The sequence below is a fragment of the Lytechinus variegatus genome, chromosome 19 (genome assembly GCF_018143015.1).
Source record: "Lytechinus variegatus isolate NC3 chromosome 19, Lvar_3.0, whole genome shotgun sequence".
Classification (NCBI taxonomy): Eukaryota; Metazoa; Echinodermata; class Echinoidea; order Temnopleuroida; family Toxopneustidae; genus Lytechinus; species Lytechinus variegatus.
In genome coordinates this window covers 1,997,293-2,141,471 of record NC_054758.1, presented here as the reverse complement: position 1 = coordinate 2,141,471, position 144,179 = coordinate 1,997,293, and the positions used below count along the sequence as shown (strand labels likewise).

The 144,179-nt window shown below is 37.2% G+C and overlaps 4 protein-coding genes across 7 annotated transcripts; 3 read left to right on the top strand and 1 right to left on the bottom strand.

The window, feature by feature from the left end:
• Nucleotides 1–44,519: 44,519 nt before the first annotated feature.
• Nucleotides 44,520–60,177, top strand: LOC121406212 (synaptotagmin-12-like). Its single transcript, XM_041597235.1, has 6 exons — nucleotides 44,520–44,848; nucleotides 50,631–50,837; nucleotides 55,110–55,287; nucleotides 56,492–56,612; nucleotides 57,285–57,418; nucleotides 59,385–60,177. The coding sequence occupies exons 1-6, from the start codon at nucleotides 44,520–44,522 to the stop codon at nucleotides 59,553–59,555; spliced, it is 1,140 nt and encodes a 379-aa protein (XP_041453169.1). The 3' UTR covers nucleotides 59,556–60,177.
• A 3,993-nt stretch (nucleotides 60,178–64,170) lies between these two features.
• Nucleotides 64,171–99,075, bottom strand: LOC121405913 (isoleucine--tRNA ligase, mitochondrial-like). The gene is made up of 21 exons (XM_041596908.1): nucleotides 98,828–99,075; nucleotides 95,580–95,702; nucleotides 91,723–91,882; nucleotides 91,276–91,348; nucleotides 89,971–90,046; nucleotides 88,922–88,971; nucleotides 87,695–87,804; nucleotides 86,812–87,018; nucleotides 84,376–84,545; nucleotides 83,808–83,898; nucleotides 81,616–81,767; nucleotides 80,435–80,595; nucleotides 78,559–78,661; nucleotides 77,724–77,814; nucleotides 76,485–76,593; nucleotides 75,204–75,306; nucleotides 72,304–72,659; nucleotides 68,356–68,504; nucleotides 65,499–65,683; nucleotides 64,873–65,014; nucleotides 64,171–64,502 (listed from the first exon to the last, which is right to left on the bottom strand). Exons 1-21 carry the CDS (start codon nucleotides 99,005–99,007, stop codon nucleotides 64,357–64,359), a joined length of 2,937 nt encoding a protein of 978 aa, XP_041452842.1. The 5' UTR covers nucleotides 99,008–99,075; the 3' UTR covers nucleotides 64,171–64,356.
• A 5,176-nt stretch (nucleotides 99,076–104,251) lies between these two features.
• On the top strand, nucleotides 104,252–116,165 carry LOC121405808 (serine-threonine kinase receptor-associated protein-like). Of its 2 annotated transcripts, none has more exons than XM_041596763.1 (8): nucleotides 104,252–104,335; nucleotides 107,254–107,385; nucleotides 107,756–107,891; nucleotides 109,073–109,154; nucleotides 110,618–110,790; nucleotides 112,006–112,143; nucleotides 114,136–114,272; nucleotides 115,260–116,165. In XM_041596763.1, exons 2-8 carry the CDS (start codon nucleotides 107,265–107,267, stop codon nucleotides 115,487–115,489), a joined length of 1,017 nt encoding a protein of 338 aa, XP_041452697.1. In that variant the 5' UTR covers nucleotides 104,252–104,335; nucleotides 107,254–107,264; the 3' UTR covers nucleotides 115,490–116,165. The 2 variants fall into 2 exon arrangements, with proteins under 2 accessions (XP_041452697.1, XP_041452698.1); XM_041596764.1 differs by having other exon boundaries at nucleotides 104,318–104,341.
• A 4,594-nt stretch (nucleotides 116,166–120,759) lies between these two features.
• Nucleotides 120,760–131,707, top strand: LOC121405687. Of its 3 annotated transcripts, none has more exons than XM_041596586.1 (2): nucleotides 120,760–121,016; nucleotides 130,767–131,707. In XM_041596586.1, coding segments are annotated over exons 1-2 (804 nt in total). In that variant the 5' UTR covers nucleotides 120,760–121,014; the 3' UTR covers nucleotides 131,569–131,707. The 3 variants fall into 3 exon arrangements, with proteins under 3 accessions (XP_041452520.1, XP_041452522.1, XP_041452521.1); XM_041596588.1 differs by lacking the exon at nucleotides 120,760–121,016 and adding an exon at nucleotides 121,074–121,467; XM_041596587.1 differs by lacking the exon at nucleotides 120,760–121,016 and adding an exon at nucleotides 121,486–121,718.
• Nucleotides 131,708–144,179: the final 12,472 nt, after the last annotated feature.

The window sequence follows — 144,179 nt, the reverse complement described above, 5'->3', positions numbered from 1 at the left end:
ATAAAAGAGTATTCGAAAGAGGGTGAATCGGAAGTGCAGGTTTGCCCGACGTTTCAGCCCACGGACGAAACTGCTGTCTCGATTCAACCACCCTTGACAAAGATTTGATTGTGGTATTGACTTGCATTTTCAAAGGAATTGGTGCGTTGTAAGATTCATTCCGCGTCGGTGTGCGAAAATTGTCTAATGATTGACTTTAAAAGAAATCTGACCTAGATGGTCAAACTTGTCACCTGTGTCTGTGATTTGTTACAAAAATGTAGCCCAGAAAAAAATCGCATCCGAAAATCATTACTTAGTCCTTCAAAAAGTAAAATATAAAGTGACCAGAAACACCATCTTAATTTCATCCCATACACATATACGTGTTCTTTTTAAGCGTCTTTAAGACGCCTAATTACAAAGAAAAAATGGGGTTTGCGTTGTATTGTTAGCTTTTCATTCCCAATAATAGTTGTTTTCAGGGTTTTTTAATTCTTCTATCTGTACTTGTACACATGTTTCATCTTGGATTGAGAATTTTCTAAATCGGCTGCTCACAAAGTTAAATAATACCTTCAATGTAGGAAGTAGGGCCTGACTTTATCTTTAAATAATGGATGGACGAAATCGAGCATGGGAAGTTTGGCCTGGAATATTCCTTTTTTTTCAAAGGAGGCACTGATAAAACTTATAGCCCCTGGAGCTTAATACTCAATCAGAGAGAATACATGACGCTTATTTTAGCGTGAAAATCTGTCTTGATCGAGGACAGAAACTGAAGTACTCAACCTGTATAATAGATAGCATAATGAAATCATATTCCATTAGGGCTACCCCAGGAGGAATAGCAAAATGGAAACATTAGCTTCCCGGGGCGCGTCGTGTCTTCATTAGGTCGTTCGGGTTAGGAAAATTTTTACGATGTAAAAGCCTAGATGAAGAAAATGAGAACGATTTTCCTAAGTTCCATTTTGCAACAGCCGTTGTTTTGTGTCCTTTCCGCCCATCGCATTAAAGTCTCTAAAGTTTTTAACTTGAATCAGTATGCACCATATTTTAAAGGCATGTCTCGTCTGTTTGTTGTATGTTGTCTGATAATCTTAAAAATATATACATCTTATCTCTATTTGATTCGGTAGACTCTTCCTTTTATTTTGCTCTCTACGATGAAGTGCAAATAACCGTTAAAACGTCATGGTTATTAATGAAAAACACATACACACCCTCTTTTCACCCCCCCCCCCTCTGTCTTTTTCTTTCTCATTCCCTTTCCTGTTTCCATTAACTTTTTGCGATCACACGCTTTTATGTCTTATATCTCTCTCCCCCCCCCCCCGTTTCTCTTAATCTTTTTCCCTATCCCATCTCGCATCTCGTCGTCTCTCAACCTTTCTATCTCTTCTCTCCACTACCCATCCCCACTCGTTACAAACTTACCATTCCACTTAAGAGGGGGCTAGATTATGGCGTATCGCGTAAAATATTCTTTTTTTAGTTGCAAGCGAAGCGACCGAGAAAAAAATTAAGACATTTTTATTACAAATTTCTAATTTTGTGATACATATTCACGTGATACTCTGAAGATGATTATCATGATTCTCCCTTTTCTCTTTCCCCTCTTCTCTTTCTTTTTGCTCCCCCCCCCCCCTTCCCCCATCTGTACGCCAGTGCATGCCCCTTCTCTCTTTAATATATGATTTTTCCGTAACCTAAAGCTCATTTTCTGCTATCCGTGCTTCATTTATGTCATCTCGTTCGAGCGGTGTTCTCGATAAATATCATATTATGTGGAACAAACAGCTCATAGCCTTGGGCTATGTTATATCGAAGAGTTATAGCTTGCGAATACGGGATGGGATAAGACAGTTGACATTTATCCATAAATCATGAAAATAGGGTAAACTCGTATTTCACTTGACTTTTTTATAACGAAAAGTAACAGCGAACAATTATTATTGCAATCGTAATAACAGGGGGATTACAGGTCAACAAGATAAGATATTTGACAGATTAAATGAAAATCACGTATAAGGGTTACTTGACTTGAACCAAATAACTATGATTAGACACAGTACAGGACTCAAAATTACTGTAGGATTTCTTGTTTTCAAGTGTTAGCAGATATAACAAAAAATATGAATATAAAGAGTAAAAAAAACCACCAATATTTTGATACAGGAAATGATTTGAGTGATATGGTGGGGAAAAGAGATATGAGAATGAAAATAATTCAAAATTTCGTATTTACAGTAATGAAATAATTTTTTGGGTGATTTCATTACAACGTTTAAAGGTGGGTGATATGCGCTTAAAGATTATTAGTTTTACTATCATCATCACTGCCATCATCACCATCACCATAGCATTACTACTATTATTACTATTATCATTATTACTATTATTATCATTATTATTATCATTTACATTCTTATTGTTATTAAATATTGTTATTATTCATTTATTATTTGATTATTATTATTTTTGTTATCATTGTTATTATTATTAATATTAATTATTATTATTATTATCATCATTATTAGTAATAACAATAATACGATTATCATTATTTAATAGAATGATTTATCAAAAGAAAATATTCTTCTATTTCTCTCTATCTAGGCTTACCCCTCGATAATTTTTCAAACTCTTATTTCTGTCGGAAATATGAGAAAGATGAGATATGAGATAAACAAAGACAATAATAGAACACCTGTTACGGGCAGCCATTGGAATCAGGTACGTGATAACGAGAAAATGTCACGTAGCCCATCTCTAACAGCCAACAGCTTTGAAAATCTCAGTTCCTTGCACTTTGGAGCATTTCCCTCCAAATTGACTATTTTCATTTAGGAGATGAAAAAATATGGCTGAAAGCTGCTTGTTTTGTACATCTCATGTATCAACCCCTATTTGATCGTGTCTTTACCGTTCGCGAGAGAGAGAGAGAGAGCGAGTAAGACAGAGAAAGAAATGAAAAGATAGACGTGATGTGAGGGAGAGAGGGGAGAGGTGAGAGGGAGAAAGGATAGAGTGTTAAAGAGAAACGGAGTGGGAGATAGAGGGGTAAACATAGTTAACTGGAGAGATATAATATGGATGATATGAAAGAGAGAGAGATATACATATAATAATAAAGAGGGGGTGGGGGGAGGAGAATGATGGGGCGAGTCAGTCAAAGAGTGTGAGACTAAAGAACGAGGTCATGTTAAAAAAGAAAAAAAGATTATAGGTACAGAGATTAAAATAAACATAAAAAAGGGATAGAAAAAAGAACGTACGTGAAAGTTATGAAGGGAGAGATAGAGATCAACGTTGAGGGGATACGTTGTAAAGAACACCGGATAATAATTACATGAAGGGGAATCAAAGGGATTCATAGGAATGAGAGAAAATAAAAAGATAAATACGAAAAAGAGAAATGGAATGAGCCTTCAGAAGGGAGAAAAAAGAATTGATGCGTTACTGGAATAGAGTAAAAGGAAACATTAAACGTTGATGAGGCTGCTAAAACATAAAGGCTAGGTATGGTGCAAGGGGGGTGGGGTCAATTTTTTCCCTGGGGGTCGGGGTGGGAGGGAGAAACCGAGACGGTAGAGGGACACGTTTTGTACTCACAGCTGCTTGAAGCAGACTATAAATTCAATAATGTAATTAGCAATGATATGATCAAGCCAGGCTCTCTTAATTTGCATTCTCCACGATAGTGCACGTAATTGGTTATATAGAGTTCAAAAAGACGGTGTATAGGTCCAGGACACCTTTATGCTTTATAGTGTAATTAATGGATATAAAAAATAGATAATACAATTGGAGAGTCTAGCTCTTTCACAATATAACCCGTAAGCACTCTTATTGTTAAAGAAAAAACACGTGACCCACGTTGGTACCCTGTTTTTGATGTAGGCAACAACACCATTTAAACAACTCGACCACGTCACCTCTGCACAATGCTTATCGTAGTACACATCGACACGCACACCCCATACACACAAACACGCACCCTCACACACACACCCACAGGTTGACCGTACAATCACACACACGTCCAAGCGCCACACACGCAAACACCAAGCTATTCATACCGCCATGCATACCAAAACAATCCACCATGCGATAACACACCACACCCACTCCCTTCACGCACACACTAATGTACGCACCATGTGACTGCTCCCGACTTCATTGGTTGCAGTAATGATATGTGTGGAACATGGACTAGTACATGTAGTATAATTTATCAATTTAGGATTTATGTTTAGGAAGATGCAAGTTCGAAACTTTTAGGGTTAAAACAGCCTCCACCGTGGAGCTTGTTTGAGGATAAAGAAGACATTTCAATGTCTGCATGATGAAATTTTCTTTTATACTGTTACATTATCTTGTAGCTAAATTTTATATCTCATAAGTAAACATGGTGGTATTTGGTATGCGTGGGGCTAGGACGGATTATGAAGATGTGCATATGAATGTATGTAAGAGGATGTGTGAGTGTGTGGGTAATTGAGTTTTAACACACGTGTCTCAATCAGATATGATTATTTACGTCTAGAACGATCTTTAACGTCACCATCCGAAAGACGTGACCAGCGCTCGAATCTCATAGATTTCCATGATGGTGTATTTGAAGATATCAATATTAGGCCTATGTCTTTCCTAGTCTGAAGAGCTCTCCCCATACTAAAGATGTCTAAATTTTATACGTATTATTCGCCTTCATTGGTTGGCTTATTTCATTAGCTGGTAGCTTTCTTAAACCAGAGATTTGCTCACTTGAATTTACGGGTAAATATAGGAACAGACGATTTAACTCAATTTGTGAAATTGTCTTAAGCAGGTCTAGCCGCTGTTTGTCGCCATGTTAAAGGTCATTTCCAGATAGAGAAAATAGAAAGAAGCCTGGGGCACCACGCTTGTTACTCTATTTGAAGAGTATATTCAGATTGATTCGGAGCGCTCTACGCCTCCCCGTGTTTAGAATTCAAATCACATGTTCCGTTCTAAAATTCATTTCATTGCCATTTAGATGCAGACCGTAACTGCTGCACTTTTCATGTATTCTTGATATATCATGTCTTTACAAACTTCCCCTATCTCTCCAATTATTCATAATTAGCTCTAATCAACTTTAAAAATTCAGGACATGGAAAGGGGCGACTCGAGTTTCAAAGCAGCTGAGGTTTGCATCAAATTTTGCTGGATCGACTTGTAACGTGATTTATACATGCCATGTAGGCCTGCCTGTCCTCATGTGCTAATGCTATAGATCTTTACTCCGGTGTCTAAAAGGCCTCGCTACACGGGCGCACCCTAGGGTATTCTTATGATATTTCATTGTAGTGTAAAAAAGGAAAAGGGAGAACGGAAATTAAGGAGAAGGAAATCTATCAAAGAAAAGGCCTATGAAGAACAGGAATCAAGGAGAAAGGAAGCTATCAAAGAATAGGCCTTTGTTCTCTTACTCTTTACCTCTCCTATCTTACGCTTATAAAAATGACGTCACCTAATTCTGGACCCCCCCCCCCGTGATCCCTCACATCGTAATTCCGTGGAGCTGCCCTTGTGTTTTCATGACTCCACCAAAGAGCAGCTTAGAACAATTTTCATTAATTACAGCACAAGTCCAGAAAAAAACACACACGCTTTGTCATTTACATGAACATTTCTACGCACAAAGTTAAAACCCATTACAGAAATATGACGCTTGCACGAGTGATGTTGCAGGTAAATACCTTAATCTTGGCAGAAAGCCTTTTGACTCTGAAAAAGAGAGATCACTTCCGACTGCTTCATAATGGGGTTTTTGCCTCCGCCAGTCACAACAAAATGTGTTCAAAAGACAGCAGTTGTTCCCAGGTCGTGTTAGTGGTCGCAAAACTGTCGCCAGAGTAACAGAGGACATATCCATCTCGTTAACCTATTCAGTCTCGTATAACCGAGGACGCTTGTGTATATATATATATACAGGCATGTGTGTATACATAATATTGAAGCACAATAATTCAAAAGTTTGTATTAAAACAAGTGAAAGACGAAAAGAGAGATTATGTGACGTATTGTACATGTAGAGTGAACGCACTAAGCCGCCCACTCGTTTTTTTTCGAAACGTTGTTGACGATTTTTATTTCGTTCACCGTTGTATGCAGTTTACCTGACAAACACTTGAACTATTTGAACATGGTTTCACTCTTTATTTCATCTCCGCCAAAAAACTCCATTGCAAAAATTGTGTCTTTGCATGTACTCTTGTCTGAGTTCCTACGTTTATTGGTCAGAATGCGCTTCGCCCTCTAGTTCGATTGTCTTAGAGAGTATTGCAAGAAAAATATTTGAAATCAATCGCAAAAATACTGTTGCAATTTTACGATTGATTGATCACTTTTAACTATAGCAATCAGATTACACACCTTGTTTCATGAAGCAGATTAGCAATCAGTCACAAATTTGCAATTGGTTGCACGGCATATGCTTGATTTGGGGAACGGAAATAGAAAATAGACTCGCAATTGATCGCAAGTTTCTTTCAATGCCCCATTAGTTTACGGTTAACAAAATCATTTTATGTTTGTTAACTTAAGGATCAAAATGCATGGTCCTGTTAGAAAACAGTTTTCCTATTTTCCCCATACCTCTTTCCTTGTTAAACACGTTAAAAACTGCACTCATTAAAGTAGACTCTTTACTGCATATTCATGTAGAATTCATTATACTGCAAAAAACGCCGGTATTGAATTAAAAGTAGCCTTGTATCTTCATCAGAAAACACCAGAAAAATGTTGAAACGATACCAGTTTAGAATCAAACCGATATTGGTTTAACACTATGTATGGTTTTGCTCAAATGCCAATTGGTGTTAGCCTAACACCAAACCGGTGTTGTTTCAACACCTCTCTGATATATATATCAGGCTGGTGTTAGATTAACACCAAGTTCTTCCAGTGTATATTTTATCGGATGATGATTGATGATATAACTTATCCAGGGTGGTCCCTTGGCCAATTTTTCAATCTGCTATTATAGGGGTTGGAATCTCTTTCCTTGCTAAAAAAATATTCATCTGTTCACATATTCAAGCCTTTAGGCGAATTATAAACAGTATAGGTCCGCTTCATTTATATAATTTACATGGTGTTCTCCAAGCCATGAAATATCATTATGCCTGTTTTTACCAGAAACAAATATCCTTACAAATTTGCTCAGGGCAAATCTGAGAGAAAGGGATGGTACTAATAAACAAAACAATTATCATTATTTTGTCTATTATAATTCGTTGATGATCCGACAGATGAGGAAATATATCGACCAAAGGGAAATTTCGAAACTTGCTTTGCGGTTTGAACTAAATTTAGGAAAATCTAGCTTTGGAATATATATATATATATATATATATATATATATATATATATATATATATACATACCTTCCCAAATGCGCGTGATAAGATATAGAATGTACTTGATCATTAATAGACATAAGATAGGACGTGCAGGTACGTTAACACAACAGCTCAGAGTTCAGATAAATAGTGTGTAATATGAGATAGTCTAGGGATTTCCGTTGCTATGGTTACTAAGACAATGATTGGATAACACGTCTTGTAGGATTGAATAGTTAAGGAGGTGAGGATATAGCATGTTATGTTATCAGGGTTATATAGACGAAGATGTGGTTTATAAGGTTGGCAACGAAATACAGTCATTAAAGGGCCATTCTGATTGGCAAATGACATGCATTTTGAATGTTACACGCATATGCCAGAGATCCTGATTGGTCATTATTTCTTGGTCACATACTATGTAGCGTTCAATGTATATTGATGAATTATTTCCGTATCATTCAGTGACTATATACAGACAAGAACTGCAAATACCATTTTATTACAATGAAATCAATAGCTCACTTTCTATCTTTATTAAAGGGTGGTGGGTATGTACTTGTACAGGGCAAATCAACGACGACATCATTTGCAAAAATGGAAAAAAAAAACTATTAAAAGTGAATGAATAAATGATCTCTGCCAAAAAGGCTCATACAGGAATGTATTCAGGTCTATAATATTTGAATAAAAACATATTATTTTCATAGGACATTTCCTTGCAAATTAGATGCTCTTTGTGTTTTAAAGCAATATTAACGACGGCAACAGCAACAACAAAAACTATTAAAAGTGAATGAATAAATAGATCTCTGCCAAAAGGCTCATACAGGAATGTTATTCAGGTCTATTTTTTATTAAATAAAACATTTTTTTTATAGCCACATTTCCTTGCAAATTAGATGCTCAATGTGTTTTTAAAGCAAATTAACGACGGCAACAGCAACAACAGGCGGCAAAAAAAGTATATGACAATGTTCAAAACTTAATGAATGTATACAAGGACGTTTGTCAAACAGGTAGTCTCCAGGTGAATAATATTTCAATTTCTCGAGTGTTACGTATTAGTAATATATTGTTATTATTCCTAGGCTCTTTTAAATATATTTGCAATTCAGTTTGATTTCGATTCAATGTTTTATCAAATTCCAAATAAAATTAATAAGGCAAGAATACAAGAAAATTTGAGACAGAATAAAAGAATAAGCAGATACAAATGGCAATACAAAGACACAATATCATCAGATATGGGTGGAAATAACCTGGCAGTTTTGTTTAATTTGAATATAGATTTATTGCGATTTCTCGAATAAGGCAAATAAACACGAAATTAAGTTTACGACTTGGTTTTTTTTTAATATTCATCATCGTGAAAATATTAGTGAAATTTGTTTGGAGTTTATTTCCATATTTCTGCCACCACGCTGTTTTGGCGGCCATAATCAGTTTTGTTGGAAGTGGTGTTATCGATTTGTCTCCGGAAGATATAAACATGTGAAAATTCCAAGCACAGGCGATCGATATGAATTAACCTACAAACGATTGCTGGGTCTTTTATGTTCCTTCACTCAGATACTAATACACCCCACAGGCGAAATTACGGTAGACCAGCACCCTTTAGGCATCAAAATAAGACCCGTTTTCTCTTCAATCTCCCCCCTCTATTCATCTTCTACTCATCTCTGTTCTTTTCCTTGATTTCTGCTTCTACTCAATCATGTTCTTTCTCATTTACTATATGCAGCATACTTTGTTTATAATCTTAACTTTTGAATATGCGCCTTTTTACGATTTCTGTAAATGCCTTTTCGTTGTTGTTCATTGATTATCATTATTCAGGTTGTTTTTGCTGGTTTGTTTTAATCGTGTTTGTACAAAGACGTATATAAAATGATTGTATTGACAGTTTATGACCATTTGGGGATCGATTCTTCTTTTTTCTGATTGTTTTTGTTCCTCTTCCTTTTTGAAATGACATCATAACTTAGAAAATATATGGACGTAGTTCATCATGAAACTTGGCCATCAGGTCAATCAAGTATTACTGAACATCCTATCAGAGTTTCATGTCACATGACCAAGGTCAAAGGTCATTTAGGGTCAATGAACTTTGGCCGATTTGGTGGAATCTATTGAATTACAATCAAAACTTTAAAAGTTTTTGGATCTGATTCATGAAACTTGGACATAGTAGTAATTAAGTATCACTCAAGATGTGATATAGTAGACATAGAAGTCCTGTGCAAAGTTCAGGTCACATGATTAAGGTCAAAGGTCATTTAGGGTCAATAAACTTTGCCGAATTGGGGGTATTTGGTGAAATACCATCATAACTTTGAAAGTATGTTGGTCTAGTTGATAAAACTTGGACATAAGAGTAATCAAGTATCACTGAACATCCTTCGCGCATTTTAGGTCACATGACCAAGGTCAAAGGTCAATGAACTTTGGCCATAATGGGGGTATCTGTTGAATTACCATCATAACTTTGCAAGTTTATTGATCTGACTTTTGAAACTTGGACATAAGAGTAATAAAGTATCACTGAATATCCTGTGCAAGTTTTAGGTCACATGATCAAGGTCAAAGGTCATGTGAGATCAATGAACTTTGGCCGCATTGGGAGTATGTGTTGAATTGCCATCCTATCATTGCCATCTTTTAAATCAATCATATTTTTTATCAGGAGAAAAGAACATTTATCATTTCCTCAAATACACGTTCGATGTTACTTTCTACATGCGAAATAAATATAACGGGAAAAATGTCGATTTCTTTCTCTTGTTCACTTGCTTACGATTTATTAACGAATACTCTTCTTGTATTTTTCCTTGGCATGTTAAACTATTAACCTAATAGGTCAGTGGTTAATCCTCCTTGTTCCACAAGTTTTCCTGCCTCTCTTTGCATAGTTAATCTGTTATCATGGTTTCATTGTCGATTGTCGTCTTTATATTGTTAACGACTTTAGAAATGTCCTTATTAACATGATTAATCAGGGAACTACAACGAGTTCAGACTTTCTTTTAAGAGGATCGGATATAAATTTCACTTTTGAACAAGAATATACGAAGAGAAAACACATTAAGAATAACATATATATTTATCATGCGCATAAATATATCCACCCTATTAAGGGTGCTCAGGTCGATGTTTGTGCATGAAATTAAAACAATCTGAAAATTACAAAGTGTTTGCAGTTCTGGTAAGAATGATGTGACCATTGGCAATTCCAGGAGGGGGTGGGCTCTCCGTCCCGTGCCCTTGCCCCCTTCTTTTGAGGGTCATAGTAAAACATTAATGTAAATGTATTTTTGATACACAAACGTGCCCCCCCCTTGAGAATCACACCAATATTTCTAATGGGAATATGTCTTTTCTTTTTAATTGAAAAACAATTTATCCTTTTTTTGCTTGTCAAATTTTACTCGGGAGAAAAATGACATTCATGTTTTTAGTGAAAATCTTTGTTTTTATTTGACTTGTCGAACTTTAGGGAAAATGTGCCCCTTCCCCTTTTGGAAAATCCTGGATCCGCCCCTGTGATCGTCTATAATAATTTGTATAGGCATTATCAATGCAGACGGTGGTGAATTAACTTCCGATATATCATCCTTAAGGGAAAAAAAATCTGCATTCTGCATTTAAATGGATTCTATGAATAATGGATTAATATAAGACATATCGATGCCTTTGAAGTATCACGAGTTACAGGCAAAGCCCTTATAAACTTTGCTTGCTTACCCAGGAGTGTGCTTCGTACGTCACCATGGTAACTGCATAAATTGCTTGTTTCGGAGGATGCATCAATGAAAAACAGGGAGGTGATGATGATTTATTTTTAGCCTCGTTTCTCAGAATTGGAAAGAAAAGTTGTCACATTATTTCCCATGAGTCTTACTCAAATCATATTTGTATAATCTTATAATATTTGTATTAGCTTGATAATAAGATTTGTGAAAGTATTTTCTTTCTTACTTTTGTTTGTAATTCTTGCCGCTCGCTCCTAATTTTTTCTTCTTCTTTTCGCATGATTTCGTCTCCACTTCTTTCGTTTCTTATTCGTTCATCTAATTATTATCTCCTGTAGTTTCGCATCAGACATGACATAGCAGGAATTTGTTGATATTAAGCCACTCTTCATCCATGAATAGAAATGGTTTACTTCTTACAAAAGTATATACACAGTGGATAGTTCTTTAACCGAAAGTCATAGCTCTAACTACTGGCGTACAGATCGGGGAGGGGGTCTTGGGGGCTCTTAACCCCCCCCCCCCCCGAAAAAAAAATCACGACCAAGAAAAAAAGGAAAGAAAAAGAAAGGGATAATGTTGAACTATATTTTTGTAATATGAATGTTGAAATTGTTGCTCGCTCACAACTTAATATTAATTTTACGCGATCTGCAATATCGACGCGCCCCAACATTTTAGGCTCGTTACGCCATTGGCTCTAACGCCATTCTTGATTTTTCCTTCTCATTCTTCGGTTCCCATGATTTTATCGGTACCTACAAAACAGTGGTTTTGCCTGGGGCTGCCCACAGTTCCTCGTCCCCGCTTTCCCCTAACCCAATTTATTCGATCTCTTTTTTTTCTATGCCACGATCTCACTAACATTCATTTCTCTCGTTGTGTCGTTCAAAACTCGCACCAAACAGACCCAAGGCTCACATGACATACTTATGAAGCGGTTGAATTATTCACGTCTTCCCGACCGACCGTTACCCTATCTCTCTTCTAATGCTGATCGTATCACACAACCCTCCCAGGTATTATACTCCAAGTTCGCATCTTAGAAGATGTTCCTCATTCTGCCTTCATTCTCTTCCAGTCTTCTATGACCAAATGATAAATATTATCTAACGTGTAATTAACCTAATTAAGGCAAGGATCTATGGATGTTTTTGTTTAAAGCAAATTAAACGGACGACAAGACGTCAATCATCAATTTGCCACTCTCCACCAAGATGTTAAATTATGTACCCGGTATCTAAAAGCATGTAGTATGCTATTTGAGTAGAAAAAAATCGTGTTGAATGTTCCCTAGGGAGTGGAGTGTATGGATACATAGTGTGCGGGCAATCCAGGGTCCAATGAATTGGATTTTGTAGACAGCTGGACAGACTTCGCAAAAGGGAACAAAAGCTAAAAGCGGAAAGTATTATTAGTATTACTTAACCCACTGTCATAACTGAATGGGCTCTCTGCAAATGCAGTGCGAATTGCACAATCCAATTGTCAAAGGCATTTATCCTTATCGAAAGAGAAAAGGAACAAAGAAAAAGGAAACAAAAAGTAGTTAGAAGAAAATAAAAAAAAATTGTCCTCACGATTTGGGCCGTAGTGGTCATGTTTCGATAGTATATATCTTATCTCAAAGCGTTAATTTTATGATACCGAAATAAATCTGCTGCATGTAATGTTGTACTGGTTTAAATTAAAAAAAAAACGGCAAGGGGTCGGCGAATAGATGACGTGATTACCAAGATTAGAAATACTACTACGAACATCGATATAAAAAGATAAAGGATGGAGCAAGAAGGCGCTGTTTTGAGGCTCCCCGGAGACACTTAAACGTATACTCCAACAGGTCAAGCGGGCACAAAGTTCAAAGACTCTGTATCATGTGTGAGGGTGCGTGTGTGTGTGTGTGTGTGGGTGTGTTTGATGTTCTTACGTGTTGGTATGGCCCTGTATACTGTCAATTGCATCATGGAGTACTTTTACTCAATGTCATGTGTACATGTAGCATTCTACGAGCTCTTAATTTTTTCTTTATGTCGATGACTACACTCTTAAAATAGTTTAGCAAAAGAATTCCCACCTTTATACCAACCCTGAGCAACATACTTTCAACACTGTCCATACTGTCCAAATTAGGGAATAAAAAACTAATAATTGGGTAATAAATTTGCTCAGTTGGGTAATAATTGCCCAGAATATATATTTTACTTACCAACATACATTACCCAACACGGTGGACAGTATTTTGCCCAACATTTTAAGCGTGTAAGACCCAGCTGGTGCGTCCCAAACCTTGACATAGCATGGCGTTGTTTTGATCCCTTTGACGGGATGCGGTAGTTCCACATCTCATTAAGATAAGGAGAGAACGTAGAATGAAATTATCGATTTTTCAAAGGGCGGGATGACATACCTGAGATGCACAGAGAGACGCGACTGTCACAGCGAAAGGAGTATTCTATGGCCCGTATACTTAAGTCGTGTTAAACTAAGACCATGGTCTAACTCTGTGCTAAAATTATGGGAAGCCGAAAGTGTCAAAATTTGTATTAAGTTGTTATGTTTCTTAGGGTTACTGTGCTCTTTCCTGATTCATCGATGGTGAAGACAATCATCTATTTATACTTCCTAGACAATTATGAATGATTTGAGAGCCAAATGGGCTGATATGATATATTTACTGTTAGTGAATTATGTAACAATTGGCCATCCATACTTAAACCAAACCTTTAAATCCAAGTTTAAACTAAACCCGAGTTCAGAATACGGGCCTATTATTCTTGTTTACGGCAGTGTTTCAAACAGTAATCGTATTTCTATCAAAACAACACACTTAAGTGAAAACCAAGTAATATTTTTTAGCCTTTTCGTATAGCATAAAATGTGATTCAGATTCCCAGGATCTTATGTTGTAACTTGTGTTTCTATCATGCGGTTTTATTTTGATTTTTTTTAAATGACTGTATATAAAACGATTTTATATATTTATGGAAATTGAGAAGGGATCGTCTTCCCATCTCTGATACTGCAGCCTTTACAGATTCGTCTCTTTTTAAAATGTGAATATATATTTGAACGTAATAATCTGTATTCATAACCGTACTATTTCCCGGATAGATAAATGTGCATTGCGCCTGGACTCCCATAATTACATAATAAACGCCATTGGTATGATCGGAGAGGGATCTGTACGAAAATTCTTTAAAAGTACAGAAGAATTTGTGAACTCGAGTTTGCCGTTCTAAAGTAAGATAGACCCCGTTATTTTATACGAAGAACATCCCAAGATTATAAAACAAAATACGAAGTAGACATGACTTATTCGAGGGACATTGATGTACTTATATCATTCTTGTCAATGGCCATTCATTCTATCTTTTGGTTTAAAGATCGATGCAGTACACCTTCTAGTTATCTTCCGTTTCACCAAGGGGTGTAACTTAACCTTACGGAGGCCCTCGAGGGGTAATACAACGTACCCCATTGGGGCGCACAGGGGTGCAAAGATGGCACGTTTCGACGATTAACTTTACCATTCAATACATCAATCACAGCCCTTTCCTGAAAGCCAACAATCTTTTTCATTCATTGATGAATTCCTTCTAAATCTTCACATTTTGGTCTGCTCCACCCCCACCCCATATCTCCCGTACAAGAATTCCAACTCTGACTATCGCACATGTCGAGAACTTTGTTTTTAGCATGTGATTTATTAACCTTTTAATAATAAAAGTAACTCTGTTAAGTTGACCTTTATACGTAATCACCTCATGAATGCAATGATTGTTTTGTAACAATATCGGTTACAAGCGTACTTTAAAAACAAAACGTATACCATTCATTTTTTATTAACTGGCCTAATAGTATACAAGTGCAATCACATTATGCGTCTTTTAGTTTAATTGACAAAGCAATGGTGAAAGAAAGAGTCGCTGAGAATATTCAAATTGCAAACAATGTATTCCTGCTTGTGGAGCGTTGTGGCCCAGTGCATTTGTCTCCGGACTCTGAAACAGAGGGTCGTGGGTTCGAATCCCAGGTATGGCGTAATTTCCTTCAGCAAGAAATTGATCCACAATGTGCTGCACTCAACCCAGGTGAGGTAAATGGGTACCTGGCAGGAATTTATTCCTTGAAACGCAGCGCGCGTAACAGCTGCACTGCTAAAGCCAGGGTAATTATGCTGCATATACTGTAGAGAGCTTAGAGACTCTATATAAGCAAGTATAATTATTATTATTTTTCAGACATGGCTCTGATATAAGATGTCACACAAAACAGTTATTCCACTTTATTTGAACTATATAACACATTGCTTACGATTTCAGTCACCATTGACCGATAAATGCAATTTCTTGTCCGAGGGTGTGTGCCCATTAAAGATACATTTGAGGATATCATTGCACTCATTAAAACACAATAAATGGTACCCGTGCACGCGTGTAATAAATGATATCTTGTCCCTGGAACATGCCATGACCAATTAAGCTCATCAATCCCGATAAAGGGGACTGTCGCACGTGGATGGTTTTATCAGCATATGCCGATACGTAATTGCCAACTCCTCTATCATTCACAGCGAAACCTGCGGTGTTATCCGGTGTAAATGTAAAACTAAACCATTTATATTCCGGTGTTAAATTTACACTGTTAGCTCAACACCCACTGTTGTGTATTACGTGGCCTGGTTACAAACACACCTACCTTTTGGTGTTACTTTATGAAGAACACGGGTGTTAAGTTCAAATTATTGGGTGTGATATTAAATCAGGGTGTGGTCATCTAGGGAGACCATCTGGTGTCTATTTTAACACCTTATTTGTTTCGGTGTTTAATCCTATTTCTTGAGAACGAGAATGCAGTCCCTAATATAACGAATTGCCATTTGCTTACATCATTATACGGAATTTCTTGATTCCGAGAAATTAATTCTTGGTAGCAGATTTCTTGATCTAATTACTGACAAAATGATTAAACCTATAATTTTAAAAATCATTAATGAATAAATGTTTGATGTTTGATGACTTCAAGAAATATAATGGAAATTGCCATTGGTTAACAATACTTCTGATTTTTTTATATCAGGAAATTAATTTTTGATATTCGACTTCCTAGTCTCAAGACATATGATCAAATTGTAAGAAGGCTTGTCATACCCTCATTGTTATGTACACTTTAATAGCGCTGTTTAAGCCCATCACTATATAAGAAAAAGCTGTTAAAACTTATTTTATATCAAATTTTAAACAATAGTTGTGTGTGTGCACGCGCAATAATTGTTAAAGGGATAGGCTAAAGCACAGTGCTTAAGGTTTTCTGAGTCTCGCCTTGTTAACAGAGGGTTATGATTTCGAATCCCACCGCGGTCTGACTTCCTTTAGCAAGGCGTTAATCCACACTTTGCCACTCTCGACCCAGGTGACAAGTGGGTACCCGGTATGATATAAAATTCGTTGTAGCTTATCCCGTATTGTATACACCTCATTGGCGACCGACTGAAATACTTTCGAGGGAGTGGAGGATGTACAGGCATTGCGTGTGGGAAGTACTAATTGAATCCGATGGCCGGGGTAACAATATTTGTAAAGCGCTTATAGACACGTCGTTTCGATGTATTAAGCGCTATATAAAAACGGATTTTTAGTATTGTTATTATCATTATTATTATTACTATTAGCATTATAATTAAGTTAAAAGTTAAAACGTTCAGTGTGAAAGCCCCTATTCAGTTGATGAGGGTTGATCATTCAATCATGTCCCGATCTGTATTTGATAAGATACACGCCTGATCTTCATTACGGAGAATCTCAATTTCATCCTAATTACATGCCTTGTAGTCATTAATTTGATCACCTGAAGGGTACGTTAACACAAAGCGTAGCGAGTAGTCGCAGGGTAAATTTTTGAGATTGGTTAACTTGCCGAAATATACAATAATCGATCGTAAAAACCAAGCGTATCTATTGCTATGATTTGTGCAACAGCCCCCAAGATGTGTCTTCCGTGTAAAATAACCTGGTGGGTGTTTCATAAAGCTGTTTGTAAGTTAAGAGCGACTTTAAGAACGACTGGTGATCCTTTCTCATGGCGAATGGTATATTCATTAGCGATGGTTTGCGCGTAAGAAAGGATCACCGGTCGTTCTTAAAATCGCTCTTAACTTTAATACGAAAAGCTTTGGGAAACGGCCCCTGGTCTCGTGAAAGGACTTGGCCGGTGTGATTTTCGACAAGTCCTGTTTTATCCGACAGTTTCAATAGTAACACTGCTTCTTAACCAATCAACATCCAGGAACGTTTTCGGATTTGACAACTTTTCGGACAGAAATTTTGATGAAATGCTCCCAGATGATTACTGAAGGTGGTGGATGTTAGTAACGATCGATGCGATTGACTTTCTTTGCAGTAATCACTTGTTCAAAAATTAGTGCTTCTTTCCACTCATACCACAATACAGCATTCTCCACATCAAACAGATTAAACAAACATCACGAAGAATAATACGTCATTGCAAAACAAAATCAATAAAAACACAAATCAGAGGGAAGCGTCAGAGGGAGGATGTAAACTAATTAAGTAGGAGAATCTTGCCTTCAATGCTGCAGTGTCAGCAAGAAATTTACCCACATTGTGCTGCACTCAACCCAGGTGAGATGAATGGGTGCCCGGTAGGAAGAAATTCCTCGAATGCCAGAGCGCATGTAGGAAGAACGGCTATATGCGGGGTAATAATAATATTATCAGGATAATTGTAATGCGCAATTGAATATATACATATAGAAATTGCGGAATATAAATGTACAATTATTATTATTGTTATTATTATTATTATTAACAACAGGGTTTTTTTCACAATGCATATTATGTGTTTTCTTATGCCCTGCAACATGTCACGTACAAGGCGACGTGTGATGATATAACAAGCACAGCTTTCGTTCCTCACAAATCTTGAGGCAATTAATGTTACGCTTCGTAATCTGGAAACATGGCTAACATGTTCAGGCTATGTGTTTATACATTTCCATCTTTACGACTAAAGGACGGATCGTGCCCTAATTGCATCTCTTGCTCGCGATCGGGAGTAAATTATCCCGAGGCGCAGGCATTTGTCAAATGAAATGTCACTTACCCTCAATAAAAGCAAACACACATTAGACATGTTGGTTTGGAATTGAGTAATTACAGACTGAGCGGGAGATACACCTGGACAGTCGTTAAAGGTAAATTCTAGTTTTGGTAACGATATCAAAAAGAGTTCGTACAGAATCCAATGAAATGACCACCAAAGTGTCTGTTTGTATAAACAAAACGCATGTGTCAAAGGATTCTGGAAGAAATTGTGTAATTGCTGAGAAATCAGCAAATAAGCACAGGATTCGGGTAGAGCGTCGGGCCCGACATTCAAAGCAATAATTATACACTGTCCCATGTGCGCTTATCTGTGTTGGGGATCTTCAGTCTGAACATTTTTCAGCGTAGATTTCAATATTTCACAAAGTTCAGTTTATGTAACTGTACCAGATCTAGATCCTCGCTGACATACTGACAATTAAGCCTTGTTTTTAACAGACTTTCTCATGAAATCAGTGTTTACTGCAACTACTTGAATTTCTCTTTAAATGTAAAGAGCAATCCCATCTTTAATAGCTGCATCAAGCTGAATTATCGGACATCCAAGAAATGATAACGGTTTGAATGTAGTCTATAGGCACAGACCTTTGTTTATCACAATTCGCACAGTGCATAATGCAGAGTCTGAATCAGTGAGACTAGCTTTACTGTGTACTACTATGGCTTTGTAGTCAAATCTTCATTCTAATTGGTTGAAGTGTCAAACGTGAGTCTGCGTTTGAGGAATAGTTTGTATGATAAAATGGCCAGCCATGCTACTAATAATAAAGAATTATGTTTGATATGTGTTTAAGTCTGTGGCGGGCATTAAGTTAAGATCTCCTCACGTGTGCGTTCGCAAAATAGGCAGCTTTCAGTGGTTACCGAGGATATGCGAGGGAAGTAGCAAGTGCTACTTACCTTAAAATTTATTTTAACCAAGGTATTCTTATATAGTATATGATTGAATAACTACTCTTTTAGTGTCCTTTCTTCTTTTCCATTCCATGCAATTCAAGCATAGGTTTGAAGACGAAAATACATTAAACACTATAACGGAAATATTTCGCAACTAAAGCCGATCCTTGTACACTAGTCATTGTGTCCAAGGATATGTTATTTGATTCCATTATCAATAAAACTTCAATTCTAAAGCCCACAATATTATAAGAAAATGAAAAAAATACATTTCAAATTCAGAGGTCTATACAGATCTGTAATACAATAATAGAGAGATGAAAGTGAGATGTAAAGTGAAAGACATATGAAATTCATTTATTATCATTTTACGAAATAGACCTACAAAAATACAAGAAAAACAAGGAAATTAAAAGGACTTAAACTTTTTGGTTATATAATTTTTGTGTAAAACCCTACATCATGACATAAATTTCTAAAATCATGACATTCCCAAACCAATTTTTTCCCCTAAAAATGTAAAGTCTCTGCTTGTCTGGACGATGATCTTGTTTACGAGCTATCCGAGCCTAGCTTGAGGCCTCCGCCTTATTCAATCGTATGAACCCCATATCTTTTCGAGTGCCTATTGAGACACGTACATGGGTCACGTGATCAATGCTACAGAATATTAATGACAACATGAATGTCATGAAAACACCAACCAGAAGTAACCGCTTCAGGGGGCCCCTGTGCCACAGAGAGACGCGTTTGAACGCAACTAAAAAGAAAAACAACCGCAAGTCAGTAACACGCGTGTTTCATTGGTTGGAATATCAAGTTGCGCATGATTCTTGGAGTTGCGATTGATCGGAACTATTTCTGAAACCTCTCCAGAAATCGTCCTCGCAATGTATAAGCAGGTTCATCCTTTGGGCCGCGTCACCACAATAGGGGTAGTTAGGAGTTGTTGGGAAAAACACCTTTGCCAGCTTTATTTTGCAAGAGGCGCAAAAATGGAATAGTTCTGAACATAGAGTTAGTCGATGAGAATTACGGTCCATTTGTTTATAGGCGTGATTTTAAAGGAGAAGGAAACCTTTGGAACAAGATGGCTTGTGTGAAAACAGAAAAATCAAAGAAACAGATCAGCGAAAGTTTGAGAAAAATCAGACAAATAATGAGAAAGTTATGAGCATTTGAATATTGCGATCAGTAATGCTATATGGAGATCCTCAAATTGGCAATGCGACATAGATGTGTGATGTCACTTGTGAACAACTCTCCCCATCACTTTAGTCTATATATTTCACTTATCACATCTATCAGTAGATCATGACTATATTCTGTCTATAGGAGGGCATGTAATACAGGTTTTTAAAGAATACATAGTGGATAAAGAGTGTGTATTAACATACGAAAAAAGCAAAGAGAGACATTTTGGGGGTATTTTATAAAAGGAAAATTGTTTACATGTGACATAACACATCCTTGTCGCATTGCCAATGAGAGTATCTCCATAGCATTAGTGATTGCAATATTCAAATGCTCATAACTTTCTCATTATTTGCCCGATTTTTCTCAATTTTGTTTGTTCTTATTCGTTGATTTTTCTGTTTCGACACAAGCCAACTTGTTCCAAAGGTTTCATTCTCCTTTAAGGACTTCATCTTCGATCTTGTTAGTAGGCCTGGGGCCCGTTGCAGAAAGAGTTGCAATCAAACGCAACTATAAAAATCATGCGCAACTTGATTTTCAACCAATCAACAGCGCGCATTTCTGACTTGCAATTGATTTTTTGACTTGCGTTTAAACGCAACTCTTTCTGCAACGGGCCCCTGTTTAGTAATTGTGGTTAGGAATGTCTTTCCTTAATGGGATGCCTGAAACTGCCAACTCGTTAGGGCTTATATTGCACTCGTCTTCAATTTGTGCACTGCCCCTAACTCGTCGTGTATTTCTGGTATCCTATTCTGAGCTGTTGTTGTTGCAAGTATACCCATACAATAAAATACAAAAAATGTGTGTTTGTGTGAGATTTTATGAAGCGTGTACTTTGTGTGAAGTGTGATGTTGAGTGTGTGTGTTATCGATGTGTAGTTATCATTCAGTCACGTAATGTGTAATATACATAAAAATTATTATATTCAAATATAGGCTTGTTCACCAGGCTCAATGTACAATGCGATAGCAGATTCACAGGTAACACTTTTTTAGTCCAGGCTCGCGCTCGGGCAATTATTAGGATCCAAATACAGGATGCACTTTTAAGTAAATATTCTTAACCGCTCTTTCGAGAGGTATGTACATAGGCCCACTGGCTAACCTGTTTTAATATCCGCCATCGGATGGGTCGCTCAGAGTCGACTTTCCATCGAAGCATGTATTCTCTTTTCAAACTTTTCTTGCAGATAACGCGTTTATCATAAAAGAGATAACCATAAGACGTGATTTTATGGACGATTAACTGTCGTAACCATAGGGTTAATTTGGCAGAAAACTAATTTGATAAGTGACCGGCGATTGTCCTCATTATGCTCAAGAAGGCTAGTTCCTTGGACTCGACCCCAGTAGTCTAATGAATAATTTAGCGCAATTAGTAAAACTCATCGCATGTCGTGTGTAAGACTTTTTGTTTGAAATTCGTGATGCGGCTACCCGTGTTTGTCTCCTAGTCACATAAAAGTGTATTTCCAGAGGACTGATGGGAGCATATCATTATTGGAAAAATATCAAAGAATGTGTAAGCGAGGGAGAGAGTCGACCGAGCAAATTACGATGGTGGTTTCTCTCTCTCTTGCATTTTCAAATTAAAATGAACAAATTGTGTTTTTTATATTTATGGGTTAATGTTAGAATTTTTAATTAAAGAAATAGGTAACGAATATTTTCGTTCTGCACACCAAAGACGCCGCACCCCCCCTCCTCACACACACACACACTTCAATTATGTGAGTATGATTGATAACTTTGATTTGTGTTATACGTGTACGCTTACACTGTGAAAACTTGGTCGTTAAAACTGGCACGATTTGTGGTCTGTACAGAACCATATCCAGGGCCGTCACCAGCTTTTTCCTAGGGGGGGTGCTTTTTATGAAAAAAAAAACACAAAAACAACGTATTAAAGCAATTTCATGCAGTATATAGCCCGCCGGCCAGATCTTTTTCAAAAGAGCCCTCAAGTATCCCTACCCCCCCTCCGGTTGTTTTTATTTATTTATTTATTTTTTTATTTATTTTTTATTTTTTTTATATTTTTTATTTTTGGTTCTGAAGGGGGGTGCGTTCGCACCTCCGCACCCCCCCCCCTGGCGACGGCCCTGAACCACATCCTGATGTGTTAACATTACACCAAACATCAAAGGAAGCTGTAAAGCAACAACCAACGGCGTTATAGCCCCAAAAGATGTTGAAATAACGACGCAAATTCAATTCAATGTGGTGCCATGCGTACACCGGTTAAAACTACACTGTTTGGCTGTGTGGCAGGCACCAGTCATACCACCTTTAAAATTCAAGCATTGCTACATACAAGCCGCTGAAAGGCAAGGTGTCCTCGATATGCAATCATGTAGAAGAAAATTCGTCTCCGTCTCACCTTCCGCATCTTGCTTCATGAATAAACACCCGTTCGAATAAATGCGATTCTATCGAGCCGGGGTGTAACGTCAGTGACGTAATATTAAATACGGTGTCTAATATCGATCCCACCTCCCCTTGACACACACACACATCTATTCTTTAGATTTTTTCCTTTTAGTAGTTTTATTAGTTTTTCGATCATAACACAGGGGCCGTGTCAAGGTCTGGAAGAAGGGGGGGGGGGGGTGGCCATGCATGCATTTTCGTAGTCTATATAATTTGCTGTAGTGGGGAGCTGAAGCCCCCCCCCCTCCGCCTGATTGACTACTCTGATTTGGAGGTATTTCAATAAAAAGTGTTGGGGTCCGTTTCATAAATCTTGTTATATTAACAAATTTGCATTAACAGTTAAAATCTACTGAAATCGTACAATCTGATTGGATGAAAGTAAATTTGTTATAAAGATTACGCATTTGTTATCATAACAAGTCTTGGTGAAACGGGGCCTTTGTCTATCATCTCAAGTAGATATGAATGTATAGATTTTCGAAACTTAACATAGGGGGAGTGTTTCACGCTAAAGTTTGTCAGATAATCTTTTCGACTGACTAATTTTCCATTAGCCAATCGGATTAAAGGAATTTGCAATAATTTAACACTCTAAAAAATGAAGTGCTAATTTAGCACTTGATGTCCTTGTACAGTTACTGCACATTGAGTGCTGGTTTTCTGGTTCAAATTTGAACATGTTGAACTAGAATATCACCACTCAAAGTGCAGTCACTATACAAGGATATTACACTGCAAAAAGTCCGGTGTTGATTTAACACCAACCTGGAATATATATATATATCCACACCAGAGAAATGTTAAACAACACCAGTGTGGTTTTGGTATAATACCAGATAGGTGTTTATACAACACTTATTAGTATTAAAACAGCATCGGTTTCATTCCAAACTGGTGTTTCAATATTTCTCTGGCATGGGCATATATAGATTCCGGGCTGGTGTTAAATCAACACCGGAGTTTTTGCAGTGTAAGTGCTTAATAATAACTTCATTTTTTTAAGTGTATAACACATGTCAGTGAAAATCACTGACAAAGTTTTTCGTGAAACGCTCCCCAGGAGTCCGTGTCATGGAAGTTTTCAGCTCTGACTAAATTGTCGGCTCACATGCACTGCAAAAACTCAGGTGTTGATTTAACACCAGCTCGGAATCTATATATGTCCACACCAGAGAAGTATTGAAAAACACCAAGTTGGAATCAAACCGATGCTGTTTCAATACTAATTGGTGTTTTATAAACACCTATCTGGTGTTCGACCAAAACCAAACTGGTATTGTTTAACACTTCTCTGATGTTGACATAAATAGATTCCGGGCTGGTGTTAAATCAGCACTGGAGTTTTTGCAGTGCGTATAACAACTATTTATTCAAAATTCAATTCAAATTTATTTTCATTCTTCAAAATGATACAAATAAGTACAAGATAGATTGATTCAATTTAAATAAACAATAGCATGAACAAAATTCAATATTGGAAGAAAAAAAAATACATATTTGAAAGTAATCTAAATATAAATTAACATACATGTCAAATTAAATCAATATAATCAATATCATTAGATATAATTGAATCAATGCAATTATATATCATAAGATATATATATATCATATTCTGGTGTTAGTTGGCGTACATACACTGCAAAAATACCAGCGTTAATTTACTACCGTTTAGATGTTGAAACTGCACCACTTCGACCTTATATAGGCTAACACTAGGTACGCATTTAAACAGCACTAACCAGTGTTAGACCAATATGGGTTTGGTTCTTAAATGGTACTGTTTCAACTCTTTCCTAGTGTTTGCCGATATAGATACCGGGCTGGTGTTATTTCACTGTGTTTTTGCAGTGTAGAAAACCACTACAATAATTTGAGTTAAATCTACGGTGCTATAAATGGTTATTATTCTTTGGTGTTGTGATATAGGGTGTAATTTTTACGTGTCAGCATGTACGTCTTACGAGACACCAACTGGTGTCAGTTCACCTTTCTGAGACACCATTGTTTTACATTCGTTGTGAGTCACTATAGTTTCTGAATTCTTATAAGTAAATTGTCAGATAGTAACCCTTATGTCCAGGGCTGAAACTGACACTCTTCTTGAAACGGCGGCCAGACTTCAGAAGACATCTCCCCTCGTGAGAATACGCCCTCATAACCTCGACCTTGAGTTGTAGAAGGGTCGACGTTATTTGAGAACACACTTGTCAGACAAAGGCTTTTAGTAGGGTACTTCAGCGAATGTACCGATTGCTTCTTGGCTTTTACGCACTTCTTCCTGGCCTATTTTGCCGAGTGCTCATTGTTATTCTTAGTACTTTGCCGATGTTAAAGGGGCGACAAAAGTATCTCAGAGAATTTGAAAAGATGTTGATGGTCAATTCGGCCTAAAAAAAAATTATTAATCAGTTTGAGATGGCCTATTATTTAATTTGACAACTTTATTCGGACAGAACATGCCATTTTCTCTAATAATTACATATGACCTAATTCAATATGGGGTTTTTTGCTGTTGTTGTTGTTGGGGAGGGGCTTGTATAAATTTTTAACAAAAATTGAGTTAAGTTTCTTTATCCGAATTAGAGATATAGACTTCAGCCCTGAGTTGCAACACGTTTTACTAATCTAGTTTAAAATGAATGATGTTTAAATCACATGTCAACTGGGTAGGATATGTCGTTAAACATATTGAAGTTGGTCATTTGATTAGTGTGTGGAATTTAGAGCGGAGCAATTGTCGCCGGAGCAAATGTCGTGGGACATAAATTCATTATCAAAGAAGCAACAATAATAACCTCGCCACAGTTTTACGATTCTCTATCCTGTTTTTTAGAACCGACACATTTTACATTAACGATTTTTTTCAGTTTTTTTAAAGGGATTGTTAAAAAGGGCTACTTTGTTCGGATTGAACCCTAAATAAATATCATCCGAACATCATACCCTTCGATATGCATCATTTGATGTTTGTGTATTCAAATTCACATACTGTTGACTTACCTGACTACCTAAAGATAAACGCTTTTAGCAAGATACTTCAGTAAGGCACTTCAACAGGATACTGATGTAGTCCTTGTACATGCCTTATGTTCTTCTTAACAGTTCGTTTTGGTCGAATGTTCTTTATTATTCTAACTGGTAGTTTGGCTGACTTATCGAGGTCAATGTAAAGCACCCATTGGAATGATCGGGGGGGGGGGGGGGGGGACTTGCAAGGTTGAGTAGTTGGTAAGTCTGCTGTCCGGGGGGGTGACCTGTTTATTCCTTGTGTATCCACACCAAAAGATGAACCCGTTTTGAGGACTAAAATCTAGGCTAAACAGATTGGACTTGTACTTCTTTGTTTCAAAGTCGCGCCTCAATCTTGAACGAATTGAGAAAATACGCATTGTCCCGTATTCTGAACTCAGGTTTAAATGAAACCCTGGTTTAAAGTTGTTGTTTAACTATGGAAAGCCAATTGGGGCACGAATCCCTAAGAGTGCACATCAAATTTATGAACTCATATTATGACACCCAAATTGTCTGGGAATGATAACTGAAGTATTTTGAAGTATTTTTCTTCATTATGAAAGCCAAAGGAAACTAAATAGTATACATAAGAAATATACAATATAAACATAATTTTTGAAATTTAGGCTCCCCATAATTTTAGCACAGAGTTAGACCGTGGTCTAAGTTAAACCTGACTTCAGAATACGGGCCAATTAGTTTATGCTTACACATGGATTCGAACCCGCTACCTTGCCATAAGCGCAAGGATTACCCCCATTGCTCCACTTTGTCATCCGTAAAATAAATCATTTTACAAAGGATCACGTGTTTGAATGTATGAAGGAAAACATGACTAGACAAATCAATTTTTTTGCATTACTTTCAGCAAACCATAGGTGAACTCTGGTAGAATTCTAGTAGTACTTTAGGTCATCTTATTAGAAGTCTTATTTGGCAAAGGGTCAATAATATCCAGAAAATATGTCATTGCATTAAATTGTATATTCACGAGCAAAGAACGAAAGTATTATGTTTTTAATTCTAAATGACCAAACTCTGATATGCATTGGCATAAATGAAATATATCTGGGGATTATTTGAACTCGTTATGAACTTGAAAACAGATGCGATGGGTTTGCCATCACGCCCCGGGCCAAATGGTCACTTTGCAAATCCTGCGATGGACAATTCTAGAACAGTCCTGTACAGATGGCTTGTCGTATAAATGGAACTTCTACTCAACATACTGCAAAAACTCCGGTGTTGATTAACACCAGCCCGGAATCTATATATGTCTACACCCGCATACATTCGTAATTCCGAAGCTTCGTATTTCCGAAGGTTCGTAATTCCGAAGGTTGGTTAGTCCGACAACGTAATGATTAACGAACCTTATTTCGTTTTCGGACCAACGAACCTTCGGAACATCGAACCTTGTTTCGTTTTCGGATTATCGAACCATCGGAATAACACCACAAATGTTCGGATTAACTAACCCTTTTACGTTTTCGGATTAACGAACATCGAGGTATAGAAAATTTACCTGTTTCGGAATTAAGAACCTTCGGAATTACGAAGTGTAACCGTCCACACCAGAGAAGTGTTAAACAACACTAGCACCAGATAGGTGTTTATGCAACACCAATTAGTTTTAAAACAGCATCGGTTTGATTCCAAACTGGTGTTGTTTCAATACTTCTCTCTGGTGTGGACCTATATAGATTCCCGGCTGGTGTTAGATAAACACTGGAGTTCTTGCAGTGTATATTTGCGGTTTTCGTCAACTCTGAAACACCGCACCGGACCTCGACAAAGGCTTCATCGTGATTTGCTTGCATTTCCAGTGCATTTGCTACGTTTTAGGATTCATTTCTCGTCCCTAAGGGAAAACTCGTTATACCATATCTGTTTCTCAGAAACATTCAAAACTGAAGGTATAAGATCGGATCGAGAATTTGTTGACTTGTTGACTCCTCTTTACAATTAAATATTACAATTCCAATGTCTATCAATGTTGTATTATTGAAATCAAACTTTGACCAGTTGACATCTGACTGTGCTCTTACTTTTCGATGTTGGGATGTATATCTTTTCGATCTATTTTGGATGCTAACCCATCTTTTCTAAATATTTTTTGATGAAGAATTGTTCCTTTCAAACAAGGTAAAAGGGCGATCTAGTAATAGAAATACTTACATGTATGATTTAACAGCACTGCAGGTAAAAGTACATGCAGCCTTACTGTATTTGTACATCCAGCCCATTTCATGTTGTCTGATGAAAGTCCCGGAATTAAAGTGCAATGCCTAAATATCTCGAAATTCCAGTCAGATGTACTTATTATTTTATCATAACGCAGAATTCGACTTTTCGACCTCGAGCGACATCAATGCTCGCACAAAATGATGGGTTCATGGATTTAGATTTTCAAAGAGTGAACTATTTCACTCCATTTGAGTGATATAGCGCGTGATATCATGTTACATGGTAATAGCCCAATATATAGATTGATGGAAGAGGGGAGAGAGAACCGGGGAGGTCGGGATGTGGCGGTAATTTGTTTTCAGATTTTTTGAGATGGAATGGGGTTCTGGGTGCAAAAGGTCAAACTTCCAGGTGAACTAAAATGATAATGAATAATGGAAATTATTTCCCAATTTCAGGATATAGTAATTTCAACTGTTGTTTTTTCTTAATGCACCACAAATTTTCTTCCCGATTATTATTGTTTAAACTCGGCTTAAGAAGTGGCGCATTTTCAGGAGGAGTAATTTTCGCTGGAACATATTTCACGGAACAAACTTACGGCGCGATCTTCTTTCTCTATTTTCACAACAATCCAAACCAATAGGAATTCAACTATAGAGACGTGTTTATGAATGCATTGCAACAACAAACTCCAGTACTAGGATCACATCCCTCCAGCAGCCATTCAGCACCCCTCCCGCACACCCCCCAGACTCCATACATCCTTGCAGAATCCTCGATTCCAAGGACCATTAACCCTCCCTTCTTAAGACACAGGCCTCACGTTACATTCCACGTTCAAAAATTCGGAATCTATATTCACCAGCTAATAAGCTTTCGGTTTCAAAATATCAAATTAATCATGGAATCAAATATGGGAGCTTATTTTCACCAAGATTAGCCGGGACCGATTTTTCATTATGATGTTTGAATAATTCCAAGGCAATTTCTATCATGACAGACTAAAGCCGGACCGGATGAAAACCAATTCCCTGAAGCTAATTTACTGGAATCTAATTACCCGTAGCGGAATATCAAGCTATAAATCTTGAGCATGGGTTTTAAAGTCGCTTTATTTCACACTTTTCATGTGGTTGTAACCTCATATAATGCTAAAAAGGCAGCTAACTGATCAACACTATAATAGCTAGTCTTAAATATACGTTTTGAGATAAATATTATAGTGATAAAAATGAAAAAAATCACCCATAGTTCTAAACATACTTGTATAGAGGAACTACAGTGCGTATCAAAAAAAGTTTACACTTTGAAAAAGCCCTGTGAATTAAAAATATATACAACATGTGGGTAATTTTTTCGCATATAATCTTGGGTTTGGGTCTCATCTATTCAACGAAAGTAAAAGTTTTGACAGAATATTACACTTGAGTGAGCACTGTCCATTTTTGTAAAGCTCGCAGAAACATGTTTGCGCAGAAATGCTCCTTTTCACGCTGTGTCAAAGGGAAAGGGTGAAATCAAACTTACCCTGCGAAACAATTCTCATACATTTCCCTTCACTTTTAGTCAATTGAATAAAAACGGATACATTCAAACATTTTTTAACAATTTTGCCACCCAAATTGAACTTCCAACACTTAGTAAGCACAACCTTCACCATTTTTATGCCAGCTGGATCTGAGGACATAACTGAATCTGAACAAAAGTTTATTTCAGACATCTCCAGCATTTTTTACTAAGGTTTTATCATTCAAAGTGGGTTTACATGTCATTTTCATTCAATACTTGTTTCTCCACACTTTTCCCAAGCTTGACAATGATTAACAAAATGAAATCAAGCCTAAGCCATTCCATGTAAATCACAGCTCAGTGTAAATCAAATATCGTCACAATGGCCTTGGTGTGTGCGGGAGTTGGGTGGGGCGCAATGCACTCTTCAAAGTGTTATGGGCAAGGAAACAAGTTAAAAAGGTAAAAGATATCTTCTAATCAAATTTACTACCTAAATTCCATGTCAGATGTTGTTTGAAGGTTTGCATGGTGGCATGTACAATTGCTGATGTGGTTTACGGTACACCATGTGGAGTGTTATAGAAACAGTGGATAGAAGAAGTGGATAGGCGAGAAAGTGGAGATTTGAGAATAGAGTATTCTTTCTTGAAAATAGTCCTGAAAAGGACTGTAAACCAGAAGGAATGTTGATTGAGAACAGCTTGAGTAGTAGAGTTAGTGAGGAGATGCTGGCTTGAGTCGGCGAGTAGAGATGATGAGTAGTAGAGAGACTCGACGTTTCGGACGTGGGGGAAAGCTCTAGGCCGGCGGTCTACTACTCAAGCTGTTCTCACTCAACATTCCTTCTGGTTTACAGCCCTTTTCAGGACTATTTTCAAGAAAGAATACTCTATTCTCAAATCTCCACTTTCTCGCCTATCCACTTCTTCTATTCTTCTATCCACTGTTTCTATAACACTCTACATGGTGTACCGTAAACCATATCAGCAATTAAATTCCATGTGTTCTTCATGATTAAGGTCTACTTTTATTCGCATAACTATTTCAAAGTTCTGCGCAAATCATTTTTCACTAACTTTTCACAGGTAAGTGGTGCCCACTCAAGCGGAAATATTTTTCGACAGTTATATCGTCATTTGCTTAAATGAATCTGTGCCAATGTTAAAATGTGGAAAAATCTTCAGGATATTACAAATGTATAATTTTACAGGACTTTTTCTAAGTGTAACCTTTTTTGATACGCACTGTAGAATGTTTTTAAGATGAATGGTACCTGTTTTTGCTACTTGGTAACTTAGTTATCCCGGTATGAACGAATGGAATAGTATATCGGTGTGTTCTCAGCCTGAATGAAAATACTGCATAGAACGATGCATTATGGGAAATGGGCCTGGCAGATATGAGTAGTTGAGGACTTGAGGTGAGGCTATTAGGACTGTGTTTGCTCTTTAAAATCAAGGACAGGACAGGTTCTCTTTCAAGCCATGAGGAATTCAAGACTTGCTCGAAGTCCGTCTATGTCGCAGATCTGCCATTTCTTGCAAATTATTGCTGTGGAGTTCTTGTGATTCGGAACAGACACTCGAAAACCCATTTTTTATTCTCGTCAAGCATTAGGGAGTTTAGCACCAAGATACCTAACGTATTCAACAACACATTGAATGTTTTGGAAGTGTCCGTCAACCGACAAAGAACAGCTTGGGGACTTGGTCGAAAGTTTCGGAGCTGACGAAAATTTTAGATATGATTATGTCGCTTAAAGAGAGCACAGGACGAAACTGCTGAGTTGATTTACAAATTTTCGACAAAGAATTCCTGGTTGCTCTATGTCATGAAGGGCATTTGATAATATATTTTCTTTCTCCTAAATCCGTTCTGTGTATCACATTTAAAACGATCAAGAACCCTTGTAGAGAGTCAAAAGGGGCCTAAGCTTTCGATCCTAGCAGAATCTTCTTCGGAGGCAAAATGACCCTTGTAGGTTAAAACCCTCGTAGTTAAAGGGTTAAAACCCTTGTAGTTAAAAACCCTTTCCAGTAATGAAATAAAACGGAAATGAAGCTAATTAATTTCAAGAGCTAGGTTTGTCCTGATTAGTTTTCATTCAAAAATACAATCATAATTCGAAATCAACCTTCTTTCACGTTTTTTACCATCTCCAAGCATTTTAATTTTGATTTTAGAGGTCACGAATAATCAGTAGATGTTCAAAAGGAAATTTCATTCACTCTTGTAATTGTATTGAATGAAGGCAACTTCATTCATTATCTTCGTGTAGTATCAAGTCTCATTAATGATGAAAACCTAATAATCCAGGTCCACTTTCCAGATTTTAAGGGAAGCAAAATATCAATCTCATTATGATTTTAGATTATATTTCAATCCGCGATTTAATGAGATTCTCCAACGAATGCATTACACCCGAGAGGGTGCAGTTTATTACATGAAGGGGTATTCATTACGCGAAGGAAGATGTAAAATGTTTTTCCGAAACTAAAACAGTGTCTTTAAAATCGTGTTTTCTCTCTCTCCCTTCTCTTTCTTGAAACTTATTTTCAGTTGACAACCATTCCCAGTCTGTAATATCAAGATCCTTAATCTGGATGAATTAATCACAGTAATAAATGGCATGGATATATTATTTGTATCCTCTCTTCTTAGAAGTTTTCCATGCATAGTATATGAAATTAATAATGTATGAAATTAGCTTGATTACCCGTAGGGAGCACAACATGGGGAGGACATGGAAAATTGCCCCCTCTGATTTTTCATGTGATCAAAATTAAGAGTTTAAAGTGAAAGGACAAGGAGCGGAACGGATAAAAAAAAGTGTATTGAAAACGACGCAGGGACATTACACAGCAAAATTTATAACAATACTTATCCCATTTTTTTTCATTGAGAATGCCCTTTGTCGATACTTTTAGACCACTCGGCTTGGCACATCCACGATCTGACAAATTTCCATGATTCTTACTGGCTGAAAAACTCTGTTGCCATGGTAACTGTCAGATAAATATGGACTTGTCCGATAAAACGTCCGACAGGCCGTTTTTATGACACGCTCACTGATCCAGGGTCATACAATATTTCTCTTATTTCCAAATCATTACACATTAACTCATTGAAGTAGAAAATCGTTAGCGATATACTCTTTTTTTAATTCTCCAACAAGAGCAAAATCCCGCGATATGTCTTGTTTGGGGATCCCTCATCAGAAATCATGGCGGATTTAACCCAGGGGTATAAACTTGAGGGTCTATAGTACTCTCCCAGGCGAGGATTATAAGATATCTGACCCAGATAGTTAAGCCGATTTTATACATGTAGAATACCGGGGAGTATATCGAACGAGTGAATCTAAACGACTTTCAAAATGTCATCTTCGTATATTTTACTTCTTGTTTATTACTAGGATTAATTATTAAGACGAAATACTGCTTCAACATTTATCTAGAGACATGCTGAGATACATTTTAAAGCTTTAATGAGTAATATTGAAATTAATAAGAATCTGTTAAGAAAGCTTGACATTAAGAGTCTTTAATAAGATACACTAGCTTCTTATAGCGAGTTCACGATGAGTTTATGATTATTCCATATGTCTCCAAGATATATGTAAAATGTACTACAATCTAGTACCTAGTCACATTCCTCTTGGAGTGATATCAATCTCTAATCTTGATCAACAAGTGCGTCTCCACGCAAAGACTAGCACATGCAAAATTTGCTGTTCAATCCTGAGCGATAGGGCCTGCAGTAGGCTGCACATTCAGACCCTTAACTCCAGTGAATGCTTTGCACAGCAGACTAACCAATCCCTATGGAGTGACCTGAACATCCTTATAGAGTACACTATTGCTCCTTCCAAAGTAAATTGGGTATTTGGACACTTTTACTTAAAAAAAAACAGATAAAATCCACTCCCAAAATATGCAATTCCCATTCCAAAAGGATTGAAATCACCGCACTCTTTGAGGATTGTGATCATGAACCAGATTATCTGTTTTTTTAAATCTCAAAGGAATGATAAAATTGTGGAAAAATTAGCAAATTACGCATGGTATATCCGGCATTTCAATCAGAATATCTGTCAGGTTTTTAAAACCAAAAATGTTACGCTCTCCCACCCGTGCTTGTCAATGTGGGTGACTTTCAGCGTGATCATTGTTCAGCTTACATTTCAAAGTTCAGTGTATGATACTGATAACCTTTGTTTTTACATAATTTTTAAGGAAATCAGCTTTCAAAAATCAGCTATTGCATTCTTATCCTTAAGCTTTCATTGGAATCAAAATAAAAATAAAGAAAAGAAATGGAGATAGTATAGATGGATATCCCTTGAACCAGCCTCCCATGCATTGATACCACAAGTCAACCACAATAGTATCTTGAATTATTCATTAGGATTAGAGTCGCAAAATATCCGAAATCTCGTAAAAAATGACACCTCAAAGTGCCCCCATAATGCATCGAGCCAACATTCAAGACAGGTGGCATGTCTTACCATCTTTGTATGGAAATTTAAAGGTTGATGTCTGAAGAGAGCGAGAGGAGTTAATTAAATAAGCGACAAGAGACTAAAAGTACTTAAGCAAAAATAATAAAAAATATATATCATTTTATTTTCCGTAACCATCCATTGCTACTTCATGAAAAAAGAATGGAATGATGTGTGTATTCTTAAGTTCACCATTTTGTTTTCATCTAACCCTTAACCTGGCCCTTGTCATGCTAGTTCTAAATATACGCCCTCTTTCAGTTACATTAACACACACACACACCCACCCTCACTCCTTATTCCAAATCACACACTCTCTTACACACACACACACATACATTAAACACACTCTATTCTCTAAACGTACACACGTATAGAACCTATCTACAACAACGCACACAGACACACTTTTTTTTTTTCATATTGTTTTATTCTGATTCCATGAACAAAAATATATAACATTTCAAATTAACATTTCAAAACACATAATATTTTACATTTCATATTTGGACATTTTTCACTAACTTAATACCAGCATAAATCATATATAACTTAAAGGAGAAACAATGAAATCAGTTATAAAAATGTTTGAAACACCACTCCTCCCCCCCCCCCCCCCCCCCGCCCCAATCAAAGTCTTCCCTTGCACATTTGTGGAGGGCTATTTATACATGGAATACAAAGAAAGAACAAAACAAAGTAGACCCAAATCCAAAACAAACCAATTAACAAATAGATATACTGACACTAGGATCCCCTTAAAAAAAATACATATAATATGCCTAACACTTTTCCTTTCACGTATCAAATATTCAACAATGATTTAAAACTATATGAGATTACTTGGCTTGCACTCATCAAAGACAAAGCAAATCAAAAAAGAAATCGACAAGTAAAAAAAAAAAATAAATAAATAAATAAAAAAAAACATCCCAAAGAATCACCCATCCCAAAGGAAAACTTCATTATCCCTCCCCCCAAAACACACATACACACACCCTCACATACACACATACACCCTCACACACACCTACACAGTCACTTTCTCCCAAATCACACCTGGATATCGCCCTCAGTCCTGCCATTTCGGTACATTCTCTCCCATTTTAATAAATGCTTGTCTAACTTGTTCCTTTTAATAGCTATTGCTTTTTCTTCATTTCGATATTCTACGACTCTCTGAATACTCTCTTCTTGAGTAGGAACTCTACCTTCTGACCTTGATCTAAAAATGATATATTTCATTAAAAAATTACCGTGTTACAAAATTTCACTTCAAGATCGGATCCATTAATTCCCACATGTATATCTTTCCACTCTGCATTTTGAAGCTTTATCAAACTAAGTTTTTCAATGACCCTCTGCCATAAAGCTTTAACATCATTACAAAGCCAGAATAAATGTTCATAAGATTCCGGTTATATGTTTACAGAATGAACAGATATTAGTATCTTTAAAACCAAATTTGAACAAATGTTCGTTGGTGTATATTGCACCATGAAGTAATTTATATTGAAATTCTCTTACTTTTGGTAAGATTATTGTGATTCTAGGTCTTATAAATATTCCTGAGATTTCTTTTTTTGAGACATCAAAATTATTGTGGCCATCCCTTATTTGTAAAGTATAGAGATGTTGTAAATTTATTACAAAATTTTCATAAACCTTTCTAGAAGGTATACATCTTTCAGTAAAATTATCTTTCCAAACATCTTCAAAGAGATATTGTACTTGTGTACGTCATTCGAGCATAAATGGTGGAAATTCCCATTATATTTTCCGCTTTTCAAAATTACATCAGTTAACTTCCAAATTTCCATGATATTTTCAGCACTCAAACCTAAATTATGAAAATAATCGATTGTTCTCACCTGCTCTTCCTCGAGAATGTGACCTACTAGATAAATATTTTCTTAAACAAGTCTTCATCAAAAATCATTTTACCTCTCAAAATATAATCTTTATTATTGAAAAAATTGGATTAGCTTTTCCTGCACTAAAATTCTGATTTTCCTCCATATCTTGCCAAGCCCTTAACATATCAAAATAAAACACTGGTGCTTTTAAATTTAATAATTTAACATCGTAATTACAGAGTGAAATAAACCTACCTCCCACTTTTCTAAAGCTATAGTCAAAATAACGCTTCCAGCCCATATTTCTTTCCCCATAAAGCAACCGTTTTAACCACATTACTCTTTGAGTTTTCACAAATAAATCAAAATCTATCATCCTTAAGCCGCCATTTCCGTAGTCCTGGTAACAAATGTCTCTTTTAATTCTGTCTTTTCCGTTCCATACAAATTCAAAACAAATTTTCTTGATCTCTGTTACTACCCACTTTGGAACAACTAATGATGACGAAACATAATTCAGTTTTGACAAGGCATATGTCTTAAGCAAATGTACTTTCCCCATTATTGTCACGTCTCTCTGTTTCCACCATCCCAGAATCCTTTTTATTTTACTCAAAATCTCCTTATAATTCAGGTTTTCCATCCTCTTTACATCCAAGGAAAAATATACGCCTAAAATTTTCATTTCCGTTACAATATTGCCAAATGGTAGTGTTCCCAGGTCATTCCTGTTTTTTCCTATCCTCATTATATTAGTTTTTTCTATGTTAACCTTTAAACCGCTTAAGTCATGGAAAGCTTGGAATATGTCCTGTATTCTTTTAATTGATGTTTCATTCCTAACAAACAAAGTCATGTCATCGGCATATAAAATTTGTCGAACTTCAGAATCACCAAATTCCACTCCTTTAATAACACTATCATTCCTAAGCGCATGAGCCATGGTTTCTATAACTACCAAAAACAGATACGGTGAAAGTGGGTCACCCTGCCTTAACCCTTTCTTAATATCAAAATAACCAGTGGAGAAACCTCCATTCATAACACAACTACTAATTCCGTTATACATGGTTTTAACTTATACATGGTTTTAACACACACCATCACACCCTCTAACAATCCAGCACACAAAAGGAATACCCTCACACGCACACACAAAAGGAATACCCTCACACGCACACACACACACACACTGTTAAAACACCTTATCTCCTAAAATCATTGACTCAACCACACACCCTCATTTTCTCTCATAATCCGCACTGCATGCAAACACACTTCCAACCCCATCCACACAATCACACACACTCACATACATAACCCACCCTCCCCCATCCTCTCATACAGCCTCACAGTGCGTTTGGAATAAGGCGAATAATATTTAAACAGCAAACACTTTCCACATACGACCGTTGAAATGGCAATGGCGTGTGCTCATGTTAAAAAAGTATGCGTCCATCATATCCTTTATGAAAACACATAAATCGTAATCCCACAAATGGACATAAACCATGTAAATATATACATTCTAAAAGCTTCTCCGCCAGAGCGCGAGTGGGTTACCCTGTCACCTGACATCGTGACCTATATTTTCCTCGTCCTGCAGACGACACGAATATCGATTACATTCCATGGTATCGTAGTAAGATCGATCGGAATACGAGCGGATTCTTTTTCTGTTGATCAATGACATTACAAGGTCACTTTATAATTCCTTTCCGTAAATTTCTCAAAATGCATGGCCATCGTGTTGATAAATATTTAACTGTTGAGAGTCAGATATATACAAATCTGCAACATGCAGGCTCGGTGTATAGGCTCATTATACACTCATTTAATTCGTAACTTTCCGTGAATATTATTTACTAGAATGACTTTCTTCATTAAAGCATGGGAAAACAGCATTCGCCATGAAAACACATACGATGTGAACCGAATCTCGACATTTTCAGCTTCTAATAATTTTTCGCACCGAGTTACACCATGACCCAAGATAAACTAGACTTTAGAACAATTGCCGATCTGCGAAAGATTGGAAAACTCCTATCGTGGTTCGAAATCCCCTGTCGGTAAAAGTTGAAGATGCTTTATGAATTTCGGATTTACTATCGAGTGATATTCATTGTTTGAATTTACTGCTCTTTTTCGAAGCAATGTTTTGAGTATGCTAACCATTATTTCCACGTCGCCCGAATACATTTTAAACAGTCGCATCTTATTGATCTAAAGAACTTTCAAACTGTGAAATCTCCACAATACATATCCTTTTTGTTTTTTAAATACACCCCTTCTTACTCTCTTCGTCTATCTTCACCTGCCGGTCTCTCTCTACCACCCCCCCCCCCCCTCTCTCTCTCTCCTTTCTAACACCTCCATACCGCCCTAAACCTTTCATCCTTCATCTTCTTAGAGAATGCTTAAAACGGAGCAGAGTGGACGTGCCTGAAATATTATCTTCCCTTTATCGTGACTAAAATGAAAAGTAACTCTTTGCAAATGTTTGATTTCTCTCGGTGGCTTTTGTTTCACAATCATCCATCTTTTTTCTTCAAGCTCCCCCCCCCCCTCTCTCTCTATCTAGCTACCATTATCATTATATTCATTCATTTGAACTACCTTCCCTTCCATCATGTACATACATTCAGGAGGCAGTCACAGCCAAACACGTATCAAATCCCACGTTACTAGATAAAAGGGGTAGTTGTAATTGGTGTAAACTTGTACTCCTTTTGCTTTTACGCCCAAGTTAGTCCGATCATAAAATATGTTCATTCACAAGGTTGTTTATTCACAAATTATCCCTATTTATCCATTTCTTCATTCATATATGCACTGTAAAAACTGCGGTGTTAAAACTGGCAGCAATTGGTGTTAATAGAGGACCACACCCTGAGGTGTTAAAATTACACCCTAGAGATTAAACATAACACCAAAGAGTGTAAAGGTGACGACAAAAGGTGCTGTAATAACACCTATAGGTGTAGAACTAAAACCACCAATTTAACACCGGTGTAAAATAAGTGGTGTGGTCCTCTGTGTACACCGTTAACACCAAAGTTTTTTCTGTGTGTATGTATGTAATTGTTTATTTATTCTTTCATTCATTTTGTTTTTCCATTTTCACTCTTGTTTATTCATCTGTTTTTGTCTCACCTGCGAAGCAAAGTGAGACTATAGGCGCCGCTTTTCCGACGGCGACGGCGGCGGCGGCGGTGGCGGCGGCGGCGTCAACATCAAATCTTAACCTGAGGTAAGTTTTTGAAATGACGTCATAACTTAGAAAGTATATGGACCTAGTTAATAAAACTTGGCCATAAGGTTAATCAAGTATTACTGAACATCCTGCCTGAGTTTCATGTCACATGACCAAGGTCAAAGGTCATTTAGGGTCAATGAACTTAGACCATGTTGGAGGATTCAACATCGAAATCTTAACCTGAGGTTAAGTTTTTGAAATGTCATCATAACTTAGAAAATATATGGACCTAGTTCATGAAACTTGGACATAAGGTTAATCAAGTATCACTTAACATCCTGCCTGAGTTTCATGTCACATGACCAAGGTCAAAGGTCATTTAGGGTCAATGAACTTTGGCCGAATTGGGGATATCTGTTGAATTCTCATCATAACTTTGAAAGTTTATGGATCTGATTCATGAAACTTAGACATAATAGTAATCAAGCATCACTGAAAATTTTGTGCAAGTTTCAGGTCTCATGATTAAGGTCAAAGGTCATTTAGGGTCAATGAACTTTGGCCGAATCGGGGGGGTATCTGTTGAATTACCATCATAACTTTGAAAGTTTATTGGTCTAGTTCGTTAAACTTGGACATTAGAGTAATCAAGTATCACTGAACATCCTGTGCGCGTTTCAGGTCACATGACCAAGGTCAAAGGTCAATGAACTTTGGCCGAATTGGGTGTATCTGTTGAATTACCATCATAACTTTGAAAGTTTATGGATCTGATTCATGAAACTTGTACATAAGAGTAATCAAGTATCACTGAACATCCTGTTTGAGTTTCAGGTCACATGATCAAGGTCAAAGGTCATTTAGGGTCAATGAACTTTGGCCGAATCGGGGTATCTGTTGAATTACCATCATAACTTTGAAAGTTTATTGGTCTAGTGCGTTAAACTTGGACATTAGAGTAATCAAGTATCACTGAACATCCTGTGCGCATTTCAGGTCACATGACCAAGGTCAAAGGTCAATGAACTTTGGCCGAATTGGGTGTATCTGTTGAATAACCATCATATCTCTGTAAGTTTATTGGTCTAGTTCATAAAAAGTGGACATAAGAGTAACCATGTATCACTGAACATCTTGTGCGAGTTAGAGTAGTATTCAAAGTCAGCACTGCTGCTATATTGAACTGCGTGATGCAGGTGAGACGGCCAGAGGCATTCCACTTGTTTCGCTTATTTATTCCTTTTTTTCTAATATACATGTACACTGTAAAAACTGTGGTGTTAAAACTGACACCAATTGGTGTTAATAGAGGACCACATCCTGAGGTGTTAAAATTACACCCTAGAGATTAAACATAACACCAAAGAGTGTAAAGGTAACAACAAAAGGTGTTGTAATAACACCTATAGGTGTAGAACTAACATCACCAATTTAACACCGGTTTAAAATAACTGGTGTGGTCCTCTATGTACACCGGTTAACACCACAGTTTTTGCTGTGTAGATCTACATACACTACTACCTGGGTTATTCATTTCATCAGGCATTTGCTTTATTCTCCAGCATTGCCATGATAGTAAAATCAAGAAAATACAAAATCGGACAAGTTGTTCGTGGTTCATCAATTTCAGCCTTCCGAACCATGATCACGATCATTGTGATATTCTGAACAAAGCCTACACTCATTATTATCTTTGGGCAATTTTCTGTTCATCAATATTTTGATTTCCGATGAAAAAGAAATCAATTTTCCCTTCTCATATCTGGCAGGGGCACGAGCTATGTTATTATTTCATGCCCCATTTTTTTTGTAATTCGTTTTGCCATCGGCTTTCATTTCAATAACATTGGCGATGTCTGCGACCTTCATGTAATCATTGCAAATCTCAAATATCATATCATGCGCTCGCCCGTCATATTTAAATTTAGCCATAGTTTTCCAAAGTTCGAGAGGTATCCCTCTACGTTTTGATTGTAGACCACCCCATGGCGTCAGCGCAAAAGATCATATTTTATCTTGGGGGGGGGGGGGGACGCGCAACAATAGATGTCCCCCATAAACAAAGAATAATCCTTTGAACCATTGCCCATGGACCGCTGCTTTTTGAAAACCCACCGACCCGCCTTACAAGTCCTCCGTCTATCGGGATCAATACTGATTTCCAGTCCTGATTCAATCTTTCAAGAGGGAATTTTTACCTTTTTTGAGTGAAAGTGTAAAAAAAGATGGACATATTCACTCAAAAAGATAAAATTTCATTCCTGAAAGATTGAGACCTTATCCGATCAGGACTAGTCCATCATCGAACTCAGGGCCGCGGAACCCGGGAGGGCTGGGGGGGGGGGCTCAGCCACCCCCCCCCCCCACTTTTTTTTCCAAAACTATGTACAAAAATGTAAAAATGACCGCACGACTGTGATTCTTAGCATGGTCAGCCCCCCCCCCCTTTGAAAACCGTTCCGCGGCCCTGTAACTGTGATAGGAGTGGGATTAGGGACCAGATTAGCTCCTTTGAATTTAGAAGAGGAGCTTTTCGATCGAAGATTTGAAGTTTATTCTGCGATGTATACACCCTCCGGCGCCTCGTCCTATGAAAACTAATATTTCTTGCGACAATGCCCAAAGGTAAAAATGTTCTCCATGATATATTATTATTAAGCCCCCAACGTGCCTCTAACTATAAACTGACGGCTAACTGACAACCCTAATAACAGGATGCATGGTTTAATATCATAACAGACTAATAAAGGCCTTCGTAACGCATCGATCTTTGACTTTTCATTTTGCATTTAAGGATTAACGTGTAGGGGTGGGTTTAAATCAATTTTTGCTTCCAGCTCTGTCTTTTCTTTTCTTTTATTTCATTGTCTTGCCCATGTTGTTCATTTGTTTTTATTGTTTTTGTGTGTTAATTGCTGTTTAATTTAAGAGTTGCAGGATTATCCCCTGACAAGCTTACGCCTTCTCCGTACACATTGTATAATACATTCGTTTTCATCCGATTCATTGCAAAAAAATGTGGGATGAGACTCAAATAATAAATTCGCCCCAGTGCAATATGAAGTTTTCTTATTTATATTAAGGTTAATATTATTATGCTTTAGATGCTATACTCTGAACTATAGTCTAAGAGAATTCACATTGAAAGAATATTGTCGGTATTTCCAATATCCGTGATCCGTTTTGCTTTTCTTTCAGAAATTCTGCCTCGGAATTTTCTGCAATATTTGCTATTTCATCAAAATTCATCTCGAGTACGCAATTTAAAATTCATTCGTACAATCAGTATGAAATATATATATATACATATATTTCAAATATGACTGGTACATGTCTGCAATTGTAATGGAGGGGTAGTTGTAATGAATTCAACAGAAGACAAAAAAGTCACAATATCGATATTTTATTGGAAGGAATTGGATTCTAGTGAATTATACGGAATAAAACAAAAGAGAATTCGTATCCCCAAAACGTGTCTCAAACATGCACTTAAATTTATGACATTAAAGATAAGTTTTCGACCGATAACATTTTCGTCTCGATAAAGTCGTATAATAATAATGTTTTCTCTTTATTGTCCCCGCATTAATGCGTTACCATGGAGTTACACTGGTGATAGGGTTTAATGAGTTTAACTGAGAATAGTAACATAAATTCGTTCAGAAGAAAGTTTGCACTTACATGTATTAGTTAAGGGGAACGTATTCAAGAAAAATGGCTGATGAACCAAACAATATAATCTTAACCGTTACGATATAATCTTTGCATACGCCCATGAACAAGGCAATTGATGGACAGTCGTCTTTTATTGTGCATTTAAATAAATGGAAATGCTACATGCATTCTTCGAAAGTTTGTGTTCAATGTTCTTTTTAATAAATTTTTGTTAAAGTTATTGCCAAATCGTTTACCTTGATTATACTGATCTTAAACATAAAGGCCCGTATTCTGAAGTCGAGTTTAACTTAAACTCAGGTTTAAAGTTGTGGTTTAAGTATAGCGAGCCAATTGTAACATAAATCACTAACAGCAGAGATATCATACTTCAGCTCATTTGGCACTCAAATCATTCATAATTGTCTAGGAAGTATAAAACGATTATTGGCTTCACCATCGATGAATCAGGAAAGAGCACAGTTAACATAGGAAACATACAACTTAATAAAAAAATTGATACTTTTGGCTTCCCATACTTAAACCACAACTTTAAACCTGAGTTTAACTTAAACCCGACTTCAGAATACGGGCCATAGTATTTAAAATGTTTTATAGAAGACAATGAATTAAATAAGCCTATATTGAGCCAAGATTTCCTATGATTCTCCAGATGTTTTCCATGCATACCAACAGGGAAGAAGAACCTAGCATAAACACACTAAGGAAAAAAAGTTCAGCTTTACCTCCTAAATACAACATTGGTCGCATCATTGTTTCGGGGTGCAATCTTAGGCTTATTTCAACTGGTCTACTGTCAGTTCGTCCAATTACCAACTCGTCTACTCTCCACCTGGGGGGTGTTTCACAAAGATTTAAGTATGACTTAGAGTCGCACTTAAATGTCTAGTTGCGCGCAGTATAAAAGGCATGACAGCATTGGTCAGATCATGCCAAGATGACGCGCACTACTGCGTACTGATCAATAAGATTGCGCGTTGCATATCATGTACGCGTCGACATTTAAGTGCGACCTAAGTCATACTTAAATCTTTGTGAAACACCCCCTGGTCTAATTGTCATTTTGCCCGTCCACGCACCATTTCGTCTAATAATCAGTTGATCCCATAGACATTTAGTCCATATACAATTAGGTTTAATTAGACTAAGTGTTAATTTTTTTTAAAGTGGAGGAGTTGTCGGATGAATTGACAATTTACCCCATCTTGAATCCAAACGGAGAGAAAGGTGTAGAATGTTCATTTCTATATGGACTAGTTTGCACCGGGAAAGGTCAATGTAAAGGGTGCAAAATTATCCCTACTTTGCAAAGTTTCCCCTTATTTTCTTGGTGTGTAATAATTGTTTTTACTGTATTCAATCTTTTTATATAAAGAAATCCACCAGGGGTCCGTTGCATAAAACTTTTTACCTGAGAAAACTCAGGTTGTTTTTACCGGAGTTTTTGCCCTGTGTTAAAGTCAATGGCAGAAATCAGACTAACCTTAGTTTTCAGTTTTTATCAGTTTTCTCAGGTAAAAAGTTTTATGCAACAGGCTCCAGATGTGCCTAGTATTGATTTTGTAGTCTGCTGTGCAAGACCTTCACGCGAGTTTAGTGGTCTGAATCCGGAGTTCACAATGAATTGTGCTCTCTAACAGTTTATATGTGCTAGTCTTGCGTAAAGAACTATTTATTAAATGTACCTGAAGGCTAGGATTGTGGGTGAGAGAAGTGTGAAGAGGGGCGCCCCACCGACCGCGAAGATTCTGCCGTAAGCAATTCTTTCATTCTAACATCACCTATTTAGAACGATAACCGATCACCTATAGCCATGATAACTGTCATACGGTTAATTCACTCTTTCTTTATCTTACAGGTCACCCAAAACACTGAGATACCGGTGAATGAGACTGGCCAGTTCATCCAATATGAAAACCTCTTCGTCAAAGCAGAGCAAGCTATATCGGCTGCAGCTCAGGAATCTCGTATGCCGCCACCTAGCGTTGCCCCGGATGTACTCAACCATAACAACGCGCACGCCGACGCGCGTGACCTGGCAGACGAGGACGCGATCATGCGCAAGCTGGTCCGGTGTTACAGCAGCGAATCCTTGACGAGTGTGACGTCAGAGTCATCTGTACAAGAGAATATATTTAGCACGTAAGTTTAAGATTCAAAACTTGTGCATACTCTTTTATTTTGCTTGACTTTGTTTGGTTCTGAACCCATCAATGGAAACACTGGGGGGGGGGGAGATAATTCATATTTCGCTTTATGAGTGTCCCTCTTCGAAGCGAATATCAAATTTTGGTAAATTTGAAAAAAATATTTTTGTCTTGATCTAAACGCTCTCTGTGTGTATACATTATATTATGTACATTTTCGTGTATTTTTTCCATTAAAGAGCAAACTTTGTATATCCTCCTGATATGCAAACACTTAATTTCATAAAAAATAAATACATATAATTATTACCTTTATTTCGAAAAAATAAAAACATTACCCATTCGCATGCATATTCAAAGAATGAGTTATTGAAATAAAAAAAAAAACACGCTTTCCGCACTTTCCTAAGATTGGACAACGAGAACGCTTCTATAGTACCACAGTTTACACAAACAAACATTTACAGAAGCTTTAGACCGACTTTGATATTCAAACTCTACATAAATTGAATATCTCAAATGAAATCAAACCTCATTCAGGCTCAATTAGACTCTGATGAGAAAATTTCACTAGGAATAATAATAATAATAATAGGCATTTATATAGCGCCATCTATCTAGAAATATTCTATTCCGAGGCGCGTTATTATTATTATTACCCCGGCTTTAGCTCGAGCTGCCTCTCAGCGCTCATGCATTCAAGGAATTAATCCTGCGGGTACCCATTTACCTCACCTGGGTCGAGTGCAGCACAATGTGGATAAATTTCTTGCTGAAGGAAATTACGCCATGGCTGGGATTCGAACCCACGACCCTCTGTTTCAAAGTCAGAAGACTTATCCACTGGGCCACAACGCTCCACGGAAACAGTCAGGAACATGATAGCTATAGACATCTATCATGTCCTTAATTAGTTATAGCATGGACCTACCAGCTGGTAGGTCCATGGTTATAGGTAGGGAAATTACAGAATGGGGAAACGGATAACACGGTTGAGATAACTATATATAAGATAAATATGCATGTGCGAAATTCGAGAGAAAATCATGTAGGTAAAAGAATATTAATGACATATTAACAGAGCAACGAAAAGAACAGAAGGAAAAGAATGTAGTATTCGAGTCCAGGGCAGGCACTCCAATAGAAAAGTGAGATAGAGAGGGCGAGAGAGACAGGCGGACAAACGGAGAGAGAGTGATGATAAGGAGAATGAGAGGAAAGGGAGCAAAGGAGATAGGTTTAAAAAAAAGAAAGATGTCGAGCGTGAGAAACAGAAGAGAAAATCAGAGAGAGAGAGACAGACAGACAGACAGACGGACAGGGTATATAGTCAGAGTAGGGTGAAAGAATAGAATGAGACGGAAAAACGGCGGAAGACGGCATGGGCAGAAATCTGTCCTCAAAGGGAGGGGGACCAGGGGCTGCAAAACTAAGTCATTTTCACCCCCTCCCAAAAAAATGACAAGCAAAAAAAAAGAAGAAAAAAAGGTTTTCAACCAAAATGTAAGGTCATTTAGTCCAGAATACATGTATTATATTTCGATTGTGAATGATGTATTTTTTCTCCATCATATAAAAACGAAAATAGTAGGGGGATTTTGATATTGTATGCCCCCAACTATTTTTGGTAGGGGGACGCGTCCCCCCGTCCCCCTGGGATTTCCACCCATTGAAGACGGGGAAAGATAGATTAGGCAGGGGAAGGGAGAGATAGGAAGCAGGGGACAGATATATGGTAGAGAAAGGGTTATAAATTGGAAGCGACGGTATACAGCTACCATAGAGAGCATTGCAAACAAGATATGATGAATGAAAGTACTTTATGATCCCAAATGGGTATGGTTTCATAATACCGATGCTAAAAGCCATGCGCACTCCCCAATACCCATGAAATTTCTATTTATTCTCTCCTTAGCGAAATTTGAAGGAAAGGCATTACGTGACGAAACGGTTAAATGTTCGATTAAGAAGCTATAATGGAGAAAGAAATGGTTAACTATTGGGAAATGATTTTGCTCTTTCATAATGTTGAAAAAATTGAAGCCGCCCCCCCCTCCCCCACTGAACCCATGCTACTGTATGATGATTGGTTAACAATGTTTATCTTTATTATGATGTTTTATCGCGAATTGTGCTTTTCGAAGGATCATACAAAGAAACATCTTCCTGTTTGGTGGACTTGCAATTGTTATCGTTGTTTGGTGACCCACCTTTTCGATGGCCAGGTTTCTGTATTTCTAGGTATACATAAATGTAAATTCAAATTGGAAGAATCATAATGAACAGTTTGATGATGATCCGCAGCATTTATATCTCGCTATTATGTTAACAAAACATTCATAGCCGCAGGCTCATCAAATTAAGATAATTAGTAACTATCTGCTGAAATGAGTCAATTCTGAGGGACAATTTGAAGGGTTCAATATTGTTTGCACTCGATCATTCAAAATTACATCATTTTTGTAGCTGTAAAATGTAGTTCGTCTTCATGGAAAAGTAAGGATTTTTTTTTTCAAAATAAGTTCACATCTAACTTAGATTTTGGATTGAGTTGAAAACAGGTTTATATATTATATTGATGGAGAAATTCATGTGGAATTATTTGGAAAAACATCTGTGTGTGTGCGTGATTGCGTAATAATTGGAATATTGATTGTGGTTGGTTGTTGGGATGTATGGGTGTGTGTGTGCGTGTGGGTGTGTGAGGGTGTGTGTGAGTGCGAGGGTGCGGTGAGGGTGTGTCTTGTGTCTGTTGTCAGTACGTGAGTGGGCGTGTGTGTGGATAGCAGAGAAATACATGAAGGGCCTACATGCCTTAATTGGGCCAACGTATGCCCATTTTCTTATTTTCTTAACATATTGTGAGTGTGGGAGATAGGTGTGGAGTGAGGTAGGTCTGTACTTAACGTAAAAGTGCCTATCGGCAGGCAATACACCCCCACCTCTCTCTCTTTCTAATTAACTGGTTTATCAAACGGAGAGGGATAATAATCAATTTACCGGCCCCAAATCTGTAGGGGCTATGATTCAACCGGGACTCAATTATTACAAGGTCCGGAGTTCAAATCCCAACGCAGCACTCACGTCCTATGACAAGGCGTTTATCTACATTTGCCACTCTCCACCCAGGTGTAGTAAATGGGTATCCAGTAGGAAGGAATTTCTTGGTTGCTCGAACGTCCGATCAGGATAGCCGTGACAAGGGTAATATGAAGTATGAAGCGCTTAGAAAATTTGTCATTAAAACGCTATATAATTAATGTTGCATAATATTATTATTATCTACTCCTTTTTCAATGCATAGTGTTGTGCTCGGCACTATTCTTAGTTGTGTAAAACTAGACGATATGAAAATAGCAAAAAGAGACTACAGACGTGCCGACCGAACTTTGGCTGTTCAATTTCGACCCCCTTGCTTAGCGAAAATACATTTCGATCGGTACTCGCAACTACATACAGGGCACTTCAAAGAAATGATGACGTCATCATGCACGCAGCGGTCTTCTTGAAACGCAATATCACCTGCGTAGATTCGATCTTATTTCACCATGTTCACCTTCGTAATTGCCTTCATACTTATACAAGGTGTCCCATCTCAAAAACAAGATGTACTGGGTCCTGTCTCACAAAGAGATACGATTGATCCGATCATCCACAACTATGGAAAGCCAGCAACGCCAACATCTGTTACGCATGTTTGTTCAAAATATTTTCTAGATATTGTATTCATACGTTCACTGTTTTCGTGACAGTTCAGTATACTTCTCTTTGTTTACAAAGGATATTGCGCAAATTTCTTAAAGAAAAAATGATGACATTGATGGATTTCCATGCTCTTTTGATCGGATCAATCGTAAATCTTTGTAAGACGGCGCCATGGGCTGTCGAAAATATCCCTGGATAGTTTAAGATTTCATGTTAATCTATAAGAATATTCCCTATGATTTTTCTTATAGATTTAAATCCTACTTTGGCGGAAATGTAGCTCGAGCATATCAATTGATTTAAATTAAGTGCAGCATTCCCTTTGTAAAGTTTGATTGTATGAACAAGCACTTTGCACATAATGAATTTGTGATGAGGCTGAAAAAATGGATGCAAACATTAAATTGATTCATATAGATATTGCAGGGGAATACAATGGATTAATGAAATTAAAGTGTCAGCTGGACAAATATCAATTAAACTGATGGGTGACAACGCGGGAAAATCTATTATGATGTTCTTCAAGGGCGGCGCGGCCAATATAGTTTGATGGGGCGGGGGATGGTTAGACGTACATAAAATCAGATGTTTTTATTCAAAAGGGTCATTAAAGAGGTTGCAAGACCCATAGTTTTCTAATAGCTTTTTCCCGTTCCTCGCTTCTTTTCTCCTCCCTTTCCCTCTTTTCCCCCTCTTTGCTTGAAAATATCGATGCCATTGCTGTTTCCAACTATAGGATTATTCTCACTCCGAATAAACTTTATTTCTTACCCTTCATTCTCCACATCATAACCTACACCTCGAAAGCTTTACAGACTTAAAAAAGTGGGAATAAAAGAATAATATAATGTGTCTGCAGATCGACTCAACAGCATTTCCAATCGAAATTACAGATTGATTAACTCTTTATAAGAGAAATCAAGTACACTACTTGGGGCACTTCATCACACCCCGGATCAATCGGCTGTACGGGCGCGCCATACGTGTCACGTGTTAGCTATGAACCTGGGGGTCACGTGATGTACACTTTTGAGACACGACGGGGGACACAGTCCACGTTCTTCGGTATTCTTCACGTTTCATTACGCATGATGCTAAAATCAATTTAGATCCTATCAGTATGGTTTCATTGAACAGAGAATAAGGGAATGAAAGAGGAGGAGCCAGTTTTATTATCATGAGAATACAATATTGCATAGCCGAGAAAAAAAAATATTATACAAAAACGTCAGGAGAGATGACGAGGTTGAAGCAGACGGCGACGTGGAATGCATGCATTTTATTTATATTAAAAATGAAAATTTGTAGTAGAAGTCGAAGTCATGTGTCATTGCAAGCCTTACAGGGGCAGCGGAAGCGGAGGCCGCTTTTTTCCCAAACCTTATACAAAAACGTAAAAATGACCATATGATTGTGATTTTTTTTGCATGGTCAGCCCCCCTCCCCACTTTAAAAACCGTTCCGCGCGCGGCCCCATGCCTAATGCGGTGTAAGTAGGGTATCTGCTAATACCAAAATATCCAGCAATTAACGCGAGGATATACCCAAATACACGCACACCCAATAACGCGCACATTGTTATGTTTTATACACATACACTGACACCCAACACGCTGAAGAAAATTTTATAGACGCACACCCAAAAACACCCAGGGACGCGCGGGAAGGAATTTTGAATTTTCATACTCCAGTACACATGAAAAACTTCCATCTTTGAAATCACAGTCCATTTTGGACAATGATGATGAAGTTGATAAAGGAGATAAACGAACGGGGGGGGGGGGTGGAGCTTGGAAGATGAAAAATTTGGAAAATGTGGCTTCCTGTGATACTGTATGGCAAACTGGATAGGTAAGATTGGAATAAATTGCTGGCTAGCTTACATTCCAATGGAATCCAATTATAAACCAGTACCTTTCACACACACACACACACACCCTCACACACATATACACCCTCACACCCACAACAATATATATACCGGACGATCTACAACCAGATGATGAAGTAATGCATTTTTTGTAAATATCTGAATATTTTTATGTTACATTTTCTTTATAATATCATAACAGAGCCGGTCAAATCGAGGTCATAATTGAGTATTCAAGCGAACCATCGCGTCTGATTGTAACAGTGGTACAGGCCCGTGACCTCCGACCTCTACCGGAAGGAGCCGCTCTTTCTGACACCTACGTCACACTTTACCTTGACCCTGATAACGATGTCAAAGGTCAAACAAAGATTTACAGGAGAAGCTTCAGCCCAGTTTATAATGAAAGGTAAGATCTTTTAAAAATACAATCATATTATTTAAACGAGTGAACACTCCTAAGTAATGCACTGGAAGAACACAGAGTATCGCGCAGTGTGTTAACACACAGTGGCCCGTAATCTGAACTATGGTTTAACTCAGACCGTGTTCTAACTCTGTGCTAAAATTATGGGAAGCCAATAAACATGTCCAAATTTGTTCACCGTATGTTTCTCATGTTTACTGTGCTCTTTCCCCTGGCTCTTACCTCATTATTTGGTGGTGAAGACAATTATCTTATTTATCCTTCCCAGACAGTTAAGAATGATTTGATAGTCAAACGAGCTAAACATTGAACCTCCATACTGTTAGAGATTTATGTCACAATTGGCTTTTCATAGTTAAACCACAACAACGTTAGACACGAGTTTTAATTCAACGCAGATTCAGATTACTGAGCAGTGTATCCAGATAGTGAACTGTGTGAAGTCATTAGGCCTATTCACATTCAACTTTAAAGTGTTCCACACATTGCATTTGTGAATTAGTGTTACAATGTGTTCACACTGGAAAATTGAAAATTTTATTCACACTTGTCAAAATACAATTAACAGTAAAGATGATTCCAAGCGGTGTTCTCTGTGTGAACATGGGTCACATTCAGGGGCGGATCCAGGTTTTCCAAAAAGGGGAACATTTTAATTCCCTCTTAAAATTTGGCAAGCAAAAACGGTCCTCACTTGAGAATGAACGACATAAAGTCCCATCAAAAAATATTCGCTGCGACTATCAGAAAAAGGGGGGGGCGCACCTTGTGTATGAACGGTATATTTGCATTAAAAATATGAATTATGACTCTCAAGGGTGGGGGGAACCGGAAATGCTACCCCCCACCCCCATCCTCTACTGGTCATAGGACTCTGTTTTATTTCCAGCCTGTGAAAGACTAGGCTAGAGGCTTCGTGTAGCGCTTAGATATACTGTATTTGTCAATATAGAAAAGAGCATACTATCCTCATTGTTACAATTACAAAAACTTACCCTAAGATAGTTTTGAATTGAGTAAGTATTTTTTTATGTAGATAATGACAAAACATCATCATTGTTTTGTTTCATTTTTTTCGTTTGATTTTCTAAAAAAAATGTATGATCATGGTCCTATGTAAGGTAATATAATAATAATAATAATACGCTTCTTCTTAATATAACGGTAAACTAGTATACCGAGTTACATCAGTACCATGTTCAATAGTCTTCCATCTCTCTTCATGCACTGTCATTTTTCATCAAACAAGTTTGCAATTTCATCTATTCTTGAGAGAAGTGGCGGAGGCGATTGATTGAATTTCACTTCTCCCAATATTGACCGATGGGAGCGTACAGCAAGCACCAAGTCTCATAAATCTTCTCCGCTCAGCGTTTGCTTTGTGCTGATTTCGTCCGCCATCTTGAATTCAATATTATCCCTTTTTTACTTTTTCAAGGAAAAGGCTTGCACAATCCTCTTTATTTTTATTAGTTTTATCTCAAATATATGGTCCACCTATATAGTCTCCTATTCTTCTCTCGTTCCTCTATTCGTCTACGAGAGAGGCCAGCCTCTTTCTTTGCCTATATTCATTTAAAATTTATTTATATATTTATTACTGAACCCATTTATATATTATGATTTATCCATTCATTTATTGATTTATCTATCTTTTCATTAATTCGTTAATTTCATATTTGATTATTGTCATCGTTTGTGGGTATACTTTTCCCCATTTTCTATATGCCTTTTCTAATAAAATCTCCGTCTCCCTATAATGCACACACTCAGCCCAGCCCAGAATAAACACATTCCCAACAACTACCCTGAAAACACACTCGCACAATAACCCTAAAAAAAACACACACACAAGCATCTTCAAAATACGCCCTCTCCCACAAACACCCAGATAACACGCCCATAACCGCCCATGCAATACCCACCCTCAACACACACACTGACGCAAGAGCATGGACCCAAACTACATTCATAATGAGAGGGAACATTACGGCAATGCACTGTTTGACTAAAAGCTTCCCAAACATTGCTGCAGCCGTACAAACTGCCCTGGGAAAAGCTAACTTTTTTCTTCACTTTCTCAATTATTGAAAGAAAAGGGTAGCTTGTTTTCGCATTTACTGCGGGGAAACTCTCTACAACGCATCGATTCCTTTGAAAATGCAATTAAAAGCTTAACTGAGAGCTGAGTGGCTTTTGTCGAACGTTGGTGGACTGGGACAGCGGATCATCCGAAGATTTGCACCGGACAAACAATTGCAAATAAGTCAAAGTTCAGAGCGAACATATTCCGGTGCTGTCCCGGTCCACCAACCTTCGTCAAAAGCCTCTCAGTATTGTGATTTACTAGCCTTGCACCCGGGGGGGCCACTTACATTGACGAGTGGATACCATGCGCGACCAAAAAAACACGTAAAAAGGATGTCCTTTTCACGATAGGGCACGTTACGTACGTAACGTGAAAAGGGTGTCAAAAACACAAAAATAATGAAAAAAGGGTATCCATTTCGCTAGTAAAATTACGTGTTTAGGGTCGAATTTGCGGGGATGATAAAACAAAATTAAAATATTTTATAAAGGATGTCCTCTTGCCCCAACACTACGTGTTTAGAGTCCTATTTGCGCGAGGTGTAGAAGGTGGGGTCGTACTAAACCAAATAAGGTAAAGCCGACAACCAAAGGACCCGTAACAATAAAACATTCCTTTACTTGTTTAGGGGTTCATTTCAGGAAATATTTGCCAAGAGTATCGTTTTGTTTCCAATACTTGTTAAGGGTAGGGTTTCACACGTCAATACTTGTTAAGGGGTGCATTTTCAGAATATGGAAATTACGTGTTTAGGGTGCTTTTCGAGACCCCATGGTCGCGCATGGTATCCACTCGTGAATGGAAGTGGCCCCCCCCCGGGGATTTAACCTGCATTTAAGAGGAATTTGTGCGTTGTAGAGAGCTTCTAAGTGGTTAATGCAAAAAGTCCGGAGTAAGGGAAAAAGGGGGGCTGATTGGGAAAATGCTTGGTCTAGTCTGTGGATTGTCTTAATAATACTCAGTAAAAATCTAGCAGTTTAACAGGCATAACACGGGTGAAATCAGTGGCGGACCGTGAACCAGAGGAGACAGTGATTGGAGTGTCACTGTATTGTTTGTGAACAAGCCTGTGCCCCTCCAATGTTTTGTCTCCTCCCGGTCACGGTCCGCCTCTGGGTGTAATGACAATTGTTGTGACCTTTTTGGTCATTTTCCTATTGTTACTTGTTGTTAACTTTTACTTGCAATCATTGACTATTGGTCATGGGCTGGTCATGGGCTGACCATAGGCTAACTGGCTGTTGACCATTGTGCTAAAGGGGGGGGGTAACCAAAATTCAAATGTCCATATCAAGAATAACAATTAAACACACATTATTATTTGAACAGTTCCAACAAAAAAGGGGGGGGGGCCAAAATTCAAATGTCCATATCAAGAATAACAATTAAACACACATTATTATTGGAACATTTCCAACACGTCCGCTACAACAGCCGAGGGTATTGGCACTTGCTAATGTATAGCGTATAGGTAAATATATGCCCAAACAAGTTCACGTGCATTATATGTTTTATGACATGATGACCTGGATCCTAATTATTACGATTTCAAAATGCAAGATACAAAACGAGTTTATTGGACCGTGATAAATTCAAGCATTACATTGAAGACTTTCTTGGTAAATGAGTTTCAAACGATAAAACACTTTCATCTCAAAACCATGAAGATTTTATCTGCCATATACCGATTACAACCGGTCATAAGCAAAGTAATATTACATGTTCAGTGGGAAAAATATTCCTTGGTCACGTGTCACCTTTCAACCAGTCATTCAATAAGGATCTGGATCTCATTTCAGTATTCCTATTTTAGTCGTAATGTATTCTTTCTTAGTTAATATTAAGTTTTATATGCGGGTTGCAGGCGCCAATCCGGCCCCCCCCCCCGAAGAAAAAATTGAATTTGTAATGTAAAATGTCATTGAAACCGAGATGTGCCCCTTCCCCTTTTTGAAGTTGAAGACTTTTTTTTGCTTGTCCATTTTTTCGGGTACGAAATATTAATTGTGGCTGAAAACTTCTTTTTTTTCTTGGGGGGGGGGGGCTAGTCCTCCGAAAAATCCCCCTCTCCCTTTGGGCCAATCCTGGAACCGCCCTTGGTGGCATGGTATTATAATATCTTACATTTCATCCTTACATATTTTTTTAATTTGTTAACATTGAAGGTTTTCAATGCGAGTCCGATGGGAGGATCTATCACGCCGTACATTACGTTTGACAGTAATGAACTATGACAGGCACACTCGCCATGAGGAGATAGGGGAAGCAGAGTTACTGCTTGGGGACATCGAATTTCAGCATGGACCTTTCAATACGTGGCTAAATCTTCACGATTCTAACGAGGTAAGTTTACTCTAATTTTATATGGGACAGCTTATGAAAATAAAATCAAAGTCTTATTAAAAATGTTTATGAATCAACCTCATTAGTACGGTATCTAGCGTTGAATATTTTACACTCTGAAAAAATATTGGGTAGGCCTAAAAATGCCCAGTGAGGGTAATTATGTGTCCAACCAACATTGGGCATTTCTTTTGGGCACTTTTATTTATCCAGTGTGATGAAAAGTTTGCCCATTCTGCAGTCATTGATGCTTATTTTTTAACCTTACTGGACAATACGCTTCCCGCCGGGCATGGTGGCTCAGTGGTAGAGTGTCTGCCTCATGAACGGGAGGTCGTGGGTTCGATCCTCGGCTGAGTCATACCAGACTTATAAAAAATGGGACCTCCTGCCTTCTTGGTAGGCGCTCAGCATTTAGATTGGAGAAGGGTAATAATAACATGTTATGTTGTGCAGGGCCCGCTGGTAGAGCAGTTTCCTAACTGAAGTGGCTACCCTGGGTAAATAAAACATTATTATTGGGTAAAATACTGCCAAAAGTTGGTTGGACACATAATTACCCTCATGTTGGTTAAAATTTCACCCAATATTTTTTTTTTACAGTGTACCGTTGCCCTTATTAGACTCGAATTAATATGTTGATTTAAAATCTGAAAGAGATATTGAGAGTTGTGTGACTTATTAGGGGGACGGGGTGGGTGAAACTTTCCTGTATGATACTGGCGTTTCATTCAGCCCCCCCCCCCCTCACCTTCTGGATAAATGTTAGATCCGTTGGCCAAAGTGGCGTGCTCCCCCCTCTCATGTTTGAGGAAGTTACAGCATATATAAAGAGAAAAAGTTAACAAGTCTAATACCCTGAAAAAGTACAAATTTGTATCATGACTGATTTGTTTTAAATATTAATTTTGTGACTTTTAATAAAATACTAGACTTTCTCGCAATAGACTTGGCATATGCACTTCTAGTATAGGGTTTTCATGGGATGCAGCCCCCCCCCGTCATGAAAAGGGTTAAATCATGTATTGACACTTAAATTTGAATATCTATCTAATTTCTCTCTTTTTATATGCTTAATCACAAATTTTAGAAATATTTTAACTCCCTTGCTTTGTTGATCCCTATCACATATTCCTGTGGCTTCATTTTTTTTGTGTGTGGCTTTGATACGCCAATAATATCATTATCCATTATTCCCATGCAGAAACCAGAGAATCTAGGTGATATCTTGTTTTCTTTGAGCTATCTTCCAACGGCTGAGAGACTCACTGTTGTCATAGTAAAAGCTAGGGGCCTTAAATGGAGTGATAACAAAAAGTCAGGAGGTAATTTGTTTGATGAATTGTTGCATCTCTTCAATGTTGCCGAATGCAGAATAGTAGTAATAATAATAATTACAATAATAATAATAATGATAATAATATGAATAATGATAGTAATAATAATAATGCAATAATAATAATAAAAATATGAATAACGATACTAATGATAAAAAAGAATTACTACTACTAAAAATAATAGTAATGATGGTAGTAATAATAATGAAATAATAATATGAATAATAACAATAATAATGGTGATAATAATGTAATAACAGTAATAAGAATGTGAGTAATAATAATAGCCTTTTTTATCATATGAATGGTGTTTTTTGAGAAAATCATTAAATAGCCATTTTAAAGTCAGCACTGCTGCTATATCGAATCGTGCAATGCAGGCAAGACTGCCAGTGGTGTTCCATTTGTTTCTTTTTTTTCTATATATCAATTTTCTATTCTTATTCGAAATAAGAAACTAGATATTTCATGATTCTGTGTGAAAGTTAACCGTTTGTTTCTTGTGTGCATTCAGAACATACAATAATCTGTGTAAGGTGATCATTTGTCAGATCATTTGCATTTGACCAGGAAAGAAAGAATACAGTACTATAAATGGAGAGGTAATCAACAACAACTTGATAAGGACTATATTGATTCATGTTTCTCCCTGAATTCTAGATCCATTTGTGAAAGTGTACCTTCTACAGAACGGCAAGAAGTTAAGTAAAAAGAAGACGTCAATGAAGCGAAGTGAAACCTGTCCCATCTTTAATGAGGCTATGATGTTTTCTGTGCCATCCAACATTCTAGAGGTACAGTAAAACAAATAATGCACAGATTTGAGTGGGTCGGTGGGAAAAAGGATGATTTCAACTGTAGTGTTTATTTATAGTATAGGCCAGATTTTTACATAAACATTAACATGGAGCGTCGGGGCCCAATGGATTAGTCTACAGACTTTGAAACAGAGGGTCATGGGTTCGAATCCCAGCCATGGCATAGTTTCCTTCAGCAAGGAATTCATCCAGTGTGTGCTGCACTCGACCCAGGTGAGGTAAATGGGTAGAGGCAGGAAGTAATTCCTCAAAAAGCTGTGTGCACTTGAATAGGTAGCCTAGCTTAGTTTGGGTAATAATATTAGTAGGGCCCGCTGGGAGAACAGTTTTCGGAACATTAGTGGTTACCCTGGGTAAATATACCATTGTAACTATTATTATCATTATTGTTATAACACGAAGCTTAAATAAGCAATTTGGATTATCATTTCAAACCCACATGACATGTAGGTATTGGAAATAGGGACAGCACAGTCAAATGTCCCTCTGACTTCTTTGACGATTCAGCATCAGAACTGAACTTGAAATCAATTGTTGTGTGCACACAAAAAAACACAAGAAGTCGCCAAGATGGGTATACTGCATAGGCAAATAAATATGTATGCATGAACCATGACCAAATACATAAGTTTCATCAAGGACCTGACTCAACCTACCCATGAAATACACCTGTGCATGTTTTACTTTATATTTTTTCCAAATTTTAAAAAAATAACAATTCTACTAGAATATCAAATGATGATGAAAATCACTATCTGTTGTATTTCATTATTTTGTTAATGGGGGGGGGGGGGAGGTGCTGGGGATGGGGTTGTTAAAAATCACTTGATTCAAGACTTATTTTATATCATTTATATAGCACCTTTGCATCAGATACAAAGCGCATTAAAGAAAGAAATAACAGAAACCCAAATAGGGAGTATAAAACATCAAAAATTACTACAAAATTCTGAATACTATATGGAAACTGTACAGAAAATTAGAATAGGTAAGACATTTCTGAAATAATAATAATAATACCCAATTTTTATAAAGCGCTTTTCCCAGAATGGCCCAAAGCGTGTTACAGCATATATTACCCCGGTCATTGGATTCATTTCAATCCCGCACGAAAAGTGCACAATTTCCACTCCCTGGGGAGCATTCCTTGCATTCATCGCAGCCTCATTATGGCGCTGGCAAAATCAAACATACAATATCTTTCGCATCCTACCGGGTACTCATTTAGCACCTGGGTCGAGAGTGGCAAAGTGTGGATTAACGCCTTGCCAAAGGACGCTAGACCGCGGTGGGATTTGAACACACGACCCTCTGTTTACAAGGCGAGAGTCAGAACCACTACACCACGGCTCTTCCAAATGAGGAAAGTGTTGAGGAAGCCTTTAGTGAAGTCGACAAGGAGTTCCATGTTTTGGGGGCAATGGTAGAAAAGGCCTTATCACCTATTTGTTTAGCAATACGAGGCACAAGATTATTACTCGTGGCCGAGCGAGTATTGTATTCGGATGTGTGTGGATGGAGATCAGCTTACATGTAGATGCTGTATTGATCTGATTCGTTACATCTTGGTTCATCCTTTCTATGATTTATAGAAAGTCACTTTACGTATCACCATAACCATGGTTGGAATGGCATACAAGACCCCTGTTATAAACATGTGCATTATTTTTTTTTTATTTTTCATTTTAAAGAAAATGGTTAAATTCTAGTGCGGCTTTTATCTATGAAAGCATGACTGAATATTCTAATATTCAAGAAAAGGTAATGACTGTAAAACATTAGGGTATGGCCACATCTGCACAGTGTTATTGTATACATAAAAAGGGTATCCATTTTGAGAAGAGGACAGCAATGGTTGATACAGAAGAAGGGGTTGTTAATTCTCTTGATTGATATACATGTATTTGTTTTATTACGTTCATCCTTTTTTGTTACTTTACAGAAAGTTACTTTACGTATCACTGTAGCTGAGGTTGGTATGGCAGGCAAGACCCCCAGCGTCGGACACGTCTTAATTGGTGCTAACTCTAAAGGATCCTCACTGAGCCATTGGAATCAAATGCTAATCTCTCTAAGAAAACCTGTTGCTATGTGGCACTCCCTCAGGAAATAGCATTCCATTCCCATCGGGTGAGGCCGTCTTCCCGGGCGACGTTTCACACAAGCCACTTTTCACGAAACAGCAGCCGTCAATGTGTCTACTATGGTTTACACGCGTCGAGTTGATCTTGGCAAGCTTTAGCTGGTGTTGTGAAATGAGGTCCGATAGATAGAACTACATATAGTACACTGCCCTCTAAAGTCAAGAGAAAGTCAGTTAAGAATGAGAACAGAGATAAGTCTATAAACACAAGTTCTTATTCAGACTCATGTCATGCCAACTTCTAGGCCCATGTAGAGTTACATTGATCCAATCAACCACAAATATGGAAAGCCAATAAAGTCAATGTCTAAAATGCATGTCTGTTCATAATATTTCTAGATGTGCCGCATATTCCTACATTGTTTGAAAAAGAAATCGTGCAAATTTCCTGTAGAAAAAATTATGACATTGATGGATTTCCATACAATTAAGGTTGATTGGATCAATCACAGCTCTGTGTAATATACGGAGTACTGTTGGACAGTATCTTATACTGGCTGAAAACACACACCAGGTGCCCGTTGCAGAAAGAGTTGCAATCAATTGCAACTCTAAAAATCATGCGCAACTTGATTTTCAACCAATCAACAGCGCGCATCTTCGACTTGCGACTGATTTTTTGACTTGCGTTCAAACGCAACTCTTTCTGCAACAGACCCCAGTACAAGGGTTCAATTGTTTGTTTGTTTTGTCTTATTCATGTATTCCAAACACTGCTTTCCAAAACTTATCGGGTCTTTATTCTATATAAGTAATTTATTTGTATTTTGTTGCATATTTGATTAGTCAGTCGTTGTAAATAGTACATGAAATTCAATCTTTCTGTTTGACTTTGTGTTTTTAACTTGTACTTTGCACTAAAAGGGGAATTCAACATTTTCATAAAAACGATTTGCATGAAAAAAAGAATACATGTAATACAAAAAAGCAGAATTTTAAGTTTGAAAAAAGAAAGCTTGGGTAATTTGATTCAATTAAAGAGCAAATGTGCACATCTTGGATTCCCTTCTACGTGGAGCGTTGTGGCCCAGTGGATTAATCTTCGGACTTTGAAACAGAGGGTCGTGGGTTTGAATACCAGCCATGGCGTAATTTCCTTCAGCAAGAAACTGATCCACGATGTGCTGCACTCGACCCAGGTGAGGTAAATGGGTACCGGTAGGAAGTAATTCCTTAAGAAGCTGTGTGCGCTATGAACGCCTAGCTTAGCCGGGTAATATAGGAGCGCCTTAAGCACCTAACAAGGTGGAAATGTGCGCAATATAAATATCCTATATTATTATTATTCTAGAATTACGTGTAGACCGCCAGTTATTACATACATGAATCTCCTTAAAAAAAGAAAACAAAATAAGTGAACTTTTTTATTACAAAGGCTTTGAAAAAGAATTTCAATTCATACCATTTATTGTTCATAATTCTATTTGAATAATGTAAAATTTATCATAATTCATACCAGTTTGAATGTTTATAACATACATGTATAAGATTTGTTTTATATCTACTGTAATCATCAATGTCCAAATATACAAAAACAAAAATGCTCACTGAATTTTCAAGAAACAGTGAATGTATGAATATACATCATGTGTAGAAAAATAATAGATGAATATAATTGGTAATGAATCTTTTACTGCAAATTTTTTTGAAAATTGTTAAGTTGAAACTGACAATTCTCTGTAGTTGCGACACTTCAGGCGAACGAAACACCGACACGGTGCTCGAGTTTCAACAAATTTCACAAAAATTTGCAGTAAAAGAAGATTTATAACTGATACGGATGGAGGGGTTAACAATCTTCCATCATATGTTTAATTGGATAAAGTTAATGACCGAGGAATTGTTTCAAGGTTGTCTTCAAGGAAGCTGACGTTTTGGATGTGAAGTACAGAAATCTGGCTAAAAACATTGAGTGGCATTAATCCCAACATAAGCATTTTTTCACAATAAGTATTGTGTACCATCATAGAATTAGGAGTAATAATAATAATAGCGGCATATTTACCCAGGGTAGCCACTTCAGTTCCGAAAACTGTTATCCCAGTGGGCCCTGCTATTACAGGAGTACATGTACCTCCAATGCTAAACTGAAAATCCCCTGTTCCGTTCCTATGATAGCTATATCTCCAGCAACCTCCAAAACTGAAAATTAAGAATTTAATATAGCACCAAACACCTTATTGATGCCTAAACACCGGCAGCAGCCTCATTTCATATTAAGTGTTGTGGCTGATGGGTGTTACACCTACACTGCATGTACAGTGTATCATCATATTTAACACCTGACAATTTGTGGGTATATACAGTATGTAATGATCCGTGTAAATATAATTATGACCAAATGTACGTAAACAAAGCTGAATATGAATTCAATTCAATTCAAATTTATTTTCATTCTTCAAAATGATACAAATAAGTACAAGATAGATTGATTCAATTTAAATAAACAACAGCATGAACAAAATTCGATAGTAATTTAAATATAAATTAACATACATGTCAAGTTAAATCAATATAATCAATATCATTAAATATAATTGAATCAATGCAATTATATACATAACTGTAAGTGAAGTGATATGTAAAGTGAAAAATGCCTCTCTTGTCATGATGAATTTGAAGTGTTGTTAATATGTTCTGGGTTTCATTTCATAAAACTGAAGAGAATGACCAATTCACACTAATAGTTAAAAGCTACTGAAATCCATCAATCTGACTGGCTGATAGCATTATAACGGGTCTTTGTGAAACGGGACCCAGATAACAAGACTACAAAGTGATGTCAGTCTTTTGTTGACGTATAGTAATTGTCCCACCAATCATATACATTTTGGAATGCTCCCCAGGGAGCAGAGGAAGTGCACACATTTTGTGCTGACAGGCCACGAACCATTACAGAATGGGTATCATGCGTCTGGTAATTGCTTATGAATAGCAAATTTACCAGACGCATGACTAGCCATACACCAGTAATTTCTTTTGCATGGTTATAAAAAAGATGATATTTAGCCCAAAGTTCCACCATTTTATAAAGCAAATGATACACAGGTTTGTTCGTGCATCATTTTTATAATGGCCTGGGCAATATTTGTATAGGGCCATTATTTACATACGTATCGAGAACCGCAATGAATGGCTGTGACATCATACTTCTGTATTCCATTATACAAATAATACACATTGGCACGGGCATTAGCAAAAATTATAAAACAGCTACCTGTTGAATAGGTATAAAACAACAGAGGCATAGCTGAGGGCAGTTGCAATATTTCAAAGGAAACACATGTGGGTAATTATATTAATGCCCAATGAAAATAATGTGCATTATTTGCTTTATAAGATGGTGATGTGGATTCATTTGATATGCCACCCTCCTCTCAAAATTATGACCTGTCATTATACTTTGCTTAATATGCCCGCTCATTACAAGTCATTAGTAGATCTATGTCCGGTCACATTTGAGCAAGAACCAATCACTTGATTTGGATCCATTTCATAGTCTTATAAACTCATTTCCAAGTGTCTTGCATGATTATACTGTACATTTTTCAGATGAAAAATTATATATTATATTGTAATATAAATATTTATGATCAATTATTTTAAAAATGTTGGTATTTTATGTGAGATCTTTACCGTTCCATGTCAAAAGAAAACTTTCTATCACAAGTCATATCTTTACAATTTGGTCTTCTTTGTGAGAAGTTATTGCGTTGCAAGAGAGATTGAAAGCGACTCAACATTCAAACAAATTAAAAATAGGAGCTTCTGATTGTTGTCAAGTTGCAATTGATTTGGGGAGATGCATTTGATTGGAACTCTTTCTGCAAATTGCTCCAGACAATACAAGAAGAGTTAATGGCACAAATTTACAAAGGTGGTTTTGAAAACCATCAGTTAAACCCATGGTTTATGCAGATTTCTTGTATAAATAACGCTTTAATACCACATATAAAAAAATGTACAATGCTGATGCACCTTTCTGTCAAAGTGCGCCAAATTGATGCCTGCTTCCATGGTTGACAACGCTATTTTATTCATGACTCCATTGTTTTGAATGAGTCAACTGTTCAAACTTTGGACTCATGAATAAAAGAACATGATGGTTTTCTAAACCACCTTTGTGTAATCAAGCCATTTCGATCTGGAGGACTTTCAAGCACATGATTATGTGTAGTCACAAAATGGCAAGGTTTTGAATATAAAATAAATAACAAGTTTCTTACATAAGGAAAAGGCTGGATATCAGAATCTTTTCAGTTAGTTTACCCTTCTATCCTCCAGGTAACTTGTCAGCCCAGGGAGAGCGAGATACGACTCTACCTTAATGCAACAGGTGGAATTTCCAGTGCCATTGTATAACGTCCGCTGGTCATGAGTCTTGCCCCGCTCTGGGTGATTTGTATCAGCATGGGTGCGTCGTGGTCTAGTGGTTCTGACTCTCGCCTTTCAAACAGAGTCAAAGGTTCGAATCCTAGCCATGGCGTGTTTTCCTTCAGCAAAAAATTTATCCACACTGTACTGCACTCGACCCAGGTGAGGTAAACGGGTACCGACAGGAAGTAATTCCTCAAAAAGTTGTGCACACCAGAATCGGTAGACTAGCTTAGCCGGGGTAATATAGGAGTGCCTTGAGCACCTAGCAAGGTGGATACGTGCGCTTTACAAATCCTATATTTATTTGCAGGTTTACTGAAACTGACGTCGATGTGCCTTTAAAGCCTAACTGCAACACGCACAGTACTTGGGCTCTATTTGAGGCCTTGTAGACTCATTCCCAGCCGTCAGTAAGAGATGCAGTACAACGCACACAGAGTCTGTTGGGATCTTCAGCAGTGTGCTTCCTACATCTATTGCACCGATAATGAGTGGCAGGCTGGATCACGAGACTGCATATCATCTGTTTGTTCACTTCACCTGCATAATAATAATAACAGCAATAGTTATCATCATCATCAAAATAATAAATTAACAATAAGAATAACACTGATAAAAATAATAACGATAAAAATAATAACAAAACTACTACTACTACTTCTGATGATGATGATGGTGATGAAGATGGTGATGATGATCATGATGATGTTGGTGATGATGACCACCATGATGATGATGGTGATGATGATGGTGATGAAGATGGTGATGATGATGGTGATGATGATGGTGGTGATGATGATCATGATGATGTTACATCAAATTTATTTGACCTTTGTTTCAGGCCCTGTAAGTACATTTATCTATCTGCCGATACTTGGTACCCATTAGGAGAAAGTTTTAATGAAATTACCCAACACTGGAAGCTCTGCAGAAACCAGCGTACATCCATCTGGAATATCAACTGGAGGGGTTGCCATGGTGACTGTTGTGAAGGATGACATCATGAATTCTGTGAGATCTGATTCACAGCTTGTCTCGTCTTCTTGAAGTGACTATAAATTCAAGATGGATTATTTGAAACATCTTTTTTAGTTTACGTTCATAAAGGCATGAATGAAAAATTGTGCTTCATTTCACAAAGTGCAGGTTTAATTATTCAAGATTTCTGAAAATTTCTTCTTTTTTATCTTATAAATCAACACTGAATGGTGTCCCTTGTAACTCTAAAATGACTGGGTACTCACAGTTCTAGATTCCAAAAAGATAGTTTTTCACGAATAAATTTGCATATTTCAATCATAAATATATAAAAATACTTATTTTAGGAATATTTTTGTATAGTTTCTAGTTTATGTTATACGGCTTGTCATAAGCAGTGGAGTAAAACGTTTATTTACAAAGTGATAAAGGAAATATCGTTCAGATTACAAATTGACATGTTATGATAGGGTTGAAGTTGGTCGTTCCATTTGTGTGTGGAACTAAGAACGAGCAATTGTCGCCAGAGCAAATATCATGGAAGCACTCCTTGGATACCTGGAGAATATGAAGCAAATGAGTATCCTCTGTATAGATAGTGACATCATACTCTCTGCTCTTAGGAGCGTGAATGGCACAGTGGAATGTCTCTCGTAGGACTGTGAGGGCGCCCCATTGTTTAGCTAGATCAGGTTGATGCCATTCAGGGTCAGGGTTTATCCAGCCCGTCTTGAATACACTTCCTATGAAAAAAATATAAGAGAAGAAGACAAAGTGCAGCAATAAACTATTGCTTACGGGAACCGGGTGGTCCCCGTGTTAAACGTATAGGATTCAAAGAATCTTGGAGGCAACGGGTTAAAAAGCAATTCCATTTTGTCTTTTGTGACAATGAACTAAACCCAAGTGAGGTAAATGAGTACATACATGTAACAGACATTTATTCCTTGAACGTAGTGCGTGTAAACAGCTGCTCTGCTAAAGCCAGGGTAATTAAGTTGCATTACTGTAGCGTGCTAAGAGACTTCTCATAAAAGTGTGAAGTGCTGTATAAGCAAGTGCAATTGATATTTTCAATAGCAGAAAGGACAATAATAATAATAATACCAACATGCTTATATACCGCATAATAATAATAGGCATTTATATAGCGCCATCTATCTAGAAATATTCTATTCCGAGGCGCGTTGTTATTATTATTATTACCCCGGCTTTAGCTCGAGCTGCCTCTCAGCGCTCATGCATTCAAGGAATTAATCCTGCCGGGTACCCATTCACCTCACCTGGGTCGAGTGCAGCACAATGTGGATAAATTTCTTGCTGAAGGAAATTACGCCATGGCTGGGATTCGAACCCACGACCCTCTGTTTCAAAGTCAGAAGACTTATCCACTGGGCCACAACGCTCCACGCATATAACTGCCAAATGCGTCCCTATGCACTTAATTGGATATTATTACCCTGGCTTTAGCCCTGTAGCCTTTTACAGTGCGGTGGCGTTCAAAAGAATAAATTCCTGCCAGGTACCCATTTACCTCACCTGGGTCGAGTGCAGCACAATGTGGATAAATTTCTTGCCCAAGGAAATTCCGCCATGGCTGGGATTCGAACCCACGACCCTCTGTTTCAAAGTCCGAAGACTAATCCACTGGGTCACAACACTCCACAAAACCAGCTACATGTAGCTGAACCAATAGGTCAAAGGAGACAATACGAAATAGTGCAATATGGCGAGAGCAGGTCTGATGCATGCACATATGATGCTCTTTTTTAAAGGTCAAGTCCACCTCAGAAAAATGTTGATTTGAATTAATAGAGAAAAATCAGACAAACACAATGCTGACAATTTCATCAAAATCTGATGTAAAATAAGAAAGTTATGACATTTCAAAGTTTTGCTTATTTTTAACAAAATAGTTATATGAATGAGCCAGTTTACATCCAAATGAGAGAGTTGATGATGTCACTCACTCACTATTTCTTTTGTTTTTTATTGTTTGAATTATACAATATTTCAATTTTTACGAATTTGACGATTAGGACCTCCTTGCCTGAAGCACAAAATGTTAAAATAATGGAATTCCACGTGTTCAGGGTGGAATGGAACTTCATTTCATATGACAATGACGAGAAAATCAAAATATTTCAAACAATAAAAAACAAAAGAAATAGTGAGTGAATGACATCATCGACGCTCTCATTTGGATGTAGCTGGCTCGTTCATATAACCGTTTTTGTGAAATGAAGCGAAATTTTGTCATAATGTCATAACTTTCTTATTTTACATCCGATTTTGATGAAATTTTCAGTGTTATGCTTGTTGAATTTTTCTCTTTTTATTCAAATCAAGTTTTTGTTGGGGAGGACTTTTCCTTTAAATTACTAATTTAGCGTCTTCAGTTTGGAGATGACATTGATTTTTTTTTAAAAGCAGGCAGCTTGAATCATGATTGAATTAAAGGCCCTGTCACATCGTTCCGTGCAAGAAATTTATCCACATTGTGCTGCACTCGACCCCGGTGAGGTAAATGGGTACCTGGCAGGAATTTATTCTTTTAAATGCCACCGCACTGTAAAAGGCTACAGGGCTAAAGCCAGGGTAATAATATCCAATCAAGTTGGTATTATTATTATTATTATTGTCCTTTCTGCTATTGAAAATATCAATTGCACAGCACTTCACACTTCTTCTTTTATGAGAAGTCTCTTAGCACGCTACAGTAATGTAACTTAATTACCCTGGCTTTAGCAGAGCAGCTGTTTACACTCACTACGTTCAAGGAATAAATGTCTGTTACATGTATGTACTCATTTACCTCACTTGGGTTGAGTTAATTGCCACAAATGACAAAATGGAATTGCTTTTTAACAGGTAACAAAGATTTGAGCATGTTTAAAACTTTTCTGCGTGCCAATCAGACTTACGTGTGCTTTTGCTGAGATACCAGAGCTGCCAACCTGAACAAGAACACTTCAGTATTTTTAAAGCTGAAAATCAGTATTTTGGCAAGGAAATCAGTATTTTCAAAAAAAAAATACCATAGGACAACACATAAAACTGAAACTTCAATGATCAGCATTTTGCAAGGAACCATCAGTACTCTTCTCATTTTTCAGTACTAAATACTGAAAATCCGTACTACTTGGCAGCTCTGAGATACTGTAGACGCTGGCGTCCTGCAGGTAGCAAAAATAGTCATCTGCAAGTCACACACAAGACTTGCACTGAATGATGATGGGACAGGGCCTTAACAATTGTGTCAGTCACTGGTGTCGATCCATGACATCTGACTATTCAATGGGGGGGGAGGGGATGACACAATAGATCATCCGCTTGAACAATAGATTCACAACACAAATCGACACCCATTGTGTCAGTTAGTACACAAAGTGCCGCCTTAACTGATTTTGCTTACCTTCTTTCTTCCCAGCGTGATGGAGATGAACTTCTTCAGCTAGATGTGGGACTATGGGGGCCAATGACCTTGAAATGACCTCTAGCAGATGATGAAGAACAGTCTGACATGATCGTCTTCGCTCACTCTCTGCCCTATCACAATACAACCTAAGAGAAACCAAAAATGAATGACATACAGATTCAGAATTCAATTCATAGTCCTTATCAATTCAATAAGCCAGTTCGTAGTTCCTTTCTGGGCATGACCAAAAGATTCTACGCACGACCAAAAGATTCTACGCATGATCAGAGGAAGGTAATTTGTACTAAAGTGACATGGTGGTTGAACATCTAATGAGATAAGCACCAACTTTGATGTCTTGATTATTCATATATACTTTTGAATTGTCGTTTTGATTTACATCCACAAAACAAGGCAAACGCCAAACGTTGTCTCGCCTGCATATTGCAGTCATGAGGAGAATGTATGTCAAAACTATGCTATATGACTTCCGAGGCTGTCAGCAGTTTAGGGGGTGAATTGTGGTTCTGACAGTTTACATATGCAATAATGCTATAGGCATACTTTATGAGATAACACTAAGAATGCTGTTAATACTATGAAGCTATAATGATTTCCATGGAAGTAAGGAAATGAATGTTAGTGAAAAAGAATGTAATTCATAATAATGTGAGTGAAATAGTAAAATTGAATTAATTATTAAGGTGTTATGGCAAACTTATTGTCATGGAAAGTTCATTGACCTTTGACCTTAATCAAATTCAACTCACATTCGAACTTGACCTGCACCTTCAAAAGATGGACCTCTTGTATGAATTTGGCAATCCTACCTCGAAGCTGTAGAAAGTTATTGGGTGTACAACACAGCACAGTGCCAGTCATGGAAAGTTCATTGACCTTTGACCTTTAACCTTATTCAAATTCGACTCATATTCGAACTTGACCTGTGCCTTCAGGAGACGGACCTCTGGTATGAATTTGGCGATCCCATCTCGAAGCTATAGAAAGTTATTGGGTGTACAACACAGCACAGTGCCAGTCATGGAAAGTTCATTGACCTTTGACCTTTAACCTTATTCAAATTCGACTCATATTCGAACTTGACCTGTGCCTTCAGGAGATGGACCTCTGGTATGAATTTGGTGATCCCACCTCGAAGCTGTAGAAAGTTATTGGGTGTACAACACAGCACAGTGCCAGTCATGGAAAGTTCATTGACCTTTGACCTTTAACCTTATTCAAATTCGACTCATATTCGAACTTGACCTGTGCCTTCAGGAGATGGACCTCTGGTATGAATTTGGTGATCCCACCTCGAAGCTGTAGAAAGTTATTGGGTGTACAACACAGCACAGTGCCAGTCATGGAAAGTTCATTGACCTTTGACCTTTAACCTTATTCAAATTCGACTCATATTCGAACTTGACCTGTGCCTTCAGGAGATGGACCTCTGGTATGAATTTGGCGATCCCATCTCGAAGCTATAGAAAGTTATTGGGTGTACAACACAGCACAGTGCCAGTCATGGAAAGTTCATTGACCTTTGACCTTATTCAAATTCGACTCATATTCGAACTTGACCTGTGCCTTCAGGAGATGGACCTCTGGTATGAATTTGGTGATCCCACCTCGAAGCTATAGAAAGTTATTGGGTGTACAACACAGCACAGTGCCAGTCATGAAAAGTTCATTGACCTTTGACCTCATACAAATTCGACTCATATACAAATTTGACCAGTGCCTTCAGGAGATGGACCTCTGGTATGAATTCGGTGATCCCACCTCGAAGCTGTAGAAAGTTATTGGATGTACAGCACAGCACAGTGCCAGTCATGGAAAGTTCATTGACCTTTGACCTTTAACCTTATTCAAATTCGACTCATATTCGAACTTGACCTGTGCCTTCAGGAGATGGACCTCTGGTATGAATTTGGCGATCCCATCTCGAAGCTATAGAAAGTTATTGGGTGTACAACACAGCACAGTGTCAGTCATGGAAAGTTCATTGACCTTTGACCTTATTCAAATTCGACTCATATTCGAACTTGACCTGTGCCTTCAGGAGATGGACCTCTGATATGAATTTGGTGATCCCACCTCGAAGCTATAGAAAGTTATTGGGTGTACAACACAGCACAGTGCCAGTCATGAAAAGTTCATTGACCTTTGACCTCATACAAATTCGACTCATATACAAATTTGACCAGTGGCTTCAGGAGATGGACCTCTGGTATGAATTTGGTGATCCCACCTCGAAGCTGTAGAAAGTTATTGGATGTACAGCACAGCACAGTGCCAGTCATGGAAAGTTCATTGACCTTTGACCTTATTCAAATTCGACTCATATTCGAACTTGACCTGTGCCTTCAGGAGATGGACCTCTGGTATGAATTTGGTGATCCCACCTCGAAGCTATAGAAAGTTATTGGGTGTACAACACAGCACAGTGCCAGTCATGAAAAGTTCATTGACCTTTGACCTTATACAAATTCGACTCATATACAAACTTGACCAGTGCCTTCAGGAGATGGACCTTTGGTATGAATTTGGTGATCCCACCTCGAAGCTGTAGAAAGTTATTGGATGTACAGCACAGCACAGTGCCAGTCATGGAAAGTTCATTGACCTTTGACCTTATTCAAATTCGACTCATATTCGAACTTGACCTGTGCCTTCAGGAGATGGACCTCTGGTATGAATTTGGTGATCCCATCTCGAAGCTGTAGAAAGTTATTGGGTGTACAACACAATTGTTGTTGACGCCGCCGACACCGGAAATAGTGATACCTATGTCTCGCTCCACTACGCAGGCGAGACAAAAACAACAATGCTTCCACGGACGACTGGTATTTCAGTTTGCCAAGTACATTGTGCAACATGATATGATCTGCATTCAAAGTAGGAATGCAACAAATACCTTCATAAAGTGTTCACTGGTGTGCTATTCTAGTCACCTGGTCTATTCAATTTCTTCATCCTGCTATGTAAGGCAAGCTAATGTAATATCTTGCTTTGAATTCTGCCTATCATACTGAAAGAAATGAAAGGTCATTTGACCAAAATTGTTCATGAGGTAACTATGAACTGGTCTATTCTTACAGGGAGAGATCAGTAGCACCCTCTCTCTCCCCCATTCAAGCTGGAAAAAAAATGAATGGAGCTTGATCAAAAATTATATTTTTTGCAATAAGCATCCTATTTTCAGAAATAAAATCCAATGTTAAATGTTGTTCTCGTTCTGCCTACAGTATCGCAAAAATTATGAATTGTGTTAATACATGTATTGCAGTAATTTATAAATGTACGCATACTAGTAGCTGGACGTACATGTAATTATCATTATCATTTGTGTAAATAGTACTAAGGCCACTGCACACCTTACGACCCAACTGGTCTACGACTGGCTTGTGACTGAGTGAGTAGAGAGGAATTGCAAGGCAGTCATAAGCCTCGACACCGCACAACTTGCGATCCGACTACCATGCTGTCTGCGACTCACTTATAAATGCGCTTTTTGCCTTTTTCCATAGTAACTGAGAAAATGGTGCTTACTACTGCGTATGCGCGTTGTATATCACATATGCATCATGCAACTTTGCTGTCTGATTGGCTGAAATTTGGACTGAGCTAGCGATCCAGTCATAAGGATTCGACATGTCGAATCCTTACCATTTTCCTGGCGACTTGTCTCTGACCGGTCTGCGACTATCAAGCTGACAAGAACTGTGATGTCACATCTCCCCTCACTCAGTCGTAAGCCAGTCGTAGACCAGTCGGGTTGTAAGGTGTGCGGTGGTCTTTAGATTTAAAAGTTTTACTGAACCCCGGCAGGCCGCAGCACTAACCACTCCAGGTTTTATTCAATTTTGGGGGGATTGGACAAAACAAGAGAGTAAAGGGAAATACAGGAGGCAAAAATAATGTGAATGAGTATATACTACCTACCTATCTTTAACTGTTTCAAGGTAGAAAGACGATATCTTGTTGTGAATTAGATCCATAGCCCTTCTTGTGACCTCGCTGAATTCGTAATCCTCGTAGGATCTGGTCACGTGACCGCAGTACTCATGAAGGAGATGAAGCATGTATCTATCAAGCGATGTCATCTCCAGTGCGCCCTCGCTTGGCTCAAAGTCATACAAGTTTCCAAGGAAGTAGCGGAACGTATTGCGTAGCTTTATGATGTTCTGGTTGGTCATCGCAAAGAGATCGGGGCTGACGTTGATACGACCCATCCAGTCAGAGTCTGCCATCCGCCATCTTAAGACGTCAGCTCCGTACGCCGGCTCCTTCTTTTTGTTCTATTCCAAGGGAAACCATTTCAAAGGAATTGTTTTATCACAGCACAATAGAGAAAACCATATTGAGTGGTAATCTCAGAAGTTAAATCTTAGGGGGCGACGTGGTCTAGTGGTCTGATATAGATAGCCACGCTAAAGCCAGGGTAATAATAATTGCAGGGCCCACAGGGAGAACAGTTTTTTTTAATTAAAGTGGCTAATCTGGGTATATATACTGCTATCATTCTTACTAAATCTGGGACTACTGGGACAATTACAATTGTTTCATGACATTCTACCCAGATCCACTTTAAGAAAGTCTTGATGTGGAACAGATGAAAACTGGCCAGTTCACACTGAGATTGAATGTGGAATCTCTTATTCAAATGCTCCTAAGAGAGTGGAAAAAAAATACAATGTGAGCGGGCATGCCAGGATCTGATGACCAGAGTAACAGTATATCTGTATAGCACTTATCAAGCATGAAACAAAGGCAGAATATTACACAATTTTTAATTATTGCAAAATACAATTAAAATTCAATTATTTCACATCTCTAAACACAACCAAGATACAGTACATCAATATCATTCAATAAAATGATTCCGTAATAACGGAGTAAAATGACGATGCTAATTGTAAAATTTGGACAAAATCAAAAATAACAAAATACATAAGATAATAAATGGGATGTACATGTACCAAAAACCCTTTAGGCCTATTAAGGGTAGTCCCTGAATAACATTCATTAATGAACATCTTGCAATCAACTTCTTTAAATTAAAAGAAACAAAGATTTCAAAATCAACCAGACATATAGATTAAGCCTGAGTCGAATCGATTTTAAAATCGGTGTTCGATCGATGTCATCGAACACCGGTGCAGATTTTGCAAAATCGGTGCATCGAAAAAAAAAAAATACGTCGGCCGGCCGATTCGTTTGGTTTACACAATCATCAAAATATCAGTAATGTCCAACTTTACTACTACTTACTTGATTTCTATTGCCCCCAAAATGAAACCGAATGAGTAATTATGATGCTATTCACCATTAATTTGAAGTTTATTTCGATCATAGTTCGAGTCTTACTCGTCTGCTCGTGCCGAGATAATTTATGCACGATGAATTCATGAATGGAAGTCATGGCCACCGATCGTGCATGCGCAGTACTGTTCTTTAATCAAACCAGAAAATGGCCGGAAATTGACGCGATCAACGTAAAATAAATCTTGCTTTCATGAACAATATTAAAATCATGCCCAAAGAACATTATTTAATCGTAATATTTAACAATAATTTGCATATGATAATCATTAATATGAATTTAGAGCTTGATGTGAAACGTTTGTATTTCGTTTCAATTTTCAATGGCGGACATCTCATGACGATCGACTTGACTTGAGTCGAGCTAGTGCACTTGTCTAAAAAAAATAATCATCACGTCAGGATTGATTCTCGAACATTGTCTACATGCAAAAACTCTGTTCAAGTTCGTAATATCACCATATAATAACATTTAACATGACAAAACAGAGAAAATTGCGTTTGATATTTTTTCCTATCAATTTGAAGCTAGTTTGTGCCCAACTTTGGGCTCTGATTTCATGAATGGGAAAATATGTCATACGTCATCAAACACGCATGCGCATTGTGCTTATTTTCTCGGAGCTTGGAGGAGACGTCGAGAGATGGAATAACAAATAGAAATAATCCCAGTATTATGTCTTCCATATGAACATAACATACTTTGCTGACATCGTCAATATTCTTAGTATGACCATAAAATCTTGTTAAATCGTAATAATTCAGATGAATTTAGGGCTCGATTCGAAACATTCGTATTTATTTTGATCGCATGCTCAATTGCGTCTAAAAAAATGGATTGTCATTATCAGGATTAATTCTCGAACATCGTCATAACTCATATTCCACAATCTTTCCTCACAATCGTTATATCAGCATTGAATAGCAATTCAAATGACCATCCAGAGAAAATCACGTATTTATTCCCATAAATTTATTTGGAGCTCATTTTGGATCCAACTACACAATCTCAGGCAAGTTACAGCGCTCTCCGTTGATTGCACTTGTTTGCTGGCGCTGACGCCAAGCACGCCTGTCGTTTCGGGAGAGTGAGTGTACGGGGCTGGTGAATGGACTGCGAATGCTAGTCGACCGAAAATCATTCGGATCGACTCTGCGTGATTCATGTCTTTATTATTGTTTCATTTTGAACTTATATGTTGTCATCTGCAAATATCATTGTTGAAGATATTTTGGGAAGAATTCTGCTTTGGTCCCCGGCCTTTTTTGTGTGTTTTGTGATCATGGAAAATACAAACGAACTTTGCTCTGTCATCTGCTTGTGCAACGCTCACCCGGCCAACGGCAGCGCATACCGTCAGTGCGTATATGCAAAGCGCATCGCATCGACGCAAAAACAAGACTAAATTTCCCCGCCTTCAATATTCGATGCATCGATGTTCGATCGAATTAGAGCTGTCGAACACCGGTTTTCAAAATAATCGATATGACTCAGGCTTAATAAAGATGTATTAACCTACCTTTCCACCACGGACGATGATATCTGGGTCGACGACGTTCCCGAGAGATTTTGACATTTTACGTCCCTCGCCATCCAAGGCAAACCCATGCACCAAAATAGACCTATCAAATAAAGATAAGTGCATGAAGGATTCAAATAAGGGGGCGTTTTGGTCTAGTGGTTTTAAGACTCACATTTTCAATCTGAGGGACGTGGGTTTGATTCCAAGCCATGACGTGTAATGTTCAGCAAGAAATTTACCCATATTGTGCTGCACTCAACCCAGGTGAGGTAAATGGGAACCGGCAGGAAGTAATTCCTCGAAAAGCTATGAGCACCAGAATTGGTAGACTAGCTTAGTCGGGGTAATGGGAGCGCCTTGAGCACCTAACAAGGTGGATATGTGTGCTATATAAATCCTATATTATTCTATTATTATTTTTATATTCAGTTGGTCCAATAATCAATTTGAGGCAGCTCATCAAAAGTCAGAGCTTAATTCTTTCTTCCGCCTTCCCTTGATATGTAGTGATTTTATTTCAAAAGGCCACTTTTCCTACAAATTCAGCAATTCAATATCAGAGGAATACAGCCAAATATTTAATATATATAAAATAAGAGTAGATAATTTATCTTGGTCAGTCACCGCATGAAAAAAAATCATGAAAAAATACCAAACAAAGTAGTGGAAGTTCATTTCTATTCCATATCCTACACATCACAACTGCCTTGGCTCATATGACCTTATGGCATTTGCATTGATTACCAGTCCAGTTTTGAATCCAATTTCATATTTTTTATTAGAATATGAATTTTTCTATGGACTTGCTCCTTTATACTTTAATGATTAAGTTACCGTCTATAAGCCAGCACATCGTCTATGTTCACAAAGTAAGAATTAATTAATCGTTCTTCCAATATCAACATAAACATATATGTGAACGATATTTGCTCACGCAGCCCGTGTTATAGGCCAAATTCTCTACAAGCAATTGATTCAGTTGACAAATTAAAAACAGCCCTTCAAACGTACTTTATTCAAATCGTACCTAACCACATCAAAGTGAAGTCACTAACACATCCCTTTATTTCCTTTATTTTCTGAAGCACATAGAGACATATTTATTATGTGCTATGCATTATATAAAAACTGACTATTATTATCATCATAATTATTACTATTATCATTATTTTTATTTCTATTATCATTATTATTACTCTTATTATCATAAATTGGACAATGATATACACTTTTAGGGGAGTTACGAAAATTTTAAATAAGATTGGAACCACTTCTCACCTGTATGGAGCAGTACCTTGTGAAGCTATACTGGTGAGTAAACTGGTCTGGAACCACGCTCCATACTGATCTTCTCCCTCCATATAAACATCAGCTTTGTAACCTGCATCTATATCACAAAATAATATTGATTTGTTTTAATTCTAAAGGTACATGTATAAGAAAGAAGTAGCAGCAAACAGTTATTTCATGGCAAAGTCTTCGGGGTTAATGTTCACAATATCACCATTGATCTACATCTGGTAAATTAATGTAAACAAACCTTTGTGAAATCATGAAATCTTAGCTGAAAACTGATAATTCTGATGACCACTAACACAGAACAGCATATGTGGGACAGTGTATTGATATTCCTGGGAAAAATATGTGGCATGTGATGTGTTTATTTTGCTCATTTCTCAGCAATATTACACATTTTCTACCTGACTCATTTGGCACATTCTCCTCATTTATACAAACACTCTGGTAATTTTATTGGATTTTGTTTAAATTCATTTCGAGATCATTACCATAAACTGGCATTTACCTTTTATACACAACATTAAACATTTACTGTATACATGTATAAGTGGACAGTAAATCATTCAAGATGACTAAAAAATCTTGAGGCCACAAAAAAGGGTTTGACTTTTTTTCCAATTTAATATCTGATTTTATAAATTCGTAATTTAATTTCAATTTTCTTAATTTCATTCTCATATTTTTTCTCTACTTTTATCATTGACATTTACCATTTCCATTTCCATTAAATTTTATCTTCACCCTTCTAATATTGACTTCATTAGTTTTATTCACAAGTTTGGTTTGGCAATATTCTTTTTTGAATTTCACATTTTACATTATTGTTTACATTTAACTCAGAAGCTTACCTTCTAAAACATGCGACTATGATACAGCACAATCTAACCAGAATATATTTACCCAGTTTTCTTCTCCACTTTTCTTTTTTGTGTGTGTGTGTATTTGACTATTCCATTAAAAAGTTTACATTTATATTCTTTACTTTTCATTTTAAAATCAAATACTAATTTAAATCTTCAATATTTTTTCTTAACTCTTTGTGCTCTGGGCTATGGAACCCTCTGTGCTGTATTATTTTCAGAGAGGGAAACGATGCAATGTTTGTCTGAGCGTGAAATTTTAAGTTCGCTCTGCACTGAATGTGCATTGGTGTGAAGTACGCATGGAAAGAGTTAAATTTCTTAAATTTTTCATACACATTGTAGCTTGTAATCTCACCTTTTAAAACATGCGACCACGATGCACCACTGTCAAACCAGATGTCCAGGATATCATCACCAAGTACCACATCATCAAGACATAGATTATACTGGACATAAAAACAAAACAAGAGTAAAATGGAATCATTCTTTGTTAAGACTATTTTTTTTTATATGAAAATCAAAGATAAATGACAGTTGTGGTAACAACTTCAAAACCAGTTCATAGAGAATCAAATAAAATAACCGCACAAGTGTGTGAATAAAATATATGTGGATTAGGCTGATGGCAATGATGAAGAATTGATGACAGAAGAGGATGGGAGCAATGACCACATCAGAGATAATGATGGTGATAATGATGATGTTAGAGATGATGATGATAATGATGATGGTGATAATAATGATAATAATAATGATAATAATAATAGGCATTTATATAGCGCCATCTATCTAGAAATATTCTATTCCGAGGCGCACAAGAAAAGAAAGAATGAGAAATAATGATGATGATGTTAGAGATGATGATGATAATGATGATGATGACGATGATGACTGTGATGATGGTGATAATGATTTTAGAGATGATACTGATGATGATGATGATGGTGATAATGATTATGATGACTGTGATGATGATGATAATGATGATGGTGATGATGATGATGACTGTGATGATGGTGATGATAATGATGATGACAATGATGATGATGACACTGATGATGATGGTTGTGATAATGACCATGACCATGATGATGATAATTAAGCTGACATTCAGAATGCTCTAACTAACAGTGCTTTGAAATACATGAACCTACTAGTACAGAATCTAGTGACCAAAACATGCCTCATACCTGATTTAAAACATTTTGTGGAACGATTTGATCCTTGCTTAGCATCCACCAGCAATCGCTCCCATGACACTTCACCAGATCAGTCACATGATTCACTAATTCTCTGGCAGACAAATAATGAAATATAGGAATTTGGTGGTGATGGTAATTTTTTTTTCCTGACTGCTCACCCAGGTGAGGTAAATGGGTACCGGAAGGAAGTAATTCCTCAAAAAGCTGTGAGCACCGGAAATCCATAGACTAGCTTTGCCGGGTAATATAGGAGCGCCTTGAGCACCTAACAAGGTGGATACGTGCGCTATATTATATAAACCAACATGTATATAACTATTAAGTTATTCATATTGAAGGCATAAAATTCAAAGAATAAATTGTTTCAAACTGATTATTGATGAATTCAGACTGAAGAATTACAACTACAAAACTTCTGAATCCTGTAATCATTGATCTATTTAATCCTCAAATAATTATTTTGACACAGATTGCTGAGAAATGAGCAAAACAAGCACACAATTCCATCAAATACCAGGTATTTTTCCAAGCAATATGAATACACTGTCCCAAATATTCATTTCTGTGTAAGTGATCATCAGAATTAGCGGTTTTGAGCTTAGGTATCATGTTGTCACTAAGATAAGTTTACATGAATGTACCAGTGGCCCGTTTCATAAAACTTATTACAATAACAAATTTGTAATATCAGTTAAAAGCTACTGAAATCCTTCGATTTGATTGGCTGATTTTAAACTTGTCATAGAAATATTGTGGAATTGTTACTCTAACGAGTCTTTGTGAAAGGCAACCCTGATCTAGATACATGATTATATGGTGACATTTAACCTTTGACTTAAAACAATTTCTCCTGAAGTAATGAAATAATGGTTTGCTTCAACTACTTTCTTTTACATGCACCTTTGAATAGAAGAAATAACCAGCTGTCTCAAGATGTATCAAACGTAGTAGAAAAGCGACGTTTCTTCTGCAAGCTGCTAGACTTTGTCAGACAATGAGCAAAGACGCTGCTGCGAGTGAGACAACTGGATATTTATTCCACTCAATCCTCTTCCACATCATACCCTTAAAATACTTATAAACTTACAGATCTTCATTTTTGAGGAGCGCGATCGCGCCGGCGCTCCTACCGCGCTCCTTAAAAAAAATAAGGAGAGCAAAAAATCGCGCTCCTCAAAAAAAAAAAAAAAAATTGAAAAAAAAATTCCTAAAATTTCACATTTCACATCTTCAAATCCATGAAATAGCCTTCTTTTTTCCATAATTCCTTGAAATTACTTTGATTTAGTTGAAATCTATCAGAAAAATGAAGAATATTCATCTCTTTCCCGACTCTGATTTTAATTTAATCTCGGTAAATATTGCAGTCCCATGTAGTCCCATATGTAGATTTCATGGCAACACCATGGAAGTCTACATGTGGGACTACAATATTTACTGAGGCGAGTTCAAATCAAGAGTCAGGAAAGTGGTAAATATTCTTCATTTTTCTGATAGTTTTCAACTAAATCAAAGTAATTTCAAGGAATTATGGAAAAAAGAAGGCCATTTCATGGATGTAAAATGTGAAAAAAATATTTTCAATTTTTTTTTTTTTTTTTTAGCGGGAGCGTGTACAACATCTTGTAAACGTATTGACATGACCCAGGCCTAGTTTCACAACAGATTAATTAATAGCTAGCACAGCTATTGCATATATACAATGTTAAGAAAAGTCTACAATTTATCATACATGTATTGTAATGAATTGATTTGAGCTCTTCACGGAAAGCGATTCTGAGGAGCTCAATTGAGCTCCTCAAAAAAATAAGGAGAGCGATTTATTGAGCTCCACGAAATTATAAACGTGAAGGTCTGAACTTACTTGTTTAGTATAGGTTCATCTGTATGTTTATTGTAGATAACAGGGATTGGTACGCCCCATACTCTCTGGCGTGAGATGCACCAGAAGGTCCTAGCAGCTAGCTGAGTTCTCATAGTCGCTCTTCCGTACGCTGGTCTCATGTCAACATCATCAAGGCAATCCTAAATCAAAAGATCATGGCCAAAATTTAACATTAAAGGGGAAGTTCACCCTGGCAAAAAGTTTATTGTAAAAATAGCAGAAAAAATAATAAAAAATATTGACGAAGGTTTGAGAAAAATTCATCAAATAATTAAAAAGTTATTAGAATTTCAATTATTTGATTTGTGACGTCATATGCGAGCAGCATTCCTACAAGGCGAATGGTAAAAAATCAATGAAATGTCATTTTCTCAGAAAATTGAAAATGGTGTTTACTGTACCTTTTGTATATCAATAGACAAATCATTTCACACCCGATCATGAATAGAAAACAAAATTAAGTCATCAGCAACCATATAAAATTTGAAATTCATGCATTTTATATTACATAACACATGGGGCAGCTGCTCGTTTATGACGTCACAAATCCAAAACTTTGAACTCTAATAACTTTCTTATTCTTTAACGGATTTTCCTCAAACCTTCACCAATATTTTTTACTATTTTTCTGCTATTTTTACAACAGAATTTTCTTCAGGGTGAACTTCCCCTTTAACTGGTGATAGGGATCTTAATCAAATGACGATTGACCGAAATGTACCACTTGACTAGTCATTTTAACCAACATGAAAATCTACTAATGACTGGTACTAATGACTAACTCTAATGACGGGTACTTATGAATAATTTACCAATGACTGGTACTAATGACATATTCATTAATGACTAGTACTAATGACTATTTACTTACACCTGTAAGACTGGTACTAATGACTAATTTACTAACGACTGGTACTAATGACTAATTTACTAATAACTGATACGAATTACTAGTTTATTACTGACTGGTACTAATGACTAAATTTCTAATGACTGATACTAATGCCTAGTTTACTAATGATTGCTACTAATAACTTATTTACTAATGACTGGTACTAATGAAAAGTTTACTAATTACTGATATTAATGACTAATTAACTAATTACTGCTATATTGACCGGTCATGGTTCTGATATTGACTAAGACTTTACTTTACTTACTGAGGCTTTATCTCTGAGACTAGCAGTATTGATAAACCATTGTTTACTGGCCCTGATAATAATAGGTTTCTTCGTTCTCCAATCGGAAGGATAGCTATGCTCATAGCTCTCTTGATGAAGAAGATGATTGCTCGATGTCAACATGTCAATTACTGTACAAGCAAAAGCAGAAATATTGAGAATATTTAGGCCGGAGAGGGGAACTTGAAGTAGATTGTATTATAAAATGTGATACGGATCTGAATCAAGTGATTAGCTGCAATATTCTCATGTCTCATCGCTTATTTTAGGAAATTGTGGTATCAACTGATTCCTGCGCCCCGTCTTAAAAAGAGCTGCGATCGATCCAATAAACTCAGCTTTGTGGAAATCCATCATTGTCATAATTTTGAGACAGGGAATTTGCAAAACGTCCTTTATAACCAAATGGGAACAAATCAAATTATCAAGACAACAATGGATGTATGAGTATACACCATCATCTAAATAATAATAATAATTGGATTTATATAGCGCTTTTTCCAGAGGATACAAAGCGCTGTTGATTGCATAAGACAAGTTAAGGTTTATGGTTATATAAGTGTGTTTTGAGATGCTTTTTGAAGAGGTTAAGAGAAGAGAGGTTTCGAAGAGATGGAGGGAGTTTGTTCCTAAGACGGGGGGCAAGAGATTGAAAGGAGTTGAAACCGGCCTGTTTTCTGGATTTTGGAATGACATAGGAAAGAAAACATTTTGAGCAAAAGTGCATTTTAGTTGTTGGCATTGGTGGCTTTCCATAGTTGAGGTGGATCAGGGCCTAGTCTTGCACAGACTTGCGACTAATCCGATCAATCGCAACTATGGAAAGCCAGCAACATCAACATCTAAATTTCATGTTGGTTCAAAACATTTTCTAGATATGCTGCATATTCATGCACTCATCCTTTTCTTTCAGTGTGCTTTTCTTTGCTTCCATAAGACATTGAGTACAATTTCCTGCAAAATAAATTATGACACTGATGGATTTCCATAGAGTTGGATTGATTGGATCAGTCACAATTCTTTGTAAGATGGGGCCCTGATAAATTGTAACTCTTTGTAAGACGGGGCCCTGTTATAAATATGAAATTAGGATGGTTTATCAAATAAGGATCCAAATCACTATCACTCTGCTTGGGCATTAGAACACACTGTTTATCATGGACTGGGGACTGTTTCATCGACATTTTTGTCCGACAAGTTTTCAGATCTTACATCTTCCCTTGATTCTGATTGGCTGAGAGGCACTGTCACTATAGTAACTGTCGGATAAAATGGGACTTGTTAGATAAAACGTCCGACAAGTCCTTTCGTGAAACGCTCCCCAGGTTACAGGAAGACTCATAACAGTGGGAATTTTTTTTAATAAAAAGGGGGACTGAACTGTGTGTGGTCTCTCATTGACTGTGTGTTATAAATACATAAAATAAAATATGCGTTTTCATGTATCTACTAATACTACAGAGAATAAATTGACCTATAATTGTATTTGTAGTAGTTGTTTTGTTACTTGGTTACATAGTTATTGCGGCATAAATGTATAGTGACTTGTTAATGAGCATGTTATCATTCAAGAGAGTCTATTTTACTACACTACACTAGCACTATGGGTCAGGAAACTGGCCATGTGTGAGTAGTTGAGGACTAGAGATGGCGCTACTGGTTCACATCTGCTTTTAAGGTAAAAGAAAGTAGTTGCATCAAACAATTCTTCATAAGAAAGTCTTTAAAATCAAGATTAATTGCCACCATAATGTTACAGATCTACATGTAGATCTAGTACATTGAAATCAATTTATCTTTGCGAATATCATAAGATCTTAGCTGAAAACCATTCATTCTGATAGCCACTAACACAATAAGGCATATGTGGGACAGTGTGTTGATATTGCTTGGAAATATGACATTTAACGGAATTCTGTGCTCATTTTGCTCATTTCTCAGCAATTACACACTTTTTCCCCGAGCAATTTGCCACATACATTTTATTCATTGTAATGCAATGCAAGCAATTGGTAATTTGATTCTGTTCAAACTCATTTATCTTTATACTACATGTATATATACAAACACTTTGGTGGTGATTTTCTTTGTTAATACTCATGAATAGTGTAATTGTGATTGTGTAATGATTAGGCAAATTCAGGTTTCTCAATGAGTGAGAATATTTTTACCTGTTTGATTTGCATCAAGAAGAACATTTTTTCCTCTCAGCTCATCTCTGACATCATCCGTATAGAACCCCTCACTGTCAACATTACACGTCTGGTAAAACAATAATGATCGTAAGCATTGTTAATTCCCCCAAACCAGGACAAAATAAAGATATTATCCTTTTACATTCCACCTAATACATCGAGAATCTGCTTTATAGCAGGTCCATTATTGCCCGTCATTGAATTCTGACTTTCTTCAATCCCTGCGGAACATTCTTACAATGATGGACCTCCTAAAGTCAAAAGAACTTTACAATGCTTTTACCAGTATGTCCCAAAGAGATGACATCAGTGTTTTTCACACCCACTACCACAAAAATACATACATGATATTAGCCCCACTAAAGACAATGTTTGCCTGGTTCTTAAAAATTTAGAACCAGACTTTGGAGCCATCGACCCGATTCTCACGGATTTGGTCTCAGAAATGTCACAGTGAGAGCTTTATCAAATGCAAACTTATCACATGAAATGCAGAGGGGTGTATACAAACAAATTTGAGCATGAAATTATTATTAATACCCACCACTTTGAGATTGTGCTGTATTGCTACACCGTAGTCCTCGGCACCATGTGCAGGGGCGGTATGGACCAGACCGGTACCCAAACCCATCTTGACATGGTTAGCAGGAAGTAGTGGTACATGATGACATTGATCTAAGGGATGATGAAGGGTACAACCTTCAAGGCATCTTCCTGGAAACATGGAGATAGAGAGAGGGACAAACACAAATTTAAATATTGATATCACAGTGTAAGGTGTTAATAATAATAATAATAGTCAGTTCTTGTATAGCACATAACACATTATGAACAACGTCTCTATGCGCTTCCAAAGGACTTGGATATTATTACCCTGGCTGTAGCTCAAGCAGCTTTTATGCACTCGTTATTTCAAGGAATAAATTCCTGCCAGGTACCCATTCACCTCACCTGGGTTGAGTGCAGCACAATGTGGATAAATTTCTTGAAGGAAACTACACCATGGCTGGGATTTGGACCCACGACCCTCTGTTTCAAAGTCCGGAGACTAATCCACTGGGCCATTATAATTCAGAGCCAAAATTAGGCAGGGGAATGGTGCTCCAAAACAGATTCTTTGAGATTTGAAAATAATTCACACCATAGTCATAACACCTGACTCATTTCAATGGGGGTTATGTGGATTATACTCATTTAGCTCTAACAGTGACATCACAGTTTAACACAAGCATCATCATATCAGCCATGTTCAGCCCACTGCAGGGCGAAGGCCTCCTCAAGTTGGTGCCAAAGGTGCTTGTCTTGTGCTGACGCAATCCAATTTATACCAATGAATTTTGTGAGCTCGTCACTCCATCTCAATTTCTGTCTACCCCGATTTCGTGATCCTAGCCATGGTCTCCATTCTGTGATGCCTTTGGTCCACCTATTATCATGTGATCTTGCAAGGTGGCCAGCCCATCTCCATTTCATTGATTTAATTGCTTTGATTATGTCTATTACTTTAGTCTGGCTCCTAATCCATTGTATGGTTTTCCTATCGCGTTTTGATATCCCTAGCATTATACGTTCCATACTGTGTTGAGTGGTTTTTAATTTCTGTTCCATTTTCTTTGTTACAGACCAGGTTTCGGAACCATAGGTCATTGCCGGTATAACACATTGATTAAAGACTTTTCTTTTAAGGCAAATTGGCATATTGCTCTTCATAATGTCATTGAAATTCCCAAAAGCGATCCATCCAGCTCTTGTCCTCCTTTTAACTTCTTCCAGTTGTTCATGATCCATTCTGACATGTTGCCCAAGGTAGATATAATGATCTACTCTCTCGATTTCAGAATTATCCATTATGATTCTTTGCTCCGTAGCAAATTTGTTGAACATTACTTTTGTCTTTTTCATGTTGATCTTCAGCCCTACTTTGTTACTTTCAGTGTTGAGATCGTTAAGCATATTTTCTAGCTTGAGGCCATCATCAGTGATTAGAATGATATCATCGGCAAACCTTAGGTGATGGAGACACTCGCCATCAATATTTAGCCCTGTACTTTCCCAGTCTATTTTACGTATTATTTCCTCCAGTGCAGCATTGAACAGTTTGGGTGAAATGGTATCTCCCTGTCGCACTCCTCTGTTAATGGGGAATTCATCACAAGCACTGAACATCAAATGTGTATTCACACATGATTGTTTGTTATGCCTCAACACTGACACCATATTTCAACACCAGGATCCAACAAAAAACTTGTATTTAACCATGATTGTGTTTGTTTAGCCCAAACACTGACACCATACAAGTAAACACCTGTATCCAACACCAAATTTGTATACCTGTACACCCATGATTCCTCAACGCAATTTCGGATCTGACGTGCACCCACAAAATGTTGTATAATTACGGAACCACATTGGCAGGTGTTGCAAATGTGGTCTCAAGGAATGTGCGGGATATGAAAGGAAAAAACCTCTGCAGCAGGAGATTTTCACATTCCTGGTGGGTGTTTCATAAAGCTGTTTGTAAGTTAAGAGCGACTTTTAAGAACGATTGGTGATCCTTTCTTGTGGTAAATGGTATATTCAATGGTGATGGTTTAGCGCGTAAGAATCCCCAGTCGTTCTTAAAGTCGCTCTTAACGGCTTTATGAAACGCCCCCAGATGTAATAATAGTATGATACCAACATGCTTGTATAGCACATATTACTGCCAATGGGTCCCTATTAGATATTACCCTGGCTTTAGCCCCGCAGCCTTTAACAACATGGTGGCATTTCAAGGAATAAATTCCTGCCAGGTACCCTTTTTCATCTGGGTTGAGTGCAGCACAATTTGGATGAATTTCTTGCCGATGGCTGGGATTCGACCCTCTGATTCAAAGTCAGAAGACCAATCCACTGGGCCAAAATGTTGATGGGGCTAGCCCCCATTCCCTTCCCCAGTGCTTTTAGGGTTAAAAAATTCCTTTTTCTTTTTGAAACCTACCTGAGAATGTGATAATGATTCTGAGATCCATTCCCCAAACTTCTTTCAGATCTTCCACTCTTTCAGAAGCGATGATCAGCCTATCACCAGTGCCCTTGCATTCCAACAAGCAGTAGTCTTTGTCTGCCATGTAACAGACCGCCTGATTGGCTGGAATAGTCCAAGGAGTTGTCGTCCATATAACCACAGCTACACTGTCAGTGTTGCCTGCAAACATATACAAAGGAAAACAAATCCTATGAAGAAATTTTCTCCAAGTACATGTTAGTAAAGAAATTTACCAATAGTTACTGTATGACCAATGAATTGTAATTAAGTTGATAATTAAAACCCATTACCCCTCTATCTGGTTTGACATTCAAAATATAAACTAGATGTATATGTAGTTACCTAGATTTTTATTCATCATTAAAATACAAATGATGCATGCTCATGAGTTCATTATGAGATCTATCTTCACTTGAGTTGAGGCTCTGTTCATTTGGGTTCGATGGGTTGAGAACAGCCTCAACAAGAGTGGATAGGTAGCATCATGGAAGAATGAAGACATGCATCATTGGTTAATATAACAACTTTTATTAATAGAAGAACCAAAAAAAAGCAGATGTAATTAAAATACATTTGCCTTTGTCTGGCAACTCATTCTCTCTGATAACATGATTTTTTTTCACCCATGTATGAGAGCAGTCAATAATAATATCAGAAAGTTTTTGTATAGCGCATTATACCTTTCAAAGGTGTCAACGTTCGTTAGGAAACTGTTTTCATTCTTTTGCGACACGCTTTAATTCATGAATGTTAGCTCTTTTTTTCGGCAAAAATTGTGCCAAGTGAGGCATCCAATGCGTGTGGCTTGAACCCTGATCCCTATCATCATCCTTACCTAATGCATCTGACAGCATAGCTGAAGGAGAATGAACGTAAAATTTGACATAGATTGCCGGTGATATATGATGAGGGTTGTATTCCAATTCGGCTTCAGCTAAAGCAGTTCTGTAAATCAATTCAAAATAAATATCATTTCTTTCATTTTAATGCAACTCAACTAAATTTTCTAACAAATACTATACCATGCAGTAGTTCAAAGACTAATAATGCACTGCTCAAAATAAACACAAAAGCATTAAAATCAAATACATTTGTAGGGACAGTGATTTTCAGCGATCGCGGAAAATGGACATTTACATTCAGAAAGAAAGAAATAAAAATACAAGGGGGAAAAATACAAAGAAAAGGAAAGGAAGTGGAATGCAATAAATTTGTAATAAGATGCATATCATAATCCATAAACCCTTTCAAGGGTGGAAATCAAATGCACATTTGCACCAATTGCTGGTTTGCTTATTGGAAGAGAAAGTATGAAAGCTGATTGAAGATAAATATTCTAAAGGGGATTATGAGAAAAATTTGCAATGAATTGCGAAGTCAATTAATGGTCCCTAATTTTTTGGCATCACTCGCTGATTTATTAATTTCGAATCGTGCAATATTTGAGACAATTGCGACCCCCTTAAGTACAAATCCAATGCAAATAGGGTTTTAGCCATGCAAAATTCAAACTATATCATCACTTCTCCTTTAACTGATTAATCTCAATTTATTTCATCTTGTTCATGGTCAATCATGTAACTGTCATCTGACTATCATGCGACTATCATGCAACTATCATGAGACTATCATGGTCAATCATGTAACTGTCATCTGACTATCATGTGACAATCATCTGACTATCATGCGACTATCATGCAACTATCATGAGACTATCATGTGACTATCATGTGACTATCATGTGACTATCATGAAACTATCATGTAACTATCATGTGACTATCATGCAACTATCATGTGACCATCATGTGACTATCATGCGACCATCATGTGACTATCATGTGACTATCATGTGACTATCATGTGACAATCGTGTGACTATCATGTGACTATCGTGTGACTATCATGTGACTATCATGCGACCATCATGCGACTATCATGTGACTATCATGTGACTATCATGTGACTATCATGTGACTATCATGCGACTATCATGTGACTATCATGCAACTATCATGCAACTATCATGAGACTATCATGTGACCATCATGTGACTATCTTACCTTGATGAAGGAGACCAATTAACAGGTTTAACATCTCTATAGATAAATCCCTAATGGTATGAGAAAAAAATATACACGATTAATCTTTCATTTCATATAAACAAAAGAAATGGTAATGATCTTTGCTGAAGGGTTAGGTGTGAAGTATTACTTCCAAACAGGACTAGGGTCAAGGCTAGCTTTGAAGCATATGTGGTCTTGGTACTGGCCTCAGTTTCCTAAACGTTCTATCCATTCAACTATTGACTTGGGAATGACATATCCCATCTAACCCCTACTTCCAGAGGTGATCTGGGCCCCTGTCTTACAAAGAGTTGCGATCGATCCAATCTACCACAACTATGGAAAGCCAGGAACATCAACATCTAAACTGCATGTTTGTTCAAAATATTTTCAAGATATGATGTGTATTTATACATTCATTGTTTTTCTCAAAATTTCAGTGTGCTTCTCTGTGTTTGCAAAGGATATTGTGCAAATTTTCTGTTGTAATAATTATGACATTGATGGATTTTCATATAGCTGGGGTTGATCAGCTAATTTCTTAGACCGACTGCAACCATTCTTGTGTTTGACCAATCATAATTTTAAAAATGACTGAATTATGCATAATAAATGCACAAAATCTGTCTACACCAACGATGGTTTCAAACTGTCAAATCAAAATCATTGATTCTAAACCATCTTTGTAAATGTTGGCCGAAGTGCAAGAGAAGTATTAAAACAATAATAATATACAACATTTACCGGTATATACCGCTTAATACAAATGTTTTTAAGCGCTGCATACTATTATCAAAGCTTTAGCATGGCTACCCTGACCAGGCTTATTGAGCATTAAGGAATTCCTTCCTACCGGGTACCCATTTTTTACACTTGGGTGATTCACAGTCCGAAGAATTATCCACTGAGCTACAACACTTCTATGACTTGAAAGGACCAAAACTCTGGTTCATTTATACATTCATTCATTAATAAATCAACAGAAGTTGGAAGATTGTCAAAACGGTGCCATACATGTATGTTTTACTACATCTATGTTTTATTACCTTTTCATACATGTCAAGGAAGAGTTGGAGTTGCGAAGCTTCATATTCTTTGTCAAAGGTGTAATAGCAATTATCCCTGTCAAAACAAAAAAATGCAAGAATGATCATTTCATTCGCAAGGAACAAGAAAGCTCAGTTTTGCGTGTTAGTCAATGGGATCTCAAGTGGGGTATTGACACCCCAATTTCAGTTTTGGGGGAAAGTTGCATTTCTCGCGTTTAAAGTTTCTGTTGGGGTGGACTTGTCCTTTAAGGATAACCATTCCTTGTTGATATCGGGATGGGGGGGCGAGTGAAAGTAGCTTGGAGTTTGAAATTGGGGTGTCAGATGAGATCCATTTTTAAACACAAAGTTTCGTAATGTATAGAACAGCGGTATCTTAAGCCAAGTGTACACTCTGCGATGCGATTGCACCAAGATCTGATCACAACAAAGTCAGAGTGTGCGCCAACCTACAACATGCTGCAACTACGACCCGCTCTGTTGCAGTAGGATCGCAGACCAAATCTTAAGACGTTTGACATGTCAAATCTTGCGATGTGACTCATTTTCAGTCAGTTAGATTCATCCTAGACAATAATAAAGGCCAATTTACTGTGAGTCTGCAGCGCAGACAACATGCACACAATAGAGGCACCATAAGATGCAGCACTAAAATGGGATTGGCAACTCTTTGCATTTTGCAAATGGCAAATTCATGTAGACCATGTGGATAGTGGATGAACTGATGGCAGACCAAAAGGTAGTAGACGAGTTGGTAATTGGACAAGTTCAAGTTGGTAATTAGACAAATTAAGTAGACAAGCAGGATTAGACAAAGTGACAATTAACCCAAGCATCTGAGGCAACAGGCCCCACAGCCGCAGCCAATGACCCAAATTCACAAAGGTGGTTTTAAAAACCCACGGCTGAATCCATAGATTATGCAGATTTCCTGTATAAATTATGCTTATATTACGCGTATCGGGAGCATGTATAAAAAATTTCAATGCTGATGTGCACTTTTGTCAGTGCCCCAAACTGATGCCTGTTATCATGGTTAGATACACTATTTTATTTATGAGTCCACTGTTTGAAAAATGGACTCATTAATTCAAAACGGTAGACTCCTGAATAAAATAGCATAGATAACCACAGCGACAGGCGTCAATTTGGCGCACTGTCACAAAAGCGTGCATCAGCATTGGACATTTTTTAATATACGCGGTAATGTAAGCGTAATTTATACAGGAAATCTGCATAAACCACGGACTCAACCGTGGGTTTTCAAAACCACCTGTGTGAATTCTGGCCAAAGCGACTTACCAGTCAGCCATGATACCCCATCGTTTGAATGCTGTCATCTGACTTTCAATGGCTTTCAATGCAAATTTTCTAGCTGGATAGAAATAAAGAATATAGTATTGTCAAAAGAAGACTTTGATTTGGTGCAATTTTGCTGGGGGGGGGGGGGGTTCTAAGTAAAACCTCTTCGAACATCTATCTTAAACAAATTTTGTAACTGCACATCAGACAGGTATAAAGGCAGATTGCATCCTGAAATTTTTGCCTCAACTTTAGAAATGCCCTTATACCCAAAAGAAAAAAAAATACATTATTACAATTTTTTTTAAATACTTCAATTCAAATTTCCAACCAGAATTTTTTGGGCACACTATATAACACTTAGGTGTTTTATTATTGGATTCTTTTCAAAATGATTTTCACATTGTATACACAACTGGTATTTATCTTTTAAAATCCTTCTCTTACCTCGAGACCTGATCTTTGAAGCAGAAAGCTTTCTGAAATCTTCTTTGGATTCGGTAAGTGCTTTGAGTTCAATGGGTAGACCATGACAGTCCCATCCAGGCACATAGTGAACCTTGTAACCTTTCATCAGCTTGTAACGGTTGATGATGTCTTTGAGAATCTGAAAAACGATAAAAAGTATTTAACTCTTTGTCCACCGTGCACGGAATCTCCTATTGCCGGATTAATTCTGTGGACACCAGAAATGGGTGCTCTGGATTTGCATGCGTAGTTTACATGGCTGTAACCTTTTTATGCTTTTTCCTACAGACAAATATTCTCAGTAAAGTTGTAGAGTATGAAATTAGCTTTGTATTGATGTATGTTTCATAAATATTTACTCATGTTTAGAAGATATATCTCTAATCAATGGAAACCTTCAAGTTTCAATTGGCAAACTATAAGAGTACAGGCTATTCATTCCCAGATTTTTACAAGATATGAGAACATACTTTTAACCCCTTTGTCAAAGAATAATAGTACAGGCCCAATACTCTAAGCCTAGGCTATTTGTTTTCAATGGCAAGACAGGAAGTACAGCTTAAAGAGCTTAGCTTTTGTGATTGATAGTATTGTTTAAATCAATGTAATCGGATTGTCATGAGATTTGTGCCAATCGGCGTACTTGGCGAAGCAGCAAGGCTGCGTTTATGCGACCTCGACCCAGAATCATGATTTGAATCACAATTTGAATCATGATTCAAAACAGCAGCATGAATCACGATCCGACAGAATCAGCATTTATACGACCATCTTTCTAACGCTGTTTCTCCCTGAATTCGGGCCGATCCAGTGCGCATCACAGTGCGCAGTTTGACCCAGGAAGTATAGGTCAACATTTTCGCACGTGTTTCTAACTTCACGTCGGCTGCTAGATTTTGCTGCCGCCGGAGCTAACGAGCAAACGTTTGTGCAAGTGCATCGCTTACTCGGCTTCCGAAAAATAAATCTTTTACTTCCAGAATTCCGTGTATTGTACCTCATATTGTTTTTGATCGGGAACCAGAAGGGGTCATTATCCTCCCTCCCACCTCCCGATCGATTTTTCTTGTCTATGATGGTCCTGTACTGAGCACGAATTCTGTTAAATTTGTCTCGACAGGCGGTGCCACATCTCCGTTGAAATCCCTCCCTCGCAAGCGCCGCTGAAAGGGATCGTCGATCTTATTTCTGTGAATCCCGGTAAGGGATGCTTGTGCTTCAGGCTGAGCCCAAAGCACAAGCAGAGCCCTGAGTTAATTCATCGTCGATCGGTCCAATTTGTGCCTCTGGAACTTGAAGAAATGATTGATGAAAACAATGAAATATACAAATGACGCTCCAGTACAACCCCGGGGGTACAATACACAGAATGATAATTCCTAGATACTGGCAATACTGCTACACGAAAATTAACCTGCACGAAACACAGCGCGCGCCTTTGAGTCGAACCCGGAAGAAGCACGACACAATGACGTCATAGAATCATGATTCAAATCACGATGTCGTTTATACAACCTATTTCGTTCGTGATTCTACAGAAACGTCTTTCCAAACGCCCTTTTTTTCGTGTTTCATGTTTGTGATTCTAGGGTAAAAAAGTGTCGAATAAACGCACCCCAAGTGTGCCAATCGGCGAACTTGGCGGACAAAGAGTTAATAGCGACTATCATTTTGATATGAAACCTAGGGCACTGATCAATGTGGTGGTAATTGGAAAAACAGTTGATAATATCTTTCAGAATCCGAAAAATGTACACAATATCCAGTGAGACATTGCAGTTCTTAACTCACTGAGTACTATAACATGCCACACTCGTGCTTGCACGCCTACTATTGATTGCTTTGTGCTTGCATTGTTTCCTACCCTCGCCTGCTTCGTGCATGACTGCGCACATTCGGAATTACAATCATTGTTACGCCGTTTTTCATTGTATTGCGCGTCGCATGCACGCCGTAATTAGCACTATTGTGCGCACTGCGAACTCTGCTTTCTGACAGATCAAATTACTCACGAGGTTTACATTCGACTTTTTCGAGTACACTGTATTTCTACATTTTTTACAAGATGTGGCTCCGCCTCGGAGAGGGAAGAGACCTAGGTTTTTTGATCCATACAAAACACTCCACAAAATGGAACTACTTGATACAACTCATATTTTAGCGGTAAAGATAATAACCAATCCATATGAGGACACCATTATAAGGGGTATGAAATTTCCTACAACTTTACTACACAATATTTTGTGGATAAACTAATCGTTAGAGAGTTACAAGCAATTGTAATCATGACTATTGAAAGGAGCGAATATGACTCGCGATCCCAAAATTAATGTGGCACAGGGGGGTTTTGTGGCTGGCACAGGGGATTAGCATCGGATTAGCACTGTGGCGTTGGGTTAGTAGTGTGCGTGGCATGTTAAGAGTTAATGTGGATCAACAGTCTCTATGCCATTGAAACACTCAGGTTATTTTATACTCTAAACCTTGTTAACTTAAAGGAGAATGAAACCATTGGAACAAGATAGCTTGTGTGAAAACAGAAAAATCAAAGAAACAGATCAACAAAAGTTTGAGAAAAATCGGACAAATAATGAGAAAGTTATGAGCATTTGAATATTGCGATCACTAATGCTATGGAGATAGCAAATTGGCAATGAGACAAAGATGTGTGATGTCACTTGTGAACTCTCCCCATTACTTTAATATATATTTCACTTGAATTGCCTCTTTTATCACATCTATCCATAGATCATGTGTTCTTTCTACATGAGGGCATGTAATACATATTTTTTAAGAATACATCATGGATAAAGAGTTTGTATCATCATACGAAAAAGCAAAAGAGATATTTTGAGGGTATTTTATAGTCCACCAAAGGGAAAGTTGTTCATCAGTGACATCACACATCCTTGTCGCATTGCCAATGGGAGGATCTCCGTAGCATTAGTGATTGCAATATTTAAATGCTCATAACTTTCTCATTATTTGTCTGATTTTTCTCAAACTTTCTTTATTCTTATTCTTTGATTTTTCTGTTTCTACACAAGCCTATTTGTTCCAAAAGTTTCATTCCCCTTTAACTCCACAAAACAAAACTGGGGGGGGGGGGGATGTTTCACAAAGATTTAAGTATGACTTAGATTCGCTGCTGTCCTGGTCATACCCCAGGTCCACCGACTTGACAAAAGCCTCTCAGCTCTCCAATGTGATTTGACTTGCATTTTCCAATCCAATTCAAAGGTCATTTGATACATAGTGCCTTTTCCTTTTGGTTACAACGCGATGTGCACATTACTCCATGTTTGAGCCATTAAAACAATAATTAAACGATAATCAAAGGAATTGGTGCATTGTAGAGAGTGGCCCCATAGACAGCGCGTGACACTGGCACTGGTCCGATGGTCCCAGACCAGTAAAAATTGCTGTCTGGCCAGTAGTTTTTCAGAAATAGCCAGATTTACTGGTCCAACATGACCAGTAGAAAATATATATCAAACTGATGAAAATATTTTCTCTTCTTTTGTAAATTCTAAAATGGATCTGGCATCTTCAAAAATGGCTCTCCAAAGTTTAGAAATGGCTCTAATGAATTATGTTGTTGTGGGGGGGGGCATTGAAACCAATTTGAGTCAGCAAAATAAACTAAAAAGTCACTTTTTATATTTTTATTTTTGGGGACCAGTAAATTTTAGGTTCGGACCAGTAAAAAATTGAAAAATTGGACATCTGCTGGTCCGACATGAACAGGTTGAACCAGTAGAAAATAGGGTTAGTGTGGAGCCCTGCGGAATAGCGAACACAAAAAAGTCTACATTTATATTTTACCGTATACTTACTTTATTTAATGCATGACCAACATGCACGTCTCCATTCGCATAGGGTGGGCCGTCATGTAATGTGAAGTGTTTATCCCGAGATACATTCCTCTGCCATGAGTAAAGCTCTTCAAATCCACAAGCCTGTTGGAAAAAAAAACACAGAGCTCGATTTTTACCAATTCATTTTAATATGGTAATCTCAGCTTTTTTCGCAGTACACAAACATGAATGGGACACAATCCCTGGCTCCGTGGAGAGCAAGCACACGTTAGTGGAAGATTTTTACACTGGGAGCCTCCTGGCTCGAAGCGGGTCGGAGTCCAGGATTCGTCTGTGTAATATTATGTAGATCAATACTCTCCAACATCATCGCTACAACATGGTGTAGAATGGGGTCGCAATAGCACTCCAAATAAAAAAGGAAAAGTTAGACCCTCTGTATCACGTTCATCCTCAGTAGCGATCGGCCATTTTGTTTTCAATTTTGAAAGAACGAGACAGAACTTTTCCTTTCTTTGAAATTGAGGGTCCACTGTCCAGTTTGTTCCTAGATCACATTGTCAGGATTCTGTGTCACAACACTTGTTCACTGCTACCACCCTGCCTGTGGGGAATCTACAGGTAGGACTATGGTATGCCAATGTTGTACAGAGCACACACTTAAAAATTCATTAAAATATCACTTTTGTGACCAAAATTACTTATTTCCATACAGTTGCAATTTAGTTTTCATTAGTTACTTGGGAATAATTTTTGTATTAGGGTGTTTAAATAGTATTCACCAGAGTGCTCAAAAACTTGAATTTTTGGCATATTTTTGTGTACGCCCTCAATTGGTGGAAAGTGTTGGTGGAAAGTATTAGGCCCTATGGCAGGAAGTTTTTATTTTTTATCTCAATTTTTAATTAAGAAAAAAATGATTTAAAGAATCAAATTTAAATAAATAAGAGCCAAGTTGTATGAATAATAGGCATCATGACCATGCTGACTGATAGGTGTAACTGTAGTGTAATGGAAACTGTCAGTGTAAAAAAATCAAGCATTTGCCATGTTTGCCCCAAAGAAATAGAGAAAATAAGCCAAACATTGCCGACCCTATTTTGCCACACATGATGATGGAGATATGTATAACTGAGCTGAGATTAGTGAGAAAAGGGTTATAAATTATAATATAATCATAATAACCTTGTTCATTTGACATGATTGATGATGTGTCACGATAGACCTTCATCCATATAATCGAGGTAAGCTAAGTGCATAATTTATTATTCCCCCTTTTATTTGGAGTGCTATTGCAACCCCATCAAAGCCCATTTTGGAGAGTATTGATCGATCTGCCTAATACTAATAGTACACGAACAAGTCCTGGGGCCCGTTTCTCAACACCTGGACAAGTTAGTCATATCTTTATCCACAAACCACGGAGTTAGTTCCAATCTTACTAAACCTGTTTCACGAAAGGCTTCCTAACTAAAATACCTCGATATCGATACTATCGGTAAAAAGAGCAGACAAGACGTAGCCTTAGTCACAAAATAGCATAATTTTCAAAAAGAAAAATTATGACAAAATTGTAAATATTGTGATGAATTGGGGATTAAATCTTTTGAAAATAATAGCACAGGTAAATTATGCATCATACATACTTAGACAATGAAAACTGGGGCATTCAATTGCTGAAAAATGGAATTATGAATAATTTATTTCATGACTAAAAAATCACGTGTGGACGATGAGATGGGTACCCCCGGGATATCCAATCTTAATAGTTTACGAAAGTAAAACCATAACGGATTTAAAATAGGGACAGTGATTTTCCGCGATCGCGGAAAACGGACGGAATTCACGGAATCGGCTGTTTGAAACGGAAAGTGACTTTTCAAACGGAAAATCACGGAAAACACATTTTTTCTCAAAATGCACAAAAAAGCAACAGAAAGTAATCCCAAATCCTCAACAAAATACTAATATCAACTGAAAAAACACGATCTCACTTTGCAACAACAATCATGACAATCAACACATCGTAATTACACTCGAGCCTCTCCATCACTCGATCGTTTCCAAATTAGTTTACACTAACGTCCGCATACAAGGCAGAATCCGACCGTGTGTTGCTGCCCTCTGCGTTCGGTCATGATATAATGATCACGGTGATTCATCAAATCCAAAATGGCGGATATTCGGAAGTCGTCGACTGCTCAAAACGATGTCCGAAAAGTCCCCAAATCAACGATAAAATGCCATTTAACAATAAAATAATGCTAATAATATGAAAGGTGAGAAAATATTAATGTTGATTATGTTTCCCTAATTTCTTTTTTAGCTCGAATCTCTTCGATTAAAATGGATTTTAAAGCGATGTTAGTACATTGGTAGATGCAAATTTTGAGCAGCGCTAGCATTTTGACATCGCTACTCGTTGCGCATTGGTTTTCTACGTAAACGGAATTGTCAATTTTTCTTGTACACAAAGTCTATGGGGAAACGGAATTTCCGTTTCCAGACATGCTGAAACGGAATTTGGGATTTTCTGAAACGGAAAAGGCAATTTTTAGAAACGGAAAATCACTGTCCCTACATTTATTTGTAAAATTATGATAATTATATGTTTTACGATTCCAAACATCATCGAAATATAGTTTAACATTTTTTTATAAATCTACGATACCGAAACTTACGCTTTGACAAATTATATGCATAAATTAGAGATTAGAATTTATACAAATGTCAGTAGGGTCTGAAAACGACAAATACAAGTCCAGTTATGGATGGCCTGGCGTGGTAGAATTTCTATCGAATAAATTATTTTACTATTTCAAAATGAATGGTTTTGTGGCGTTTTACCAACAGTTTTCATAGTTACTTTGTATTACAAGGATCATTGAATGTATTAACCCACTTGTTTTTGGATGTAATTTCAACCTCTATGATTGATTACGTAAGATCATAATTTTCACATTTCTCAGCACTTTTGCATGTCATAATCATAGCATAGTCTACCCACGTGATGCCACTACGTCAAGAAAGAAGTTTATGACAGGTACAGAGGTGTCATAAATATTTAGTGAGGTACCCGATCTTGGTAAATGGGGCTTCGTGAAACGGTTAGCGGACAAGTAGCTCACTAACTCCGATTTAGTCAAGAAGTTAGACTTATGACGGTGTTGAGAAACGGGCCCCTGGCCCTGGGCTCCGGCACGCGAAGCGGGCCGGAGCTCCCGGTAAAGCAGCCCGGATCTCTGGGTGTAATTAAAGCAACGTACCGTTTGAACTGACTGCTCCCTGTTTGCTGCACCCCACAGCTCAAAAGAAGTGTTCGGCAAATTCAACGTGTCACTGTATCTCCCACTTTTATAACGTGTTGGAATTTCATGGAATTTCAGCAATCTACAGCAATATTTTAATCGTTGAATATTGCATGTTGCTTCCTTAAAAAGTAACATTTTCTCCGTGGTTTCGGATCGGGAGCAAGAAGAAACGTGGGAATCGAGCAGCCGCCGGCGAACCAATGTTGTATGGAACGCGAAGTGTCGCAAATTAATGTAAAAACGATACAGGAAGAAAAAATGACACCCCCTTTGAATAAAAAAAGACATAGAGAAAGAGGACAAACAGAGCGTCCTATTAATACTGTTTAAATAAATACATAAAAGTTCGGTGAACAGTAAGTTTACAAGCTGACGATTTCATATCCCGACTTATTTTTATTTTATTTTTTTTACTTTGTCCGGGCCCCGTTGCATAATGATCATGGTAACTTTGCCATAATACTACCATGCCGGGCTACCATGGTATTAGGTAACGTAAATCAACAGCCAACAAAAATCAAGGACTCCATGCAAGTTACCATTGGATGACAAAGTTACCATAATGATAGATTTTATACAACGGGCCTTGAAATTATATTTATTCATTTGAAACAGGATTGAATTATGATTTACTCAGGGCTGTCGCCAGGGGGGTGCGGAGGGTGCGAACGCACCCCCCTTCAGAACCAAAAAAAAAAAAATTAAAAAAAAAAAAAAAAAAGCAACCGGAGGGGGGGTAGGGATACTTGAGGGCTCTTTTGAAAAAGATCTGGCCGGCGGGCTATATAACTGCATGAAATTGAGTTAATACGTTGTTTTTTGTGTTTTTGTGTTTTTTTTCATAAAAAGCACCCCCCCCCCCTAGAAAAAAGCTGGTGACAGCCCTGTTTACTTCATATATTTGAAGCTTATATTTTTGTAGAAGTTTCAGAGACAAGTTTTACACATATTGTGAATATAATGAAAGACAAGAAAATTGAAAAAAAAAATAGGGCATTACATCGACCAGTCCACCTATTCCAGATTCATTATGACGAAAAATATTTGATAATGCATCAAGTGAGATGTGTATAGCGCACCCGGATAGCCGTCTGCGCACTTTCAATCTTGATTAGATACTCAAGGCGCTTTTAGAGCAGAACAACAAAAAACTATATTTATATCTAAATAAAAGGATCAATTTTCAATTTGATTTGATTTCTGCATTGAAATTAGAGGCACAAGAGTCTGTACAATATAATATTTTCAAGGGTAGTATGTAACAACAATAATTTTGAGAAAAATGAAAATGTTATCAACAAAATGTATAGTCATTTTGTCCGTGTCCGTGCTATTATACTAGTTATGGTGATGGCGACCTCATTAGTGGCATTTTCCTGACATTTCCACTGATTTTGTGAACAAAACGTGGCGATGCAACTCAAATAGGGGCGACGGAACGGGGGAGGGGGGGGGGCAAAGGCACTTCCCCCAAAAAAGAGAATCCCCAAAGGAATAAAGGTGCCTTTTTCAAAATGAAATGCCATTTTTTATCAAAAGTAATAATAACGACAATAATGATGATGATAATTATAACAATAATAATAATAATAACGATTAATATTAATGAGCATGATATCGATGCAAGAGATGATGGATCACTTATCATCAGTAGGAAATAATTTCAGCAGATTAAGATGTTAAAAGAATTTTCGTTTTCGGCACTTACATCGGTGAAAGATTCCTCTAACTTTCTTTAGAAAACATGTATCAGTAAAGTAATAAACTTTTTGGTTGGTAAGTCAGGTGAAGTAATGATTTGGGCGTAGCATGATAATTTCTTCCCTTTATTGATTGATTGCTTTCATTTCTGCATTAGTTACAGTATTCATGCATGGGATCAATATGGTAAAAGGCGATAGCAGCACAAGGATGAAGGCAGTAGAAATTTCTTTCAGAGATTTTTCATTTTTTGAATATTCGTTCCCGAATTTGAAGAAAACGGCGGCCATAAAAAAGCCGATAATTGTCTTGAACATTTATAGATTTATAGATTAAAGGGGAAGTTCACACTGGAGAGAAGTTTGTAGTAAAATTAGTAGAAAAATAATAAAATACATCAGTCAATGAAGGTTTGAAGAAAATCCATTCAAAGATATTAGAAATATTTGTGACGCATATAGAACGAGCAGCTAGCTGTCCCATGTGTTCGGAGGCGTTGATTAGGGGGGGGGGGGCGATCGCCCCACCAATGAAATTATTTGGGGGGGGCAAACATATCGTTTTGCCCCCCAATAATTCCGCATGTGCTAAAAATAAAATAAGATGGTAATGTTTCACAAAAGTCATCAAGCGAGATTGAGATACACAACTCATTCTTTGTCTAAAATCGTGCTCAAAATGTCAATTTTTCAGATTCGAATATAAAAAGATTTCAGCTCGTGCTTCGCGCTCACATCATTTTTGTAACAAAAAACCCAGAGTCCATGAAATAGGTGAATATGGTCCCGTTTTCAGATCTAAACCTCAAAAGAACTCCCACTACGATTTGCAATGAATCTTTTTTTTGGATAGGTTCTTTATTAAAACGTCCATTAAACTCAATTTTTTTTCAGATCGAAATTTTTACCTCGCGCTTCGCGCTCGCATTAATCTGCTGGTGAGATATATATATATATATATGTGTGTGTATATACATGTATATATATATATAGTCATATGTGTGTGTGAGTTTTTTTGTTTTGTGTGATCGAGCGCCTTTGGAAAATTGATTCATGATTTTGCCCCCCGGGGGGGGCACTTCCATTCACGAGTGGATACCATGCGCGACCATGGGGTCTGGAAAAGCACCCTAAACACGTCCATATTCTGAAAATGCACCCCTTAACAAGTATTGGCGTGTGAAACCCTACCCTTAACAAGTATTAAACAAAACGATACTCTTGGCAAATTCCCTGAAATGAACCCCTAATCAAGTACAGGAATGTTTTATTGTTACGGGTCCTTCGGTCGCCGGCTTTACCTTATTTGGTTTAGTACGACCCCACCTTCTACACCTTGCGCAAATCGGACTCTAAACACGAAGTGTTGGGGCAAAAAGGACATCCTTTATAAAACATTTTAATTTTGTTTTATCATCCCGACAATTTCGACCCTAAACACGTAATTTTCCTAGTGAAATAGATACCTTTTTTTCATTATTTTTGTGTTTTTGACACCCTTATCACGTTACCTACGTAACGTGCCCTGTCGTGAAAAAGACATCCTTTTTACGTGTTTTTTTTTTGGTCGCGCATGGTATCCACTCGTCAACGTAAGTGGCCTCCCCGGCCCCCCCCCCCACCATCTGAAAAATGGATCGACGCCCCTGTGTTATTATAAAATGCATGAATTTCAAATTTTCAGTGGTTCTTGATGACTTGCAATGTGTTTGTTTTCTTTTAAGAAACGGAAAAGAAATCATTAGTCTATTGACATCCTTTTGACATACAGAAGTTAGCCCTTTTCAATTGTCTAAAAATGATATTTCATTGATTTTTTGCCATATACAATATACCCAGGACCAAAATCCAATTGAAACCAGTTGGATTTCCAACTGGTTTCAATTGGTTTCAATTGGTTTCAACTGGTTTCAATTGGTTTTAACTGGAATTAAGCAATTTCCAGTTGAAACCAATTGAAACCAGTTAGGCAACTGGAAATCCTAACTGGAACCAGTTGGGCAACTGGAAATCCTAACTGGAACCAGTTGGGTAACTGGAAATGACTTCCAACTGGAAATGATTTCTAACTGGAACCAGTTGGGTAACGGGAAATCCTAACTGGAACCAGTTGAGCAACTGGAGATGACTTCTAACTGGAAATGAATTCTAACTGGAACCAGTTGGGTAACTGGAAATCCCCAGTTGGGTAACTGGAAATCCTAACTGGAACCAGTTGGGTAACTGGAAATGATTTCTAACTGGAACCAGTTGGGTAACTGGAAATCCTAACTGGAACCAGTTGGGCAACTGGAAATCCTAACTGGAACCAGTTGGTAACTGGAAATCCTAACTGGATCCAGTTGGGTAACTGGAAATCCTAACTGGATCCAGTTGGGTAACTGGAAATGATTTCCAATTGGAAACCAATTGGAAATTTTCCAGTAACCCAACTGGATCCAATTGAAACCAGTTAATTTGCATATTTTTTGCCAGTGTGCACTTATTAATGTTTTATCAGATTTATCCTAATTTACATTGTATCTATTGAATTTTTTCAATTTGAAGTACCACACTTTTTTCAGATAAGTTTTTAGAATACTTAGCAGTGAAAACCATGTTCATAAATGTTAAAGATTATAATTAGAACAGATTAAAAGATAATTAGTACACCACTAACTGTTACCGAATTACATCAAATGAAAATACATATATTTGAAGATCTTCCATATACATGTATACATATGAAAGTCTGTGTTTTATCAATGCCCTTTACATTGGTATTAACAGACATATAACACTGCTTCTGTGTTGGCATGAGCAATATTTATAGTGCAAATGTTAATTAATTTGTAACTAATTAAGTTCATTCCAACTGGAAGTTCCAATTGGATCCAGTTGGAAACCAATTGGTTTCAACTGGTTCCAGTTGAAACCAGTTGCCTCCAATTGGTTTCAACTGGAACCAATTGAAACCAGTTGCCTCCAATTGGATTCAACTGGTTTTAATAGGGAAATTGGAACAACTGGAACCAATTGAAACCAATTGCCAACTGGTTCCAGTTGGCCAACTGGTTTTAACTGGAACCAATTGGCAACTGGTTTTCAATTGGAACCAGTTGTTCCAATTTCCCTATTGAAACCAGTTGGCCAACTGGTTTCAATTGGTTTTGCTGTAATTGGTTTTAACTGGATTTTGGTCCTGGGTATGGTCAAAATAGCTCATCAGTGACTTTGTTGTTTTCCCACCTTTTCCCATAGAAAACACACGTTCGGTAATATACGATACCTTTTCAAGTGACCAAAATATTTCACTTGCGAAGAGGGGTCCGATTGGAAGCTGATGTCGTAAAAATGAAAAATAATTTCGGCAAACTTTCTACATATTTATATTTTGTAGGTATTTGTGTATTTATGGTGAAAGTTTGGTGAATTTTATTTGAATAATGTGTTTGATATGATCAAATTCATGAAAAGTGTTCGGTAATACGATCCACTACCATACTAAAGTTGCTCGAATAAAAAAATCAAGTAACTAAAAATTCTAATAATTTTCTATTCTTTGATTGATTTTCCTCAAACCTTCGCCAACATTTATTATTATTTTTTTAAATAGTTTTACAATCAACTTTTTGTCAAGTTACCCATTTTACTCTTTTAAATTCAACGCCCTCTATGACTCCATTAAAAATAAGAAGCGGAGCAGATGATGCAGAGCTGGAGCTAGGCGGAGAGAGGGCAATCCGGTCAATTTTACTGGTTTAGACTTTTAGTTGAATAATTGGTAAGTGTAAGTAATTGCTGAGGAGTAAATTTATTTTAAAGATTGTCATGATTAATCCAATATTAAAGTAAAAGACGTTTTAATCAATCCTGTATGGTGGTAATTTTATTGTAAAAATGTCAGAATTTGTCGTTCAGAACTTGTCTTAAGACTTAAGTTCAGTCCCAGCTGTTGTAAAATTTGTTTTTTTTATTTTGTGACATACGGGGCCGCACGCATGCACGTCTTCGCATTTGAACTCGGTCATGAAAATGGGAATTTCTTAGCATGAATTTGTTTGAAATTCCACAAATATTTTTAATTATATTCTCAAGAGTAAATGTGCTGAAAACATCAAATTTACAGAAGAGTTAGGCTACCTGCCCAGAAAAAAGCCAGAATTAATACCAGTAAGGCAGTAGGCCTAGGCTGGCGCACGGCCAATATGGGAGACTCTCTCCAATAGGGGAGACAATCTCCCACATTGGAGACTTGCTTTGCCTTTGCAAAAGGACAAAAGAAACAACACCAACAAAAGCACAATTTTTTCCACCCAAAAGTTTGTCTCGCTGAGGTCAGAAGCCCATTTGTTTTGTGTGTGGATGACAACAAAAATCCTTATCAAAACAAAAGTAGACGATGAATTTTTAAAGTAGAAGGTGAAAAGGTTTAAATTTTCATGAGGAATCTGCTTATCACATTTTTATTTGCCACCAAGGTAATCCTTTTGCCGCAAATGTAAACAAAGGAAATTAGTCTCCAAAACTGGAGACTCTCTGAAATTGGATACCCAAATTCTTTATAAAAGTCTCTGATAATGGAGATAATCTCCCACATTGGAGACAGTCTCCAATATTGGCCGTGCGCCTCTACTGATTACAGGCTTTTTGCAATATTTTTTTTGTTTGACAAAAAAAATAGGGTATATCTAGGCCTACTCCAAATGAAAGTCTAAGTTTTTAAATCTATCTTTAGAAGCATTCAATAGTACCCCACCCAAATCAGCATATTAACCCCCCCACGATCAACAGCTCTGGCTTGTCTAAAGACTAAGCCTAAGGCAATACAGTACCGTATGTGATTTTAAGCCTGAATCTGACTGCCAGGATTTCCTTGCTTCTTGAGCAATGCCAATGTTGTACATGTAGGCTTTCTCTTCTGGATTCCATTCAGGTTTCCTTTTTTCTTCTTGGAAATAGTGGTGTGTGGAGGTGACAGTGACATTTTCAGCATTGCTGAGTTAAATAGGTTTAGAATAATGTCTACAGATGATTCGCTCTGACAGTGTGTGTGTTTGAGCTTTGTCAGACGTGTATCAATCAGATATGATTATTTACGTCTGGGACCGACCTTTAATGTCACCATCCGAAAGACGTGACCAGGGCTCGAACCTCTGCATCAATTTGTAGCTTCCGCACAGCTATGATTACAGGCGCACGCCACAACGTGTGTGTGTGTGTGTGTATTTGAGTTTTGTCAGACGTGTATCAATCAGATATGATTATTTACGTCTGGGACCGACCTTTAATGTCACCATCCGAAAGACGTGACCAGGGCTCGAACCTCTGCATCAATTTGTAACTTCCACACAGCTAGGATTACAGGCGCACGCCACAACGCCCAGTTGGATTCTAGTCTTGGATCCAAGCTTGTCCAAATTCATTACCAGAAAAAAGGAAAGAAGGAAAAGGGAAAATAAATGGCTCAAATGCATTCATTTGGTGACCGATAGGCAAATAAAATGTAGTTGAAGTCACAATCGTTGGAACGTCTTTTTGAAGTGTTTTGGGGAGCTAGCAATTTTTTGTTTAGATTGGTCATCTTGAAGATATGATCCTAAAACATGAGAGTGTTCACAATCTCAAAAAAAAAACACATAAAGCCGCCACTTGTTCTGGAAATATGGTGCAGATTCTGCATAAAAATTTTAAGGGAAATATCAGACTCTAAAGGGGATTTCGGAGTTCAAATCAAGAATATAATGTGGCGAGTGATAGTGCCTGCATCTATAACTACATGTACATGTAGACTGTTTGATGCGTGTTGTGGTGATTGACTGTGCTGGCTTGCGAAATAAGTCGAGCATGTTGAATGGCGGCACATATAAAAATTCCTGGCGGGTTACTCTAACACCCAGAGAATGACGTGGTATACAACAGGTTGGATGTTGAAGATGTACCTCTAAGAATGATTCTGACTCCGATACAGTTGGTCGTTACTTCAGGCATCAAGGGTGATAGATAGATAGATGCAAGGAGGGTATTTTTATGGCATTTATGAGGCATTGATTATCTCGTTGCCTATTCAACGATGCACTACATATGGTGTACGGTATTGAAATTATAGGGTAATACAAATAATATGCCCTGCCTGTGTCAGTTATGCAATGTCCTGGGGCCCGTCTTACAAAGAGTTGCGATTGATCTGATCAATCACAACTATGGACGGCCAGCAACGTCAACATCTATTATGTATGTTTGTTCAAAATTTTTTCTAGATAAGACGTTAGTTACCTGTATTCGTTTGAATCCCTCCGTGGCTTAATAGAATCCTTTGGCAAATCATCAATCCACCCTTTGCCACTCTCACCCAGGCGCTAATTGGGTACTGGTGGGAAACAACCATCATTGTGGTTGGTTTAGCAGGTGTGCCTCTCACAGGCTGTCAAAAAAGCTATGAATCCAGGGACCATGTAATGATAATTGTGAAGCACTTTGAGCAGTTGTAGAAGGATATTAATAATAATATGCAACATTTATTTAATAATACAAATGTTTCTAAGCACTGCTTTAGCGCAGCTACCCTGATCGGGCGCATCGAGCATTCAAGGAATTCCTTCTTCAGGGTACCCATTTACTACACCTGGGTTGAGAGTTGTTATCCACTGAGCCACAACACCTCTGTGCTATATGAAAGCCAGTTATCATTTTTCTATTCAGGTGAAGTCATCATGTCCACTGCAGCTCGTCAGACGGCAATCAGCTGCCCAGGTCACACCCGTCCTGTAGTTGATATTTCCATCAGTGATACCACACCCAATCATGGATACTTCATGATCAGTGCCTGTAAAGGTGAGTCTGAACTCTGTAAGGAGGTCCCGCTTTCACAAAACTATTTAAAAAAACGAAGGAATTCTATAACGACAATATATAATAATGATAATAATAGTAATAAAAGTAATAATAATAGCTGAGATTCCCTGAGAAGGATATGGAAGGCGAAGATGAAGGTGTTACCAATAGTCATCGGAGCCTTTAATAGGCCTTTAACAGTTTTTTTCTATAGTATAAATCTTAAATTCAGCACTTTGGTTGTCCCATGCAATAAGTTAAACCTAATACTAAATCAGAGCTGGATATGACATCAGTCTTTTGCTACATATCTTGAGTCTCTTTCCAGCTTAATTTTGAAATATATTGTGTTTTCTGATCACCATTTCAGATGGCAAGCCGATGCTGAGGCAAGGCGAGACTGGAGATTGGATCGGAACCTTCGACGGCCACAAGGGGGCGGTGTGGGGTGTAGCACTGAACAAAGAAGCGACCAGGGCTGCGACAGCAGCTGCTGATTTCTCTGCGTAAGTTTGAGTGTTTCAATTTGAATATTTGAATACAGTCAAATCTGTCTATAAAGGCTACATAAGGGAACCAAAGAAGAAAAAATACTGGCCTTCATAGACATCTTTTACAACATATATATTCCTTTCAAATTGGTAGATAAATTCAGATATTTTTTATTGTCCATGATGCAATCGGGTACAAATGGAAATTCAATTTGTTCGCATGAAATAATTTAGAACTTCTTATGATATAGACAAAGATATGATATTACATGATATACGTAAACAAAATACAAATCAGCAAAGAAAGATAGTTGAAATTGATACATAGACAGGGGGGAGGGGATACCAATTTAGGTATGGCTATTAAATTTACCAAGGAATTTACGAAGCATGAGGTTCTGCCGGGAAATGATCTCTGACGTTTGGCTGACCTCATCAAATGATAATATTTATGAAGAGCATGGTTCTCATTGGTCAGGATCTCTTATGCTTTTTATAGGATTTTAATAGCCACTAAAGACAAAATTGCAATAGATCCATGGCTACTATACAGATTTTAGAGTATTTCAGAAGCACAACTATATACATGTATGTGTATCTTGAAAGAATCTGCAATGGCCGATGGTGGGGATTTTTTTTTCAATTATGTTTTCATGTTTCACATTTTAAATTTTAAGGCAGCATGACCACCAGTACTAGGACCTCTGCACTGTATAAGTAGGCATTTATATGCAACATTTATATAGCATTATTGCATATGTAAACTGTCAGAACCACAATTCACTCCCTAAACTGCTGACAGCCTTGGAAGTCATATAGCATAGTTTTGACATACATTCTCTTCATGACTGCAATATGCAGGCGAGACAACGCTTGGCGTTTGCCTTGTATAGCTCTACAAATGTTTCTAAGCACTGCTTATTATCATCTTGGCTTTAGCATGGCTGCCCTGTTCAGGCGCTAGAGCATTCAAGGAATTCCTTCCTACAGGGTACGCATTTGCTACCCCTGGGTGAAGAGTGGCAAATATAGATAAAATGCCTTTCCAAAGGACGCGAGTGTTGCGATGGGATTGGAACCCCGACCTTGTGGTTTAAAGTCCAGAGACTCATCCAATGAACACCTATTTTTATCATTTTTAGTCAATCAGGTTCTATATTATTTGAATGTTTGATTTGTTTTGTTCTACCATACAGTAAAGTCTGGGATGCTGTGTCGGGTGAAGCCTTGCATGATTTTTCTCATAAACACATTGTCAAATCAGTGGATTTCTCAGCGGTAAGTCTGTTTTTAGTCCTATTTTCTTATTTTACCATTTCACAGAATTTTGATATATTTTCATTGTCAGATTTAACATTCTTTATTTTTATTTCACAAAATCTTTGAGTTGATAATGTTCCTTATATTATCTTGAGTAATTGTGCCAAATATCTCATAGCAATTTGAAAAAAAAATGTATGATTTTCTTGGAAAAAACCTTGGGCAGTCATTTTCAGATTGAATGAAAAATGGTGCCCCACGTTTGGGAATTTTGATGAGAAAGGCTGCATTTTGAGGCCGTCACATGAAATTTTTTAATATCTGTCTTTGAATTGCATGTGGAAAGTTTGTGTTGTTGCATATTTTCTTTTACTAGAATGGCGCACATATGCGTAAGTGCAGACAAGGGGGACTGCGCAGACTTGGGAGACTTGCCATACCTAAAATTTGTATTAACTTTTTAAGAGGAGAGGGGGGGGGGGTTGGTTCTAATGAATATAGTAGATTGGATGAAAAAAAAATCAATTACACTTACACAAACATTCTTGTTACATTTCTAGATACTAAAATGTCAATATTATTTTGGCAAGTGCAAAAATGAATATTCAATCAGGAATATTAATTGAACAAATCTTTGCACTTAAACATTACAACAGGCTCTTTCATAAAGTTTTATTTTTTTGTTTTAAATCTACAAATAAATTCACAAAAAAGGCTAAGATATGAAATATGAAGTACTTTTCTATCGAGCACATTCCTATATTTCAACACAAATAGACACGGTAATGGGTGTGCAGCAAACATCCTTTTTTTTCCAAAAAAAAAAGATTTTGGTCTTTTTTATACAAAAGAAATGAAGGTGGGCAGCTCTGGTTAAAGCATTATAAATATATGTTGGTTTTCAAATTTATACGGCAGCATGAATCATAATTGAAAACACAAACACAATCAACGATGCACCGTTTAGTGTCGAAAATATAAAGCCAATTATTTGAAAATTGTTTTTCCCGCTTTCATTAGTGCAGGTTTAGTGTGCAGTTTAACCCATCACAAGAAAGGTCAATTCTGGCACGTGCTTGTGTAGGCTTCTACTGCGAGAGCAAATTTAAAGACGTTTCAAAACTCAATCATGTTGAGGGTCGTATTCGCGAGTCCGAAGGTCATAAAATCTGAGCTGATCGTGTGAAATATATTTTTCAACGTTTAAATTTTCCTCCGAATCATGATTAGAAAGACGTTTCCTTTTACGACTGGGAATAGAAGACATTAAACTCACCATTTGTAATCACTTTTTCCATCATGATTCATGTTGCCGTTTAAGTTTGGGAATCAACAACATTGAACACACTTATTTTTATTGCCCTTCATACTGCAACGTTTCAATTTTCCTCCGAATCATGATTAGAAAGACGTTTCCTTTTACGACCGGGAATGGAGGATATTGAACACACCCTTTATTTTCATTGCCGTTCATACTGCAGGATAACAGCAAACTCCTTACAGCAAGTAACGAGAAGCTCCTGAGGATATTTGATCTGAATGCCCCTGAAGCAGAGCCGCTGTTATTCCCTGGTCATGAGGACCACATCAGACATGCACGCTTCCTCCCTGATACAAGGTCTATCGTCAGCTGCTCTGATGACAAAACTCTCAGGTTTGTACACTGCAAAAACATTGGTGTTGATTTAACACCAGCCCACTATCTACCAGTTTTGTGCACTGCAAAAACACCAGTGTTAATGTAACTCCTGCCTGGTATCTACCAGGTTTGTGCACTGCAAAAACACTGGTGTTGATGTAACACCTGCCCGGTATCTACCAGGTTTGTGCACTGCAAAAACACTGGTGTTGATGTAACACCTGCCCGGTATCTACCACACTGTAAAAACTGTGGTGTTTAAACTGACACCAAGTGGTGTGAATAGAGGACCACACCCTGAGGTGTTAAAATTACACCCTAGAGATTGAACATGACACCAAAGAGTGTAAATGTAGCAACAATAGGTGTAAAGCTAACACCACCAATTTAACACCAGTGTAAAATAACTGGTGTGGTCCTCGATGTACACCGGTTAACACCACAGTCTTTGCTGTGCAGGTTTGTGCACCGCAAAAACATTGGTGTTGATGTAACACCAGCCCGGTATCTACATCTCGCCATAGAGGAGTGTTCTAACAACACCAGTTAATAATCAAACCGATATTGGTTTAACACTGATTGGTGTTGCTTAAATGCCAACTTGGTGTTGATGTAACACCAGCCCGGTATCTATATCAGTCCACACTCAAGGAGAGTTGAAACAACACCAGTTACATGTAAGAATCAAACCAATATTTTTAAACACTAATTGGTGTTGCTTAAATGCCAAGTTGGTGTCAACCTAACGCCAAACCGGTGTTGTTTCAACACTTTCTGGTATGAACAAAAATAGATACCAGGCTATTATTTAACCCTGTGAACCCGAAAACCTGGAAAACCGGCTTCATCATTCACTCATGGAATACTGGCATTAAATCATGTGACTCGACAAGTACAGGGGTCCATTGCAGAAAGAGTTGCGTTTAAACACAAGTCAAAAAATCAATGGTAAGTCCCAAATGCGCGCTGTTGATTGGTTGAAAATCAAGTTGCGAGTTGCGATCGATTGCAACTCTTTCTGCAACGGGCCCCAGGTTTTAGTTTTCAGGTGACATTATAAGAATGTTGCCATCTTGGAGATATTTATTCGATAACTTCTCAGTTTATAATTTTGTCGATAAATGACTTCGAAGCTCTTAGAGATATTCTGATTTAGAGCGGTTTATAAAAGGAGACTGCTACAATGTATTTATTAATCTTTGTATTTTCTCTTCTGTTCTTGCTCTGTAGAATATGGGATATCGCCTCAAACTCGGAGGTTAGAAAGATTCCCCTCAGTTCCAGTAATGTTGGCATAGACCTGGTCCGGGATGGGTCGGTCCTGGTAGTGACCCATGGCAAGACAGTATCGTTCTACAGTACAGACAGGTATGTTGGCCCAATTCAGAAAATGATTTTAATCCCTACAGACAGGAATGTTGGCCCAATTTACAATAGAATTTTAATCCATAGAGACTCTATCATTCTAAGGTACAGACAGGCATATTTGCCCAGTTCACAAAATGATTTTTATCCCTAAAATACAGGTATGTTAGCCCAATTCACAATAGAATGTTAATACTTACTTACAGACTATATCATTCTACAGTGCACAGGTAGTTTGTTGCCTCGATTCACAATAGAAATCAAGAGACCATATTCTACAATGCAAACAGGTATGTCGGCCCAATTCACAATACACTGTACACTGTAGAATTTACAGACTATATCATTCTACAATACAGACAGGTATGTTAGCCCAATTCACAATATAATTTTAATCTGTACAAACAGTTATGTTAACCCAATTCACAATATGATTTTAATCCTTATGGACTCTTGTCATTCTACACTGCAGACAGGGATGTTTGCCCATTATGCTGCTTTCACAATACATGTGTGCAAGTTGTGCCCTTCTGATCTCATTTGATCATGTTCATCTTGAGAGACTGTTCAACAGCAGTGCACCCCAACACCATGCAGCAATCACCATTCACTTTCAGAGTGATTACAATCCTTGTTTAATGGTGACACAACATTTGCTGCTGCGGCAACTGCTACAGGCTATATGTATAGGGTTAGGGTTGCAATAGGGTCTTATGTCATATTTAGAGTTAGGTTTAGAATAGGGTTGAAGCTGGTTATTCCATTAGTGTGTGGAATTTAGAGTGGAGCAATTTTCGCCAGAGCAAATGTCCTGGAACCCTTTTAATAACTACATTTTCCTGGATGTTTTGCCGGTTAATCCTTATTCTTACCTGCGTTTGTAATTCAATGTTTCATTCAATATTACTCTATTTTTCCCTCGCCGGAACGAAGTTCGGCAGAGACCTAGGGCCTTTTCACACGACAATCTTGAATTATCATTGTATTGATGATTGCAATTCGTCTGAAAGAACCATCAGACCTTCTCACACGCTTACTCAAAACCTGTGGCGAAGGCGGCATATGTCCTTGGTGACTTGTTTATCAAAGCGCTTCATCGCAAATACAAACTACAATGAGTGCATGACAGTTTTATTATCTACGGAAGTGCTTGAAAGGTCATGTAAGTTCCACCCCCAAAAGATGTTTTGGAGGTCAAGCCTTTCACACACAAATTTGTACCATAAATTGAGTGAAACTTAACTGGAATTCACCTCCAGAGTAGAATTAGAATTTGTCATTCTGATTAGCGTTTGTGACTCTAATCATGTTCTAGTTTGGTTTCACATGTGCTGAATATTCCTCATTAGCCTTATTTTTCACTGGAATCATTGTTCAAATTACATTTTTTTCTGAAAGGGCGGCTAGTGATCACTTTTTCTGTTAGTCTGTTAATAGTCCATTGGTCTCTTTAAAAAGTTTTTGTTCAACTTGCTATCATTTCTTAATTTCTGCATCAGTTGATATGTTCATTATTAGTACATATGATGTCAAAGGTCATCTTGGGGTCAAAGGTTATCTTGGGGTCAAAAGGTCATCTTGGGGTCAAAAGGTCAATTTTTGTTCAAATTGCTCTTGTTTCTTTATTTCTGCATCATTTATGTTGACACTTGGTACAAGTGAACCTTGAGTAATACCACATGTATGTTCATGTGGATGATGGGGTCAGACGTCATCTAGGGGCGAAAAGGTCGAATGATATGAGGTCATGTCCATCCTTTTTCAAGTTTTCTGTTCAACTTACTCTCATTTCTTATATCTGCATCAATTGTGTTAATACTTGGTTCAAACAGTCATTGGTTAATACCACACATGTGTTCTTGAGGATGATAAGGTCAAAGGTCATTTAGGGGTCAAAAGATCATACTGCATATTTTATTGATCGCAAAATGAGGCGATACGCGTTTTTCATTAACCACCTTGTTATTATTTTTCTTTGATCATACTATGCATTAGATTTGAAGAGATGAAAAAGTTTGACACTGAGACCCTTGTGTATTCAGCATCTCTCAGTCCTGATAAGAAAACGTTTGTTTGTGGAGGAGAAGATTTCAAGATCTACAGGTTCTCATACGAAGACGGAAAAGAGGAAGGTAATTCATATATATTTGCTACAGCGGGGGACGCTTTTGAAAGTGGGGGAGGGGCTGACCATGCAAACAAAACATCACAATCAGGGGCCCGTAGCACAAAACTTAGCAATGATCGTAGAACATTTTTCTACAATTGATTCCATTGACAACAATGTACAATTAATCGTGAAAATCAAGCGTACGATCAATAGCTAACCTTTGAGTTCCAGAACCCAGATGGTATTTTTTACATTTTTGTCCACTGTTTTGGAAAAAGTTTTGTTTGGGGGGCTGAAGCCCACCCAGTCCCCCCCCTTTCACAGTTCCGTGGCCCCTGTACAGTAGATTAAAAAGGAGCTTTTGTTTTTAAAGTGATTGGTTAACATTGGTTTGACTTAATTTTGAAAAATCTGAGCTAGAAGTTCACACTTGTCACCTGTGTCTGTGATATGTTCCAAAAATGAAGTCCTGAAACAATTGCGTTCGAAATTGATTATTTAGTGCTTCAAAAATTGAAATATAAAGTGACTGGAAACACCATCTTAATTTCATCCCATACACTTATGTGTACTATTTAGGTGTCTATAAGACGCCTATTTACTAAATCGGGGTTTGCCTTGTAGTTTTAGCTTTCATTCTCAATAATGTTTGTTTCCAGGGTTTATCAGTTCTAATACATGCACTTGTACACATGTTTCATCTTGCTTTGAGAATTTTTTAAATCGGCTGCTCACAAAGTTAAACAATACCTTTAACTACATGTATGGATGCTTCTTTAAAGGTTGACAATTATATTTGTGCTGTCGGGTGTTGGATTTATACATGAAATTGTGTTTTACTGTTTTTTGAGCAATTGTGGATCCACTTTGCGTCTTCTTATGGACTAATGCTGTCATGCCTTTGTTACCACAATCCCAACTAGACATTTAATTACATCTCTAATCTTTGTGAAATATCCCCTAAATTTCAAGAAATTAATTCCTGTATTCACCCCCCCCCTCATTTCAGCTTCATACAAGGGTCACTTCGGTCCCGTTCACTGCGTTCGATTCTCTCCGGACGGGGAGCTGTACGCCAGCGGTTCAGAGGATGGAACACTGCGCCTCTGGCAGACAAACATCGGCAAGACTTACGGACTGTGGAAGTTGGTTGGTGAAAGCGAGGCTGATGGCGTACCTGCATGCAATGTCACAACGGATGCCCTGTCACCTCCGACGGTGGTCAAGGTCGAAAGCTAACTCATCATCCTGAAACCGGAAGGCCTATCTTACCGGAGAGGGTCATAGCTTTGACTGCAGCTGCTGATCATTCGTGGCAATTGCAGCAGCTTGGACCTTACCATGATGATGACAACAGTCAAGCGCCTTTTTCCAGAGGATTAAAAGCGCAAATAATATCAAAACAATTACCCCTGGTTTCCTGCCAGCCTCAAAGAAGCCTTGAAGATTCCACTTCAGTCACTTTAATATGGAACATCACCATCTGAGACCTGCTAGAGGCTGAAAGAAAATCCTTAAACACAATATTTTTGACTGTTGATCTTGCAGACACAACTCGAAAGATGTCCTTGGATTCAGCAGAGAGTTGAGGGGTCAAAGGTCACCAACTGGTTCTGGGGCAGTGAGATAGGCCCTCCAGGCCGTTATCTTCAGTATTTCACTTGTAACAATTTTTTTATTGAAAGGTCTACTTAGTCTGCAAGCACAGGGCTACAGAAGGAAAACCTAAATTTTGAGGAATGCCAATATACATTGTGTTGTTCACACTCTAAAGCTCATTATCATTGAAAGATGTTATTTATTATGTTACATGTACATGCTTAAGGCATACTTTGAGCAGAAAATAATGATATCATATCTGAATAAAAGAGTAAACTTTACCAAGCAAAGCGTTTTAACCCTATCGAGGCTGGGGCGACGCGGTCAAAAAATTTCGCGCAGCGAAAATATCGCGCGATTTGTTGAGGCCCCCCCCCCCCCCCGGCTTAGATAGGTTAAATGACAAAGATATTGAATTTTAAAGTTAGCAATGTTTTGTGAAAACAGTTATAAGCACTTCTTCATGAATATGCAATAGGTTGGTTGATGATTTTAGATCCCCACTTTTCTTTCTCTTATATGATTATTTGAAATCATAATTATTTAATACTTTCATATATTTTGTATGCAGAGATGCCAAGTTCAAAGACCAGCTATGCGTGAGATTTTCTGTGAATCTGAGTGAGATCACAGACGTTTTGTACAATGTATATGGGGATAGGCTGTGAAAGTTGCGTGAGACGGAGATTTGAGGGGATGAACAAGAGTCCAAAATGCTTGAGTCTCACGCATAATGCGTGAGACTTGTAGCGTTGGTGTATGATATGTCTCCCTGGTAACAAAATAAGTTGTGGCAATGATTATGTTACACATCAAATCAGTTTTCAATCCTTTTTTTCCATTCTTGGTGACAAAAGTAGGAAAAAAATATAATTTTATGAAATAAAATATGAAAGAATAAATGGGGATATGACATCCTCAGCTTAAGCCTTGCTCACTGCATATTCATGAAACTGTTTATATTGTATTTGTGTTGTTTTTAAAGAGCCTTTTCAGTCGGCTTGTGAAACAAAGATGAAACGAAATGGAAAAACTCTTCACCAAATAATGCAAAGCTTTAAAATGTCCTAACATTGTTACATGTATTTCTTCTCTGAATTAGAGACAATTTTCAGTGTTTGTTTGTTTGATTTTTAATCTGTTCAAATAATTTTAGTTTCAGCCTCGAGTGCCCCCTAAGTCATGCATGAAGGGCATAGAGACTTTGTGTATTAACTGTATGCGCTATAGAAATGTAATTTTATTATTATTGTGTCACAGCTATAAAGGAGTTGCTCTCTCATTTTTATAAATTTTTATTGTAATATTTATTTTGAACATGAACCTTTTTTTTCAAAGTCATATCTATGAGAGCACATATTAAAAGAATTTACTTTAATAAGCCAAGAGTGAATTAATGACCTTTGAGTTTTACAACAGTCATATTTATATGCTGTATCACTATGCCTTTCGCAATTGGTCGAACGTCAGTTTGTCAAATTATCAACTCGTCTACTATCATTTGGTCTACCATCAGTTCGTCCACTATCCACATGGTCTAACTGCCATTTCGTCAAATAACCAGTTGGTCCAATAGCCATTTGGTCCATATACTTTTTGGAGTAATAGGAGTAAGTGTCAACTTGTGCAACGTGAACAAAAATGATATGGGTATTAGATTAAGTGGTTATGAGACAAAGTGGTCATAGACGAACTGGTGATTAAATGAAGTAATGATTGGACCAAAACATTATCAGAGCAAATGGTTGATACAGGAAATGTTGGATGTAATGGCATTATACTAAAATGGAGATAGACCATGTGATTTAATAGTGGACAATAGACGAATTGACAATTTACCAGTATTAGATCAAGGAAAGTGCACACCAAACACCAAATAGATAGTGGATAAAATTGGTTTGGCCCAGGTGGGGATCGGGGGGGGGGGCGCAGGGGCACGTGCCCCCCCCCCCCCCCCCTTGATAAAAAATTAAAATTTGGAATGTGAAAATGCCATTGAAACCGAGGTGTTGAAATTTAAGACTTTTTTTTGCTTGTGAAACTTGCCCCCCCCCCTTGGAAGAGCCTGGATCCTCCCCTGGTTTGGCCCATGTGGTATTAGATGATCTGAGTAGAGCAACTGCTCGTAGACCAAGTGTGTATCAAATATGCAGTAGATTTATTGTCAAGAAGAATGTAATACTGCATTTTTGTTCATGCTCTGTAAATGAATGTGCATTACAAAGTTAATTAAATGTTGATGGTTTAATGAATATTGACTTGTGTTTGCTTGATTACAAGTGTGAACCCAGAACAATTGCCAATTGTTTCTTTACTAATTTATAATCCTGTTCCTTTGTAAAGTTGCATTAGGGTGATTTGTACTGTATTATAGTAACCTTGCCAGATTAAATGTCCGACACTTATATGACACGCATGTGTTAATAGTGTCGTTAATTTTTTATCAATCAATCTCTTTCCTTTCTTCCCATCGTCTTTCTTTCTCACATTTTTCTCTCCCTCTAAAAGCTGTCTTAGTCGCTTCTTCTATTTTCTTCCCTCCCCTCTCTTTCCCCATTTTCTTACTTTCTCTCCTCCCCTCCCTTTTTAGCTCATCCGACCCGGAGGGCCAGATGAGCTTATAGCGTGGCGACCGTCGTCTGTCGTCCTTCCACAATTTCAAGAACTTCTTCGTCATTTAATTCCGTTTTCAATTCTGTTTGCTTTGTATGATAGCACTAGGTGGGGGATTCAAAACTTCTTCACAGAATTTTGAAACTCATTAAATATGATAATTTTTGCCATTTCTTTTTCAAAATTCACAACAAAATGCTTCTGCTTTATATTTTGTTAACGGACTTGTGATTTTTTTTCTTCTATCTGGTAGAGCTTTATCAAACTTCTACACAGAATTGTGAAATTTTTGCTAGAAAGAAACTATAATGCTAAACTATGCGAAATTAATTTAATGCGTATTTTTAAAGAAAATCATATAAAATGTTTATTTGTTGACCAATTTTGATTTTTTTTCCTTCTAGATGAGTTGCATGACGTTCACCAGACTTGTCAAGGAAATTTTGAAATATTGACTATAAATTATTGATGCTAATTTATGCAAAATTCATTCATAATCACAAAAAATGTTTCTTTATTTGTTGGTCAATTTGAAATTAATTTTGCTTTATATGATATAGCTCTAGGTGGGGATAGGGCCTACAAGATTTCTACACAGAATTTTGAAACTCATTAAATATGCTGATTTATGCATATTTTTCAGAACTCACAGAAAATGTTTCTCATTTATTTGTTGACCGACTTTTGTTTTTGTTCCATCTGAGAGCTACATGAGGTTCACCAAGATTCTACACAGAATTGAGAAATTTGGACTAGAAATTTATTTATGCCGATTTATACGAAATCTATTCATAAATCACAAATAATGCTTCTTCTCTGTCATTTCTTCATCAGTTTCAATGTCTCCTCAATTTATGTCACCATTATTATTCACTACAGGGTCGAAATGGGCTGAAATTAAAACAATTGTATTAAATTTCGTTGCAAGATGCCGGATGGCGTGCTTTTTTCTACTTTTTTTTCCTGTTTTCCCGCCTTGGCTTATCTCCCTCTGTTGTTGAGCCTGTTTTCTCTTTATTTTCTTTCCACCTCTCCCCCTCTCATTCCATCCTTTTTTCTCTCTCCCTTGTCAGGTTTTCATGTGTCATCACTCCTTCCATTTCATTAAACAATTATCGTAATAATTATCATTATCAATTTTACCTTTATCATTATTATTATTACATTTATTATTATCATTACTATTATTTTTGTGTTCTAATCATCATCATCATTATTATTATTACCACTATAACTATTTTTGTGAGGGGGGGGGGGGTCACAAAAGAGTAAAAGTGTCTCGTCTGTGTTTAATTGACAATATCCAGATCGAAGCGCGCTTCCTCTTAACATGATTTTATCAATACAGTGATGATGCCTTACACGTAACCGGAAACTTAAGCGAAGCTCTATAAGGCTGCGTTCAATGCCGGGGTTCAATGTCGGTTTTCAAATTCAAACGGCAACATGAAACAAGATTTGCACCACTATTACCATGAACAAAATGCAGATATACTATGTCCGCCTATCAGTGGCGTATCGAGGACAACGGCGCCCTGGGCCAGCGCTAAAATCGCTTCCCTTTGTGAAGCCTACACAAGCAGGTGGGTGTTTCATAAAGCTGTTCGTAAGTTAAGAGCGACTTTAAGAACGACTGGTGATCCTTTCTTGTGGTAAATGGTATATACATTGGCGATGGTTAAGCGCGTAAGAAAGGTTCACCAGTCGTTCTTAAAGTCGCTCTTATCTTACGAACAGCTTTATGGAACGGCCCCCTGGTCCCACTGCGCAATTGAGCTGCGCTAACGAAAGTGGGAAATTTAGAGACAATTCCCGGGGGGCCACTTCCATTCACGAGTGGATACCATGCGCGACCATGGGGTCTCGAAAAGCACCCTAAACACGTAATTTCCATATTATGAAAATGCACCCCTTAACAAGTATTGGAAACAAAACGATACTCTTGGCAAATATTCCCTGAAATGAACCCCTAAACAAGTACATGAATGTTTTATTGTCACGGGTCCTTCGGCCGTCGGCTTTACCTTATTTGGTTTATTACGACCCCACCTTCTACACCTCGCGCAAATAGGACTCTAAACACGTAGTGTTGGGGCAAAAGGACATCCTTTATAAATTATTTTAATTTTGTTTTATTATCCCCGCAAATTCGACCTTAAACACGTAATTTTCCTAACGAAATAGATACCCTTTTTCATTATTTTTGTGTTTTTGACACCCTTATCACGTTACGTACGTAACGTGCCCTATCGTGAAAAGGACATCCTTTTTACGTGTTTTTTTGGTCGCGCATGGTATCCACTCGACAATGTAAGTGGCCCCTCCGGGGGACCTTCCCGCACTCCGCGAGGGAGCAAAATTTTGCGGTATGAAGAGAGGAAACGTCTCGGTTGGGTTTTTATTCTTTTGACCCCAAAAATGATTACACAAGCTAAGGCCAAAACAATATTTCATAACAACTGCTCCACATATAGCTTGTTCATATTACATTTCCTGCTTTCGATTCATTTCATTATTAGAAGTAGAGCTCGACTCGTCCTGATCCTGATCTCATGTGAGTATTCCTAAAATTATAGATATTGATATTTCTATTATTCTTTTTTATTTCTATTAAAGAAACCTGGTACATCCAAATTTCAATGGCAACATGTATACAGTGGAGCTAGGTTTTAGAATGGTTACTCTTTATCTTGTGACATAATTATACTCAATATAATAGTAATAATAACAATAATAACAATAAATACTAATGGATATTTAGAGGCGCTAAAAACAGAAGTACCATAGCGCGTACAATGTTTGAATAATAATTCAACATTTGCAATAATTACCACAATCAGTCATTCGAGATAAAAAGGGAGTGGGAAGATTTGAAGCCAAGAATATTGGAAGCGTTTCTTATTGGAAGAGGGATTGCATTCCAGGTCTTGGCAACTGCTATATAGCAAAACGTTTTTTCGGCAGAGGAGAGTTTGTGTCAGTGATTGAACAAAGATTACGAGAGGGTGTGTATACTTTGATGGTATTTATTAAGATATTCAGGTGCAAATTGATTTAGGGTGCGTTTATGCGCCACTTTTTTTACCCTAGAATCATGATCTGAATTATGATTCCAATCATGATTCTGCAGAATCACGATGAGTTTGTATACATATAAACAGACTTTAAAAAGAATACATTGGAATAGAGGTAGCCAGTGGAGCCAATGCTGTCTTGGATTCATCCCTTTCCATGTCTCAAAATGTTGATGTTATATGTAAGTCTGCCTTTGTATCTTTAAGAAAAATAAATAAAATCCGTAAGTTTCTTTACCAGAATGAAGCACATTCATGCTTTTTTCACATCTCGCTTACATAATTGAATTCCCGTTTCTTTGGCCTTTCCACAAAAATGACCTCAAAGCTCCAGCGCATCCAAAAAATGCGGCTCGTCTAGTCTTGTTTCCTGTGTCCTTCTTTCTTCCATCATAACTCATGTGCCTCGCAAACTCCATTGGCTTCCTATTACTTCTCGTATCACCTACAAAATTCTTCTTCTTGCTTTCAAGTCATATCATGGTCTAGCTCCTTCATACCTTTCTGAACTCGATATCAGTCAGTTCGAGTTCTACGTTCTGCTTTTCAATCTCTTCTTTCTCGATCTCACTTCTTACAAATCCACAATGCTAGTACTGTGTTAATACGTTTAAAGTTACGCTTAAACTCATCTTTTTAAATCTTAAATTAATCATATCATATGTTTATTGGCCCATTTGATAGTATTTCTTTATTCATGATCTGGTGAGAAAAAGTTGGTCTTGATACATTTTGTTGTACAAAGTATTTCTATTTCCTTCATACTTCATATTTCCTTTCTCTCAACTGCTTAGAGGCAAAATTGCGAATTTGCGGTATATAAAATTGTTATTATTATAATAAGTGCTCACACAGCATGGTGACATGTCTTAAGATAAATGAATCTACGAATCATCCACAAATTGCTGAGATGATAATTACAATACGGAGAACCTGATTTACTTGAGCAGACAATGTGAAAATATTATCAATGCATAATATCATTATTTATTTTTTTTTCATTTTTTCAATATTAGTATTTATGCTTCTTTGTTTATATTCGAATGAATCACCATGTTTTTTTTAAGTATATTTTGTGTTTGTGTTTGTTTACGAAGGGCCCCAACGAAAGCCACCCTTTTTATATTTCAAAATAAATAAATAAATGCATATTCCAAGAAAAGCAGATTTAGTGAAGATGGGAATGCATTGACCATTAACATTAAGCTGGATATGTGACATTGATTGCAGATGGCGGGCAGAAGAACAAAGAGCTATGAATTCAGTTTTGCTATTATTCAACTGGAAATAGATGACATCCACCTACTTATTTCTGAAATACAAAGAGAGGTTTTCTCAAATTTTTCATTGTTTTTTCTTCAAAAGAGCGCAATTCAAATGAACAATACAGTTGTATATCATCGGCATAACAAATAAACTGCATATATGCATGTTTATTAATACAATTTATGCATTTTCTTTTCATAATATACCCCCATCAAATATGTTTTTCTTTCCCTGTCATGCTTGCATGCCTTGAATATTCTTGCAAAGGATGTTTATATATTGCTATATTTGAAAGAAAGGGACGAAAAGTCAATAGAGGGGGACAATATTGCGATGCCAAAGCTTATACGTGTAAAACATAGAAATAAAGATAAACGGGTTGTAGGGAGAATGTGGAAAACACGCTATTAACCAAATGTATGTATTTACATAGAATTAATTTAGTAATTAATACATTTATTGTAGGGAAAGGGTGTTCATATTTTAAGGAAAATGAATTAGATGCATTTTAATGATTCATGTAATTTTCATTTTTTTTCCATTTCATTTTGTTTGCTGATGGTACCAGCATTGTCTCTTCATACAAATATTTTTATATACACCAGCGTAAGACAATTAAGTGAAGAACTCAGTAATAGACTTTTTTAATTCCATTATTAAAGTTAGCAATCAATTAAAACAATAATATTGTATTTTCCAAACAAATATCAATAAATGGATGCTCCAGGCTGAAGATATTTATAACTCAATAAATATAATAAATTTCACAGAGCAAAATGCTGAAAATGCTGAATTTTTGAAGATATGCATTAGTCCGGTGAACGGTTCGAGGCATGTCTTCATGGATGTTCATTAGGTGGGTTGATGATGTCATATACTTGTTCGTTTGTATTTTATTATATAAAATAAGGTTGTTTCAAAATATTTCTACGAAGAACTAAAACAACTGAATTAACAACTGGAATGCCTCTGGCCGTCTCACCTGCATCACGCGGTTCAATATAGCAGCAGACGGTGCTGACTTTGAAAACTACTCTAACTCGCACAAGATGTTCAGTGATACATGGTTACTCTTATGTCCACTTTTTATGAATTAGACCAATAAACTTACAGAGATATGATGGTTATTCAACAAAAAACCCAACATGGCCAAAGTTCATTGACCTTACATGACCTTTGACCTTGATCATGTGACTTGAAACTCGCACAGGATGTTCAGTGATACTTGATTACTCTAATGTCCAAGTTTAACGGACTAGACCAATAAACTTTCAAAGTTGTGATGGTAATTCGGCCAAAGTTTATTGACCCTAAATGACCTTTGACCTTAATCATGAGAGCTGAAACTTGCACAAAACGTTCAGTGATGCTTGATTACTATTATGTCCATGTTTCATGAATCAGATCCATAAACTGTCAAAGTTATGATGGGAATTCAACAGATATCCCCAATTCGGCCAAAGTTCATTGACCCTAAATGACCTTTGACCTTGGTCCCGTGACATAAAACTCACGCAGGATTTTTAGTGATAATTGATTAACCTTATGTCCAAGTTTCATGAACTAGGTCCATATATTTTCTAAGTTATGATGACATTTCAAAAACTTAAGATTTCAAAGTTGATTCCTCCAACATGGTCTAAGTTCATTGACCCTAAATGACCTTTGACCTTGGTCATGTGACATGAAACTCTGCTAGGATGTTCAGTAATACTTGATAAACCTTATGGCCAAGTTTCATGAACTAGGTCTATATACTTTTTAAGTTATGATGTCATTTCAAAAACTTAACCTCAGGTTAAGATTTGATGTTGACGCCGCCGCCGTCGAAAAAGCGGCGCCTATAGTCTCACTCTGCTATGCAGGTGAGACAAAAACTGGTGGGTGTTTCACAAAGCTGTTCGTAAAGGTAAACGCCCAACTTTACGAACGACTGGAACATGTTTTTTTGTCCTCAATGAATGACATAGGGATCGATGTATCATCTAGCACAAGAAGGTCAACAGTCATTCGTATCTTACGAACAATTTTATGATACACCCACCAGATTAGGTACTCTAATTTATTGCAGCAACTTATTTCACTATAATGGAGACACATCATTTACACATGTATGACAAAATGAAACATTTATGATTTCATGAAATAACATACCGGTAGGAAAAGGGAAGGTGGGGAAGTGAAATTATCACCCCACCTAATGAATATTCATGACGATGTACACATGTAACTGTTTTCACAAAAAAAATGATAAACTTTAAAATTCAATAACTTCGTTATTTGTTATCCGACTTTGATGAAATTTTCAGCAATATGTTTTGTGAATTTAATTCTATTTATTTAGATATAAATATTTTCAGCCCGGACCATCCCTTTAATAAGATTCGTCAGCAAACTACATGCTGTTTTACCTGAAAAACAATTATTTATGTTGTACAACCCGCTGGTACTTCCTTTTATCTATTATTCTAATGATATAATTCCTCCTATAAAAAAGCCTCTTAATTTACTATCTTGTCCACGGCGGACGGCATTTGAATATTAATGAGTCAGAAAGAAGAGGATAGAGGATATTTGAATTCCAGTTCATCGTGGCTTATAGCCGTGAACCAGAACAGCCTGGTGGTTGAGTCGCTGCCCGGAAAGCAGTAGATGGCAGGTTCGAATCCCACTGGTTCCAATTTTTCTGACTTATGATCTTATGATTTTCATTACAGATAGAGCATACTGATCTTATGATTTTCATTACAGATCGAGCATACTGATCTTATGATTTTCATTACAGATCGAGCATACTGATCTTATGATTTTCATTACAGATCGAGCATACTGATCTTATGATTTTCATTACAGATCGAGCATACTGATCTTATGATTTTCATTACAGATCGAGCATACTGATCTTATGATTTTCATTACAGATCGAGCATACTGATCTTATGATTTTCATTACAGATCGAGCATACTGATCTTAAACAAATAGGAGTAATGCCGAAAATTTGTTAACAAATTATAATTCCCTCTTATAAAAAGCGGCCTCTTAATTTACTATTAATTATCCTGTAGACATTACAATAACAGTAAAATATAAACCAAGATGTATGCTATCATGATATAGTAAATAAAAAATTCATCAAAGTTTATGAAGGAAATTAGGAATCTAACATTGAGCATATCATATTAGACTTAAGTAGAAAATCTTACAAAATAAATATCGCCAAGCAGAGTAATGGAAGCTTATTTGCTAAGAGTACATCGTTCTAACATATTGGATATCTCAAATCATTAACACAATCAAAAAGAGAAATATAAAGTAAAATGGAACAAAAAACATCTAATACTATCTATTGAAATAAAACTTCACATAAATCAATTTAAATGTTTCGATAGTTTGTGCATTTTGGATATTATGGGGTATGTCGTCCCATCGTCTGGCACCGGAAAATCTGAAAGCTTGTTTGAAAATTGAAAGGTGAACAACGGGTGCAACTACGTTAAGGCTGTAATATTATTATTTTCTTGTATGGTAATTATGTCGGTCACAGACCATTTCAATGTCTTTACAAAGTTGGGGAGGGGCTAATCCATGTATACATTTAAACTTTTGTGTGGCAATGAAGTATTCTTTTCGTTCATCCATGTCAGTCCAGGTGAGGTTTTTTACAAGTGTTTTAAGAGAAATATTTTGATCAAGGTTTCCAGTAATGTAGCGTGTGGCCCTTTTTGTAATCTATACATTTTGCTTTTGTTTTTATCAGTAGTATTTCCCAAAACAGGTAGTCCATAAACGATACAAGGTTGTATCGTAAAAATTTATAAAGGGTGTTTGATAATGAAGGACTTAAGATTTTTTCCAAGGGTCCCGGAACGGATCTTGAATCAAATGGATTTGTATAAGTTATTGACGTGAATGTCCCATTTAAGATTTTCATGTATTACAACACCTAAATAACGAATTGAATATGCATGGAAAAAATAAGATAATCGAAAAAGGCCTATAATGATAATATCTGGACATATTTCTTAATCTTCTATTATGCACCATCTGCCCCTCCCCTCTTTTTAAAAATCTATAACACTAAATATTTATCATATTTATGAACTCAAAGTTGCAATTTTCATATCATATTAAAAAATGAAATGGCAATTCTTAAAATTGTAAATCTTTTTAATTACGATAATTATTTTCACCAGTAAACACTAAGTCTTGTTCTTCTTCTCATTTTTTCCTTCCACTGACTTCTTATAATCAAACTCATAATTCTTTTAATACTAATGATGATGATAATGATAATAATGATAAGTATTTCTAATGCGCACTTTCTAATGGATCATTATTGGATTTTTTTTATTATTGATTTTTAGGTCAAATTAAAAAAAATCCTACCAAAAAGTAACCGCTACTCAATGATTTGGAGGACGGAATATGCATCCGCTACGTTTAACACCATTCTTCAGCTGATATAACGTATAAGGTTTTTCATCCACACACGAGTGGGTAAAACGATAAAAAATAAATAAAATAAAAGTAAAAGAAGCTCGCCGCATAGAAAAAATAAATTCAAAGGAAAGAAAAGAAAAAGCGCCGCTTAAAAAAATTATACCCTGATATAATATTAGCAACAGTAAAGGAAAGTCTATCCCCCCAGCAGCAAAGGACAGTCATATCATCTTCCTTATCTTTTCTTTTAAAACTTATTTTTAACCGGCGAAGGGTATACCCTTTTCCCAACAACTTCGCTGGTTAAAAATAATCGGCAGTGCCCTGGCTGCATATAACTGGCGCCAATCAAGAATCTAATTCGGCGCCGGACAAGAATAATCGGCACTGCCAGAGTCATAACCGGCGCCGATCGAGGATAATCAGCGCCAATTAAATCTAAATCGGTAACGGACAAGAATAATCGGCGGCATCTGGTTATAAATCGGCGCTGGTAAAGAAAAATCGGCGCTTCCTGAGTTTTTAACCGGCGTCGGTCAAGGACAATCAGCGCCACCTTTATCTAAATCGGTACCGGACAAAAATAATCGGCGCCATCTGATTATAAATCGGCGCTTCCTGAGTTCTTAACCGGCGCCGATCAAGGATAATCAGCGCCACCTAAATCTAAATCGGGGCCGGACAAGAATAATCAGCGCCATCTCGTTATAAATCGGCGCTGCCAGAGTCTTAACCGGCGCCGATCAAGAATAATCAGCTCCATCTAAATCTAAATCGGTGCCGGGCAAGAATAATCGGCGTGATTTGGTTGTAAATCGGCGCCGGTAAAGAAAAAAAGGCGCTGCCTAAGTTCTTAATCGGCGCCGATCAAGGATAATCAGCGCCACCTCTATCTAAATCGGGGCCGGTCAATAATTTAAAAACAAAGATAACGTTACCTGTAAAAGTGGAGAACTATTTCCAAAGGTCTGTCTTGAAGGATCTCTTTCTGAATTCAGGTCATAAGCATTATATCCAGTTTCATCAAAATAATTAGATAAAAATTCCTCATTACAAATTACATTATACATTTAGTGAAAAGCATCACAATATACATGTATATATCAATACCAAATTCTATATATATGCCTATATCATGTACATGAAAACTGAATAATATATAAACCTGGATTGGTGATGTATTCCAAATGATTCATGATGTAGTATATAGTAAAAAAAACCACTTGAATTATTAATATACAAAAGTATATTGGCCTCATCGCAATAACAGGGTTAGTATTTTGAAATTGCACATAACATGCATAATTTGTGTTACTGTTTGGTTGTTTCTTTCTTCATGTTCTTTAATAAGTTTTTCAATCTCTCTTTATACATGATATATGTTTTAGAAAGATTATATGTTTAAATTGACATATATTTTCTGTTATATTGAGATATGTTTAAGTGGACTTCAGGGAATGGTCGTATACGCAGCAAGAGGGAAGGGGGGGGGGGCGATCCGCTGTTGTGAAAACACATTTTTTTCCCTTAACATTTCATGAAAACTATGAAAAATGTGCAAATGTGAGATGTGCACCAAATACTTTTATTACACTTGTAAAAAAAATAATCGCCCAATTGAGCAGCACGGTCCGTTTACTCTATATCGTTTTTTTTTACTATGTTCGAGTCTTTCCCCCGGAAATATTATCTGCGTGTGGTCATGCAAAATGGCATGACTGGAAATCCTACATTTTGAAAAGAGCATTAGACAGAATGTGCGCCGCGTACTTTTCGCCAAAAGCAGGATCCGCCTATGGAAAGGATAGCAAAAAGTCATTTGGCGGGTGTATTATAATTTCAAAAACAAAATCACATGTCTAAAGAGTTCAAACTCTGCTCTTTAATTTGATAGCGTAATCGCAGAAAATGAAATAACAAAGTTATATTCCTTCGAAAACAATGCTTGAATTTCCAGAATTTCATGAAATATAGGGGAAGGCGGGGTAAGTTGAGCATAGGGGCAAGTTGAGCCACCAGCCCCAGGCCAATAATAAACGAGTCAGACATTGTGGTGGTGTCATGTATTGATGACCCATAGCATAACCCTTAACCCCACCACATTGTTTTCCACTTTGTACCAAAAAGTTTTTTAGAAGGAAAAGTATGGATTTCAGCCAAAAAAGTAAAAAAGAGTGAGAAATAGATAAGTGCTTTATTCACGCACACGTCTTTAAATATAGTAAAGACATGATAACAACATTGTTAGTCCAGGTATGGATCTTCATTCTTGTCATAGTCTTTTATATGATGGATGCATAATAAATGTGTGGATACAAAATTATCGCACTAAGTTCGGACTGGGGTAAGTTGAGCCAAACAGCATGGGGCAAGTTGAGCCATGGTAATTCCTATGCTAAATGTATCTCTAAAAAACAAACAACCATAAAAATCGATTGAATGCAGGCTGAAAGGAGCAAATTTACATGACTGCTTTTTCCTTTTAAAGGGTTGTTAGTATTTATAGAGAATTAGCAAGTGAAAAAGACTTGAAACAAAAAATTCACATGCTGCTTCCCCCCATACATTTTGTACGTAGTTTTTGTGTCTCAACTTACCCCAGACGGTGGCACAACTTACCCCATATTTGGGGCAAGTTGAGCCATTTGACATCGGTTTTTTCAAAGGTCACGATGACTTTCAGTGTGGGGGTAGAAAGTTATATGTAGGTGAAAAACATTTCCCAAGAATCAAATTTAAAGGCAAGGTACTTATTTATACAATAGTACTAGTCATATCAATTCTAACATGCAAAATGCAAAAAGTGTCACAACTTACCCCACCTTCCCCTACGTGTTTTCACCGGTTTCCCATCGAAGCTATCGCATGGTTAATAAAAGACTTTCTGCATGGCTGATCGTCAACAAAACGGATTGTTATTTCTTGACTTTTCTTTGTAATTGAGGTAACTCATATACCGCCCACCAAGTGACTTTTTCAGTTTTTGCTCACTCATGCATGACTAATGAATAATATAAATCAATTTAAATGAAAGAGACCCTAATCTTTACAATGATAGGTCATTTGTCTATTAATCTCAGTTTCGTTTTTAATTGTGCACGCTCTGTACCGGTCTATATGATTACACTCACGCTTCGCCTTTGCATTTTGGTTACGAAACTTGTTCATGCTAACAAAAATTGATCCAAACAACCTAAACTGTATGATAATCCATCGTGATTGTTTTCCGCAAGAAATTTGCAGAATGTCCTTTGTAAACAACAAAGAGAAGTACTTTGATTTTCAAGGAAACGAATGTATGAATCTAATATACATCATATTTAGAAAACAGTCCTATTTGATCATGTTGATAGATGTTGACGTTATATACTGGTCATCCATTTGATCAATCGCAACTCTTTGTAATAAGGGCCCACATATCCCACTGTCACATAATTCATCGACTAATTGGTCCCTTAATACATGAAAATGTTCCAGTGCGTCTAGCTGTTGCGCAATTTTTTTTCTACTTTCCTCCAAGCAGGGCTCGCAAGTGCGACGATGACTCAGATGTTAGGGACATAATGGAAGAGTTTATTGAGTGCAACCTGCATCCGAGTCCGCATGAGGATCGGTTTGCGTGTTGGAGAAACACCACCGTATGCGTTTGTCTCATCACCAAGACCAAGCCCACAGATGGTGATGATCTAATCCTCGTAGAAAGGAACGAGCCGGGTGGGTTGCACGCAGAGGAAATTCTGCTCAAACGCATCAAGGAAAACGGATACCCAGGTGATGCAAAGATTAAACTGTTCTTAAGCTATTCGCCTTGTAATGACGAAGGCCATAAATGCAGCACTCTACTCAAGGAACTGCACTGTTTATTCAAACAAGCAACGATTAAATTTAGTGGATTCTATTACATAAAAAGACCATCATGTATTTCGTATGGTAAATGTTATTGCAAAACAACAAACGCCGACTCATTTCCCAAACTTCTCGAGTTGGGCGCGTCACCTATAGAAAAGAAAGACTGGGACGAGCTGATATGGATGCTGACCGAGTGCGACAAACAGATGCAGGGAAAGGATGAGACGCATACCTTTTCAGCCCTGAACACCATTCGTAGTGGAGAATGGTACGGAGAGTGGCGTGACTGGGAGGATAAACGGATGATGGAGGATTACAATAAAATGCGCGATGATGAGCTACAGTCAGGGATACCTCGTCGCCGTGATGTTCCACCTCCTGGACAGCCTCCTCGTCAACCACCTCTTCAGGAAAAAGGAGAGACTGCTGCAGATATGTTAGCTGGGAAATTAGATTCAGTGCATGTAGGAAATTGATATTTATATTGTGCTATTTGCACATAATAGCAGAGGAGAGACTGCTACATGTAGTAGCTGTTAATACCTTATCTAAATTAATGGAAAATTTAGGAAAAACTTGGCACACAGGTTCAAAATAACATTCTTAACATTTTCAGCGGTTGCGCCGAAATAAACTGTAAGTAGTATATCAACGGTTGCGAGGCAACTAATTTTCATTAGCAACCATAAAAGGATGGCTATGAATCAATAAGGATGCAATTTAGCATTTAAAACTTATTCAAAAATATTCTTGGAACTTCTTTGCTTTATTTTAACGGCATATTACAACAATTAACGAGAGATGGTGTGTTTTCCTTCAGCAATATATTGACCCAAATTGTGTTCACTCAACCCAGGTGAGATGACTCGGTACCCGACATCGATTCCTTGAATGCACCAAACGCCTCTTAGCAGTAGGAGATATAGGCAACTGCATAATCGGAGCTTCATTAATGTTATTTATTATCTTATTATCTTTATATTTCACCGAGTCTTGACGAGGCTAATAAAAGACAAGATCAATGGGCTTGGTAGTGGACCCCCCTCATTTCCATTTATGCTCTATATTATACTGTTTTTTCTGTTTTACGAAGTAAGAATGCCCTATGAAATTGTACTTGATTTGTATTGCTACTTTGTATTGTGTTTTGAATGGAAATGAAATAAAAGAATTGAATTGAATTGATTATAACTATGCGATCTACGGCCAAGATATATGAAGAAAGAGACCCAGATGGTATGATGTTGTAAAATGCGTTAAAAGTCTTTATTGAAAATACAATATTTTTACAAAACTATTTGGAGTTAATTCACCTCCCCGATGCTTCAATGGTGCGTTACAAGATAAAAAAAACTAATTAAATAACTTATTCTGAATTTTGGTTGTCTATGAGATTAAATATGAAATATTGCCATTTAATGTATATAAGAACTAATATAAGTTGATGTATTTTTATTTTACTCATGTAAGTAATAGGTGATGCTGAATATTTAATGAACATTTTTTATAGGTTTTATAGAAATTATTAAAGCTCTGTATGACTTAATCTAAAATATATTGAACTATTTGGATGTAAGTAAATACAATTTTGTATGCATTTTTGACAGCTGAAATTTAGTACTTCAAATGTATTTATTTATAGAAATATGTACTTGACTGTCGAACTTATATATAATGCAGAAAGAAATTATGATTTTATTATCATATAGATTTGAACTGCTTTATGTATTATAGGCCTTTATATCAATTGCAAATTCTGATGATGCTGAATAATCTATTCAAAATTTGAAATCTAACGTGTATTGTAGCGTAGGGTCTTTGATGAAGTAACTAGAAGTTTGATTGAATATATTCTTCATTTGTTGCGCGTAATTAAAGAATATGAATAAATTAGCGTTTCCATTATTGATGGAAACCTCCTTACTTCGGATGACAATTTGTTTGTCTTACTTTGCAAATTGTATAAATTCTAACCTAAACATATTTTATTTCAATTACAGACCAGATACTGTCAAAACAATTCGTATTATTGAGATGAATCAGAAAGCAAGGCTAAAGATAACATATTAATCGACGACAACTTTGATTTACCAATACGACAAATGAATTTCATAAAGTTATCATTCTCAACACATTGATGTATAGGGGACGATATACATGCTTTGTTACAGCCTAAATCCATGGAAAGTCAACCATCAATGTTGTGATATTGTGAAAGAACTGTTTCAAATTAGGCTATGTACGTTCCAACTGATATTTGGCGTGATCATTATTCCTCGATAGTGCTTTGTGACATAAGTACGTTAGCCTTGAGTATGTACTAACTACAGATTGAAATTGCGTTGAAACCATACCAACATCTACAATACACCATGTGTAATGTATTAAAAAGTCGAAAGGAATCCTCAGCTCTACTCTTTATAAATTAAGAAATTATTGTTAAATTTTCCCCATCAACTCAACGATCTTGTGTTAATTCTTTCAACCTGCGTTCATTGCTATAAGGCAGATGTTTTTTTTTACCCCCCCCCCGAAAAGAAAAGAAACCTTATGGAAGTTGATTGTACATGTCGTTGTAATTCTAATCACATTCAGTAAAATTTAAGTTTGATTTGCTTATAAAAGATATACCGGGCCATGTAGGTCCATACACTTGTTTGGGCTATTTTTTTTTAAAGCAACTTGCTCTCTCTCCCCATGGGTATCCGCAGTTTAATTATTTCAGTTTTACACGTTCTCGTTCTCTGTTGCATTCATTGCATTCTTTGTTTACACATCTAGTAGTCCCTTTTAACTGTGCCCCATCTCGATTTTATTCTGTTGTTTTTGTTTCGTCTTCTTTTCATCATTTCACTTTCGCCCTCTTCTTTAATTCCCTTCCTTCCATTTTACCTGAATTTGTGTTTGTCTTTTTGTAAAACATTGTCCTCATCCAATTTCTAACCCCTATTATAATCCCATCTTCTAATGTCTTTTGGTCTGACGCAGCCGGGTTTGAACCCCGACCTCCTGGTTGTGAGACGGACGCTCTACCAACTGAGGCAACACACCGGTGTTAACCTTCTTCTTCTTTCACCTTTTTGTTAAAGTAAGGCTTCTTCATTTAACTTTTACCCCCTTCATCACTTTCATTTCCTCTTTATCTATTTTTCGCTTGTCCGAACCTTTATTCCTTCCCCATCCCCTCTCATTTCTCATTAACATTTAACAAAATGGATATGCCCTAATATAAGGCCAAGAGCGGACAACATACAATGCAATATTACATTTCTTCAGTGTTCAGGTTCAAAGATCCATAAGGAAAACACAAATAACATGAATAAACTGTATTAATGACCTAATGGGAATAGCCCAACAACCATCATTCCAAATGGAATTAGACAAATTGGAAAGTGGCATATGTAGACGAAATGAATAGAATCTGGAAATTAGCCGAACGAGAAATTAGATTAACTGCACATTAGACCAAGTTCAATATAGACCAAAAATGAATATAGTGAGGATGAGACGAATTGTTATTAGACCAACAAGAATTAGACCAAGTGAAAATAAAACACATCAGACGAAATGGCAAATAGACGAAATGAAAATTAGACCAAGTGACGATTAGCCCAACTGGGCAGATCAAATGGCTATTAGACCAAGTGGCTGGTAAACCATATGAGAATTGGAGTAAGTGGGTTAAGCCCGAATGTTGTTAGCTCATCTGAAGATTAGACCAAGTAATATTAGACCAACCGTCAGTAAACCCTAAATTACCCCACCCCCCCCCCGAGAAAAAATGGCAAAACCATACCTTTCTTCGACTGAGGAAAAAATATACCATAGGATTTCAGTTTCTTTCTTTTATAAATATGTTGCTCATGCAGCGCTCATCATTTTAATGTAGGCTAAAAGGCCTTTTTCTTATTTTAGAGGTTTTGTGGTTTTCATGCCTTGGTCCAGTCAAGATGGTGGCTGGCCCTTCGAGATTTTGTCCTCCCCCTATACTACGTTGTATATCCATTGCATGGATGGAGTGGTGCCATCATATGGAGCGCAGTGAGAGTGGAGGGAAAAAATCTCGAAGGGACATCATTGGCGGCGGAAGCCAAAAATTTAGGGGGTGTCCAGGTAAAATTTTGGGATGGACACAGGTAAAAAATTGGACAAGCGCCCCCCAAAAACCTAAATTTTAGGACTTGCTAACCAAAAATTTTTGACAAGCAAAAAAAAAAACAATACAAAACAAAAAAAAAAAGAAAAAAGTCATCAACCTAAATAGGGGGGGGGGGACAAAACAAGTTTCAGGGGGAGTCCACGTGAATTTAGGGGGGACGCAGGAAAAAAATTGACAAGAAAAAAAAAGAAAAAAAGGTTATCGGAAAAAAAATTAGGGGGGACCGTCCCCCACCTAAAATTTAGGCGGGGGGGACACGTCCCCCCGCTTCCGCCGCCTATGAGGACATCCAAACGAATAATGAATATGCCAAAACCGTTCCATGGGATGCTGATGAAAAAAAAAAAATTCACCAAACGGGGATCAGTTGAAAGTTGGATTGTTACATTTTCCCACATATCTTCCAGAATATATACCGGGGTGCTGCCTGCGTACCCCCCCCCCCAGGACCCCCGCTTCCCAGGGTCATGAACCTTTCATTTCAACTTTGATGAGAACTTTTCGGAACCATCTGTTATTCTCTCTATTTTCTGCCTAATCATGGGTTTTCCCCGTAAACAAATTAGCATTGTGAAATATATCATGAATGACGTAAATGATTAGACAAGGCCAAAACAAATATTTTACAACAGCTGCTCAACATACAGTAGCTTATTAATATTGCATTCCCTCCTTTCATTTCATTTCTTAGAAGTAGAGCTCATCTCGTCCTGATAACTTAATTAGAGTTGTATACATCTCATGTTATATTAAATAGGATTGTCATCTTACACCAATATAGATACATGTGAGTATTCCTAAGATTACAGATATTATAATTTCTACTATTCTTTTTATTATTTCTATTACAGAAATCTGATGTACAACTTATCCAAATTTCATGGCAACATAATGCAATGAAGTTAAGGTTAAATGGTTTTTCTTTAGGTGTGACGTAAATATACTCAATATGCAAGTCTAAGTATATTCTTTTCATAATTATACACACCCAACCAAATATGTCTTCCTTCGGTTCTTCCCCTGTCATGTTTGTATGCCTTGAATAGGTCGTGCAAACGATGTTTAAATATTGCTATACTTCAAAGAAAATAAATAGAGGGGAACAACATTGCGATGCCAAATCATGCTTATGTTATTATATGTAAAACATGAAAATAAAGATAAACATGTTGTGGTGGAATTAGTCCGGGACACTAGCGTACCTACGGGGGTTGCAGAGGGGCAGTCTGCCTCCCTGACGAGCTTGAAGCCTTGCCCAGCCCCTCTGTATAGAGGCTTGCATGTCCAGCACTTCTCTGTATGTATAGCCTACTATTTGTCCCCAAGTGATTTCATGACAATAAACATGGCTTTACTACATAGAAGAAAAGTCCTTTTGCCTCAATAGGGACTTCAAAATGGCAAATTTTCCAAGAAATAGACAAACTTCGAAAAAGTGATCGGGTGACTTCGGCAGTCCCCCCCATTAAACTATTTACAATTTAAAGAAATTAGAAGAAAAGATAGTTTGAAAAACAAATGGAATATGTTTGGTATCAGATTACATCCCCAGTCAAGAAATTCTGATTCATGCAGCGTTGGATCTCAAACTAACGGCACTGCAAGATTGTGAAAAATAGCCCATATATGGTTTTTAAAACATATCTAAAATCTTTAAAAATATTGCCAAAATCTCCATTTTGGTATGAATCAAGCATATTTAGTCCCACTGTAGTTATACAGAGCGCCTCATGTTTAACAACACAAAATCAGTATATGGTATATTTTTTCATTTCTACTTGAGATGGAAGTGGATATTGGCCAAGAGTGTATTCCTATTTTGAGAGTTTCATATCGAAATTTTACAAATGTTACTGTAAAGTTAGAGCTGTCATCCAGAAACAATTTGATACATAATGACGTATTTATGACATAATTGTATACAAACGGAGATATGGCAACTTACATTTCACCTTACCCTTAAAGGTTATTGTTTTATTTTTATTTTTTACTATTTTACATTGCTCTTTGAATTCGATTGTAGAAAACAAGTGATACCACAATTTAAGACTACTAACTACCTAGCAGTAATCTAGAGGGTCCATACTACCCCCCTCCCTACGGTATCAAACCTTTTCTGTGGTGTGGGTTTTACGAACTCCTTTAATATGGCTCCTATGAGATTTTGCTCCGGACTATCAAGCTTCGAGCCTTCGACGGCAAGACAGCACGAACGGTACGGTACGACGTATTTACGTACTTTCTCACTCTGCTAGGCCCCCTCTGGGTTCAAACCTAGAAGAGCTCATTAATGTGCTTTGCTCTATCTTCTGACATATCGTCGACATATCCATCCCGAATCAGACGTCCGTACTGTCCGCGTATACTGTGTCAGTGAATTCCGAAGGGTTGAGGAATTCAGACACTCCTCACGCAAGCATTGTTATGCAATTAAATCTGATACTTTGCTCTAAAAAAAAAAGAAGAAAATATATATCTCCCAGTAATGGTCCCTTCATGCTTGAAAGCACGAGCGTACTTACGGGGGGGGGGGGGCAGACCTTTGGGGCAGACTGTCCCCCCTCCCTGCCTGACGAGTCACAACTGATCTCTGGGCCCCGCTCCTTTCTTCAAATGACGCAATTTGCCCCCCCCCCCCCTGTGGAAAAATAGGAACGCCACTGCTTGAAAGTGTTCCGGTGTGTCTCGTGTATGCAGCTTTTTTCTCTTCTTCTTCCAGGGCTCGCAAGTACGACGATGACTCAGATAGATGTTAGGGACATAATGGAAGAGTTTATTGAGTGCAACCTGCATCCGAGTCCGCATGAGGATCGGTTTGCGTGTTGGAGAAACACCACCGTATGCGTTTGTCTCATCACCAAGACCAAGCCCACAGATGGTGATGATCTAATCCTCGTAGAAAGGAACGAGCCGGGTGGGTTGCACGCAGAGGAGATTCTGCTCAAACGCATCAAGGAAAACGGATACCCAGGTGATGCAAAGATTAAACTGTTCTTAAGCTATTCGCCTTGTAATGACGAAGGCCATAAATGCAGCACTCTACTCAAGGAACTGCACTGTTTATTCAAACAAGTAACGATTAAATTTAGTGGATTCTATTACATAAAAAGACCATCATGTCATTCGTATGGTAAATGTAATTGCAGAACAACAAACGCCTACTCATTCCCCAAACTGCTCGAGTTGGGCGCTGCACCTTTTGAAAAGGATGACTGGGAGACGTTGATAAAGTTACTAACCGAGTACGACAATAAGACGCAGGAAATCGACGACATGGACGAGGCGCGTACCCTGATATCTGCTGCTGACCTGAACGGCATTCGTTATGGAGAGGAGTACGGAAAGTGGCGTGACTGGGAGGATAAACGGATGATGGAGGATTACAATGAGATGCGCGATAAGCTACCACGAGGCACACTTCCTGGTAAAGGTAAAGAAGATGACATTTTCAGGGATGCCGCCGAAATGATCAGTATACCAAGGAGTTGGAATCTCCTCGAGTATAGACACGGTTGCTAGGCAATTTAATAGCGCATTGCCTTTGGCAACCAGTACAGAGGAAGGCTATGGACCAATAATATTCAATGCTAAGGATGCAATTTTGCATTTAAAACTTCGAAATTTTTATTAAAATTATTCTTGAAAATTTGCTGCTTGGTAGTTCGGCATATACAACAATTAACATGTAAATATCTTGCGGCCTGTATGTACTATATATTAACAACTTGATGTGGGGTGCACCTGAACTTTGAAATTTTCAGTTCATATTGCTTTCACGTACCCCCCTCCCCCACTGTTCGGACCGGATATATGTTACCGTAATGTACATGTATTTAAAAGGAAATAATCTTGCATGCATATGGCTTAGGGCCCGGTAACCCAGGGAGCCCAGGACCTTACGTGTAAGGCATACTCACCTGACAAGCGTGAAGTATGGTCAAAATATAATTCCCCGAATAGATAGTTAAAACAGAAATCAAGCACTTACCACGATTATATGGATGAAGGTCTAACGAGTGGCAGTTTCTTGACATCTGGGCACAAACTGGGAACTTCAAAAAAACGAAAAGTTCTCTCCTACCCCAGTCTCGATCGGCCATTTTGTTACGATTCATAACAAAAATGGCCGATCGAGACGGGGGTAGAAGGAGAGAACTTTTCTGTTTTTAGAGGTTCCATATGCATTTTGTGCCCAGATGTCAGGAAACTGCCACTCGTTAGACCTTCATCCATATAATCGTGGTAAGTGCTTGATTTCTGTTTGAACTATTTATTCGGAGAATTATTTTGACCATACTTCACGCTTGTCAGGTGAGTATGCCAAATTACACGTAAGGTCCTGGGCTCACGCCCGCTACGCAGTTCCCTGGGTTAAGGGCCCGGGGGCCACTTACATTTACGAGTGTATACCATGCGCGCGACCAAAAACAACGTAAAAGGGATGTCCTTTTCACGATAGGGCACGTTACGTACGTATAACGTGATAAAGGTGTCAAAAACACAAAAATGAGGGGAAAAGGGTGTCTATTTCGTTAGGAAAATTACGTGTTTAGGGTCGAATTTGTGGGAATGATAAAACAAAATTAAAATGTTTTATAAAGGATGTCCATTTTGCCCCAACACTTCGTGTTTAGAGTCCGATTTGCGCGAGGTGTAGAATATGCATGGGGACGTACTAAACCAAATAAGGTAAAAGCCGACGACCGAACATTCCTGTACTTGTTTAGGGGTTCACTTCAGGGAGTACTTGCCAAGAGTATCGTATTTTTTCCCATACTTGTTAAAGGTAGGATTTCACACGCCAATACTTGCTAAGGGGTGCATTTTCATAATATGGAAATTACGTGTTTAGGGTGCTTTTCGAGACCCGTTGTCGCGCATGGTATCCACTCGTGAATGGAAGTGCCCCCCCGGGGGGGGGGGGGGGGCTTAGGGCCATTTTAGGGGGAATATCCTGGAAGAATGTTAATAATTTGAGTTGGTTTAGGATGGCAGCAATGCAGTCGGGGGTTTCTTGGGTATTAGCTCTCTTATTTTTTTATGGTCATTTTGTTACCTACAAGCAACAGTTATTTAGGAAGTGTTAGCAATTTTGGCATGATCACTAAAATGATCAGGGTAAAGAACGATTGTGCCAGGTTTGATGCTTTTAGCATGTTCTAAACAATGATAGGCGCAATACTATGCAATGGCCCTTGGAAACAGGGGTGCTGAAACATTTACCGAGAAGGGGGGGGGGGGGCCTTGCTGCATGTGTTTGTCATTCACGATAGGCAGCATCATTCATTTTTTTCACTTAAAATACATATATGATATTTTCCACCAGATATGAGTAAAAATACAGAAAAGGAATGGCTATGCAGTATAATCAGAATGATGATACTTTTTTTTCAAAGCAAATATGAACCCTTAGTCAGCAGTGTGTGTAACATTTCCATTTATTCGAACAGGTTTGTCGATTAAATGCATATGATCACGGGTGGCGGGCCGAGCTAGGATCGATCGAACCCCAGACTTTCATACACTGGTTGTGGGGTTTCACGCCCCCCCCAAAGAAGTATGAGAACCGCTAATTGCTGCAAATCTATCGTTTACCCTTGAAAACATGTAGCTTTAATAAGAAGCCTGCGCATGTTTGGTTATAGTGAATTTTGCAGGATGAAGCGAGAAAAAATCAATATAATATGCAGTAGTACACATATCTAAAAAGTTTTGCTACTTGAAATTTATTTATTTGAAAGAAAATATACCTGGCTTGTATATAATGCAGAAAGAAATATTGTTATTATCATCGTATATATTTTAAACTGATATATTAATGTATAGGCCTATATTGAAAAATTTAATATGTTGAATAGTAGTATTTGAAATTTTATTGTAATATTGTAACTCGGGGTCTTTGATGGAGAAACTAGATTTTGATTTATTTACCCCACTCTCATTTACAGGCCTTGTTGAATGGACCATTTCATCATTCACCTCTGTCCATTCTGTCCATTGCACTCATAAATATTCATTAATTGTAATTGACAAAATGGACATAGGTGAATGATGAAATGGTCCATTCAACAAGGCCTACAGGGAAGAATGGGGTAAATAAGTCAAGTGAGTCACTTGATAAAGAGTTGCAGCGGCACTCGAAAGCTCGTGAACTTGTAAGCTAGTGAACACTTTTTGCGAGAGTGATCACGAATTTCCTAGAAAGCCAGTGAACACTTTTTGCGAGAGTGATCACGAATTTCCTTGTTGACCATAGTAGATTGCGAGACAAATGAATACCCTCTAGCGATGATTAGACGTCTATTACAAATCTATAGTAAGTCCGACATTATCCATTAGAAATGTTAGAAATAATCAGCCTAATTTGCATATTAATGAGCAGTTAATAAATTAATGTTAACAATATGATTGCTACTAGCAAATGTTGAATGATTGTATCAAACAAACCTATTTTTTTACTTTGAATACACCAACAGAAAATGGGTGAAAATCCCAGGGGGACATGTCCCCCCTACTCAAAATAGTAGGGGGACACAATATCAAATGTCCCCCTACACAATAAATTGGGTTTTGTAGTTTACATATTGATTTACATAATATTTGTGAAATTTGCTTTTAGGTAATATTACATTAAAGTTATGAAGTTCCTATTTAACACCACTTTTTACATAATTTCTGTCAAACATTCAAGTTAGGTAATATTTACACAATAAATTTGGTTTTGTAGTTTACATCATGATTTACATAATATTTGTGGAATTTACTTTTAGGTAAAAATTACATAAAAGTTATGGAGTTCCTATTTAACATCACTTTTTACATAATTTCTGTAAAACATTTTAATTAGGTAATATTTACACAATAAATTGGGTTTTGTAGTTTACATAATGATTTACATATATTTGTGAAATTTACTGTTAGGTAAAAATTACACAGAAGTTATGGAGTTCCTATTTTACATCACTTTTTACATTTTTTCTGTAAACATTTCTCTGTGTGTACTGCATCATTCAAAATCGAAATAAAACATGTATTTTAGGACGAGATGACCTTACTTTTGGGATAACTTTTTTTTGCTTGTCAAATTTATTTTCGTCGAAATGACCTTAAATTTGGGTTGATAACCCTTTTTTTGCTTGTCAAATTTTCCAGCCCCTTGTCCCCCCTACCTTTTGGGAGAGATTTCCAACCTTGTAACAGAAAATGGGTTTTGATAATGCGGCCTCATTTGCCGTATTTTGGTGGGGCAAATAAGGCCACCCGACAATAATATTTGTGGCTCATTACACTATTTTTTTTTTACCCAATATTGGGTAAAATGGAACATGCATGTTGGTTGGGCAAAACGATACCAATTAATATGTAAATTTTACGCAATGTTGCATTAAAATTTACCCTTCATGCGTTTTGCCAAAAAGGGAGGAAAATTCCCGGCAAACGCATGTTCCAATATTCTACCCAACATAGGGATAATTTTTACTGGTTTTTAGAGTGTAATATGCAAATTAGGCTGATTATTTCTAACATTTCTGATGGATAATACTGGTCTCCTCCGGATCTTGTAATAGACATATAATCATGTTTCTGCTACTTAACATTAAAATGATATAATTAGAATTATAAAAAAAGGTGGCATTATTTACCCCACTCTCCCCTTTACTGAATAGAATTAGTTAATTCCTGTTGGGGGGGGGGGGGGTGGGTATTCCCTTTTTATCTCTAAGAATAGGAATCAGCAAGGTTTTGCCAAACTGAAAATTGAATATAATTATTATTGCATACAGCCTATCTCACTTGGCATTTAATCATGTTGTTGTGAAATACCTTATCTTATGAAAGCTTTGTATTGCCCAATAAAGTCACTTCTGTTCAATTTTATTCAATCTCTTTCAAATTTTGATCATTATGATATAGGCTACATTACATTTTTCAACTATTATTTTGTGATATAATCTTGCAAATTCAAAACGCATCTGAATTACATTATTTTGTTTGTCCATTACTAGTATTTGATTGATCTACATATTATTTCATTCAATGAAAATGAATAAAACTTGTACACAGTAAAAACGCTGTTAAAGAATGTTTACAACGTTGTTTACTATATGAATTACCTTATAGTAGTTGTTTAACATTTTAAACAATCATGTTTAATTTATTGAAGATTAGATATTGAAAATCAAACTTTGTTGTTTAAGATTTTAAACACTTGTTTAAACTGTTTAAACAATTACTGTAAGGTTCATCTAGTAAACAGCATTGTATAAAAATGTTAAACAGCGTTTTTACTGTGTATATGATTTTATACACTGGGAGACCAGCAAGATAGCAATTTATTTTGCAAATTTGAATGGCATTGTTCAGTTTCTACTTAAATGAATCTTTCTAATGTGAATATCAATGTCTTCAACAGAATTGCCTTCCATCAAAGGGTGGGGGGGGGGGGGTATTTTTTCATGAAGATTTAAGAGTGACTTAAAGTCGGTTTCAAAATTTAAACGGCAACATGAATCATGATTGAAAACATGGTTACAAAACATCTGAATTACATTATTTGTTTATCCATTATATTGATTGATGAAAAGTAACATGCATATCATTTCATTCAATTGTATTTGATTTTATACACTGAATAAAATTGTTGGGAAACCAGTGAGTTACTAATTTGTTTTGCAAATTTGAATGGCAATGTTCAGTTTCTACTTAAAGGGGAAGTTCACCCTGACAAAAAGTTTATTGTAAAAATAGCAGAAAAAATAATAAAAATATTGCCGAAGGTTTGAGAAAAATTCATCAAATAATTAAAAAGTTATTAGAATGTCAATTATTTGATTTGTGACGTCATATGCGAGCAGCATTCCTACATAGCGAAAGGTAAAAAATCAATGAAATGTCATTTTCTCAGAAAATTTAAAAGGGTTTTCACTG

Excerpts from the sequence above, each read along its gene's own strand:
- LOC121406212 (XM_041597235.1), top strand. The coding sequence starts at position 44,520 with ATGATAACTGTCATACGGTTAATTCACTCTTTCTTTATCTTACAGGTC. Across the intron at positions 44,849-50,630 it reads CAAGAGAATATATTTAGCAC|AGCCGGTCAAATCGAGGTCA; the intron begins GTAAGTTTAAGA and ends ATATCATAACAG. Across the intron at positions 50,838-55,109 it reads AGCCCAGTTTATAATGAAAG|GTTTTCAATGCGAGTCCGAT; the intron begins GTAAGATCTTTT and ends TTAACATTGAAG.
- LOC121405808 (XM_041596763.1), top strand. The coding sequence starts at position 107,265 with ATGTCCACTGCAGCTCGTCAGACGGCAATCAGCTGCCCAGGTCACACC. Across the intron at positions 107,892-109,072 it reads GCAGCTGCTGATTTCTCTGC|TAAAGTCTGGGATGCTGTGT; the intron begins GTAAGTTTGAGT and ends TCTACCATACAG. Across the intron at positions 112,144-114,135 it reads TCGTTCTACAGTACAGACAG|ATTTGAAGAGATGAAAAAGT; the intron begins GTATGTTGGCCC and ends ACTATGCATTAG.
- LOC121405913 (XM_041596908.1), bottom strand. The coding sequence starts at position 99,007 with ATGTTACTTTTTAAGGAAGCAACATGCAATATTCAACGATTAAAATAT. Across the intron at positions 81,768-83,807 it reads TCTTGATGCAAATCAAACAG|TAATTGACATGTTGACATCG; the intron begins GTAAAAATATTC and ends TTGCTTGTACAG. Across the intron at positions 65,684-68,355 it reads TCACGCTGGGAAGAAAGAAG|GAAGTGTATTCAAGACGGGC; the intron begins GTAAGCAAAATC and ends TTTTTTTCATAG.